A 144179-nucleotide genomic window follows, 5' to 3' on the forward strand; every position below is an offset into this window, starting at 1 on the left:
AAAAAACTTCATAGCCAAGAACAGCTGATAAAGAATCTAGAGAGTACAAAATAGAACAGAAAAATGGCAGAAAAATACATGAAGTGGTATGTCAGGAATGAAAATCAAATATTCTCATTATTAAATCAATGATATAGTGGTAAAATAATTCAGAGGAATGTCTCTCAATTGGCAAGTTGAGGAGGTTGAAAGTGGGAATGAATTAATGATTTCTAAGGACTCTAGAAGATCAGTTGACTAAGGCCATTTGAATTCTTCCTCTGACTTTAGGATGATGGAAGATTAAGGACATGTTGTAGAGAATAAGAAAGATGCTATATAGAATTAGAACAAGACAAATATTGTGGTAATTTTCCTTAAAAAGAGAGAGGGAGAAGAATAGAGTCTTTGAATTATAGGTCTGCAATCTTGACTTTTATGTTAAAAATTCTTAAAGGACTAGAGATTGAATACCTTATGAAGAAGTGTTGATAATATTAGCTTCACCACGAATAGCTCATTCCCAGATAGGTTACAGACTCTGGGTGTAGATTGAGAATATACTTTTTGAACATCCCCACAAAGGATATAAACTCCTTGAGGAGAAGGACTTTCAATTTCAATTTGTATGTATGCTGCTTAACATGTAATAAGTAAAATGATTTTTCATTCATTTTAAAATAAATAATTCATAGCAGACTAAGTCATTTACTTTTTAAAATATTGTTAGAGAGATACATCAAAAATACTTTAAATGTAGTTTGCTTGAGTTTAGCAAAACATTTGAGCCTCTAATATATTCTTTTTAAACAGATAGAAAACTCAGCTTATCCAAAACATATTGATGTTTTGGTTCTGCTTTTCCAAATTTTCCCTTTCAAGGTAAAGTAGATAAATTTTTTTTGATCCCAGTCACTTAGGCTTGCAAACTTTGGGTCATCTTCAACTCCTCCATCTTTTTTATCCCACATATTCAATCTATTGCTAAAATATATTGTTTCTATTTCCCTGACATTTCTCTAATATATCCCCTTCTGATCATTCATAAGGTCACAACTTTACTTCAGACTCTCATAACTTCCATTCACTGTTGTTGTTATTTGTCCTTAATTATCAAAGAGGACCATCACATAAAGGAGGTGATACCATGACAAGTGAATTGAATTTAAGTGATGGAAGGTTGTGCAAGGTCACCTGCCTCACTTTCCCCTCCAGAGTCTTCTAGGTCCAATGATAAGATATAGATCAAAAACTGACTGGAGATGCAATAGTCTCTCTACCCCATGCCTCTCCCCATTCCACTATGTCTTCCATTCAGCTTTTCTAAAGTGTGGGTGAATGAGCTCAATGAGCTATTACAATGACTACCAATGACTTCCAGGATCAAATACAAAATATTCTGTTTGACATTTCGAGTTCTTCATAATTTGGCTCTTTCCAATATTTCTAGGCTTCTTTAACTTTACAAAATTGAAAATCTAGCTTAAGTGGCTCATCTGCAGTTCCTCCAATGTCAGTCCATCTCTTGTTTATTTTATTTTATTTTTTTTTGCAGTGGCTATCCCCCAAGCTTTGAATCTTTTGTTCCTTCACCTCTGGGTTATTATTTTTCCTCATTTCTTTCAAAACTCAGCTGAAATCCCCTTCTCTGCAGAAAGCCTTTACTGTTCCTTCCTCCTTCCTGACAGCTTGTAATCCCTTTCCTTTGCTTTTTCTATACATATGTCATATATGATTAGTTATTTGCATGTTGTCTCAACTGATTAGAATGTGAGCTCATGGGGGCAATAACTATTTTGCCATTTTTTTTTCAAATCCCCCACACTTAATACATGTACATTAACACATGTATTTAACACATGGTAAGCACTTAATAAATTTTTGTTGACTAACTGACTAATTGGCTAACCAATAACAGAGCTGGGTGTATTCAACATTGGTTGAATGAATCAATAACTCAATTGAGTCAGCAGTGGAATTTGGCAGCCAAAAAAGAAATGGAAATCTAATATCCACCAATAGAAAGATGAGAGTTCTACTATACTCTGACCATATCAATTTTAATCCACAGTGTTGTATTCAATTCTGGATGTCACCATTTAAGGGGACATTAATAGGGTGCCAAGAGTCAAGTAGAGATAGGATGCAAAAAAGCCAGATCATACATTAAGATTGATTGAATTGACTTGCATTTGTTAAAAAGCAAACAAACAAACTATCCTGGGGTATTTAGATCAGAAAGGGGAAGGCTCAGGAGGCACATAACAGTATCTGAAGCTTTGTCATTTGTAAGAGCCCTAAAGAATATTCTGCTTTATCCCAGGAGGGTGATGGGATAATTGAGGAGACTTGGAGTAAGAGGGAGAATGGGCAAAGCTAGAGATTTAGATTGGATACCTTCCTAACAATTGGAGCTATTCAAAAGTGAAATGTGCTCTCTAAAGAACTGGTAGACTCATCCTGACTATAGCTCTTTGTGAAGACAGAATTAGCACCCTGGATACTTTAGAATCAGCCAGAATCAGGATAAGCAAAGGTCCTTGGTCGAAATGAGAGGAATCTCCACACCTCTCTTCTTCATCTCCTGCCCAGAAGTAACTCTGGCTTGTCTTACTGCACCCTCTAAACCCTCCTCCAGATCTCTGTATACACCAACAGATCAACCCAGCACAGAATAGTGGGGCAGGCCATTTTCCAAACATATGCTAATAGAGCATTGTCCAATCGGTAGTTAGCCTTAAGTGCTCAGATGTCCTCAGGGCATGAACTCAAGAGTTTCAGCCCTTTACACTTCTTTAAGTAAAAGTTGTAATGTATATATGTTAGATTTGGAGCAGTGTGTTATTTAAGCAATGGTCAGATTGGATGTTCTCACAAGTTCCTTCCAACTCTGATGTCCTGTAGGGCTGATTCATATGGACTTGAGGTACCATTACCTAATTTAGGTAGAGATAGTCTATAGTCAGTTTAATCTTGAAGCTCCCAAGTAATGTTAGGGCTAGAGATTCTAACTTGGGTGTCATCTGAATACAGCTGGCTGAAACTATCAGTAAGGACATTACCAATGGAAAGATTCAAGAGATAGAATAAACAAAAATTGAGGACACAATGCATACATTAAAGGATCAAAACAAGAGCGAGAAGATAATTTAAGCTGCAGAGAGGTGAGAGGTGAGTAAGGAATCAGTAGATAGCAATCTCAAAAGCCATAAGAAGAAACAGAATCCAAAAGAAGGAGGTAAATAACGTTACAAAGCTATAGAAAGATCAAGGACATGGATGAATTAAAAAAGAATTTAAAAATCTACCTATAGATTTTGTGTTTAGAAGATTATTGGTGACCGTTGAGAAAGGATTCTCAGTAGTGTTATGCAAATAAATCCAACTGCAAATGGCCAAGAAGAAAGTAGATAATGAAGAGTACAATGCTAAATGTAGACAACTTTCTCAAACAGTTTAACTGTGTGAAAAATGGGATGCTTACCTGGATGAAATTAAATGGACCATAGGAAACTTTTCAAAACTACTAATAATCTCTTAAAAGGTACCAAAGCTAATGGTGTTTTCCTAATTCTCATCTATCTTGACCTCTGTTCAGACTTTGATACTATCAATCACCTTCTTCCATATTCTGTTCTCTCTAGGCTTTCATGATACCCCCTTCCCTCCCTTTCTCTTGATTTACTTCCTATTAGTTTGACAAATCCTTTACTATATCCTCATCTGTGACATGCCTAATAACAGTGTTTCCTGAATATTTTGACCTAGGTCAATTTCTCTTTTCCTTCTATCTTATATTTTGCTTGGGGATCTCATCAGTTCCCATGGAATGAATTAAAATTTCTATGCTGATATTCTCAAATCTCCTTCTCTGGTCTTATTCTCTGCTAATATCAACACCTCCAGTTGCCTATTTTATAACTCAGATGTCTTGTACACATCTTAAATTCATTGTGTTCAAAATTAAAATCATTACCCCTCAACACAAACCCTTCCCTCTTCCTATCATTTTTATTATCACCATCCTTCCATTTATTCCAGGCTTGCAATCTAGATATCATTCTCATTTCTTCAATCTCTGTAACCCTCCCTATTCAATCAATTAATGTTTTCTTCATTCTATCTTCATGCATCTAAATCCTCTTTTTCTATCTTCACTAATAATAATAATATTTATATAAAACCTTAAGCTTATTAAAGCACTTTAGAAACATTAACCCATTGTATTCTCACAATAAATCAGGGCAGTGGATTTATTATCATTCCCATTTTATAGATGAGGAAACTAAGGTAAACAGAAGTTAAGTGACTTGCCATAAGTCACACAGTCAATAAGTTTCTGAGTCTCAGGACTTCCTGACTCAAGGTCCAGGATTCTTTCCTCTGCATTACTTAGCTACTTCTATCTGAGGTATTTTTTGTTGATGTTCAATCATGTCTGAATCTTTGCAAGCTCATTTGGGTTTTCTTATCAAAGATAATGGAGTTGTTTATCTTTTCCTTCTCTGTCTCATTTTACAGATGAGGAAACTGAATTAAACAAAGTTAAGTGATTTGCCCATAGTCACATATCTAGTATTTGAAGCCAGATTTGAATTCATGAAGATGAGTCTTTCTCCTTTTAAATCAAATGCTCTACCCACTATACCACCTGTCATTGTCCTAATGGTGGTGTACAGCCCTCTTCTCTCTTCTAACATTGAAGCTATCATTTTGCAAGTTCTCCTCAGTTTACTTTTGGGATATCATAAGAGCCTGCTGATTTGTGTCCCTACTTCAAATCTTTCCCCATTTTTATCTTTCACTCATCTGTCCAACTGATCTTTATCAAAACATAAATCTAGTGACACCATATTTGTTGCTAGGACAAAAATTTAAAATCTTGTGGTCCATTTTTAATGTCCTTCATAGTCTGGGTCCTGGAAGTGCCCTCTCTCAAAGTGCCGACTTTAAATACTTAAAACATAGTTTATTTATTTACTTTCTTCTTATGCTGTTTTTTGTAAATGAATTTGTTGATTCCCAATTAAAATGAAAACATACTGCAGGTAGGGATTATTCAGTGCCAAGTACAATGTCCAGCAAAGAGAATAAATAAATGCTTGTTGACTTGCTGATTGTTCAGTTGTAGGGAGGATTCTTATTCATGCTAGGGGGCCATTGAGGTCACTTCCAAATCTAGAATTCTGTGATTGTGATTAAGCAGAAAGAAATTTTGAGTATACTTGAGATCAATTTTGAGAAGTCCAGAGTTAACAGAAAATACCCTTTATTTGCTTAAATGAAAAATTCTATATTGATATCAATATTTTTTTCATTTAAACACACCAACTTGTTTCAAGGAGCAAAAGTACTTGCATCTCCAACAAGGTGACAAGGAATTAGAAATGAAGCTGGAAAAATAGCATTGTCACTATAGGAAACTGCTTTCCAAATGCACTAGAAGATGTCTGAAAATTCTGAAAAAGGATAAGGAAGAGAAGAGAAAGGAAATGATAGGCAAGACACCTCAAGGCAAGGCAAGAGAAGGGACCATCAAACATGTATAGACAAGTTTTATGCTACATTATAATTTTTATAATTTAAAATGTAGGTCTGTGTATTGTTTTTAGAGGATGGAGTTAATTCAAAGGGAAAGTGTCAATGAGTGGCAGACCTAAGTTCCGATTTCCTATCTGTGATACTCTAGTTCTGTGACCATGGGCAAGTGACATCCCTACTCTCACTTGTAATTTTATCATGACAAATTGTAATGTTCGGGCTAGCTTTCTGGAGGTCCTACAGAAGGGCCTTGTTCTCAATAGGATAGACACCACGAGAATGGACAAGAATAGAGTCCAAAGTCCTTATTATATCTTATACAGTCTAGGTCTGTCATAGTCTAAACCAGTCTGTCTGACAGTCTCAACCAATCTCCCTCTCCATCAGAGTCTGACTTTGTCCCCAGTTTAAATACCCGATTACAATTACATCATTATAGAATACTGAGTATAAGCCAATCAGAAAAATGAAACAAAAAAAGTATAACTGTGGGCAGGCTTTAAAAGTCCTATAATTCTATAGCAACTTGGGACAATAGATTTAGAAAAAGAGTAAGCCCTGAAAGGTTATTTAGTACAGTTTTTCCTCCTTCTCCTCTTCTTCCTCCTCCTTCTTCTTCATCCTCCTTCTCCTTCTCCTTTTCCTTTGTTTTTCCTTCTCTTTCTCCTTCTCCTTCCCCTCCTCCTCCTTCTTTTTCATCCTCCTTCTCCTTTTTTTTCTTTATCTTTTTCCTTCTCTTTCTCCTTCTCCTTCCCCTCCTCCTCTTCTTCTTCATCCTCCTTCTCCTACTTTTCCTTCTCTTCCTCCTTTTCTTTCTCCTCCTCCTTCTTGTTCCCTCCTCCTCTTTTTGTTCTTCCTCCTTCTCCTTTTTCCTCCTCCTCCTTCTCCTTCTTCTTCTCCTCTTCTTTCTCTTCCTCCTCCTTCTTTTTTCCTCTTCTTCCTCTTCCTTCTCTTCCTCTTCTTCCTCTTCCTCCTCTTCTTCCTCCTCTCTTCCTCCTCCTCCTTTTCCCCCTCCTCTTCCTCCTCTTTCTTTTACAAAGAAGGTAATTAAAGTCCAAAGATGAAATAACTTACCCAAGATCACAGAGTTAATACCTGGCAAAACCTGGATTCCCATCTTTCTTCTCTCACTTCAAATGTAGGGTTCTTTCCCCGATAGGGTGTAAACTGATGAAGCTATTGAAGGAAAAATTGTTTACCTAGGTATCAATGAGCACAGGCAAACAAGTAGAAAATCACTAGATTATGAGTGCTACAGCTTAATTACAACATAGTTGAAATAAGAAAAGATTAGACTAGAAAGGTAGTCAGAAATTACTCTTTGAAAATCAAAACCTCGTCATTCGAGTCAATTTAATGAAACAACATTTTAAATTGTTCACGATGTGCCTGGCATCATGCTAGGTGATAGAACTGATACAGACTTTATATAAAATATCAGTCCTTCTCTCTTGGGCTTTGTAGTCTATTGGGATAAAAAGACATAAGTATGCCTGCTACATGCTTGCAATAGCTACAATATAAAATGATACATGAGAGATGTGAAAAAAGAATTATTTTAGGAGGCACCCTTACCCTACTCTAGGACCGCAAGAAAGTTTCTGAGGATGGCCAGTATTAGAAGATTACATATCAGAGGCATGTACTTATGATGACCGTGTGTCACCCTGTTATATGCCTTGATTGATAGTGACCAACAAAGAGTCAGTTAATAAAAGCTTTACTATTGCAGCATTTTTAGAGGAATTCTGTACTCTCTACAAATATGAAAGAGAGATATCTTGCCAGGGAACTTTTGAAATTCCATTTTGTCCTACTGAATATAGTCAGCAAAAAATTAGGTGGGAACTTGTATTTTCTCAATCTTTAAATCAACTCTGTAATGTCTTTTATTTTTGTGAAAAATCAATCAAATATTTTCAATTCTATTTGTAGAATACAAAGCTTTAAAATGAAATTACTCTGACTTTTTAAAGCTCTTCACAACCTAATTCTCATTTACTTTTTTCTGCTTTAAGAGTTATTCCTCTTAGTACCTTTGTGGATTTAGTCAACCAGGCCTTTTTCTTGATGCTCAGACACGATGTTCAGTTTCTGTTCTCTGTGTCTTTGAATTGTCCATATTCATCCATAGACTGTATTCCTTATTCACCTATATCTCTTTTACTTTTTTGAATTCTAATTATCCTTCAAATTCCATTTCAAATGTTGTATCTTACGTGAATATGATTTACCTCTTCCCTTTCAGTACTATCTCCCACCAAATTAATATGCTATGTATTTACTTTAAATATGTTTTGTATAAATTATGCTTGGACCTATTATTTTCTCTAATAGAATATAAGCTTTTTGAGGGAAGAGATTGTTTCATTTTTTTTTTTTTTTTTGTCATTGCATTTCCCTCCAGTGCCTGGAGTACTTTATGACTCATATAAACAACTTAATAAATGGTCATTGATATATTATTGATTGACTCATCTGCCAAATACCATAACTCTGTTTTATGCTAACAGGTAATCATGAATTCATTCTTTGTTATTAAACTTTACAAAGAAATTACCTAGCCAATCACTTTTTCTTGTGTTGCTTATGGTCCTGAAAAGATTTGCCTTTTATGACCAGTATTCCACAACTTTCCCAAAATGCATAAAAAACAAATTTGTTCATGTCATATTCAACCAGTTTGTTCTATTCTTCTTAAAAATAACTTCATATGCAAATCAAATAAATAAACAAGCAGGAAATAGAAATGTCAAAAGATATCTTACATTAGTTTTGATCAATAGGTAAATTTGTCTGCATATTTTATTCTTTAAAAAAAAATAAAAGGAAGGAATGTGGTACAGTATACTTGAAAGGGTCCCCTTCTTCTTGAACTCAAAGCTATCTCTGATGCTTATAAACTTGTAGACTTTGGCTAAATTGTCATCTTCTTCAATCTCATCTTCTTGTGGAAAGAGAGGGACTAGCTGGCCTATGAAGTCCTTTTTAAATCTTTGCCTATGAGCCTATAAATCTTATCCTGATATTTGTGGAATAAGAAAAACAGTAATGATAATATCCATATTCCTTGTTGGTGACCCAACTACCCCAGGTCAGTTTTCATGATTAATATTTACTTTTAAAAATTTGTTTAATCTAATCTTATCAGAATAAATGTAAAGTTCCATTTTCATTTGATTAACAAAATCAATTCCCCATCAACAAAATCCCCTTTTTCTACCCTCACAGAAACAAGTAATGTTTCTCAGTATTGCTGCATTTCTAGCCCACTCAGTTCTATTTTGAAATGAACAATTGTACTTTTCCTGTCATGTTTTTTCTTCTTTGTCGTCTCTCTCTTTCTTTTTTTCCTGAGATGTTCATTTTGAATCTCCATGTCAAGAGATGTAGACGTGTTATCTATAAATGAGGAATGTATGCAAGAAACTCAGGCGATGCTGAATTTCAATGAACTTGGTGGTTCCAGTGTCAGGAAACTCTGTCAAACGTTAACAGAAATTAAAGATAGAATTCCTAGGAAGCCTTCACAAATCATAGCCTTATCTGTCAGCATTTTATAATAACCTAACATCTATGATCTATCAAGGTACTACTAAAGTGTAATTCTGAGCCCCAGAGGAAAAATCATGACATCTTCAGGTCAGGATAATAACAATATGTATTTCAATTGCCGAGCATTTTCATTCTTCCCAAAGTCTCTCACTAATTGTTTTTTGAATCAGCTGCATGACACATACTGAAAATAACGGACAGTGAGAGCATCCATCTTTTTAAACTTTGAAATATTGAAGATGAATGCTACTATATGTTTATTTAACAGTTCTTTTAGTATTTTAACAAAAAAAGCTAATTTGAAAACTTTTGATAATCTAGTTTCTCTGCAAATATACTAAATGAAAGGACTATAAATCTTTTTTGTACAACACAACCAAAACAGTAAAAACACAAAAAGCTTTCCATCTTATCTTTCAGCCCTATTGTTTTGTTTAAGGCATTTATCTATTACAGGTGACAGATGGCAATGGTTTCCTTTCAATTAGTCCTGTTGTTATAGAAGACTATGCAAAATCTTTGGAAATATTGGATTTTAATATATTCTTCTGAATCAAATTCAAAATATCATAATGTGGTATTGAAATGGATAGTTACTACATTAGAGAATGTTGGAAATGGATGGGCATTTGATTTCCAAAGTTATGAAAATTAAATTGGAGAAATGAAACAAGTTAGAAAACTGAAACTCACAAAGGCATCAAAAAATAATCAGGGTTAGAGGTTTTAGATTTCGACAGAAGCCCCCTAGACTTTGCCATTCCCTTCCTCAGGTTATCTTCCCCCAAAAGAATGTAAGAATGTAAGCTCCTTGAGAGCAGAGATTGATTATGTGATAAGAAGGAGGAGTTTGCCTCAGAATAGGAAGGATTGGGAGTGTGAGGTGTGGACAACAGCTCAAAGAAGCAAAGAAAAAACTGCTCTGATCATGTTTTGCTGAAAAGTGAGTTTACTACAGACAATGAGGGAGAATGGTAACTAGGAAAAGATCCTGATCAATCAGGATCCTGAAGAAAGAAGTAAGGCTTAACTAAATCCCATAAAAAGGCATGACCTGGCTATTGTAGGTGTGTTCCCATTTTACAGAATTGGGCTACGCCCATTTTTGCTAAATGTAAAATAAATCTGTCTTTCATTCATCAGTGAGTCAGTGAAGTTCTTGTAATTTATTTTGTTTCTTACAGAGAATAAATCCCAAACTCATGCTAACTTCAGAATAAGCTAATATATACATTTGCCATTGATCCATTATGGAAATATATTACCCTTGTAAATTTTACTATAATTGAAGTACAAAGTGATTGATTGAGGATAAGAGAAAACAGTTGACTAGTCCATTGTTATGCAATAAGAAGGTGAACAGACTAAATCTCAATTTAATTTCCAGATTATATCTAGGTTAACCCTGGCCATCTTTTACTCTAATCACTGACTATCTTCTTATGACCCACTCTGGCCTTAATGTAGTCTCCAAAACTGTGGTCATAGCCCTCTAAACTCTATGACTACTTTCCTGAAGTTTGAACCCCATTCTAATTAGCAAAGTTCCAGATATATTTTTCACAGACGATTTTCTTCACCCTCTGCAAGCTACTTCTACTGTAATACCACTCTACCTAGCAGGTCTGAAACCATTATCAGATTATTTTGCCATTGAAAGGAATTTGAAATTATTCTAATAGGGGTTCATTTAACATCGCTGTAATTTTCCCAACCAAAACCTCACTCTACAGATAGCAATCCCCTATATGTGAAATCTTCCTCTATTAGATTATAATCTACTTAAGGACAGGGACCATGCCTTTTTTGCATTTTTATCTCTAGCATAATATTTTGCATAGAAGTGTTTCATAAGTGTTTTTTCCTTTATTTATTCAGTTTTTCATTTGTCTATCCATCCATCCATCTCTTCATTATTTCATTCAGTACAATTCCCATTCTACTTTGCTGCTTCCTGATTAGCTATTAAATTCATTGTAGTGGAGAATACTGATTTAGGTGGTATATTGGATCAACTTTCAACTCTAGGATCATCTACAATGCTACAAATTGATGAGAAAAGGGCTTGGAAGCAATCTGTGTAGCCTGCTACACTTCTCCATTCTCAGTTTGTTATCACTCATAGGGCAATCAGTACCTAATGCTTTAGATTGTGGATATTTGTGTATCTTATCTCCATAACGAAGAAATATGGTACAGTGGGAAAGACAATAGAATTGGAATCAGAAAACAATGGTTCAAGTCTTGAAGTTTACTTACTATCTTGAAATAAGTTGCTTAGTAATGCCATTGGTACTCTTTGAGAAGGAGTCCTTTTTGTCCTTTTTGAAGGACAAACAACAACCTATAAAGAGGAATAGCTAGCCCATTGGTGACCCAACTGGAAGTGTATTTGGACAATGCTCCTCACTCCCTCCTTGCTCCTTCTTTCTTTCCTTCCTTCCTTCTTTTCTTTTGTTTTTTCCTTTCTTCCTTCCCTTCCTCTCTTTTCCTTTTTCCTTTCTTCTTTCCTTCCCTTCTTTATTCCTTCCTTCCTTCATTTCTTCCTTGCTTCCTTCCTTCTTTCCTTCCTCCCTCCATCCACTTGGAGAATCATGCATTTATATGTGGAGGTTCTGCCTAAAGGAAAGTGGATTTCTTAAAATAGAGTCTGAAAAAAAATAGTATACAATGGGGATCCCTTGGGATTCAAATGGAGCTACTTGAATATGACTTAAATCCAAATTACATTGGCTCTCACAGATCAGACTTTAATAAATCCCAGCCAAGCCTCTATTACTCATTGTTTGACTTTTGATGACTCAGAGTAAGGATAAAGAGCAATAATTTTGGTTATGTCCAGAACCCTGAAGATCTCATGCTAATAACTATCCACCTCTTAATACTTTCTAATTTTTCAGTGCCTTTTTTTTAATCCTGCCATATCACATTATTGAATCATATTGAACAAGGAGCATTTGAAAAAACCCTATCCTCTTTCTAATTCCAATTTCCCCATTCATTCATTCATTTGTCCATTTTTTTCTTTTTCAGTCTCCTTTATTAGATATTATTCCTCTTTTTGATCTTTTTTTTCTTCTCATCTCTTTCCTCAATCTACTTTGGCAACTTCATCCCAGTATCTCCTCTTGAAATGACTCAAAAATCTATGACTCACTCATCTAAGCTTAAAATCCAAATAATCATTGCATTTTTTTCAATTCTCTCTTTGCAAAATGTTTTTGGCCCCAGGCCTAAGATTTTTTATCATATTTTCCCGAATGGATGAATTTGAGTGAAAAGGCATTTATTAAGTGCTTACTATATGGAAAGCACTGAGGGATACAAAGAAGAAAAGGCAACTCATGATCTCAAGAGTTCACATTCAATCTGTAAATTAAATGGAAAAGTCCCACACTTCTTTGGATGCAGAACCAAGAGAGTCTATAAAGATTAATTATACTCTCAACAAAATTCCATCTTATTTTTAAAAAATTTATAGTTGTTTTGATGGCAAGAATTTTCTTTTTGAGTGCTCTGTAGCAGTTAGTTAGTGGTGAAACAGTGGGATTTAGCCCTTGCAGAACTATCCCATTTCATCTCCAAAATGGTTACCTCCTGTAGTGTTGACTGCAGAAGCTGGCCTAGAAATCAGATATATGGTGAACAGAGGTGAGAGGCGAGAGAATCATTGTTTCTCCTGGGACTATTTGATTTACCTGTCCTTTAGAAGTATTTAGAATTAGAGGTAATACTTTGCTTTATTTGCATCCTTTAACTTTGGTACTGGTTACATTTTGGGTCTGTTGATTTCCTAATTCTTTCTGGTTATTAATATATACTACTAGCCTGATTTTATTTTGCTAACTCCATATAGCTTGTTCATTTCTTAAACTGCTTATTTGATAAGACTGAATTCAAATTCATGACTGATAATATCCAATAATTGTTTGGGTCATGTGGCCCTCACTGGCCAAGGATAAAGGAAAGCAAAATATCCTTACATAAAATACTAATTCAGAAGACACCTTTTGAAGGAAGATTTCTATGATTTCTCTAGCTTTAAATTATCTCATATTCTTTAAATCTCTTATAATTTTCGGTCAGGACTTTCCCCTTGCACTTACCACACCTGTCTTTATATCATAAATATTTGTACATATTCTTTTAACTTCTCCATCAAGTTGTAAGATCCTGGAAAATAGGAATTCTATGTCTTGTTTGTACATGCCCAATTATATTTTGTTCAGGGCAGCATACATATTAAACATTTTGGATCTGAACACTTATCATAATGCCTGGCACGTAGTAGGTACAAAATAAATTCTTGGTAATTAATTAGAAGTACCTGGCAATGGTGAGACTCCATTGCAAGAATGTTGATTGACTCTAATTAAGTTCATTGAATAACTTTCAAGAGCATGAAAGTGGATTGAATATAAACATTTATGAAAATCAATACTTATTTCAGTAGACAGAGGGAATTTCCTGTCTTGATTTCTTTTTTCTTGCATATGCAACTTGATTTATATAAAAATATCTAGGATAAATCACCAAAAATATGTTTATATATATTAGATATGGATACGAATACATTCATAAATATAATGTGTTCATATTCATGTACATATACATAGATATATACACAATAGACAAAAATAGAAAATCTTCAGCTACAAAATGATATACATATAACCAACAATAAATGTGAGGGCCTGAAGTATTCTCAATTCATAATCTAGAGAATACCTGAATAGTAAGTGCATTATAAATGCTTATTGACTGATTGACTGACTGCCTAGAAATGGTAAGTTTCCATTGCATGACTATGGATTTCAATTATTTCATAGATTAAGGTTCCATAGTATGAAAGTGGATTGAATGTAGACATTTAAGCATATCTAGATTTCTGGGTTTTCCTTTAGACATTAAATTGAATGCTTACAGGGGCGGAGCCAAGATGGTGGAGAAGACACACGCGACTTTCTAAGCTCTTCTCTTACCCTCTTTATCAATATTATATCGAGCCTCAAAAATAGTCTTGACTGCTACAATTCGTAAAGATAAGAAGTAGAACAACCTACCGGGCAGAAGAAAATCTGCAGTCTCGCCAAAAAGGTTGGTTCCGGGGCTAGGGGAGATCGCAGACGGGAGAGAAATTAGGTTCCGAGGAGAGTCTCAAACCGAGGGTGAAGGCACAGATCTCAGCACAAGCACACAGCCCCAACCCGCAGTACGGGCTTTTCCTTGGGGCAGTTGTGATCCTGCACGGCAGGAGGATGCAGCCTGGGTTAGCCTCCAATCTGCGCAGTGGGGAGCTCGGCTTGGGGCCATAGAGCTTTTCCAGGGCCGATTTGCATTGGGCAGAGACACTGGGGCAGAGTTCGGGGCTGTCTGCGGTCTGCGGTCTGTGGTCTGCGGTCTGCAGTCTGCGGTCTGCAGTCAGCTGCTAATACTCACAGTCCCACAAGAGGCTCCGGCCTGGGGCAGTGACACTTCACCCTTAGTCTCTAGCCGAGGGCAATCGCTAACCCACTCAGCCCTACTAAGCAGTTTGATAGCTCGGCCAGTGCTGAATCCACTTCCTGTTGGGGGAAGGGAAGACTCTCACTCAGAGCACTCCCATACCTCAGAGCCGGAAATCGGTTTAAATCTTTCCCTGCTCTGCAGAGGAAGCTGGTAACCCCTTGCCTAGGAGACCTACCCTAAAGGCTTTAAAACATGAATAAAAAGATGAAAAGAACGATCGACAGCTTTTATGCAGAAAAAGAGCAGGTCAGCAAACCTGAAGAGACCTCAAACAGCAAAAATGCATCAGACTGTCCTCCTTTACATGATGCTCTCATAGAAGAGAACATTAAAAGTCTCAAAAGAGAGTTAGAAGATAAATGGGGAAAGGAAAGAGAAGCCTTACAAGAGAGCAACAACTTCCTGAAATACGAATTGGAAAAGTAAAAATCTCAGGAAAGTAAGAATTGTGAATTGAAAAATAAAGAATTCACTAGAAAGTAGGATTTTGAATTGAAAAGACAAAGAACTCTGCAAGAAAGTAGGATCCGTGAATTGAAAAGACAAAGAACACGCAAGAAAGTAGGATCTGAATTGAAAAGAAAATAATTCACTAAAAAAAAAATTAGTGAAATGGAAAAAAATTCACAGACCAAAACAATACATTCAAAAACTCAATTGGACATATACAGAAAGAAGGAAAAAAAGCTAATGAAGAAAATAAGTCTTTAAAAATTAGAACTGAACAAATAGAAACTAATGATTCATTGAGACAGCAAGAATCAGTCAGCAAAACAAAAATGACAAACTGAAAAACCATGAATTATCTACTTGCAAAAACGACAGACTTGGAAAATAGATCTAGGAGAGATAATTTGAGGATTATTGGACTTTCTGAAAACTATGATGAAAAAAAGAGCCTAGATACTATTTTACAAGAAATCATCAAAGAGAACTGCCCAGATGTAATAGAATCAGAAGGTAAAATAGGCATTGAAAGAATTCATCAAACACCTTCTGAAACAAAACCCTAAAATAAAAACCCCAAGGAATATTGTGGCAAAATTTCAGAACTATCAGATTAAGGAAAAAATTTTACAAGCAGCCAAAAAAAAACCATTTAAATACCGAGGTGCCACAATAAGGATCACCCAGGATCTGGCTGCCTCTACATTAAAGGAAAGAAGGGCCTGGAATATGATATTCCGAAAGGCACAAGAACTTGAGATGCAGCCAAGAATAAACTACCCAGCTAAGCTGAGCATTTTCTTCCAGGGAAGAAGATGGACATTTAATGAAACAAATGAATTCCATTTGTTTCTGAAGAAAAAACCAGAACTAAACAAAAAGTTTGATCTCCAAGCATAGAACTCAAGGGATGCAGAAAAGGTAAAAATAACTCTTGAGAATTGTATTTCTGTTGTGGATATACAAAAAGAATACATGTATAATCTGATTGTACTGATATAACATAAAAAAGGGAAGTAGATATGGAAAAGGGATGATGGCAGAATAAGGTGGGAAGGAGGGATAAAAAAAGGGAAACCACATCCCACAAAGAGGCTAAGGAAACTTATCATATCTGAGGGAATTTAGAGAGGGGGAGGAACATTGTGTAAATCTTACTCTCATCAGAGTTGGCTCAAAGAAAAAATAATTGACATTTGTTTTAGAGAAAATTCTCGCCTCATTAAAAATGGGGGAGAAGAAAAGGGAAAAGAAAAAGAGTAATAAGGGAAGGAAGGGGAAAGACCAAAGGGGGAGGGAGGGATTATAAAGAGGATAAGTATCGTGATACAAGAGGGGTACATAAGTTTAAAAAGGGGGAAAGAGGGTTGGGGACAAGAATAAGTAAAGCACAATCTGGGGTTATTAGGATGGCAGGAAATACAGATTTAGTAATTCTAACCGTAAATGTAAATGGGATGAACTCCCCTAAAGAGGAGGCAGATAGCAGACTGGATCAAAAGTCAGAACCCTACAATATGTTGTTTACAAGAAACACATTTAAAGCAGGGGGATCATATAGAGTAAAGGTAAAAGGCTGGAGCAAAATCTATTATGCTTCAGGTGAAGTCAAAAGTAGGTAGCATCCTTATCTCAGATCAAGCAAAAGTAAAATTGATCTAATTAAAAGAGATAAGGAAGGAAACTACATCCTGCTAAAGGGCAGCATAAACAACGAAGCAATATCAATATTAAACATATATGCACCAAGTGGTATGGCACTCAACTTCCTAAAGGAGAAGTTAGAGAGTTGCAAGAAGAAATAGACAACAAAACCATAATAGTAGGAGATCTCAACCTTGCATCCTCAGAATTAGACAAACCAAACCACAAACAAATAAGAAAGAAATTAAAGAAGTAAATAGAATATTAGAAAAATTAGATATGTTGGATCTTGGAGAAAATTGAATGGAGATAGAAGGGAATATACTTTCTTCCTCAGCAGTTCATGGAACCTATTCAAAATTGACCATATATTAGGACATAAAGACCTCAAAATTAAATGCAAGAAAGCAGAAATAGTAAATGCTTTCTTTTCAGATCATGATGCAATAAAACTACATTCAACAAAAAGTTAGGGGAAATAGACCAAAAGTAATTGAAACTAAACAATCTCATCTTAAAGAATGATTGGGTGAAGCAGCAAATTATAGATACAATTAATAATTTCACTCAAGATAATGACAATGATGAGACATCATACCAAAATTTGTGGGATGCAGCCAAAGCGGTAATAAGAGGGAATTTTATATCCTTAGAGGCTTACTTGAATAAAACAGAGAAAGAAAAGATTAATGAATTGGGCTTCAACTAACAAAAGACCAAATTAAAAACCCCAATCAAATACTAAATTGGAAATTCTAAAATTAAAAGGAGAAATTAAAATATTGAAAGTAAAAACTATTGAACTAATTAATAAAACTAAGAGTTGGTTCTATGAAAAAGCCAATAAAATAGATAAGCCTTGTAAATCTGATTAGAAAAAGGAGGGAGGAAAATGAAATTAGTAGTCTTAAAATGAAAAGGGAGAACTTTCCACCAATGAAGAGGAAATTAGAGAAATAATAAGGAGTTATTTTGCTCAACTTTATGCCAATAAATTTGATAACCTAAGTGAAATGGATGACTACCTCCAAAAATACAGACTCCCAGACTAACAGAGGAGGAAGTAAATTGCTTGAGTAGTCCCATTTCAGAAAAAGAAATAGAACAGGCAATTAAACAATTCCCTAAGAAAAAATCCCCAGGACCAGATGGTTTTACATGTGAATCTAGGCATTGATCCATACTTAACGCCGTACACCAAGATAAGGTCAAAATGGGTTCATGACCTAGGCATAAAGAATAAAATTATTAATAAATTAGAGGAACATAGGATAGTTTACCTCTCAGACCTGTGGAAGGGGAAGGTCTTTATGACCAAAGCAGAACTAGAGATCATTACTGATCACAAAATAGAAAATTTGATTATACTCAAACTGAAAAGTTTTTGTACAAACAAAACTAATGCAGACAAGATTAGAAGGGAAGCAATAAACTGGGAAAATATTTTACAGTCAAAGTTGTCTTGATAAAGGCCTCATTTCCAAAATATATAGAGAATTAACTCTAATTTATAAAAAATCAAGCCATTCTCCAATTGAAAAATGGTCAAAGGATATGAACAGACAATTTCAGATGAAGAAATTGAAACTATTTCTAGTCATATGAAAAGATGCTCCAAGTCATTATTAATCAGAGAAATGCAAATTAAGACAACTCTAAGATACTCACTTCACACACCTGTCAGATTGGCTAAGATGACAGGAAAAATAATGATGATTGTTGGAGGGATGCGGGAAAACTGGGACATTGATGCATTGTTGGTGGAGTTGTGAACGAATCCAACCATTTTGGAGAGTAGTTTGGAACTATGCTCAAAAGTTATCAAACTGTGCATACCCTTTGATCCAGCAGTGTTACTAATGGGATTATATCCCAAAGAGATTATAAAGAAGGGAAAGGGACCTGTATGTGCATCGAATGTTTGTGGCAGCCCTTTTGTAGTGGCTAACAACTGAAACTGAAATGGATGTCCATCAGTTGGAGAATGGTTGAATAAATTGTGGTATATGAAAATTATGGAATATTACTGTTCTGTAAGAAATGACCAACAGGATAATTTCAGAAAGGCCTGGAGAGACTTACATGAACTGATGCTGAGTGAAATGAGCAGGACCAGGAGATCATTATATACTTCAACAACAATACTATATGATGACCAGTTCTGATGGATCAGGCCATCCTCAGCAACGAGATCAACCAAATCATTTCTAATGGAGCAGTAATGAACTGAACTAGCTATGCCCAGAAAAAGAACTCTGGGAGATGACTAAAACCATTACAATGAATTCTAATCCCTATATTTATGCACACCTGCATTTTTGATTTCCTTCACAAGCTAATTGTACAATATTTCAGAGTCTGATTCTTTTTCTACAGCAAAATAACGTTTTGGTCAGGTATACTTATTGTGTATCTAATTTAGATTTTAATATATTTAACATCTACTGGTCATCCTGCCATCTAGGGGAGGGGGGGGGGGAGGTAAGAGGTGAAAAATTGGAACAAGAGGTTTGGCAATTGTTAATGCTGTAAAGTTACCCTTGTATATATCCTGTAAATAAAAGGCTATTAAATAAAAAAATAAATAAATAAAATAAATAAATAAATAAATAAATTGAATGCTTACTTCAAGAGGCAGGTGACATTTTCTGTTTTATTTTTCCCTTCATTTCATTCACTTTGATTTATGTAATAATATTTAGAATAAGTTACAACAGTGTATTCATATGTATGTTTAGATACACACATTGATATAACAATACATTTTACATGTGTGCATAAATATGCACATACAAAAGACATAAATATAAAATCCACAATTCCAACTATAAAATGTAGATGTACATTTTACTGTTCTGGCAAAGGCTTGAAGTATTTTAAATCATAATCTGGAGGATGTCTGGATAATAAGTGCAAAATAAATGCTTTCTAATTGATAGACTGCCTGGAAATGGTGAGGTTCCATTGCATCAATGTGCATTGTATTTGGTTCATGGCATAAGGATCCATAGCATGAAAATGGTTTGAATGTAACCATTTATGTTTATCTATACTTCTGATTTTTCCCTTGGCCATAGAATCAATCTCTTATTTCAGTACTCTTGTAGCATTCCATTAAAAATAGCCAGGAGGAATGAATAAAAAGGCAACATCAAAAGATATAGCAGTATTTGGTTGAACTCAATGTGTACCTTAATTTCCCAGCCTCAGAGCAGTTGCCTATCTGCTGAACTCTTCAAAGATGCACCAAGTTTTTTAAAAAAATGGTTTCTTGAGTCCCTTACACTGCAGTTTGGGGCCCATAGTTTATAACTCTGGGTACAGAGACAATGACAAGAAGTGAAAAGATGCATGGAACTGATGGTCTATTTATAGCAGAAATAGACATAAATAATTGTTTTACATTAGTTGGCCTGGTTTGTTTTGTGTACAAGAGTAAGAAAAAAACAATCTCATCTCCTTGGTTTCTTTTTCCTCCACATACACCTTTACAAAAATGGTTATAAAATAAACCTTTTAAGATTTCATGAGAAATTTCATGTTTGGTCTCTCTAATGGTTCTATTAAGTCTCTTCAAAGGGGCATTTTTCTACCAGAGGAAACCTGAAAGAACAGAACGTTTATTCCAAAAGCAATTTCCTTCCCCGGTTATTTTCTGTATTCCCTTGGCAGTGTTTTTTAGACAGTTTTCCTTGAATAAGAGCTTATTGGTGCCAGCCTTGTCTCTCCTACTGCTCGAACCTATAGTCAAATCCCAGACCTCTGTTTATGACCTTCCAATCTGCTGCCATGGAAATGATTATAATCATCCAAATTCATCATTTTGATTTTATTGTAGGATAAAGTGAGAATGTGCTGTCTTTTTTCAAGCAAACTCTTCCCAAATACTACAGGAAAACTTTTTTTATTAAAAAAAAAAAAGTTCCAAAAGGAAAACAAATGTGTTCCCCAAGCAATACATTAAATATCTATCATATAAAGTGTAAGACAAAGAAATATTGATATTTAGTAGCAAAAGTAGTGATAAGGATAATGACATCAATGGTAAGAGATACCATAACCCAACAATAGAGTGTTGGTCTTGAAGTAAGTAAAATCTCCATTCAAATCCTGCTTTTAATACATATAAGCTGTGTGACTTTGGACAAGTCATTTAAGCTTTCAATATATTCCAAACTACATTCTAAGCTTGTAGTTACAGAGAAGACTATAAATACAGTTATAGAGGAGTTGCTGATATCCATTGGTAGAGAAAATAAATGCCTCATTGGAAAGTCATTACATTGATAAAAATCCTAGGTTTGGTTATTTAAAAAAAATGTTTGTAAGCTAGGTTTTTCTGATACTCACTTTCCCTAGGGTGGAACATGAGACCTAATGGAAAGTGTATTGAAAATCTTCATCTCTTAGGTATAGCTATAGAAACTACCAAAGGTAGTCCTCTATTTATTAAGGAAGGAAATGTATACAGAGCCAAGGGATCTTCATTTTGAGTTGAATAGGACGTTTCCTCTTGTCAGTGAAATCACAAGCTAAGTCCTTATCATGTATGCCCCTATAGATGGACATAGATAGTTATTTAGTTCTCTTCCAACTTTCAGACTTGGTTATTTTATACCATCTTTGGTTTCTTACTAGGATCTCCTTACTAGGATACTAGGTTGCTATAGTTTCTTCCATGGAATAGTTTAATATTTCCAGATGGGAAGATAGTCTATCATCAAAATTGCAACTTAAGAAATTCACCATCATGTCCTTCTTGTTTCCACTGGGGAAGTCCCAGAAGACAGAAATGAAAAACTATGCATGACCCCTAAAATAATAGGACATTCTGAATTTATTTGGTGGAAGTTCAAAAATCTAAATTCTTAATTTTGTTGTTACAGTATTTTTTTATATACTCTACCTGCCTCCTAACTCTTAGACTTGACATACTGTGAGAGCTCTTTTAAGACTAATAAACCCCTTCTAGGTAACTTCTCCATAACCTTGGTTTGATTCAAAATGTCATGGGACAAAACCCTAGCCATAAATAAGTAGTTTTTATTTCTCTATATAGTTATTTCCCCTTAGTAGTATAAAAACCCCTGAAAAATAGGAACTGTATAGTTTTTGTCTTTCTATCATAAACACCCAGCATAATGCCTTGAACTTAGTGAGTGCTTAATAAAATGCTAGTTAAATTTAATTGAACTAAACTGAATTGAATTAGTCAAGTCCTTTGCTAAAGTCATTGAAGGTTACATCTTTTGATGGAATCATGACTCTTACTCTGCAGCCTTCACTGCCTTATTCAGCTCTTAGCTGGGCTTTATAAATATTTTAATAAAAAGTGCTTTATAAATATTTTTGTACATTTAGTTTTTTTCATTCTTTTTGATTTCTTTAGGGTCAAAAACTATTTCTAGTGAAGTGATTTTTGCAACAGAGCTCCAAATTGTTTTCTAGAATGACTGAACCAATTCATATCCCCATCAACAATGTTGTTATATCTGTTTTCCTATAACCTCTCTCCCCAAATTTTGAAATTTTCCTTATTTTTCATCTTTTTCAGTCTAAGGAGTATTAACCTAATTTTTTTTTATTTTACTTTTACTTTCAAATACATATTTTCCCTCCTTCCCTCCTTCCTCTGCCACATCTTCCCAACTGAAAAAGAAAAAATATATAAATTAAAACTGATAGGACATGTATAGTTAAGCAAATAGAGGGATTCTTAACGTAGGAGTTCATAAACTTTTTTTTTAAGTTTTGGTTACTGCAACTCAGTATAATAGGCTTCCTTTCAAATCCTATGAATTTTATTTTATGTGCTAAAAAAAAAATAAAAAACATTCTGAGTAGAGTCCTATAAGTTCCATCCAAATGCCAAAGAGATCCATGACGCAAAAAAAGGGTTAGGATTTCTGATGAGATTATAAAGATTTTAGTATGTGCAATGAAGATCACAGAAAACAGACATCATTTAGACCAGTGGTTTTCAAAGTATCATACAAAAAAATCTTGGAGGTCTCTGAAACCCTTGCAAAAATTGAAAATAGTTTTTATTTCTAATCTGGTAAATAATAAGCCACATAAACAAAAATTCTTTGGACAGGTTTTCAATAATATTTAACTATATAAAGATATTGAGAGCAAAAATTTCAGCACCACTGATTTAGCCACATCCCTTCACTTTACAGATGAAAGAAATGGCTTAATCTATGGAGGTCAGGAGGGTAGAGGTGAAGAAGAAAAAACTTCAATTCATGGGAGATAGCCAGTGGAAATGACTCAAGTTGGGAGGCTCAGTAAAGACTAGAAAGTGATACAGATGGAAAGAGAAGAAAAGAACAGGTTATGGAGAGGTTTGAATACCAAATAAAAAATTTTATATTTAATCTTATAGGTAATAGGGAACCACTGGAGTTTTTTGAATAGACATTTCACATAAATGAACTTGTACTTTCAGAAGATCACTTTGGCCTCTGAATTGGGGATGGACTGGAGTAGAGAAAGACTTGACAACGGGTGACCAAACACATCATGACCACACAAGTAGCATGTATAATTTGTAAACCAGCCACTTATTCACATCGGTAGAAAGAGTATGTTACTAAGAATTCTCTACACTAGCATGGAAAAAAAATTAAGTTAGTACCTAGTCACTTCTGACAAGAAGATTTTTAATTCTCCATGACTGCTACTCAAAGTCAGTCTGTACTTTTTAATCTCCTTCTATTCCCCTTCACACATAATGCCCTCAACCCAGTCTCTTGGCTTTCCTCTTCCTTTCTCTAGCTCCTTTTAGTCGGGGGCTGTGAATGTTGCCTCTCTGAATGGTGTTTTAAGGTTGGGAGTCCCCAGGTATCTCTGCTCCAGTTCCTGGGGCAGGGAGCATTTATACTTCAGAACATGCTTTCATAGTCAAGAGGAAAGAGAAGAAGAAAAAGGAAAAGGAAAAAAAAAAAAAACCCTTCTCTACTCCTAATGGACTTTCTCCAGTAATATGCTTCATGACACCACTGTATGTTTGGGGAGACTGACATTGCCTGAATATTTCTCTTTTACTGCATGTGTTGCTTTGACAGCTTTGATTTTATGGCAACTTTAATCATGTGTGTCCTATTCCGTCACCTCTGGTATTTTGCAAATATTCTATTTCTCTATCGCTGCTACAGTAAGTGCCTTCATCAAATTGTGATCCATCAAACTTCCGTCTCCCATTCCCCTTCACCATATCCACAGGGGAAACCCCAAAAGGGGACTGCTTCAGCCAAACAAGGCAATGCTAAATGTTTGTGAGGAAGAAAATCTATTAATTAAAAAAGGTGGGGGGAGGGAGGAAGGAGTCAGGAAGAAAAATTAGGTGTCGAAGTTAATACAGCCCCAAGACACCACTGGCAGTAACTTATGTACTGACACTCTAAGCAGGCTTTATGAGTCTGTTTACTCTATTCATGGAAAAATACGCTATCAAGTATAACAACACAATATACATGTATTATCTTAAAGATACAGAGCATCAGTAAATCATACCTGAGCTCCAGTAATGGGATATTTTCCTTTTTGCAGTCTGATGGAATAATAGAACCAGAACTGGAAAAGAAAAAGAAAGTCTAGAGACAGAGAGAATGGACGAGGTTATCTGATCAGTCTTGTTCTAATATGGATTCATTCTACACGATACTTTTTGTCTTTTTTGTCAGCTAGAAATGAATGTAGCCCTAGTGTCCTGATTCCTGGGCATTTCCCCAGATAATTCATTTATTCTTCATCATATTTGTCTTACTCTACCCCTTGTACAAAAACTAAAGTCTGACTTATCTTAATGAAGGTACTGTGATATAGGGACTGGAGTGCTGGACATGAATACCTCAGTTCACATCCTGCTTCAGACCTTCACTGACTTTTTGATCTTAATAAGTCATTTAACTGCTTTGGGCCTTGATTTTTTTTCATATGTTAAAAGGCAGATAATAATAATTCCCTACCTCACAGAGTTGCGTGAAGATAAAAGGGGATACTGTAGGCAAAGTAAGACAAGAAGCATTGTCAAGCATCACCATATGCCAGAGACTGGACTAGGTGCTGGAGATATAAGCATAAAGAAGAAAATAAGCATAAAAGCAAAAGAAGAAAATAGTCCCTCTTCAGAAGAACATAATCTAATGAGGAATGAGGGCTCACAATCCAAATAGCTATGTACAAACAAGGTACATAAAGGCTAATTAATTAATGGAAAAAAAATGCTAATGTCAAAGGAGATCAGGAAAGGTTTCTTGTGCAATGCCTGATTTTAGCTTGGGCCTGAGTGTGGACACTAGGAGGCAGAGGTGAGGAAGAAGTTCCATTCATAAAGGATAGCCAGTGAAAATGATTCAAGTTTGGAGGCTCAGGTAAAAGAAAAGCAAAGGTTCACTCTGTCACAGATGTCAAGAGAAGCAGAGGAAATAGATCATGGAGTTCTTTGAGTAGCAAATAAAGAATTTTATATTTAATCCTATAGGTAATAGGGAGCCACTGTTTATTGAATAGGAATTTGATATAAATAGACCTGTACTTTCAGAAGATCACTTTGGCATCTGAATTGAGGATGGAATAGAGAGAGACTTGACAATGGGTGGCCAAGCAGAAAGCTATTATAGTATCCCAGTAATGAAGTGATGGCAGCTCATATGGCAATAAAGGTAGTGACAGAGAAGAGAGAGGATGGACTGTATATAAGAGGTATTTCAAAAATAGCCTTGAAAATACTTGTCAACTGTAATGGGCTGAGGTTTGAGTTGATGCACTGAGGTCCCAAGTACGTGAGGCTAAATAGTAATTGGGCTATACTCTATTAATATACATGATTGGATAAAGAATGGTCCCTGCCCACTCTCTGTGCAAGTCTTGATGTGTTGTATAGGAAATGATGATTTTGGGGGGTGGAGGCAGAGAGAGAGACAGGAAGAGAAGCTGGGAGAAATGGGGCCTGGGTTCGAGACTCAGAGCTGCTGGTTGTGTGGCTGCTGGTCAAGCTAGCTTCTTGACTCAGCTGCACACATTGCTATCGCCAATTCTCTTCCACCTCCTATCCTTCTTCACTGAGAATAAAGACTGACGATTTTCCCCTAACCTGAATTCCTGACTCCTGTCGATTTAAAAATACACGATCTTCACAGTCAACAAATTAGAAATAAATAAGAGAATGAGGAGTAGAGGATAACTTAGGTGACAAGGAAGATTTTGGTGGAATTGAGAGTGATAGAGAAATGAGGAAGAGAGAAGGAAAGCCAGAGGTGAGTGAATTTAATTTTGGACTTATTGAGTTTAAAAAGTCTATGGGATATTTACTGGAGATGTTCAATAGTCTGTAAGAAATGTGAGCCTAAAGGTCAGTAGAGAGTTTAAAGATGCAGCTAGAAAATCATCTCCATAGTGATTATAATAGAAACCATGAGAACTGATAAGATCACCAAGCATAATAATATGTAAGGGGGAATAAAAGGATTCTACATCTTTGGGGATACCCACAGTTAGTAGACATGACTACACTTAATATCCAACAAAGGAGACTGTGAAGGAGCAGCAAGTCAGATAAATCAGAAGAGAATCAGATTAGACTTAAGGTCATGAACCTTTACCAAACCTCTTAATGCAAATCCTGGTTGGACATTTTCAGTGTGGGATTATAGAAACTATTAAGACAGAATTCAAGAGAGGTTGGGCTGAGGACCAGGAAAACCTGGGTTCAAAAATCCATCTTTAACTAGCTAGATAATCAAGATTATATTGATTAACTTTTCTGTGCCCCAAATGACACCTTGGACTTATCTTCTAAATGTTAAATCTTTAAAAAAAAAAGATGGAGGTAGGTGAGAATGGAAGGAGAGGAAGAAAAGTTCCTACTTTCTATGATTCCTCTTTGCTGACATAATCAGAGATTATAGATTTAAGAACTGCAGAAGATCAATTTAATAAAAATGACAATACTATCTAAATTAATTTGCTTTTCAGTGTCATAGCAATCAAACTACAAAAAATGCATTTTATACAATCAAGGGAAAAAATTCATCTGAAAGAACCAAAAGTGAATAAAATCAAGGGAATTAATGGGGGGGAAAGGTGAAGGAAGGTGACCTAGCTAAACCTGATCTCAAACTTAAAACAATCTGATTATGACTAAGAAATGGAATGGTGAATCAGTGAAATACAGTAGTAAATGACCATAATAATCTAGTGTTTGATAAATCCAAAGGCCCAAATTCTTGGGATAAAAACTTGTTATTTGACAAAAACTGGAAAAACTGAAAAAAAGTATGATACAAACTAGGTATAGTCCAACAATTTACGCTGTATATCAAGATAAGGTCAAAATAAGTACATGATTTACACATAAAAAGAGAATAGTTTACCAGTCAGATCTATGCATAGAAAATTGTAATTTATGATTGTAATAGAATAATATTGTGCTATAAGAAATGATGAGCAGGATGATTTCAGAAAAAAATCTGGAAAAAATTCTATGAATTGATACAAACTAAAATGATCAGAACCAGGAGAACACTGTACACAGTCATAGCAATATTGTCACAATGATCAATTGTGAATGACTTGGCTGTTTTCAGCAACAAAATGGTCCAAAACAATTCAAAAGAACTCATGATGAAAAATGTTATCTAATTCCTGAGAAAGAACTGATAGACTCTGAATGCAAATCAAAGCATATTCTTTTTCACTTTATTTTTTCTTGGTCTGTTGTTTTCTTTTACAATGTGACTAACATGGAAGTATTTTTGCATGATTACACATGCACAACCTACATACAATTACTTGCTTTCTTTGGCAAGGATGGGGGAATTTGAAGTGGCAAAGAGAATTTGGACTCAAATTTTTTATAAATGAATGTTTAAATTGTTTTTAGATGCCATTAGGAAAGAATAAAACATGTTTTTAAAAACTGTAAAAACCCTTCAGGTTCATCTGCTCCAACTCCTGATTCACTTAAACATTCTCAGATCCAAAGGGATTAAGGGTCCCTCAGGTAATATGTGACAGACTTAGGGTTTGAATTCAATTTCTGTGACTCCAAGTTCAGCAGATCAATTCTAGCATTTCGTTTACTTTATAATGCTATACAATCTAGGCAAACTCATTAGTCCCCTTTTCATGTGAGAGCACAAGATGTTCCTTTGCTATGCACCAGGAAGTAAAATCTCCAAAGACCACTGTTTCAAATTTGCTGCATCATCAGATGTGACATCCTTAGAAACATGGCATTGAAATTTATTTTGGTGACAATCCATGTATCTAAGTGCCTTACAAAACATCTTTCCTAAGTCTAGGAAAGTCTCTTTACAAGCTGATGCATTCTTCTCTTCTCAATCCTACGAAGCCACTTCAGTTAAGGCAATGTCTGTATTTCTGGTTAATTTACCTCATTTTGCATTTAAATTTCATTTGGCCATAGACTCCACTCTCCTTCAAAGTCTTTTTTGTTTTTATAAAATATTAACATTGTTAATATTAACATTGTATTCAAATTGCATTAAATGACTATTTACTTCTCATCATAGATTATTAACAAGGCTTTTTCTCCTTCATTTTTACTGTCAGAATTAAGACCAGCATCTGCTCCACTCCATTGAACACCTCTCCAATGAGATCGATACAATGCCATTTTCAATGTTGTGATACTTTGTTTACAATAATGGAGCCAGCTCACAATCCACTGGCTTTAACTTCACAAAGAAAAATTACAGGAAACTACAAGATGCTTTATGGGAAGCCAAGATCACCATCAAAAGTGTTCATGACTAATAATCTTAGAGATGGTTTCTGACTGCCTACAAGCTCACAACAATGTCCAAGATAAATATGCATAGTAACGTGTCATTGGCTCATCAGAACATAGATTTAGAACTAAAGATTATCAATATGATTGAATCCAGTTACCCTCATTTCCTATTGGGAAAACTAAGGTAGTAGCTTTAATTATTTATTGTCATGTCTAAATGAGAAACATTCTGTCATGGTAGACAGAGAACTTGTCTTACAATCAGAAAGATCTCAACTCAAGTCCAAATTTAATATATATTGACTTTATGGCTCTGGAGAAGACTTTTGACATTATAGGGTCCCATATTCTCCAAGAATTTATTTCAAGAATGTAGAGGTCGTTTCCTCACCAGGAATTGGATATACCAACAAAAACACAGGTCCTAACCCTTCTCTCACAATAAAGGTTAATGACAAAAATTATCTATTGTGAGATTGCAACAGAAGTGGTTGAACAAAAGTAAAAGGAAGAAATTCTACTCCATCTTCCTTCCTCCAGGGTTTTTATACTATGATATTTCTATGGCTTCCTTCAAGTATTCTGCCTCTCTTATTTCATAGATGTTTTCATTCCTATTTAATAATGTAAACCCAATGGACTAAGAAGCAAAATAAAATCTGTGTCACAGTGCAAATTATTCTACTAACTGGGCTTTTATAGCCTTGAGTGCTTAGCACAGTACCTAGCACATAGCAGGCACTTGATAAATTTGTGATGACTTTTTATTTTCTGTGGGTATGAGTGCATTCTAATCTGGAGCAGGTATTGTTTTAGATGAAGGTCAGATTAATTTAAAAAAGACATTCTTATTTTGTTTGCTCAAATAAAAATGCAAGTTAAATTATTTGAAAGTTTTAAAAAGCTAGCATGAAAATGCTAACTATTATTCTTTTTCAAGGTAGCAAGGGCATGAAGTAAGGAAGGCCTCAGTTCAAATTCTGCCTCCAACATTCAACAATTGTCTAATAGTTGCAACTATTAGCTAAAAGCCAAATAATAGCTAATTGGCTAACTAGCTAATTGCTGTGTGGCCCTGGAGACACCAATTAATCTTTGTCTTTTTCAGCTGCATAAACTATAAATTAAATACTTACAAGAACATAGTGAGGATTCAATGAGATAATATTTTAAAAAAACACTTTGTAAGCCTCAAAGTAAAATATAAATACTAGCTGTTTTTCACTTTTTAAATTTCATTTTCAATTTTGAATGTGTTTTTCCCACTTCCCTCATCCCTATCCATTGAGACTTCTTATAACTTCACTATCTTTGCCACTATTTTTACCATCCCCTCAGTACTAACCTTTATGTAATCTTTGATTCTTTCTTCTCCCTCACCTTATATTTAGATAATTGATAAATACTTTGGATTTCAAGTTCAATCTCCTTGTTTTCATATCACTTTAATTGCGCTTAGTGGAGCTCTCATTTCTCCTCCCCTGAATTATCTCCTCTCCTGAAGTGCTCTTCAACTTCATTTTTTTGTCCTTCAATCTATCCTTTAAACAATTCCCTGAATTACATTGTAATATATTGGACTATGATTCTCCACTACTCAACAACCTTTAATATTTCCCAACTTCCAACCAAAATAAATATAAACTCTAAGCGTTCATAGGATTTTGCAATCATCTTGTGGAACTCTCCTTAGCCTGTTTTCTTGTTCTCTATGCCTTTGTTCATGCTACCCTTTCCACACTGCCCCCATTCCTGGTATGGCCTCTCCGCCAATTTTACTTTTTTGCAATTACCTCATTCTATCAAGTCCCAGCTTGACCTGACACATGAAGCCTTTCCTGAGTTCCTTAGATATATATATTCTATCTCTCCTCAAACTTCTCAGAGCATTTTTCCTAGATTTCTCCATTGCATATTTAATCAGTATTATTTTGCATGTGTTTTCCCCTACCCCTATTAGATTGTCCAAAAAATCATAGGATTAAGGTCTCCTCATACATGCCTGACATATTCAGTAATCAATAAATAATTGATTAAAATAAATTAATAAATTCTTGTTCAATTAACAGACTAAGATCATTGTATCAGAAGTTACATGTGTTGTGCTAAAATAGATCTTATCAGTCATATAGTACAACCCCCTCATGTTATAAATGAGAAATCTGAGGTCTAGATCATAAGTGATTTATGTAAATATCCACAGAAAGTTTCAGAGACTGAGTACCAGACAAAGCAGTGAAAAGACTTGATTTCAGCCTGAAGCATTTTGCTGGCTCTTGATACCTCCCTAATTAAGTGCAGTGGCTCATAACCTCACTATACATCAAATTATGCCTTTCATCTACTAAGTCATGCTAAATTTTACAGTTTGCTAAAACCCCAATGACTTTTTTCCACATGATCTACTTTTTATCTATGTCCTCCTTCCTAATATCTTATACTTTTTCAGTTGTTTTTTTGAACCTGATGTGGAATTTTACATTTATTCCTAATAAATTTCTCTTTTGCTTCAGCCTATAAATCCAGTTATTTTAGATCCAAAATCCATCATCCAAGAATTTGTTTTCTTTCCAGATCTATGGGATCTGAAAATATGATTCACATAACATTTGTCTTTATCCAAACCATTAATGAAAATGAGACTTCCATCAAAGACAATCCTGACCACCACTGCCAATTTACATCATAACAACCAGTAATCTTTAGATTCTGCAAACCCAGATAGTTTTTAGCTCTCTTAAAAGAATATTTTTAGTTTATTTTAAAATAGCGCATATAATTTTTTTTCTGATTTTCTCCCAAGTTTGTCTCAGACTTTGTTTTTTTTAAGGATTCTGGACTAATATGCTGGTAAACAAAGATCCAAATCATGTGTTATGTTCTTGATGGAACTGATCCTCAATCAAGTTCTGGCCAGGCTTGAGGACCTAAAGACTGGTGGCAATAGAAGATAACTTTGAGGTATTAAGGGAGGGGGGATTTCCTCAAAGATTCTGCTGTATAGCAAATAATAGTGAATGTATCATAAACAGATATCATTGTTGTTGGTGTTTGTTCAGTTATATTTGACTCTTCATGACCCCATTTGCAGTTTTCTTGGCAAAGAGACCGTGGTCATTTCTTTCTTCAGCTCATTTTGCAGATGGGGAAACTGAGGCAAATAGGGTGAAGTGACTTTATGAAGATCACACAACTAGTAAGTGTCTGAATTTAGATTTGAACTCACAAAGATGAGTCTTTTTGATTCCAGACCCAGCAGTGTATCCATTGTGCCACCTAGCTTCCCCTTGCTTTCTATAAAACACTGTATGTATATGTAATATTTAAATCATCTAACAATTTTTTTGCACATCATGTGTTTCTCCTGAGCTATTTCAATTCTGCTTTCCTCATAGAGTATAGCACCTTCTCTTATGAGGGCATTCTGTTCTAGGTGGTCCTGTGCTAGTGTCCCCTTTGTCATATAACCAATTCTAAAGTGCTTAAGGGAGATCTTGTAAGTGTCCTTATATCGCTTTCTCTCAGCACTTTGTAAGTGCTTGCCCTTTGTGAATTCTCCATAAAATATTCTTTGTGGCAAGCATACATTTGGCATTTGAACAATGTGGCCAGCCCACATTGCTCTCTGCAGCAGAGTTTAAATGCTTGGAAGTTTAGTTTGAGAAAGGATCTCTGTATGTGTCTGGTATTTTGTCCTGCCAGGTAATCTTCAGAATCTTCCTAAGACAATTCAGATGAAAGGACTTCAGTTCCCTGGTGTGACATTGGTATACTATCCAGGTTTTACAGGTATACAACAATGACGTGAGCACAATGGCTGTATAGACCTTCAGTTTGGTAATCAATCTAATATCTTCCTTTCCCACACTTTCCTTTGGAGTCTCCAAAACACTGAGCTAACTCTGGCAATGCATTTGTCAACCTCATCATCAATGTGTACATCCCTGGAAAGTATACTGCCAAAGTAAATGAACTTATTCATAACATTCAAAACTTCTCCCTTTATTGTCACCAATGGGACTGACTAATGGAGTACCTATGTCTTCTTGGTCTTAATAATTAGACCAGAATTAGCACAATCAGCAAAGAATCAACTTATATTTTGTTACACTCCAACTTTGGAGATTTCATTGAGTGCACAATCATCTGCAAATAAAAAGTAGATATTTTGATAGATAAATAGATAAGAGAGAAGCACTGGAGAGAAAATAATCTTCTAGGGGGTGAATGATAGAAAGGAAGTATAAAATATTACTGCCTAAAATTCAACCTACCATTATTTTTTAGTACCAACTGAACTGTTCTAGCCATTAAGGATCCAAAGAATGAAAACATCCCCACTCATGAGGAACATATATTCTAATGATGTTGATAACAAGGACATTGAACTAACAATCACATATTCAAACTCACAGAGGCCAAAGTAGAGGCTCCTACATTTCAATCATGAGTTTCATCTTGTCAAACTTCATTGTATCTTTTTATGTAAAATATACCTCATGGCCTCAGGATTTCTTTTCTATTTTACTTACTATTCACAGTCTAAATATTTCACCATAGGCAACTGACATAATGGGTTTTATTACTGGCACCTTTCTTGAATTTTGTCTCTTGTGAACTTCTCAATACTTCAGCTTCTTTACTTTTTCCCACATTAATGGGAATCTCTTTGGGATTTAGTTTTATGCAGGTAGGTAGGTGTTTTCCTCACTTTGCCTTTCATTTCCATTTAAAGCCCTTTTGATTTCATTTGTAAAACTCTAGACAAATATATCTCTTTAGTCCTTGTTAGGTGTATTCCAAACCTGGTCAAGAGACTGTCATTTCTACATTTTAAGCTGTTGACCAAATATCAGAGACTGTAAAGTATTATGGAAAGAGCTTTAAGTTTGAAGTCGAAGATTCTCTGCTAAAACCCTGACTCAGGCTCATATATGGACTCAAGCCAATCACTGCTCTCTGGGACTCAGTTTTATGATGTGTAAAATGAGTTGGTCAAGCCATGTGACCTTTAATGTCCTTTGAAGCTCTCAATGTATGATTCAAATGTCTGTTACTTGAGGTTAGAACATTCTGGCTATTCATAGAAGCACAAGCAGTGAAAATTGGGTGAGAGAATAAATCAGGTATACAAATGAGCAGAAAGTCAGTTTCTCTCACCTAATTTTAAAAAGAAATTCCAAAGTTATTGGATGTGGCTTTTATTATATAGCAACTAGCTTATTCCATATGTACACATATTTTTAAACTAAAGCTAGATACATAAACACGCACAGATATTTCCATCATTTAAAGTATTTCACAGAATCACAGAATTTTAAAGCAAGAAAGGATCTCAGTGGCCATCTAGAAAAACTAATACCAGATAAAGGATTTCTATCGGAACATATCTGATAAGTGGTCATCTGCCTTCTGTTGGCAGATTTCCCATGATGGTAAGGCCACTATTTCCTGGAGACAATCCATACATTTATGAATAGCTCTTATTATTTTGAAGATTTTTCTTGCATTGAATTCATTGCTTTGGGATTAGGTGAATGCTTATAATGTCTCTTCAATTGAAGACTCCTTCAAATATATGAATTCAGCTGTCATGTCCTTCTTCCAAGTCTTCTCTAGGCTAAATATCTTTAGTTCCTTTAACTGAACCTCAAGTAATATGGGCCAAGACCCTTCACATTTCTGGTAACCCCCCCTCCTCCCCTGTTTCCTAGCTTATCAAAACATTTCTTGAACTGTGGTGCCCAGAAAAGAGTACAGTACCCTAGTTGAAGGGACCAGGACATAGTATAGTACAGTATAACAGTAGAGTATAACAGTATGACAGTGTTATACTTAACACAGAGTAGACTTCCTTAATCTTTGATTCCATCTCTCAAGACCACTCAAGATTTATTTCAGGAATGAATGAATGAATTGTTAAAACTAGCTAATCAAATATTGTATAAGTTTAAAAAAAGAAAACAATTGATCACTAGGAATCACTTAGGGGAAAATGAAAGAATAAAACTTTAATTTCAATGTAATCGACTATGTCATCTGAATGGAAAACTGAGCTAAATCATACAAGAGATAAGTGTTCTCCTCTTCATCATTGATTCATTGTAAGATCCTATCCAAGACAGGATCATTGGATGACTTCATTTTTTCAACTACATAGTAAATATAATATTACGTGTAAACTACCTTACAGAGACCCTCTGGACTTTAATATGCCATTTAATGTCATGAATTGTGAAACAGGAGAAAAATTTTTAACTTTCAAAACATACCAACACATGCATATTTAAATTGTTGGGGGAAAATGTGTTATTGTTCTCTGCAGTGAGTTTTCTACTATCTCCTAAGATTCTCTCTTTATTCATAATCCAAAAGAATCATGTTTACACAAAGAAAGAAAGGAATTATGGAATTATGGATGGAGGACTGGCCTTAGATACAGGAAGACCTCTGATACATCCTGGTTATAGGTATTTGGACAAGTCATATAGATTCACTCTGAAGCAGGAAGATATACTGAGATTTGCTGATCACCATTAGTGGAAGAGTTTTCTTCATGGATATTCCTTTACCATAATAATCACAGGTATAAATTTTACCAAAAAAAGATGGGATAGAACCTTAAAAAGCTTTAGGCATGCAATTGTCCTCCCTTTCCCACAATAAGGTAAAGGCATTCTGGCTTCCATTTTACAAATAAATAAATCAAAGTGTATAGAAGCTAAATGATCTACTCAAGGTCATAGGTAGGTCTGAAAAAGAGCCAAGTCTATTGAAAATTCTTCCATTGTGCCTCTCAACAACCTGTACTGCCCCTGAGCATTTCCAGGGGACATTGATTCAAATTTCCACTACAATCTTACTCTTAGACATCTTTCTTAAATCCAATCACTTTCATTACTTCTTGTGTTTTATTATTTTGTAGTATTTTAGAATCATCTTGGTTCCATCCTTTTTCCAATCAGTCAATAATTCTGCAAGTATTTTTGAGACTACTCCATGCTCCATATTGTTCAGGCGATTTTCAGCTTGTGGATTAGGGCAAGGCCTTGTTTTCAACCAGTTGCAGATGGCACACACATACACACTCAAGTGTCCTCTGTTGACTACGATCTTTTTGCGTAAATAATATTCCAAGAATTCATATGTTGAAGCTCTCCTAGGGAGTCTATGCCACAAAATTTACATAAATATGTTCATATGAAAACAGCTCCCAAACAAAACATTTTTCCAGGTTTGAAAAGATTTGCTTAACCACATTTCACCCCCTGTTGTATCTAGAAATTCCAAAAGAGGCCCAAGTTGTTAGGACAAAACCTCTTTTATTAGTATTTTGAAATGAAATAGACTTTGAAAGCTTGTTCCATAGTGAAAAGAGTCTGAGACTTACAGATAGGAGAACATAAGAGTCAAATCTTATCCCTAATGTATTTGTAGTTTTGAAAGCATAGTTAAATCATCTAAACACCTTAATTCTCAGTTTTCTCAACTTTGAAATAAAAAGGAAGGAGGAGGAAGGAGGATAGTAACTGAACATGAATTCCAAGGTGGGAAAATCCCCTCTACCATTGCAGACTGGCATCTTCTCTGTAGAGAATTAGTTAGCCTGACAAGGCTTTAGTCCAGTTTTTATGTAAAGTTCTCCAGTGAGGAGGAGCCTACCACCTCCCATTCTACCTTTTCCAGTTTTCTACGATTTTAATTGTTCAGAACTTTGTTTTCTGAAATGGAGCCTAAATATTACTTTTGCAACCACATAAATTACTTCTGCTTCTGCTTGCTAGCAACAAGCAGAACAGATCTAATCCCTTCTTGACATGAAATGCTTTTAAATACTTGAAAAGAATTATCATGTCTGTCTTCCCCTAACTTCTACCCAGACTTCTCTTGTTTAAGCTAAACACACACTTCCATTACCTTTGTATTAAACTTTATGTAACACAGACCCAAGACCCTCTTCTCTGTCCTCTTCTGTGTGTTCTCTGCCTTCTCAATGTCATTCTTACTGTGACACCACGAAATGAACACGATATTCCAGCAGGGGTCTGACCAAGGAAAACTACAGAAAAATATTATTTCCCTCTAAATGGAGGGTATTCGTCTATCAATGCAACCCAAGTGCATGTTATGTTTTGTTTGATAGCCGCACTCCCACTACTGTCTCATATTAATCTCATAGGACAATAAAATCTCTGAGTCTTTTTTTTTTCTAACAAACTGTTGTCTAATCATTATTCCCTAGTGCTATTCCTATGAAGGTGATTTTCTAAACTCAAGTATAAGATTTTTCATTAATTCCAATTGAAATAAGTTTTCATATGAGATTGGGACATGAAGAAGAAAGCTTAAAACAGTACCTGAGAGCCAATTGTTAAAAGTTCAGTGTGAGCATTTGAAACTCAGAATTAGGCAGACTATATTGATTTAAGAAGGGGTGGAGAAAAGATTAATAATGCAAATTAAATGTAAATGATTCATGCATACATTTTTTCTATAAAGCCAGTTGTTGAATGAAGCCTGCATATCCCTGGATTCAATCCAATGTTTTATCTATTCAATATTCTATCCAATCCTGACTTTCTCATCTAATAGCTAACTACCCTTCTTAGCTTTGTGTATTCTGCAAAATTTATCAGCAGACTAATTTTTTTTCCTACTTTATTTGTATCATTAATAAAAAGGCTAAACAGCACAGGGCCAAGCACAGATCTTTGGGTCATCCCACTGGAGACCTCTTATAACTGGACCATTATCATCTACTCCACATCTCTACATCTTTGCCACAGTAAAAATATAATTTGCTGGTTTTGTTCAGTCGTTTCAATCATGTCCAACTCTGCTTGATCCCATTTATGGTTTTCTTGGCACAGCTCCTAGAATGTTTTGCCATTTTATCAAATACTTTACAAAAGTTGACTCTAGATAAACTATATTTAAACTAGTCTAGTGCTGATTAATTTCATACAAAAAGGTCACAATATTTAGACTTATAACCAATTAATAAACATATATTAAGTGCCTACTATGTGTCAGTCTTTGTGCTGATCTTTTCTTCATCAACTCATATTGATTCTTTCTTTGTGGTTACCACTTCCTTTTTATACATTCACTTGACAATATCTTTGATGATTTGCCCCAGAATTTCTTCAGGAATTTAAGTCAATTCCCTTGACCATAGTTTCAGGCTCTGTTCTGTTTTCTTTCTAAAAATTGGCACCACATCCTCCCTTCTCCATTGGAGAAGAATGGCTTCTGCCCTTCTTTAAAACCATTCAAACACCACTATCAGAGGCTGGGTAGTCAGTACTTTCATTACTTCAGCATGTGGTTCATTGCCTTCAAGTAACTTTATGACTCAGAAACAGAAGCAATTTTGCCATCAAATAGCCTACACACCAAATGGACATAAAAAGCCATAATAGAGTAGTGATGAGAGACTTCAATTATCCAATCATCTGTTGAAGGTCTCTCCCTCTTGCTATGAAAAAGAAAGAAAATAATGACTTCTTGAGTTTCTTAATAACTTCATCTTTCAAAAATCAGGGAAGCCAACAAGGAGAAATTCTATACAGATCTGACTCTCACTAACAGGTAGGTATTTTTGACAGGGGAGAATTGATGGCAATATGTCAAGGAAGCAATCCTTTCGTCCTAAGGTCTGTAACAGAATAGAAGAGGAAAGCCTGGACCAGAGATTTTGAAAAAGAAAATTTAAAAGGGCAGACAGGGAAAATATGTTAAGATCTTACAGGCTAAAATTCTACTGGAGAAGTCAGCCCATAGATAAGGTAAAGTCAAGAATTAAATTCTGAAGACAGAAAGGGAAACAATTCTAATAAGGAAGGAAATCGGAGTTGTCCAAAGAGATTGGTGAGGATGCATGAGAAACTCACCAATGGACTTAGGTGTTCAAAAAATAAAGAGATCTTTCGAGAGGATGGAAGCAAGGACAATAAGAGAAGATGACCATATAATCATGTATCATTACTGCACAAATAGTGCAAGGATTATTAATGTTCCTAATGAGTTGATAGACATTGATTAGCAGTGTCATCAGCAGGAATTTCTACACGTAAATGAAATCATAAGTCTATAACCCTATTCTTCCCCTCAAAAAAAATGATGAATGAGGAGCATCAAAGGAGGGAAATGACTAGTTATTGAGCTGAGTGAGATAATTATAACTAATGAAAGAGAAGGGTCATGTCTGTTAAATTTTTAATCTTTCTGGCAAAAAAAAAAAAAACACCTTTGAACTATTGGACATGATAGGTCAAAAATGATTTCCAATGAGGTGGACACCTGGAATAAATTTAGAGTATCTTGTTTTCCTTGATGAATTGAAGTTGATTTTTGTTCTTGGGAAGATTTTATTTAATCTCTCTGAACCTCAGTTTTCTCATCAATGATATCAGGATAATAATATGTGCAGTCCCTGACTCATAGGTTTCTTGCATGGACATAATGAAAAATAAATGGAAAGTACTATATCAGTTTTAAAATGCTACATGAATGTCTTTGATGAGGATAAAGATGATCTAAAATGGTTTAAAATGATCTCTTATTTCCTTTAATTTCATCAAGAACTCACCTCATATAGTTTGTCAATCAATTCATCAAAGACCTTTGATTTTATCGACTTAGGGACTTTCATCATCTTCCTCTAATTAGGCTCAGAGAGATCAAGAAACTTCCCTATGCTCACATAGCTCAGAAGTGACAGAAGGCAGATTTCAACCCATGTCTTCCTGCTGAAAAGTCATGACTGCTATCCATGATGGCATATTACTTCTCCTAGTGTCAACATCCATGTTTTAAGTGCTGCTTCGGTTCTTTCCCACAGAAAAAAATGATTTTGATTCAAAATATCCACACATTTAGGAGACACTAAATGTTACAACGCTGTGAGAACAGATGGATGGCTAAGTGACCCAGAGTATAAAATACTGGGCCTAGACTCAGGAATATCTGAATTCAAAACCAACCTGAGTTGCTTTCTAGCTGTGTGATGGCAGAAAAGTCACTTAATTTTGTCTTTCTCCATTTCTTTAACTGTAAAATAGAAATACCTACCTCCCAGGATTGTTGTGAGGATCAAATAAGATATTTTAAAGTGTTTTCCAAATCTTAAACCCTTATATTGATGATAGTTATTATAATTATTATTTTGATAACTAAAAGATTGTATGACTAGCAGTAAGACTGCCTTTCCTCAGTCTGTCTGAAAGGTGACTTGATTGTCTCAGTCCTGTTTGACTATTGTAGGAGTTTACACTGTAGAGTCACTTTTTAACATCACAGCAGGTAAACTCTTGTTTTCTTCTCCTGACTGATTGAAGCCTGAGGGGATTGGTGCTAGAACACAGAATGTAAGAAAGCTTTTTTGTCCCACTTCAATTGTGGAAAAGGCATGCTGGGCTTCTTGGAAAGTGAGATTACAAAATGTGAATCATCAGCATCATTCCTAGTGACTCTAGTCTGGAACATAGTCTGACCCCCAGCATCACCTAACTTATGTATAATACAGTTTTTATTTTCTGGTTTGTGTTCTGGCTTTTAAAGCATTTGGAAATTATGGTGCTTGACATTTTTCCTAGTGTGGAAGACTGATGGACAGTGTCATTTCTGACCAAAATAGCTGCAGTGGGTAATACCTCTTTTTCTTGATTAAGTCTAGAATTTAGTCCTGTCAGATAATAAAGGTAGGATAAGCTGGAGACTAGACCTGTGATTTCAATAGGATCTTATCTCTAGCTGATCAAACTCTCCTTACCAATGTTGGTCAGCACTTTCTCTAAACCCTTAGTCTTAGGGAGTTTCCTAAAGTAGTGACGTCAAACTGGTCTACATGCAGCCCACAAGCCAGATTAAAATGTAATTGGGAAGTTTTAATAAAATAAATAAAAATACAATGTTGATAATGTTAATTTGTGTTTTTTAATCTATTTCTATCTGATTTTAATATTCCTGTTAAAGGTACTGATAAATTACTTCCTCAGGATCATATAATTAGTATATCTGAGAGGAAAGACTTGAACCAAGGTTTTCATAGCTACCAAAATAGACCTTTACTCAACAAATCATGCTGCCATTCAAATTCCAGTCACATAAATCACATATTTTAAAATGGACCAGTTGTCTCATTCAAAAAAAAAACTCTCTCTGATGCACTCTAAGTGCAGATTAATGCATACCTTTGTTTTTACTTTATTTTTCTTGCTTTGGGGATTTTTTTCTTTTGAAATATTCATAATATATAAATATGCTTTGCATGAATTCACATGTTTCTTCTCAAGGGGTAAGCTAGGGGTAGAAAAGAGTGAGAGAAGTTGGAACTCAATTTAAAAAAAATAAATGTTTTTGTTTAAAAAAAAAAAAAACAACTTCCTCCCAGGATGGTGCTAAAGACAAAGAAGGAAGCAGTTGTCCTTCCAAGACAGAAGTCAAGTCCAAGACCTTGAAAACCAAGAAGGTAGTATTTGAAGTTTGTCAATAATCATGAAAAGAAGATCTGAACATCTCCCACTTTCCAGTGATTCAAGGCATTAGGACTTCAAAGACAACCCAAATATACTAGGAAAAGCATCACTCAGAGAAGCAAGCTTGATCACTATACCAACATAAAGTTTCTTTTGATCAATGAAGCTCCTATGAATACTGAGAATGGCAACTTCTTCTTCATAGTAGACATCAGAGCAAGCCCATGGGAAAGAATCTATATGATAGCAATGTGGTAGTCAAGGTCAATACCCTGATCTTACCTATTGCAGAAAAGGTTTATCTCTGCTTTGTTCCAGACTATGATGCTTTGGAAGTGGCCAAAACAACTAGAATTTTATACTATATACAGGTATCTCACTCAAATTACAATAAAGTTTTCCAATATTAAAAATGTACATGTATAATGTAATAATGAATACTTAATGAAATAAATAAAATGCATAAAAAAAACTAAACAAAAAAGAGGAAAAGACTGTCTCCAATGTTTCCCAAGGCAGATGCCAATCTCTAATTTAGGAAACAATATGGCAAAATATCTGTAGCTTTCAGTGGCTTTGAACCAAGATGGTGAATACAGAAAGCACTTAGCTGAGCTTTCCCAATATTCCTATCCAAGCAAATCTGAGTTCCAAACTTCCTGTCCTTCAGATGCTGAATGTGACTAGAGGAAGGAGACCTCAGAATTTAGAAGACAGAATGTACTGATAACTGTCTTTGGAGTCAAGAAGACCTGAATTCAAAGTTTACTCTAAGCACTTACTTCCTATGAGTTTAGGGGACAAGTTAAATCTCTTCATCTGTTTTATCATCTATAAAATGGAGTTAATAACAATACCTCTCTCACAGCATTGTGGGGATAACATGAGATAACATGGCTAAAGTACTTTACAAACCTAAAAGTGCTTTGTGAATGAAATCTATTAATATTATTACCTACTTATAATGATAATAGCTTTTATTATTATTGTTACCTTTTATGATTATTACCTACAACCTCAGAAATCTCTTGGCATTCTATGACTTATCCCAGGATAAAATGGAACCCTGAGATCGACCTCACTCTTTGGACCTCCATTCATGCTGCTTCCAACTTTCATAGACATTGTAAACACATTCCTTTCAGTTGCTAGTTTGCTAGTAGTTACTTCCAAGGTTTAGGACTATTGTGCTCAGCAATCACTTTTTGACAGCTAATCAACTTCGAATAAGTCAATCCCTGGTTCACCACAGGAAGAGGAAGGGGATGTGTGTGGCTGTCACTAGGTGATAAGCCAACAGATTCTGTGATATGTCCTGTTATCCACAAGGATTACTCTTTGCCCAGTGGGAAACTTAGCTGGCACATAGTGATAGAAATATTTAAGTAAGTTCTGAAGGAAGAAAGAAAAATGAAAACTTGTCAGTGTAGTTATCATTATCACTTACCAATGTTTGCATTTATTATGTAATAATATGATATCACAAAATATGAATGCATGGAATTAGTCACATGCAAGTATAACTCCAGTCTACATATAACAATTGTGTCTATGACAATTATGTATATGTATATATATATACACATACACACATACATGTATATAACATCTATATATATATAATATTAGATATGTGTGCTATATATATAGCTATCAGAGGACAAATGGATTTTTTTTGTTTACTATTGAATGAAGTCAGATTTCCCCAAATCTGTAAATGAGCACTTATCAAATGTTTAATTCAATTTCATAGTTTTCAACTAGCAAAAATTCATTGTTTTACCTTCTCCTCATTGGAAAAAAAAGAGAAGGAAAAAACCCATCTTTACAAATATCCATTCTCAAGCAAAATGATTCCTGAATTGGCTATATCCGAAACATATATATCTCATTCTTCATGAGTACATCATTTGTTGGTCAGGAAGTGGATTCCCTGTTTCATTTTCAGTCCTCTAGAATTGTGGTTGGTCATTACATTCAAGGAACAGAATCCTTAATCTTTCAAAGTTGTTTGTCTTTTGAATGTTTCTGTTATAACAAATTATTCTATTGGCTCTTCTTAAATAATTCTGCATCGTTTCCTATAAGTCTTTCCAGGCTTCTCCAAATCTGTTCCCTCCAGAATTTTTATCGCATAATCATATTCATTACCTTCATATAGCAAAATTTGTTCAGTCATTCTCCAAATAAGTATCCCCTTAGTTTTCAGTTCTTTTCAAATGCAAAAAAAAAAAGAGTTATGATAAATATTTTTGTACAGAGTGGTCCTTTTTCTTCTTTTTTTGATCTCTTTGTGATACAGGCCTAGAAGTGGTATAGCTATGTCAAAGGCCAGGAACAGTTTAATAACTTTAGGGGCATAGTTTCAAATTGTTTTCCAGAAAATAGCTGGACCAATTCACAGTTCCAACAATGGTGTGTTAATGTGTTTATTTTCCCACACTCCTTTCAACATTTGTCATTTTATTTTTTTGTCAACTTTGACAATCTGATGGGTATAAAGTTGAACCTCAGACTTCTTGAATTTGCATTCCCTGAGTTAGTGATTTGGAGTTGTCTTTTTTTATATATATAATGCTATTAATAGCATGAATTTCTTTGTTAGAAAAACTACCATTTGGGGAATGACTCCTTATAATTTTGAATCAATTTCTATTAATTTTAGAAATAAAACAAATGAACATTTGTTAAGCACATACTAAATTCAAGGCACCAGGCTAACCTAAGTACTGTGCTAAAAACTAAATACTGGCCAAAGAAGAAATTATTTAACTCTGCTTATGTATTTTCTCTCAGAATGGCTGTGTTTTTCAAGCCAGATTCATATCTACCAGAGTAAAACGGGTCTTTCTCTTAAAAAATATTCAGGGGACATAATTCCTTGGGGCAGAAGAAGTGAAAGCTTCCCCCTAGCAACCACTATTTTTGAAACCTATTTCTTCAACCTATGTTGGACTGTGAGGAACAATTCATTCCCAATGGCATGTCACCATGACACCTCTGTTTTCAGACTTGTTTTCCATCCCATTGACCTCTAAGGAACAAGGACAGGCCATATCTTACATACACACAATCACCCTGTCCTCTGGGCTGCTGGCTCAACCTACCTTCCTCTTTCCCAATTTGTTTTGTTCATGGTGAAAGACTTCATAAATCAGGTTTTTCCACACCCAGTACAATATCACTAAAAATCAGATTTGAAAAGGACCACAGAAAACATTTAGTTCAACCCATATCTAGTTGAGAATGCTTTTTTTTTTATTATTTCTATAAGTTATCATATAACCTTCACTTGAAAGGAAGTGGACAAAGATGAGGACAGAGTGTCCCAGATTTGTCCCAAGATAGGTTTGAAAAGCTCTAATTATTTGGAAATGTGCCAAAAACTCTGCCTTGCTTCAACTTTGCCCATTATTTTGTGTTTTATTTTGTGAGAACAAGTTCTCTGTGTCACTGTAGCTAGGTAAATGAACATTTGCTCTATGCTAATCTTCCTCACCTCTAAAGAAGGGCCAGATCCTGCTCAGACTCAATATTGCATATCAATCCCCATAGATGCAAGTCCAAACCAGACAATATTCTGTAAAGAGGAATTCTACCCTAATCCAGATGGGCACTGGCAGGTACATGCTATTACTGAGTCAACCCATAAGACAGGACTCCAAGTTAAGGGATGTTATTCCTTAACTGAGCCTGCTGATTCCCCTCGACCCCCACCAGTTCTTGGTATCCTTCCTCCCAAAACTATCTTTTATGTAGTGTGTGTGTGTGTGTGTATGTGTGTGTGTGCACATGTGTGTGTGTACACACTCACATCTATACAAAATTTTTTTTCTTCTGTCAGAGTCTACATTCCTTGTGGGTAGTTTGTCTTTGTATTCCCCACACTTAACATAGTGCCTTTTCTATAGAAGGCATAAATGCTTATTTATTGTTTGGTGGATTAATTGTTATAGCTGCCAATATCTTTCAGTCATCATTCTAGGGATAGACACACTAATCCTCTGCCCATGTAAAGAAGGCTGCTTGAAATAAAGGCAGAAGGCATGCATCTCCAATTTTAGAATCCACCGTCATATCCTTATAAAATCAGGTAGGCACTTCATCACTACTTGCCAACCAATTGATTATTTTAAAATCTATCTTAACAAAGGATTGATTGCCTTTTCCCCAAAGAAAGTTAATCTTATCTTGGAACAAGACTTCAGTGTCAGCCAGAAGTTGGTCTAAATAAATCTCATTCCAAAGACCGTCTCCTAAGACTGAGAGGTCATGTAGTTGAATGGACAGATCACTGGATTTGGCATTAGGAAGACCAAGGTACAAATTTCTGAGATACTTACTAGCTGTGTGGTCCTAGCCAATTTATTTAACCTCTCTAGTCCTCAGTTCTCTCATTAGAAAAAAAAAAAAAAGAGAGAGGGTAGGGTTATACTTAATTGCCTCTAAGGTCCCTTCTAATTCTAAAACTATAATCCTAATTACAAAATTTTAATCCTCTGATCCCTTCCAGGGTCATCCTGATGAAGTAATTCTGAGAATAGTATGGGTCTTTAGATTACTTCAGTTGGGATCCTTACCCCTACAGATAAGTCAAAAGCTCAACTAAAAAGTCAGACATGAAGCAAGCAACCATTTATCTTTGTAGATTCTTCATGGCAGACAGCAAACATAATCAACAGAGAAATAAAGATTCAGCCAATCCTTAGTAACAGATGAGAGAGTCAATTGACCCTATGCAGTCACTTAAAATGCACAAAGAAACTATAAAAGTTAAAAAAAGGCAACCATCTCATTTCTTGTCTCTTACCCCACGCAGTCCCCTCAGCAAGGCATGTCATCCTAACATGAGTTCCCTGCAAAAAAAATCGCAATTAATAAGGGACCTTAGGCATCTCAACATGTAATATAACATTCAAAAGGCTTGTGATTCTGTAAGATGCCATAACGTTTTCTTTTCCAAAAAGAATTCCTCTTTATAGCTCTCACTTAATTGCTCTTATGGACTAATCAGTCCAGACCATAATACTGTTCTTCACCCGCAACCTTTTGATCTACTTCCTACTAGGCTTTATTTCATTTTCTGAAAACCACAAAAGGAATAAAACAGGGGGATGAAGGCTGAAGTCTCCCCCTCTCTACAGGCTCGCCTGCCACGACACACTTTCTGTGCGAATGCTAAATCTCATGAGGACTCTATTGAATAAATCTCAAGACTATTACTGTTAATTGTTACATATTTTCTCAACAAAATACCCCCCTTTCTTTATGTTAAACAATGTTTTTCCCCCTTAAATGCATCGCAACAATTATTGTAACTGATTTCAATTAGGATTCCAGTTTACACTAAGTATTAGCTATTATTAGCCCTATATCAACACACAGAAGGAGGCTTGCAGTTGACACAGCTACTCTGCCCTCGGTATAAATGCAACAAGCATTGCACTGGGAGGAAAAACCAGAAAATGGAACATTTCTCATGCCATGAAGTGATATACAGGAAATCTTGTCTGAGTGCAAGTGAGACACTGTGCTGTATTTCTAGTCCAATTAATGTTATTTATGAATTCTCATGTTTGCATTTTAATTGTATAATGACTCAAGCCCCCACAGGGGATCCTTTATAAATAAATATGTCAGTACTTAGTGTAGTTGGCCCTTATCTATAGTTCAGGTTCCCATGACTTTCCACTAAAATATATGCTCTTAAAGCTATTTGGTGCTTGGCATTTTGTTCACGGCTAGCCCAAGGAATCATGACATAACTATCCTCAGAATCCAGAGTTTATGTCTCGATTTCTGTTATGCATTTGGAAAGCATTTGCTGAAGTATTTCTTAGTCCCAGGTTTGTCCCTTCTGTAGCTGTCCCTTCATCATTTCCTAGAGTACAATATTATTCTATCCCATTTGCATCCCACAATTTGTTTATTATTTTCTAGATTTATACATTATTACCTTCTCTTTGTCACCTCTTTGTTACTACAAACATTAGCACTCCATGGATAATAACACAGTTGGAAGATCTTTCAACCCTTACTGAAGTGAATGGTTACCCAAGAAAATGACACTACTGAAAGGTGGAGCTGTGGGTAGGGCAGCTTCATTTATGAACAGAGTCCAGGATAAGGGTTTTTAGCCATAATATTCCAGAGGTAAACTGAGATTTCAAGAGTTAATGAACTGGTCTGGGGGCAAAAAAATATATATCTTCATTTCAATGTAATCGGTTTCCTTTGTGATACTGTGTGTTTTTAATTATGCATTTAAATGCATTATTCTTGGAAAAAAAATTCATAACTTTTACCAAATAGCCAAAAAAGTCAATGACCCAAAGAAGTCTAAAAACTTTGGATAAGGATATCAGTGTTTTATGGGCCAGAACTCTGTACTTGAAACAAGGATTCTTACAAGGTGTTAACTCAGTGGAATTGATAAGACAATGGTTATCTAGTTTAGCATAGTGATTAATAGTTCTCTAGTTCAGTATGATTGATTTAATCTTACAACAAATAATGGTTTCCTAGTGATATAATGATTGGTTTATATTCAGTATTCTGCGTATAAGCTAGGATAAATTCAGCCAGAGACATACTCAGAGGGGTTCAGAGGCAGACTTGGAGAAGAGATGGAACTGGAGGTGGGAGCTCAAGTTCTCAAGTTAAGAGAGCCAAAGAGACATTCATTCTATCTCCCACTTTTGTGTTGGCTGGAGGCTAGAGCACAAACTCTCGGACTGAGATAGACTTCAACACAGAGACAGTGGTCCTCCTGCCTCCCCACAGAAACCAAGACACATTCTGGAGGATCTCAAGAAAGCTAGCCAGGGCCCCAGGCCAGGAAATTAGACTTTGAAGTAGATAATAAAGAATTTGGACTTTAACACCTGGCTATTCTTGTGGTGATTACTCTGCTGAAACAAAGGTTAGTCCAGAGACCTCCAGAAAACCAATCAGAACACTACATCATTGTTTAATGGCTGTTTCCATAAGAATCAGAGGATTGGTCCCAGTCATCCATAACTTGGAAAAAAATCTACACCATAGGGGCAGCTAGGGAGCACAGTGGATAGATCACCAGCCCTGAAGTCAGGAGAACCTGAGTTCAAATCTGCTCTCAGAGGCTTAACACTTCCTACCTGTGTGATTTTCAGCAAATTACTTAACCCCAATTGCTTCAGAAAAAAAAAAAAAAAAATCTACACCATACTATCAAAGGGAATGGACTGTGAATTCTAAGAGGCCCTAGGAAACCTAACCTCATGCAGTAATGGTCATGCTAACCTGCTAAACTCATCTGATTTCCTTTACTTTTCTTTCTTTTTTTCTTCCCCCCTTCCCCTATGTGTCCCTCCCTGCTTCCTTCTTTCCTTTTTTTCTCTCTTCTTCCTTCTTTTCTTTTTCTTTGTGAGGCAGTAATCAATTGCTTGGTCAGACAAATGCAGTAGATTTGGTTTTCCTTTATTTCAGTAAAGTATTTGTCAATATCTCATTTTTTCTGAGTGGATGAGATGAGGGATGTGGACCAAGTGTCAAACTCAAATAAAAACAGGGTCACTAATCTATCCATAAGGATCCCAGTAGGCATATATTGACTCACTTTTAAAATGAAATATTATATATACTCTACTGTATTTTTATTTATTTTGTTTAATATTTCCCAATTTAGTTTTAATTTTGTTTGAGCTGCACTCAAGAGTCTCGTGGGCTGCATGTTTGACAACTTTGAATAGTTAAGTTGATTCAGAGCTAGTTGAATTACTAGATCCAAAGAGATATCATTAATCATTTTATATTCACTTTCAAGGAGGTCTCTAGTGGTTGTCCCAGGGATCTGCCATTGGCCCTATGTCATTTAGCATTTTTAACATCAATTGAGATAAAAGACATTTATCAAATACACAGGTGAAACAAAACTTAGGGATATAGCCAATGTACTATATGATAATCCATAAAAATTGGACAAATTTAGAAAGAGGAATCTGATTAGATGAAATTCTGTGGGATTAATTATTAAATCTTACATATGAGTTCATAAAGTTAACTTTAATATACAAGATGGGAAAATCATTGCTGAATAACAGATCATATAGAAAAGAATTCAAAGTCCTAGTGTCCTACTTGGTCAATATAAATCAGATAAGTAATGGGGAACTTAAAATGATTCAAGAGAATGTGAATTTTATTAAAAGTGCTAGGATCAACACAAAAGGAATATTAGTATTATTGGAATAATATGGAATATTATCCATCATACTTGGAATTAGCAAACAACTGAAATATTGCAGCTGGTTCTGGGTTCCATATTTTAAATAGAATATTGACAACAGTAACTCACACGGTACTTCACCTGCATTACTCATGATAAAGGAAGTGATTTTTTTTAATTGAGTACACCTATGGATTGATTAAGACAGTAAAATTTCAATACAGAAACCTTACAAAGTAAATCAGCATTTACTCTTGCAGCTTTTATTTCTGAGGATACTTGGAAGTTAAATAGCTTATAGATTAGTGACTTAGAAGGATAATATAATCCTCATATTACAGATGAGGAAGCTGAGGGTAAAAGTTTTAACTAACCATGTGGTCATTCAACTAGTGAGTGCTAAGATATAGCTTAAATGCTGTCTTTCCTGATTTCTACTCCAGTGCTTCCTTTACTACATCAACATTCAGAAAAGTATGATCAGAATGGGGAGAACTTTTGAATCATGCTATAAAAGTACAAGATGAAGAAAATGAAAGTGTTTAACATGAAGATTACAAGACTGGCAGAGGAAAGACAGAAAGGATCATGATTATCATTGTCAAGTATTTAAAGTCTGTAAAGACTTTGAGAACTTATTCTATTAACAAATAAAGTGGGAGGAGGAAATGCAGTCTCAGTTCTCAAGGACTTTATAGTCTAATGAGGCAAGACAATATGCAAGCAATTATATATAAATGATATATAAAAGATCAGTTTTTAAAGAGAACCTTAGAAGGCAATATCATTAAGGAAAACCAAAAAAGACTTTTGTAGAAGAGAGCATTTTTAGCTGAAACTTGCATTTCACAAATACCAGATCACAGAGATAAGGAAGGAGAGAATTCTAAGCATGAGGGACTTTTTGATTTTCTTGTTGTTCAGTTGTCCTAGTTGTATCTGACTCTTTGCAAACGCATTTGATTTCTTGTATCTTGGCAAAGATAAAGGAGTGGTTTGTCATTTGCTACTTCAGCTTATTTACAGATGAGGAAACTGAAGCAAACAGGGTTAAGTGTCTTATCTAGGGTCACACAGCTAGTAAGTCTTTCAGACCAGAGTTAAGTGCAGGAAGAAAGATGTGTCTTCCTGACTCTAGCTCCAGCATTCTATCCATTGTATAAGGGATGGTCAATGAAAAAGTCTGGACTCTGGAAAATGTAGTGATTGTATATAGATTAGGAAGGGAAATAGTTTCACTGAATCATAGAATGGATAGAAGGAAGTAAGGTATAAAAAAAATGAAAGGGTAGACTAGAGGGGCCAAGTTATTAATGGTTTTAAAAGCCAAACATGATTATTTTATTTGATCTTTGGAGCCATAGTGAAACACTAGAGTTTATTAAATAGAGGGATGACAGAGATCTATGCTTAAGGCAAATTAATTTGGCAGCTGAGTGGAAGATAAACTAGAGTAGAGAGAAAATTGAGGCAGGGAGACAAACCAGAAAATTATGGCAATATTCAATAAATGAAGTGATGAGAGTCTAGACATAGTGGCAGCTTGTAAGAGAAGGAAGAAGCATATCAAGATAGAAATGATGAGACAATAAATGATATGGAGGAGATGAGATGGACTGAGAGGGCAAGATCACCTTGACTGTGATCTCAGGTAACTTGGAATATAGTGGTACTCTAGACAATAACAGTTAAGTTAGCAAGAGGGAATGATTTAGGATGGAAAATAATAAATACAATTTTGAACATGTTGAGTTTAAGTTGTGTATAATATCTACTGTTCAAGATGGGGCCATTGGAATTTGGTCATGTTAGATGTGGTCAAAGCTAAACTTATAGATCTCAGAATATATAAATCATTTTTAATAGGAGCTGATGAAACCACCAAACAAAATACTAGAGAAAAAGAGGACATTGATAAGGGCTCAGAGCAGAGCCTTGGGGGGACAGGTATTAACTAGATGAAGATTCAGCAAATTTGCTTGAGAATGAGTGGTCAGAAAAGAGATTAACAGAGACCGGTGTGACAAAAACTGAAAAACCAAAAAGTGTAAAGAAAAGAGGGTCAATAGTGTTAAAGGCTATAGAAGGACAAAAAAGCAGATCAAGAAAGATGACCATAAAAAAGCTACTAGATTTGGCAGTGAAAAGATCATTGGTAAACTGGGAGAGAGCATTTCCAGTTGGATAATTCAGTCAGAATTAAAAATGCAGCAAATTTAGAGAAAAGGAGCACAAGCATCACTTATAGATTGCCTTCTCAAAAATTTTAGCCATTAAAGGAAGGAGAGAAGTGGGATAATTATTAGCAAGGATAAATGAGTAGATCAAAATGAGATGTTTTTAATAATAGGGGAGACATATAAACAGACAATTCTCAGATGAAGAAATTGAAACTATTTCTAGCCATATGAAAAGATGCTCCAAGTCATTATTAATCAGAGAAATGCAAATTAAGATAACTCTGAGATACCACTACACACCTGTCAGATTGGCTATAATGACAGGGAAAGATAATGTGGAACGTTGGAGGGGATGTGGGGAAACTGGGACACTGATACATTGTTGGTGGAATTGTGAATATATCCAACCATTCTGGAGAGCAATTTGGAACTGTGCTCAAAAAGTTATCAAACTGTGCATACCCTTTGATTCAGCAGTGTTACTACTGGGCTTATATCCCAAAGAGATCTTAAAGAAGGGAAAGGGACTGGTATGGACAAGAATGTTTGTGGCAGCCCTCTTTGTAGTGGCCAGAAACTGAAAACTGAGTCGATGCCCATCATTTGGAGAATGGCTGAATAAATTGTGGTATATGAATATTATGGAATATTATTGTTCTGTAAGAAATGACCAGCAGGATGATTTCAGAAAAGCCTGGGGAGACTTATATGAACTGATGCTTAATGAAATGAGCAGGACCAGGAGATCATTATATACTTCAACAATAATACTATATGATGATCAATTCTGATGGACCTGGCCATCTTCAGCAATGAGATGAACAAAATCAGTTCCAATGGAGCAGTAATGGATTGAAACGGCTATACCCAGCTAAAGAATTCTGGGAGATGACTATGAACCACTACATAGAATTCCCAATCCCTCTATTTTTGTCCGCCTGCACTTTTGATTTCCTTCACAGGCTAATTGTACACTATTTCAAAGTCTGATTCTTTTTGTACAGCAAAATAACTGTTTTGGACATGTATACATATATTTAACTTATATTTCAACATATTTAACATGTATTGGTCAACCTGCCATCTGGGGGAAGGAGTGGGGGGAAGGAAAGGAAAAGTTGGAACAAAAGGTCTTGCAATTGTCAATACTGAAAAATTACCCATGCATATATCTTATAAATAAAAAGCTATAATTTAAAAAAATCTTAAAAAAAGAAAAGAATTAACTATAAAAATATTGTTACATGTATCTTAATAAATCAAACTTTCTTTTGAAAAAAAGAATAGGGGAGACAACAGAATGTTTTTTAGGCAGCAGGAAAGCACAATTGTTGAGGATCAATTATAAATATGAGTGAATAGTGATGATAGAAGGGGCAATCTGCTGGAGAAGACAGCTTGAAATGGAATTACTCATGCATGCAGAGGAGTTTGCCATGACAGGTAGAAGAGCCACCTCTTCCTGTGAAATAGAGGTGAAGGAAGAAATAGAATCAGGGGGCATTTAGCTGAAGTGAAATGAGGAAACACAAGAATCTCTCCACAGACAGCTTAATTTTTTGAATGAAATAGGAATCAAAGTTTTCAACTGAGAGAATGAAGGGGATGAGAGAGGTATGGTAGAGATAGATGAAAAGCTTTTTAAAAGTTGCTGTAGTGTGGGGGATAGTGAATTGACTAGGGAGATATAAAAGAATTCCTTTGCTGTAATGAGGAAGGACCCTGTTGAGATTATATAATATAAATTTGGAGAAGACTTAATCAGCACAGTTTCATGATTTTCCCCAGCTTTGTTCAGTAATTCATTCATAGGAGCAAAACTATGAATGGTGGGACTGACATAAGGTTGAGGTTTTGCAAGGTAAGACAAAAAGACAAAGGACTTGAAAGAACACAGTAAGGACAAATTGGGAGAGAGGGGGAGCGATGAGAGTGAGAGAGAGAGAGAGAGAGAGAGAGAGAGAGAGAGAGAGAGAGGAGAGAGAAGAACAAAAAATTGTGATGCTATCAGATCAAGCAATTTCAGACTTCCTGAACATGGATGACAAAACCATGTGAAGATCAAAGGTATGAGCATCTCTGTATGTAGTTCTGACGGAGTGAAGCAGCAGGTCATGGGAAATGAGTAAGTTGAGGAATTGTCTCTGTTTCAGTCCTCTTTTTCACATCTGGTTTATTACTTTCCTACTAGCCTCTTGATACCTGGTGTGAATTCCCCATGGAGTGTAGTTGGTGCTATGGCATAATCTGTCCTCTGACCTTCCTTGACCCTGATCATGAATTATCTTCCATAAATGGATGAATCAAATAGGGAACTAGCATTGGTTTTTTAGTTTGGAAGGAGGAAATGGAAGTATGAGACTGGAACCAACTGTGGCAATGTCATAAGATGGTAAATCATTGGGTCTCATGCTCTTTGATGACAGAGAAACAAAAGGCCTATGTGAATTTCCATATGGCATTGTGGAAAGATCCCTAAAATCCTAGAATCTTAGAAACTGAAAGAGATGCTGGGAAAAATCCTAATAGTTCACTCAGAAGACATGAGTACAAATTCTAACTCTGGCACTTAGATAACTTATGTTACTTTAGGTTAATCATTCTACCTCTCTAGGACTCAATTTCCTTTTACATGAAATGAGGAGTTTCGACACCTTCCCCCTCAATATCTATGATCATGTATATTTTGTCCCCTTTGTTTTATAAAAGAGAAGACAGTGAGGAGGAAAGTGGTTAAGTAACTAACTCTACTTTTTCTTATCAAACTGGTCCTTTTCCTCATCTGACTAGCAGTCTATAAAAGACATCTTCCAGAAAGAAAAGGAGAACAATGACTCATGAACTTGATCAATTATTGTTCTCTAATTTACTCCTTTGGCATGAATAAGAGGTGCGTTAACATAGAGAATTGCTTTTCTTATCACTGTCATTGATTGGACATTTCACAAAGCAAAAGAGAAAAATATCTTTTGTTCTTTTTGTCCACTATTCTACTTGCCCATGAAGTTACCCAAATCAAATTAGTTCCCTAATTAGAATTGGGAGAAATGAATGCATTTAAAATGGCATTGGAAAAAATGTATTACAGCACTTATGAAATTTTCCTTACTTTCTTTCTTTTGAATTTCTGTTTTGTAATTGGAAACTTTCAGGGCTTATGTCAAGGTATGTCTATTTCTTTCATCCATCACCCTGATTCCTCCATAGATCTGTCATATCTCAGTTCAAATCCATAATGAATGATGGAATATTTTCATCTATTCCCAAGTTCAGTCAGATCTCATGTCATTTCAAACATTGCCAGTACCTTGTCCTGAAGCATGTCATGAAATTTAGTTTTGTAAGGATTAATTTATATTATTGAAGCTTCTGGCTTCAGGGTAAGAGATCTCTTTCCTTCTCTCTGAAATTAATATTTCTTCTTTTCCTATGGAATCCAATTGCTCTTCACTTCCTCTGGAATCCCAGTCCAATCCCATTAATATCCTACCTCCTCCCATTTACCGTTATTTTTCTCATCTCTCCCTCTCTAATGGTTCATATTTTTTTTTTGCATAAAACCAAATTTCAGGCTACTCCATTATAAAGAAATTTTAGACATTGTGATACTAAACATTGTGACACCTTTGATTACTTTAAAACTTTCCTCTCCCTTTTGCTCTTGCTTTTTAGGATTTTTTCACTCTTTAAGGTGTAATGCTAATGTTACTTCCTTGCAAATTTTTTCTTGACTCTGTCTCCTCAATCTTTAGTGCGCTTTTCCTAAGGGAATTGTTTTATATAAACTTTAAATATAGCAGCATATTTGCTTATTCATGTATATGGCCATCACCAACAAGAGTTATTTGCTTGTAGGAACTATTTTATTTCTGTCATCTATCTCCCCAGAATCAGACATAGAATTCTGTACACAGTAGGTACAATCTAATGTTTCCTGAATTGAATTGGTATCAAATTCTATGACTCTAAATTCAATACTGGATACGGCAGCTTCTAATCTAAACATCCTATCAATCAGTCAACAAGAATTTATTAGGTGCCTCCTGTGTACAAAAATAAATATTGAGTAATCTTTGAGCTCAAGAATTTTCCATTTGATCAGAAGAGCCAGCATGTGTATAAATGAGTCTTCAAAATACACACAAGGTAAGTTTGGGGAAGGGCAAAGGAAATGGCCATGGCAGGTATTACTCAAGCAATGTTTTAATCAACTTCAGCTATTTTATTCCATCTTTCTTTGCCAACATACTTTTGAAGCCACTTTACTATATTTATCTTAATTCATTTATTTCTTAAATATTTCTTTTTACACATGAAGCAAGAAATGTTTACATAAAGGGGAAGTGATCTGCCCCAGCCAAAGGTGTTTAGATGACTATTATTCCCCTTGCTCAAGCTCCATAGTAGACATTTTAATGCCTGAGACAGAACTATGACAGACTCTAGAGCACCCAATTATTCTGAACAAATAAATAACTGTTCTTTAAGAGAGGCTAGTAGCATTGAATCTAAAATCATATTCTTGGGTAATTCAGCAGAGTGATAGGCTAAAATATCTTCTTGGAGCATACACACACACACACACACACACACACACACACACCCATCTTTAGTGAGCATTATTTTATTTTCTTATACCTATGATCATTTAGCTTCTTCAAGAGATATTTGAGCCTACATAAATTTCTGACATCAGCCAAATCTTCCAACTGGTCTGTATTCCAGATGAAAATGGAATGTAAGTGATAAGTTTAGTTGGGATTTGGGGGCTCAATGAAATCAATCACAAGTTTAATTTATGAAAATATTCATGTGGCTCTGAACCTTTCCATAAGGCTTTTGGAAGGGAACAGAAGAAGGTGATTTTTAACAAAATATTCAATTGCTTTCTATACTCATTTGCCTCTAGCATCAATATGTATAAACTTATTAATTTTTCATCAAGTCCAGGTTGTAATGAAATTATTCTAATGTTCAATATTGCCCAGCTTGACTTGCTCATGATTTTCTCAACCAAGGAGAAAATGACTAGGATTGGTAAAATAGGCAATCCAAGTCAATCCAAAAGCCTTTATTAAGCTTTTATTATTATAGCATAGTATTGTGTTAGATGGTCAGGATAAAAAAAACTACTATAACAAAATGAAAACATTCCCCAAAGTCAATAATCTTATGTTCTCCTGAGGATTATAGAATGCAAACAGAGAAACATGAACATGGACCATACCCAACAGGATTTTGGAGCTAATGAGTTAGAATCACTGTAACTAGAGTTACCTCTGCCATTCCCCAGAAGATCAATGCCCAATATATGAACAGACAGTTCTCAAGGGATGAATCCTAAACTAAAAACAATTATACCAAAAAAATGTTCCCAATCACAAATAATAAGAAAATTTTAATTTAAAATGACTTTTTTCCTTCCTATTACTCATCAGATTGGCAAATACAAATATAGAAAATGACAACTGTTGCAGAGACTGTGAAATGACAGACACACCAATGGACTATTGATGGAGCTATGAATTGGTTAAGGCACTAAGGATGGCAATTTGGAATTGGAAATCTGTGTTTATGTTATACATGAGATCAAGATGTTGGAAGGAATGCCTGCTGTTTTAAACAGAAATCATGCCAGTATCTCTCACATAAATACTCTGGGGTGTTTGTCCTGGCCCCCTAACTAACAAGGTCAGAGTTTGCAAAGGCTCTCTCATTTCATTAGGGCCAATAAAAGTCAAACAAGAGAAAATGTTTTATGGTAGCTTACCTTAAGAAGTTGGACAAGTATGGTACATGAGCAATGGAACAAGACATGGGACTTGAGAACATGGGAAGAATTAGAGCAGTTCATGAGACATGTCAGACTCTAATTGGGTCATGCAAGAGAAATGTCAGGATAGATGTTCTATACCTGAAGTATCCACATTTCCCTACTCCCACACTACAGCCTCAAGGCAATAATTTCTCTATCTGTTCTTTCCTTTTTGAGTAACTATTTCCCAACAAAATATCTCTATCATTTTTCTATATTTTTCTTTTTTTAAGAAAAATTCAATTAATAAGCATTTATTTTCTTTCCCTTCTACTGCCCTCATTGAAAATATCCATAAAAAGGAAGAGGATCCACATGCAGGAAAAATATTTATAATAGCTTTTTCTGTGGTGACAAAAAATATAAATTGAGAGAAAGACCATCAATTGGGGATTGGCTGAAACAAGTCATGGGGTGTGTGTGTGTGTGTGTGTGTGTGTATCACAACTTTACCTACACTTATATGTATATGTAATAGAATACTATTATTCTATAAAAAAGGATGAGCAGATGCATTTCAGGAAAAAAAACATAGAAAGACTTACATGATCTGATGCTGAGTGAAGTGAGCAGAACTAGGACAACAATGTATACAATATCAGTAACATCATGCAATAATAAATTTGATAGACTTAGCTCTTGTCAACAATGCAAGTCCAAGACCCTCATGAAGGAAAATTCTATCCACTTCCAGAGAGAGAACTATGGAATCTGAATGTAGATCAAAGAATACTAGTTTCACTTTTGTTTTGTTTTTTTTTTTTTCTTGTGGTATTTCCCTTTTGTTCTGCTTATTTTTCACATGACTAATGTAAAAATATGTTTAACATAATTGTGCGTGTATAATCTATATCAGATTGCTTGCTGCCTTGGAGATAGAGAAGAAGAGGAAGAGAGGGGAAAAATTGGAAATCAAAATCTTATGAAGATAAAGTATATGTAACTGGAAAAAAATAAAATATGGCTGGGGGGACGAGAAGAAAAGAAAAAGAAAATGTCTAATTATTTGTGTCTCATTCTATTTGAATCTGTTTACTTTTTCTTTTATATATGATATAGCCTAAGATCTGAGCTCATTCTCACAAGCCCCACTCTCACCCAAGTTGAATGCTTGGGTTAACTATTTTTTTTTTAATTTTATATTTTAATTTATGAAACAAACATTTCTATAACAGTACAACAAAAAGATGATTGCACATTAAATTGCAGATCTACCATGCACAATTTGCTATTCTTGTCAAATATACAACAAAATTATCACACACATTTCTTGTCCCCCCCTTTCCTCCCCTCCTTGAAAGTATAGCAAGGACTAAAAGATAACAATACCCCACTAAAATCTGTGGCACACCCTTCTGGGAACTGATAAGACAATGGTTATCTAGTTAAGAATGGTGATTAATAGTTCTCTTGTTTAGTACATGTACTTAGTACTTAATAGAGGTTTACAAGATTGACACTGTGTGGTTCAGAAATGGTGAGGGATCACCATTTTAATAAAAAAGCTGGAGAGATCTCTAGAAGCAAAGCAAAGTTTATTATACATTCTCGGGAGAAGGGCGTCCCACCCATAGAGCAGACAATTGAAGAGAGGAAGCTCCCTCAGGGGCAGGCACTTTTAATCCCTAAAGCAAATACCCCCTTCCACCACTGACTCTCATCCTTATTGGCTGAGGATCTTACATTCTAAATGCGGGAACTACCCAAGAAATTGAACTTGACCAATAAGTACATAGTTGCCCATATTTGACTGAAATAGGGAGACTCTGATGTCATGGGAGTATAGCAGGAAGGGGACTTAAGTATACCCTTGACTCAATGCTTAAAGCCCTTCAGGCCTACTCAAACTCTGAAGTCAATGAAACCTTGAAAGATCACACTTCATCTTGTTCAACACCTATTCTATAAGATTCATACCTAGGATGATGTAATTATAATAGAGTACATAACAGTCAACAAAGACTGGACAGGAGACATTCATTCCATCTCACACCACCATGGTGGCTGACCTTTTATCCACTGAGACCAAAGCCTGTCTGAAGGGCCTCCAGAAAGCTAGCCCCAGGCAAGAAGACAATAAAGAATATGGACTTTATCCCTGGCTATTCTTGTGGTGATTACTCAGCTGAAACAAAGGCTGGTCCAAAGACCCCCAGAAAACCAACCAGAACCTTACACCCTCCTATAGGCACATAAAAAATTTAGGGGTAAACTAAGTAACATTTAGAGAAGGCATGGGGCAAATTGGGAATATAGCTCTTGGAAGGATGAACATCTTGTTATTCTTTTGTAGAATCCTTGGAAAGTTCTCCTAAGGTATGTCTTGAGTTTTTATCTCACTTTGAGGCTCTCATTCATCCTCTTTAGGTCAAAGTGGGAAGCATTGTTTGCTATTAGTGCAGACTCTCTAATGATATTATGAGTGGTAGACAGTGATTCAAGTGTTCTAGTCTTACTCTTTTCCATAGTTTCTGTCTGTAATGCAGGCTCAAGGGGTCTACCTCTTTAAGCCTCCAATGCTTTTACTATTAAAGTAACTGCTTGAATTCTTCTGTTGGAATATCCTTCCCTTGCATACCTAAACCCAGGTTCCTATCTAATCTCTCAACCAATTCCAATAAATTTTGTCAACTGACTTCATTCACTCCTTGGAAATGTTTCACTTCTTCTCAATTTGATTGACTAGGTTACTCCTACCTACTTTATATATTTGATGGATTGATTCAATAGCAGTACCTCAAATTGTTCATATCAAAGTTTGTACATTTGATTGACGGATGATTCTGTAGTTGACTCAAAGAAGTGTTCGCACCTAATAAGTGCATCAAAATATATAGTTTCTTGTTAGTTACGTTAATTTAACGGGATAACTAACTGATGTTTTTTGCTTCATTTTAAAAGTCAGTCACTCATGGATGCCCATTATTGGAGAATGGCTGAATAAGTTATGATATATGAATGCTATGGAACATTATTGTTCTGTAAGAAATGACCAATAGGATGATTTCAGAGAGGCTTGGAGAGACTTACATGAAGTGAGGCTGAGTGAAATAAACAGAACCAGGAGATCATTATACACAACAAACTTGGCTCTCTTAAACAATGATGGTGAGGTGAACTCAGTTCCAATTGTTCAGTGATGAAGAAAACCATCTATACCCAGAGAAAGGACCGTGGGAACTGAATGTGAACCACAACATAGCATTCTCATTCTTTCTGTTATTATTTGCCTGCATTTTGTTTTCTTTCTCGGTTTTGTTTCTTCCTTCTTGATCCGATTTTTCATGTGAGGCAAGATAACTATGAATATGTATACATATATTGGATTTAACATATATTTTAACATATTTAACATGTATTGGACTACTTGCCATCTAGGGGAGGGTATAGGGAGAAAGAGGGAATAATTTAGAACAGAATGCTTTGCAAAGGTCAGTGTTGAAAAATTACCCATGCATATGTTTTGTAAATAAAAAGCTTTACTAAAAAAGGGGAAAAAATAAAATAAAATGTAATCTGAAAAAAATAAATAAAATGAAGTTTTTTTCATATGCTAAAAAAGTCAGTCAGTCAATTAGATGATATTAAACATCTACTATGTATCAGACACTGTAATAAGTGCTAAGCATATAAAGAAAAGTAAAGGGGGGAGGCAGAATGTAGCACTAGATTCTATTCTGTCTAATGCATCCTCTATACAACAGCAGAATTGTTATTACTGAAATACACACCTGATCATGTTACTGTTCTACCCAAGAAACTCTAATATTTTCCTTTCCATCAAGGACAAGCTCTTTACTTAGATTCTATGAACCATTTAAATATTTTAATGATTTTTCTTCAATATATTTAGTTTATAATCTCAGAAGGGGTTTGTTGATTTCAAGGGATCACCCTAAAGGATACATCATATAAGGGGAAAAAAATATTTTTTCTAGGAAAAAATACACAGCCTTCAGTTAACTATTCCTTCTGCTTATCTCTCTTACCTTTCTAGGTTGTATTTTATATTAGTTTCCAGGCATTCTATATTCTAGCCCAATCAAAATATTTGCCTTTCCACACATATGTCTTTGACCAGGCTCATCCCCAATGCCTAGAAGTTTCATCTACATGATTTTCCCATCCAAGAATCCCTTGCAGACTCAGTAGAAGTGACATCTATTACCAAAGAAATATTCTGATCTCTCCATACATTATTTACAAATACTCTATCCTTAGCAGCAATTTGTTTATTTTACAATTTACATTTATTTATCTTTGTTCATTTTATTTTTCCCAAAAGAATGCAAACTCCTTAAGACTAGAAACTTTTTTTTAAAATGTGTATCCCCACCTTCTAGGACAATGCCTAGAACAGAGTAGTGCTTTATAAATATATTTTAGATAGAAGAGTGAATGAATGAATGAATGAACTTGCCATCCAGTTTCTTAGTCCCGTTTAAAAAATCATGTTGGTAAGGCTTATGTCTTAAAGTGTGAAAACATGAAAAATTTTGATTTCCCAACTACTCCTGGTCTATAGTAATTTTAAAAAGTATCAGACTTTTCAATAAGCAACAGATGATTTGGAAACTACCGCTTTATGGTGATTGCTGTCATAAATGTCCAAGAGGGAACAGATTAGACTATCCCCTTTCCTGATCATGGTTTTAGCTCATGGTACCATAGTTTGATTTCAAGATGCCATATTTTGACTTCATTATAAGCCATTCTCCTTCCTCTTTCCCTCCCCCCATATCCACCACTCCTTTCTCCTATAAATACAGGTGTTTCCTCCAGAATTAACTTTGGTGCTTGGGAGATAACAGAGGGCAGCCAACAATGGGCTTTTCTGCTGACCACCACATTCTGTCTCAATCCAGTTTCACAGGCTCTCCCTTGTGCTCCCAGTATGTCATGTGGGTTTCTTATGGATTATCTGGATAAGTGCACTTATGTTACAAGCTACATAATCACGAAAATGGCTTTTTTCTCAGCAGTGACTCCAAATGTTACAACCTCGAATAAAATGCACACAAGTAATTTCCAGACACAGAGGAGCTAGATTTTAGCTGTAAATCCACATATGTTGAAAGAGAGTAGCTAAAGAACTACCCACAGTGGCCTTCAATGGGGCTATTTTCTGACTTCTTTCTTGGCTATAATCAGGTAAGAAATTATCCTTATTAATGGATTAAAAAGTTAATTGATCTATATTATAGCTGAAAGTGTCCAGATAAAATGAAAAGGAAGATTTCTCATCCTCTGCCTCACTCATATATTTAAGTTTTCCCTAAGTAATTTCCCTAAGTAACTAACACCATCAGCACTTAAGGTACATATAACTCATTTGGAAATGGAAAAGATTATAGATTTAATATTTTTATAATGTCTCATTACTAATGCTTTAAGATTTTATGTTTAAAAGATTTGCTAAAATTGAGCTAAACAGCATAATATTCTCTACAACTTCATAAGATTTTTTTGGATAATGATATAAATATGAGCTTTTCTGAAATGAAAGTTAAATGTTTAATGATGTAAACACTTTTTTAAAAAGTTTATGCAAGCCAACTCCAAAAATAAAACTTATTTTATTTTTAAGATTTAGGAGTATTTCTAAATTCCTTTAAATTTGCCACCGATTTCTGAATTCCTTATAATATTAAAAGCTCAAATTTGGAAAAGAATCAAGAATCACAGGATCACAGATTTGTAGCTAGAAGGAATGTCATAGACACACTTCTTTTGCAAATGAGGAAACCAAACTCATGAGGGAGAGAGAAATTAGTACAAGATCAAATGGGTATTGGGTCACATTAAACCATAATATTTTTGAAAGAATATTGTATCTCAAAGAGGATTGCAGTAACAGTGAACAGTGAACAGTAAACAAGAGGTGTAAAGGTGAAAAGAGATGGAACATAATAACTGCTTCTAAATATTTGAAGGATTATCAGTGAAAAAATTAGTCTGATTTTTGCCTATATCTGTGTAGAAAATAGGGATCAATTAGAAGGATTTATAGCTGTCAATTCATCATGCTGTAAATAATTTTCTAATAATTAGAACTATCTGAAGACAGAGTAGGCCACCATGGGAAGTGGGTGCTCCATCACTGATGTTGAGGAAGAATGTTTATGGCTTGCTGTTAAGGATACAGTTGGAAGACTTTTTACATTGGACAAAGAGTTGAATTATGATGAATGTGATGGAGTAGAAAAGAAGACTGAATTTAAAGTTACAAAATACAAATTTAAGTCTTGGCTCTGCTACTTATTACTTTGATGATTTTGAGTAAATCAGCACTCATTTTGCATTCTCCATAATGAAAATGGTCTGTATAGATTTGTTACTTTCACATGCACTAATATTTTAATCTGTTATTGTACTTTCACTCTTAGCTCTGACAGTATCCAATGGCCCTTCTCAAATATCTGCGAAAGGTGCAATAAATTAGATATTTTCTTTGTTCTTTTTTTTTTCTTTTTAGTAATTAACATTTTTCAAAACCAATCAACAGGCTTATGAGATGCATATACTTCCACCTTATGAAAATCATTTCTGATATATCTTGGCTAAGTTATATTTTTCTGAGTATATCTTAATTCAGGCACTGTTCCCCATCAATGTGATGGAGCAAATATATTAAAGTGTAAAGAGTAAAAACATCATTATATGGTGTCCCAATATAACATGAAGCCTTATAAGACTACAGATGCATCTTTACTTCTGAAAGAAGTTGTTCAGGGTGAGTGGATTTCATATTATATGATCTGAAATTCCTTCCCATCTCCAGAACTCTTTTCCTTCAGAGAGATTCAGTTTCTCCACCCACACAGAATGGCAACCTTCCCATACCCCACCAGCAGCTGTACTTCTTTCAATAGCCAGTTATGTATGTCACTATCCTCGGCCATTTGCCTCCTACTCTTCCTGCAGTTGCCTGGTGGATAGGGATGCAAATGGGTTTCTTTTACACAGTCCTAAGAGCTCAAATGACAAATGAATTTCTTTACCCCTGCTGCTCTCCAAACTTTAGGAAGTATCAAGTGAACCATTAGCCTCTTCATGAAATTCTCCTTGTGTAACCATGCTGAGAGCAGGAGAACTTTAATGCCATTTTGTCTTATATATGTTTATGGGCTCCACTGTATTTAGTTCTATTATGGTTTTCTCCAGTATTTTCATTTTATTGTGGCATGAATTATTTATTATTTTTATTTTTATTATCACATTATATTAATTGTTATATTTCCATTATTGTTTTCTTATTTGCTTTTTATAATGGTCGTAAAGTTAATAAATATTTTTCAATACCATCTCAGGAGGCCAGTGTTGCCACTGAGTTTGACTTTAGCCAACTTGTCATTATTAATGCTGCTGTACAGTTCCCATTCAGGCATTTTCTATATTCACACATAGCATTTTATCTTTTAGTGAGAGACAGAGAAAAAGAGAGGGGAAAAAAGATAAAGACACACAGAGAGAAATAGACAGAGACAGAGACAGAGACAGAAAGAGAGAATGAAATCTAAATAATTTATAAACCTAAATACTATATAAAAACAATAAAATAAATGAAAAAATAAAAGTTCAGTTCTTGGTCACATGAATTCACCATTTTGAAATGGAATATACCTAGACCCAAAGATAGGTGTGAGAACAAATTACTTTTTAAAAGTTTATATCTTTACATTGTTATTTTAAACAGTTCCAAATAATATAGCAATTTAGATATTATATATGAAAAATATGTACATATATAGAAAACATGCAATATGTCTCAAAAACCTTAGTTCAGCCTTCAACTTTAGTATCTGAACCTTCACTAGAACTTTTGGATATACTAAATAAGAATCAATAGGCAATGGAAAAATGAAGGTTTATTTCTGGACACAGGAAGTTGTTATTTTGAAATTAAAGGCTACTAATCACAAAGATAGTGTAAACTAAATATTCTATAAAGATAATAGTATCTATCTATTTATCCATACCTTCCAACATACCTACCTAAGAGATAGTATTGCATAGTGATTAGAATGCCAACTTTAAAAAAGTCTTAGGTTTAAGTTCCACATTGGATACATGCTAGCTATGTGATCCTGACCAAGTCACATAAACTTTTAATTCTTTGGAAAACACTCAAGACCATAAGTTGTTTATAAAGTCCAACTTTCATTAGTAAAGAGAATTTCCTCAAATATGGGTTCCCTACACCAAAAATAAACAAAAAATCATATGAAGCAGTCAAACAATAACATGGCGGGGGAAGGGGAAACAATAAACTTGCTATTGAATCTCACTGTGTAAATTAATCATTAGTGATAAGAAGATATCAATTCAGAAAAAAGGATCATCCTCATACAAGTAAGATTTGAAAGAATCCAGATCCATGGTTTCATTAGCACTGTGAACTCTTAATATACTGAATCCTCAATATGAAAACTCCAATCACTGATGCAGACTGACAGTTAGTCTGTATGTTTTCTTAGAGATTTTCTTACATTACTAGGAGGTCAAGTGACTTGCTTATGACCTTGAAGTTAATGTAAAAGAAATAGGACTTAAATCCAGGCCTTTTTGATTCCAAGGTCAGCCTTCCATCCATTGTACCCATCATATCTCTCAGCTACATATATCAATCTGAACATATGCAGAACATTTTTATTCAATAAATGCCACCAGTATTTTGATATTGACTTCCTAATAAAAAGTGAAAAATGGAGGATGGCAGAGGAGGGAGGAAGCATGAAGAGGAGGAATAAAAAGAGGAGAAACATGAGGAGAAAAAAGAGGGGGAAGAGGAGGAGAAGGAGAAAGAGGAGATGGGAAGAAGGGAAGAAAGAAGAGGAGGAGGAAAGAGAGGAGAAAGGCAAGGTTGAGGAGAAGTAGAACAAGGAGGAGAGGAGGAGGAAAAGGAAGAAAAGAAGAAGGAGGAGAAAAAGGAGAAGGATGAAGGGGTGGAAGATGAAGAGGAGGACAAGGCAGAGAATGAAGAAAAGGACAAGAAGATAAAGAAGAAGATGAAGAAAAAGAAGATCATGAAGAAATGATTTATATATTCCTTTAAGTTTTGCAAAGTGCTTTATAGTTATCTCACTTCACAACAACCTCAGAAGGGAAGTACTATTACTCTCCCCATTTTACTGATGAAGAAACTAAAGCGCAGAGAAATTAAGACACTTTCCCAAGATCACAGAATTAATTTATACCTGAAGTGTAATTTAAACTCTAGTCTTCCTGATCCTAGGTCCAGCAGTCTATCCTTTGCACCCCCTAACTGCTATAGCACTACTGTCACTGGCTGTCACTAATTAAGAAATTAATTTTTTTAAAGATCCACAGACTTCTTCAATATGTCCCTTCTGGAGAAAGTTCCTTGGATTTACAGAGGTATTTTCTTTAGGAGCCTCAAGGCACTAGGTGGGCAATTATGACATGCAATGAAGAAAGTGTCTGACCTGAAATCAGGAAGTCATCTTCTGCATTCAAATCCAGCCTCAGACATTTACTAGCTGTATGAGCTTGGAAAAGTCATTTAATCACGTTTCCCTCCATTTTCCCATCTACAAAATGAGTTGAAGAAGGAAATGGTGAACTCCAATATCTTTGCCAAGAAAACCAAATAGAGTAATGAAGAATTAAAGATGAGTGAGAAAATTGAACAAAAACAGATAGTGTAATACAGTGAGTTGACAGGTTTGCTATCTTACTCAGAGTTTATAATCAGGTAAGTATCCTGAGCAATATTTGAACACAGATCTTTCTAATTTCAAATTCAATCTTTTATCCATCGTTCCAGGCATTCCTTTATTTTTTTTAAACATGTTATGTTTGGGTAGAACATTAATGCAAATGTGACTGCCAATATGCAATTTCATAAAATTACAAAATTTGCAGATGTTATTTTAATATTGAATGATCAGCAATATGTTCTGAAATGACATCGATATGTAATACCCATCTCCATAGAATAAATAGGAATTAAAATAATCATAGTTCAAACTGTCTATAAAAATAGAAGCATCATAAATTTCTCATCATGAGCTAGTTCATGACGGCTATTTTATGACCCACTGCCTGGTGCCCTATCTGCTACAAATTGAGCACTATCACTAATTAGCAAATAAAATAAACACCTAATGAGCCTACTAAATTGACATACTGTGAGTGAGCACATAACATGCAAATGTTAACCCAGAAAGGAAGAGGAAAGAAAATAGCACGTCGCCACCATAATTGATCATTATGTTATCTAAACTTACTTGTACATATAAAACTCTTTAAAAATACTTGCCAAAGGTCATTTGATTTTCCTCAGAAATGAAATCGAACTTGCCATACCTAATTTAAAAGGGCATTTCATTTCAAATAAAAGTTTTAATTAATTCAGATATGTGTTTTTTTCTCAATTGTTCATTTTAAACTTACTATATTTAAATATAGTAATAGAGATATGGATAACCTTATAATCTCATTGGTATAGAAATCTCCTACCTGAAAAAACTCATTTTTTTCTTCTTCTCTTCAAGTTCTAACTTAGACCACTGAGAGATTAAATTATTTGTCCAAAATGACATAGACATTATGCAGCATGACTTAAACCAGTTCTTTCGGATTCTAAGACAATTTCTACCCATTTTACAACAGAAAATGAATTAGATATTTATAAGCAATTTTAATATTAATTTTGGTCAACAGGACTTTTCATAAAACATGTGTCTCTGAAATATTCACAGCCTTCAGTCACTTGACATCAATGCCACCATGATATTAAGGACCTTAAGGCTTAGGTCAAACCTGATTATAATATCATGGATTATGGTGTAAAATTTTGTGAGTGGAATATCTCAGATTTAGAATATTATTTTAAAAACATAGATTAAGAAAGTGACTTGAAAGTCAAGTTGCAGAATGTAGGTAGCAACCTAGCTGAATTGCCCCAGCATTCTCTCCCAAACAACTTTAAAATAATTTCTCAAATCAAATTTTGGAGTATAGAACTAACAAAAGTTCAATTCAACCTATGACAATTTAGGAGGTTTACAAGAGAGATCTATGATACCAGGGTGGGGACAAGGCCACAGTGAATGCAGTAGCAGCACTTGCTGTGAGCCTTGAAGATAGCTGTAATAGTGACAGCAGTGGGAACATCATCAGGAGCTCTCAGTTTAGAAACAGTAAAGAAGCTAGATAACTGGTCAGTGTCTTTGCTGGCACTGGGTGAGGCTGGCATTGAATGGCCATTTTATTAACCCCAAGCAGTTCTGAATGGCAATTCCATGACAAAGAGGAGAACTTGTGATCTGTCACAAGGGAGTAGACTGTAAGTTCTTCAAGGTCAGGAACCATACCTTATTCAAACATATCCCCTTTAATACTTAACACATTAGGAATATAACAAAAGTTTGAGGAATTCAACTGAATGTATCAAGACTCAGAGTTATAATTTTTGTAATAAAAGATAGGATAGTCACATATACTAGAACTGTACCAAAAATCACTATTAATGAAGAAATCAAAAAGAACTTTCAAAGGGAACATTAAAAAGCAAGAAAAGTTTTAAACAATATTTCATTGTAAAACATAATAACCTATAAGAAAAATAACATTGTCTTATTTTATAAGAACAATATAATCAAATACATCAAATTAGTAATTTTAGTTAGTGACATTTAATTATTGCAATATTGCTCTTTTCTATTGTTATTCCAATATTATGCCAGAAGACCTAGAAGGAAGATATAGAGAAAAGAAATTTTAAAAGAAACAATGAAACTGAAATATTCAACATGATTTCAGGGGGAAACAAGCTTCATAGAGGAGAAACTAGGGACCTAAATCAGAAACAATATGAAAAAACATAGCCTCGTGGAAAGAACACAGAGTGAATGGTTTCTGCTGCCATCCATACATGGTAACAGGCAATCTACTTTCACAATATGAGACTCAACTGTTTTGTGATAGCAGTGGACAAGGGGATTTCTAATGTTTTATGCTTGCCATGCTTGTACAAAGAGCCAAAATATTGAGATTAGAAATAAAAGTCTGATTTAGAAACAGTGGCTGGAAATAGAAAAGACTAGCCTTAAGGATCATGACTCTAGAGAATGCAATTTAGTCTAAAGAACAATGAAAATGGAGAAGGATTGCAAAGGGTGAGTTGTGCAAAGCTAACAGAGCAACATGAATTAGCATTGTAGTACTGCTCATCTGTGTATAGTTGGTGATTCAAAATCCCATTGTGTTACTTAGCTATGTCATCAAATTGATTATGTTCTCTAGCAGACAGAGTGAGAAAAAAATGATTCAGTCAGAAAAGTTGTAAAGAATTTGAAGAAATTTACTGTCATGGGAGTAGACAGATCCATGGAGGGTATGGGGCTGTCCTTGGAGAATGCATTAAAGGACCATGGAACAAGAACTACCCTCACTTAGGAAAAATCAAAATGCCTTTGAGGTTGGGAGAAATCAAGGAATATATCAGGTCTGTTTGGGGGAGAAAGGTGAGGGTTTCCAGATTAAAAAAAAAACATGGATAATTTGTGATCTGCTTCCTTGAGTAGAATTATTCAATCAGGAAAAATCATAGTGTCATTTAAGGATTTGGGCAATTTATTTTTAAAAAAAAAAGAAAAGAAATAAGACAAAGTCCTATCATGTGCTAGGCTCTAGGATAAGTACTTCCCAAATTTTATTTCATTTGATCCTTATAACTATCCTGAAAAGTAGGTAGTACTTTACAGCCTATTCTATCATTTTACACTTGAGAAAACTGAGTCAAACAGCAGTTAAGTAACTCACTGATAGTCACACAGCTAGTAAGTAATCAAGATCAAAATCTGAAATTGGGTTTTCCATCTGATGCCAGAACTAGCATTCTATCTACAATGATGATGATGATGATGATGATGATGATGATGATGATGAAGATGATGGTGGTGATGATGGTGGTGATGATGATAATGATGATAAACTACTCTGAATATAATGATGAAAATTAAATGATTATAATAATCCCTTGAGTTAATTTCCTCAATCCCTTCATTCTATACATAGGCATAGAATGAAGCCTTAAGAGGTTACTGAAGGTCCAAAGTTATCTCTCTTTCCACCACGTGATACTTTTTTTCAGGTTGTGTCTCAGAATAACAGAAATGCTATAATTTCATCAAAAGAAAATAATCATGCTAAAATATTCATCTAATGTTATTTTAGAATGCTTCTGCATCCTATTGTGAGTTTTACATTTATTTATTTTCATTAGCAAGGTTATAACTTGTCTATTTGAATTTAATTGCTGCAGTGACTTTCTTTCCCAGTGTTGCTATGGTGAAAAAAGTTTGGTTTCTCATAGTTCAAGTTGGAGTCATGCTTTTAACCAACTTCCCCTCCTTTGTTTTTGTATTAAAATATCTTTCTTCATCCCATCAGAGATCTGTTTGCTGCAAAGCTTCAGAAAGACTTGGCAATTTCAGAAGAAGAAATTGGGGCAATAGAAAAAAAATGCCCTGCAACCAAGCAAACAAGATTAGTATAAGATTTACCCAGAAGCCCTAGTAATACTTGCCATTGAATGGTGCTTTATCACGTTATTAGGTTATAACCAATTTTGTTCATGATCTTGTTCATGATCTGCTATAGCATTTCTGGCCAGGTCACTTAGGAAAATAACAAAGAACAAATTCAACTAGTATTTACTGAGGCTTACTGCTGCCAAGCACAGTGCTAGACCCAGGTGATACAAAGAAATAAAAAATGAAATAGTTTCTGCCTTCAGAGAGTTTACATTCTATATGGAGTATATAATAGGTATATATAGGTATGTGTATATATATATATATATAGATAGATAGATAGATAGATATACACATATATGTGTGTGTGTGTGTGTGTGTGTATACAGAAAAGATTTCGTGCAGCTGATAGCCAATAAGCCATGTTTTAGAAACTAAAGGTTCAAAGAGAGAGAGGAAAGGAGGGAGAATATTCGAGGAGTGGGTAATGTTCTAGGTGAAGGCACAGGGATAATGCTCAAAGCATAAAGCACATAACACAAAGAAGAAGTATCTGGCCAGCTCAAAAGAGATATAGGGTACTAGAGGGAAATAAAATTAAAATAAAATGAGAACAATAGGTGAGGGCCAAATTGTGAAAAGCTATAAAGAAGATTTTATGACTGTTCAGTCTCTTATGACTATATTTAGTAAGCTGAAATTCCAACCAAAAACAGCTGAGTAGCAGACCTCATAATACCTCATGAAAGCTTCAGGGTGGGGAAAAAGTCAGAAAACTTTCACCTATAATTAAAAAGCCCCTTGTGGAATCGAAGTTTAAATTCAAAACTTCCATTTTATTTGCATTTAGTAAATTTGCAGAGAAGACAACTGGGTGTAATTAGTGAGTAGACCACTGGATCTTATGTCAAAATTGACCTTCAATATTCATTATCCTATCCTCTCAATTTCTAACACCTACCTTTTTTCAAAATCTAAATATTACAGCTTTTCCAAATCAAAATTGTACCCATTATATTACAAGAGAATTTATGAAACATGATGGACAGAAAATTCATCTCAAAGCCAGGGGAAAAAAATATGATTTGAGTTCCTGACAAGTTCCTGAATTCATAGCTTTAAGATAATCCAGTTTTCACCTTCTGCAAAAGATTATTTCTCACTGTTTTTTCCCCTTCTTTGCCATACACATATTTATAGTACCTACTTTATAAGATTACCTGCCATTTACTCTACATATACACATATATATATATATATATATACATATGTATGTGTATATATGTGTTTGTGTGTAGGTATGCATGTGCAAATACATCTAGATACATGGTGGTACATAGTTGTTTGCACAGTCTTCCCATTAGCATATGAATTTCTTTAGGACAAGGACAATGTTTTTGCCTTTATTTGCAACTTTAGCACAGCATCTGACATACAATAAAAACTTAATAAATGATTACTGATTTCCTAAAAGTCTGGCACATACTAATGTGACCACGGACAAGTCACTTAACTACTTAGCTCCCTAATTATTGACAATTGACTAATTTAATTTCATAAAGGAGTCTGTCAAGACTTAGTTCCAGGTACCAATAAAATCAAAAGTCCAGGCTACAATTAGTAATAACATAAACAATAAACATCTACCTTAAAGACCTGAGTGAGATCTTTGCATGTTGGGAGGGCTTCCCTTTCATCCAATCTCTTAAACGTAATGACATTAAAATAATTTTCTTCATTCATTTATAAAAATAAATTCATTCATTCCCTTAAGTTGAAGGGGACACTGGTCTATGGTAAATCTTGAGTTATGAAAAAGCTCACTTGTCGATGGAGCAGCAAGCCTTACATGGATTCTAAATGCATTTCAGAGTGATGAAAGGAGACGGATTCACAGGCCCAGAGACTGAAGTTCTCTGGTTAGCCACTGAACAAAGAGGCCCTAGGGCACCGCGGTGCCCCATAAATGTGCCTCAACTGTGAGGTGAAATTCACCATAAAGAAGGCATGTTGGGTAGGTCCAACTGAAAGAACTGTATGACTCGAAGCCCATACATCACACAAGTCAGAAAAAGCAGTCTAGTCCATCCCAATGCCGTGTTAGTCAAGTCAAGATATTTGCATTTTATTTTATCCCAAAAGATTTGCAGGATTTCTTTGCAGTAATTTTTTTTTCATAAATCCTGGATTTCTCTGACATTTATTTGAAAGCATATGTGTGTGAATATTTATGGAAGGTTTAGCTTTTCAAAAGGAAAAACAAAAGCTTTCCTAGAAGTCACTCTGAAAGACCCACAGAAAGGGTTTTCATTAATGTTACATATTTTGCAATTTCTAGACAGTTACAGATATACAGAGTAGGTTTGTGATAACAGTAGTTTGCATTTGTATGGTGCCTTAAGTTTTGTATATTGTTTTATGTCTATCAGTTCACCTAACCAGCCTCTGATGGAAATGCTTTTATTAATTTTATTTTCTAAGACAGGCAGTTCACAAATCATCAAGAATAAGATCTCTTAGGTTACTTGGAATCACAGAATCACAGGATCTCAGATTCAGAAAAAAAACTTAGGAGGTCAAAAAAAAATCAACCCTTTCATTTAAAGGTGAGGAAAAAATTCCCAAGAGTTTGAGTATTTTGTTCAAGGTCCCCAAAGTGGTAATTGGCAGATCTTGAATCCCATGACACCACACTGATTGTCTAGGTTCAATTCTCTAGGCAATACATGAATCTTTATAATTACATCACTACCTGATCACATAAGTTCTGCCTCAGCAACAACAATAATGGGGAACTCACTACTGCCAATGAGATTGCTTTCTATCTTCTGACACTTATAATTCTTAGGAAGCATAGGAATCACATTCCATTAATTGGCCTGAGTTTTCCCACTGAATGTAGGCAGAATAGGACTCGGCATATCTTTCACTTAATGACAATTCAGTTATTTGATAATAGCTACAATATAACACACACACACACACAAACATACACACTCCTTTTTTCTTCTCTCTAAAATCAATAGGATGATTCCTTTATTTGTTATTTCTGTGTCACTTTCTAAATCTTTTATCATCTCATCACCATAGTTATCTTGCTATGGACATAGCAAGTTCATCAATAGCCCTTCTAAAATATAGCTTTATATAGAATTGGAAAGATGTAAAATATGGGCAGACTAAGATAGATCACAGCAATGCTATTCCCTGCCCCCTAGTTCTCAATTTTATACTTATGTTAATTCATGAAGGCTTTGGGAAATTATATCACACTGCTAAATATTACTGAGCTTGCCACTCCACTCAAACCCCAAGGTGTTTCTCACATGAATGACTAACTAGTGATAACTTCTTTTCATAGAGATTGTATAGTCTAATTTTTCTGTATCTGTCTCTCTGTGTGTACACACGTGTGAGAAAGACATCCATGCAGCAGTCAGGGTTAAGTGACTTGTCCAGGGTCACACAACTGGTCAGTGTCAAGTGTCTGAAGTCAGATTTGATATCAGGTCCTCCTGACCTCAGATCCAGATCTGTAAGCACTGCCCCTAGCTGCCCCTAATTGTTTCCTTTTGTAATTGAAGATACGGAGTTCAAGAGAAGCTGTCCAAAGACACAGAGACAATTAGAGGAAAAGTCAGTACTTGAACCCTAGTCTCCTGACTTACAATTCATTGTTTTGTCTTTATCATGATGTTTTTCTACTTGAATAGTTGACATTTTCAATTTGTCAAAGTTTATATTAATCACTATTAAATTTCATCTAGTTAAAATCAGCCCATCATTTCAGCTTGTCAAGATCTTTTAGGATCTTAATTCTGTCATCCAATGTAACAACGATCATTTTCATATTTCTCATTTGTCAGAGTTCTCTTATCTTTAAGATATACCTTCAGGGACAGAGGAGGGCTTCAGAAATATCAGTTCATACGCATAACAACAAGAGGCCTTACTTCATCTTCTGCCTCTTTGGTGTTATTTTTGCTCTTGCAGGATGGTCAAAAATCTACAAATGCAGCTGGGGAAACAACAGACATCTTAGGTGCACAGATGGGACACACCCTGGGGGCTTCCCATCCAGGAGAACAGGATTCCCAGCAAAGCACAAGAATATACACAAGTACAAAAACCCCAAGAGACTTCTTGTTAACCACTGCACCATTTGCCTGTTACAAAGATCCATTTGGCTTTTTTCCTCACTCCTCTTGCTCCCTACAGTTCAGCATCTGTAGTAGCAGAAGAGCTTGTAAAACAGGAAAATCATCCATGTTGGCTGATTCCCTACAATGCACCATAGCCTTGACATGGAGAGGAAATGTCATTAATTCACTTTAAAAACTAGATTGACTGAATGGGGCAATAGAAGTTGAAGTCAGGAAGAAATGAGTTCTAGTCCTGCTACAATACTCCCCAACTATGACCTGGCCAGGCATTTAGCTTCCTTCAGTCTCAGTTTCCTAATCAATGAAAAGGGGGATAATAATAACACTTAACTTACAGGTCTTCCATGTGATTAAATAGGACACCAAATGCAAAGTGCTGTGCAAACCACAAAATGTTTTTAACTTCTAACTACAAGCATTATAAGCATCAACAAGAAATATTAAATGTATACTATGTTGTATACTGGTGCAATTCATGTACTTCTTCTCCTTGCTGCCATAAACGAGCTGTATTAGCTTCTTTGCGGTGTTATTAGTATCACCTACAAATTAAATGAGAATGTCATCTACACTCAAAGACGTAAAACAACTCTGTAAGCTCTTTGATATAAATGTTCCTTTCAGTTAGCCACTTACAACTCATCCTTGCTATCTCATCCCTAACTTTCTTTCAAAGTGACTTCCCTCCTTCCCTATAGACACATATATAGATATATACATGTACACTTGTATATGTAAATGTACATGTGTGTATTTATGTAATGCACAATTTGTGAGTGTGGGTGTGTTATATGCATATGCACATATATTAAATGATATATAAATGCATATATTTGCATTATATATTCTGTGTAGTATATATTCATACAGTTAAATGCAAACACATATACTATATCATATATTCATATATACATGTGTGTATATGCACATGTATTAAATGGTATATAAATGCATATAGTTGTATTATATATTCTGTGTCATTTACATTCATACAACTATATGCAAACACATATAATATATCATATATTCATATATATTCATATGTATAATTCTTGGCTTAGAATAAATTGGTGTTGAATTGAACTGAACAGAATTGAATTGAAAATAATTCAATTCTATTCAATTCTGGACTTTGTCCTTCATGGTATCATTTTTACATGTCTGTTCCCTTCTTTTTTACCTTTTCTTGGCTGTTTGATGTTAAGTAATTTTTACGTGTTCTAAAATTAGAATTTATCAGAGAGATCCCTGTGTAGCCACATTGGTCTCTCTAGAAGCCTCCTCCTGCTCACTAGAACTCCGTCATGTGAATTTCATTCCCCAGAGCATCCTATCTTTCTACAGCCTTCTTTCCTTTTAGAGGAAGGATTACTTTCCAGAATTTGGAAGAAATATTCAAAAGAAATACATTCTTATCCCAAGGCAAAGGTGAGATCTTATTATTTTTAGAGTAATGCATGCATATAAACATACAAAATAGGTCCCAGCCATTCTGAACCACTTCAACATAATCAAATGTATACTTTCAGACCAAGAACACAGAGAAAAGTTTCAAAAAGCAAGATTGACTAAATTTTTCACTATAAATTTGGGTTTCTATCAACAACCAGAAACAGCTTCAGGCTCTATGTCATGCTATTTTCCTCACAACATATTTTCCCAGCTGCACATTGAAATGGAATGGGGTGAACAAAGGCATTTACATGAGCATAGTTGTCTCTCTGCCCGACTGATTCAAACCAGGCCCCTAAGTAGGAATGCATAAACCTAGAGCTCAATGTCAAGAGCTTTGGAAATCTGTTTTTTCAACAAACAAAAAAAAAAAAGATTTAGGAATGGAAGGGGGATAGTGAACAGAGGAAAGAGAGGTCAGTGCAGAGATACATGTAAAATGTAGAACTGACATTTAAAAAAGCACAGGAATCCTGGCAATCTTGATTCATAATAAATGATATTTTCCTCACTCTTCAATCAAGCAATCATCACATATATACTAAGCACCTATATTTTAGGTACATTCTCATTCTCCATAAATAGAATTAGAATGCAAATTCATTGCAAAAAAAGATTTTTTTCCATTACTTGCTTTTATCCCCTTGTCTAATACAATGCTCCCCATGTGAAATGTGCTTAATAAATACTTAATAACTGGTCCAGTGATTTTGCTGGCACTCTACCTTCCTATATTTTGACCTTCTACTACAAAAGATTAAAACAGTTATAAGTTACACTCTGGTTTTAAGATTCTTCATGAATACCCTACATTCAGTCGCTCATTCTGGTGATCTCCTTAAATCTAAAGACCTAGTACTGGCCAGTTTATTGGGAAGGACAGAAAAAATAGCAGATTAATTAATCCTTCTATATATAAACCTGGTTATAATGATAAAATATTAACAAAGACACTTTAAAATCTGCAAAGCACTTTAATCATAATAACTGAATTCCATAATGCCTTTATTATTATTGTCCCTATATTGCAGATGATGAAATTGAAGCAAAGAGAAATTAAGTGACTTATCTTTGGTCCCATACCTTGGATATATCAATGCAAAGATTCTACATTAAGAATAAGCACCCTGCTGCCTGGCTCACAGTTTTGACTGTTACCTCTAAACAAATTTTTACCCAGTCCCAAATATTCTACTAGGCTACAGCCCTATTTTCTCAACTGTCTGTTGGATATCTGCAGCTGGATATCTTTACCTTAGATCTGCAGAACTGAAATAATTGTCCTTTCCCAGATCTGTTCTTTCTCATAATTTCCCTATTTTTGATATTGTGTAAATTCAGTGAGTATTTATAAATAATCGAGTATATGCCAAGAATTAAAGTAATAAAATAAATAAATCTAGCAATACTTAAGTATAGCTTACACTGAATTAAGGAATAATATGAGCACTAATAAGCAAAGTGCAAAAAAAAAAAAAACTTTAAATGACAAATAGAAGAACCTTCATTTTACCCTATACATATTTGGAAACTACTATCCTTTTGTGAATAAGAGAGTGATATAGCTTGACTTACACTTCCAAAATATCCTTTTGGCAGCTGAGTAGAATGGACTGAAGTAGTGTGAACTTGAAGCAGGAAAACTAAAGAGAAGCCTGTTGCTCTAGACTAAGGGAGAGGTGATGGAACCTGAACTAGGAAAGTGCCTACATGAGAAGAGAAAATGGGATGGAAAGATGTCTTGGAGATGAAATCAGCAAGATTTGACAACTGAATAGTTGAAGGTAGAAGGTGGGGAATGAAGAGTGAAAGATTGTGAACAAGTTGAAAAGGTACAGTGATGCCCTCAACAGCTGTAGGGAAGTTAAGAAGAGAAAAGTTTGGTAGGAAATATGTTATGCTTGGGGAATATTGAATTTATATCAAGAGTAAAAAAGGTGAGTTAAGAGTGATTTTTGAGGTTGATTATTCAGACATTCAGACTCAGAATCATATGGTTTCCATATTGTGTTCAATAAATGTTGCATGTGAATCTATGACTTTCAAGCTTCTCATAGCTAACATTTCCTAACTTATTGCTTCTCATCCTACAGTGACACTGACACATATATCTTACTCACCTTCAACAGAAATTAATAAAATTTATGGTTGGAAGGCATGTTAGTATTCATCCAGTCTTATTCTTTTATTTTGAAACTAAGTCCTCAAAAAGTTTACAACTTTCCCAAGATCATACAAGGATCAGGATCTCAACCTGGAACTCTGACTCCATGCTTTGCACCCTTTCATTACACACCAATTATATGACCTTAATTCAAGCTTTCATTATACATAACCATAGTCAAATGATTCAGTCAGTTTCTCTGTGGCTAGTCTTGTCTCCTTTTGGTCCATCCTACACATTGGCACCAGATGATTTTTTTTTCTTAAGCTGAATTCTAAGTTGTTTTTTTTTTTCTTTGTAGATTTTTCCCTCCAAGTTCAAAAATCATCCTCTGACACTTCAATCTGCATGACCTTGGACATACCATCTGGCCTCATCAAGTGTGTTTTCTCATGGATAAAATGAAAGTATCAGGATAGGGACATCCCTTCCAGAACCAGAAACATAATTCTACAATAATGCATTTACTGTTGAATTTAGCCCAAACACCTCAGTCTTGTTTTCAATATTCTACACTATCAAGCCTCAATCTATCTTTTCAGCATTAGCTTTTCCTACTCACTACAAATGCCCCATGCAGAAAATTGGTCTGTGTTTTACTATCTCAAAATGCCCATGCTTTTAAACTCTCTGCATATGTTCATATGCTTTCTTCCCCACTGAGATGTCTTTCCTTCTCAATACCACATGTCAGAATCCTAAACAGCCTTCTGTGTCCATCTGAAATGGCACCTCTTCTATGAAGTTTTCCAAGACCTCCACCTCACACCTAAAATATTCATTTCTGTTCTCTAAAATCTCAATCATTTATTATTTAAATCTCACATTCTACCTCGAACTATTGTTGTTCTCCCCCCTCTTATTTTCATGACTAAATTATACAGTCTTTAATGGCAAGGACATGTTATACTTATTTTCTCCCTTAATTCTTAAAAATATCTTTCATTATTTAGAATGGTGCCATGAGCAAAAACTCAAAAACCAGTTTTGACTGAAAAGCATTGAATCTATAGCTCTAGAATTAAAAAGGACATTAGAAGTTACTGAGCCGGGTACCTTCATTATATACAATAGAAACTGATCTCCAGAAAAGCTAAGCGACTTTCTTTTTCTACTAGGACTAAGATTCAGAGCCAGGATTTGAGCCCAGTTAGTGTGGCTCTGAGAGGCAGCTAAATGGGATCAGTGGCTAGATAACTGGGCCTAGAATCAGGAAGACCTTATTTCAAATCTGGCCTGAGATATTTACTAGCTGTATAAATTGTTTGTCTTAATACTCTGGAGAAGGAAATGGCAAACCATTTCAATATCTTTGCCAAAAACAAAAAATCATGGACAGTATGGTCTCCAGGATTTTGAAGAGTCAGATACAACTGTACAAGCACAATAATGCTGGGTTTGAACATAGTATGACCCAAAACCCAATAGAAACCAATTTATTGATTTGCAATCAAATTCTTTAATCATTTTGATTTCCAAAAAAAAATTGGTGTACTATGATTTTTATGCCAAAAAAATACATTTCCCACAATCAAATTTTAAGTTAAGAAAAAAAGGCTCTGAAGCAAAATATTTCCTATTCCAGGCATTTAATAATATCCTTATGAAAAACATCCATAAGTTAAGCCTGATAACTTCTGATAACTTCAGCTTCTTAAAAAATAAACATCCTGGGCAGCTAGGCTATGCAGTGGATAGAGCACTGGCCCTGAAATCAGGAGGACCTGAATTCAAATCTGGCCTCAGACACTTAACACTTTTTAGCTCTGTGACACTGGACAAGTCACTTAACCCCAATTGCCTCAGCAAAAACTAAAAATAAAAAAGAATAAAATCCTTATATTGCTCCTCTTTTGCCATCAATTGTGCCTTAATGATTAGCCCCTCTGCCTTAATGTATATGGTCCCTGGAAGCTTCAATCAAGTTGCCTCACATCCCCATCCATGACCCTTAGTAATCTAGTAATAACCATTAAGTCCATTCCATTCAGGGAAAAAGGTACAATTTCTAAAACTCAACATATTGACCAAGTTTTCCAGAATTAGATAGATCAAAGGACAAAAGAGGCATTCCTTTAGTACTCATTTAACATGGTTCAAGATAGCTATTTTCTCTAAAGAGGCAGTGGGATCAAATAGATACTTCTAAATATTCTGGTTAGACTCTACATCTTAGCAATGAGTGGAATAAGATAAATACAGGGATAGATTCTTTTTTACAAATATTTCTTTTTTCCAATCTGGTGTTACATATGGATGCTCAAGATAAGTAATGTAAATTGTTCTCTAATTTCCATTTAAACAAGGGCTTAAAAGGGATCAGGGAGCACTCATCTGCCTGGAAAAACTGTAACCTAAAAAGAGACTTTGGTATTAGAATCATCACCAAGTCCTTTTCCACCCCCACCCCATCCCCCAAAAAACAAAATCCTTATTTGAAATAGATCCATCTTCAGTAAGGGACATTCACAAGCTTGTCCTCCAGATTAAGATATAAAGTGGAAATAGTTGCAGGATGCCCAAAATTACATTGTCAAAAGAAGATTTCATATTAAAACAGTGATAAGCTGATTTAAAATTGGGCAATTATTAAGAATTTATGTACCTTTTAGCATAATTAATGGTACATAATACTGTCGTTGGAAAATTACAATCCATCATTTTAAATTATGCTTATAAATTTACATATATCATTAGAATGAAAATAAATGTAGAACAGTTAGATTAATAGGTATAAACCAAACCTGGATTATCTATTTATCCATGGTGAATATTAAATGGAAATGTGAGAAATCCTTCTCATATTAAGTAGATCCTAGTTAACTGTAGGGCGTTTACTAAAACTAATATTAATATTATCTTAGTTAACTTTTCATATATAAAAGTGCTGGGTAAATAAGCCCTGTATGAAATCTGGAGTGTAATTTATAATGAATTTGTGCTAATGATATCTAATGTGCCTAGTTAAGATGGGAATCTTTATTGAGAATAAATGTTGCTCATTTACTTCAAAGAGAGTTACCAAACATATGTAATTTGATGGTAATTTAAGAAATAAGACAATGTTGGCTAATAAATGTATGATTCACAAATTTCCTTTTGAAACTATATAATGCAAACAGTATATTTGTGGGGTTTCCCCCTTCAATTGCTGATATAAAAACTTCTATGAATCTCTAGGCTCAAAAATATTCTATAGATAAGCTATTATGAAAAGTGTGCTTTTGCTATATATATGTGTGTGTGTCTCTCTCTCTCCATGTATGTATGTATGTATATATATATATATATATATATATATGACATATATACATATATATGGAGAAAGAAAGAGATTTGATTATCTCTTGATTATTTGTCCACAATCATTTATTGTTTCTTTAGACATTATTGGTGAATTATATGTATGTGCAGAAAATGTTATCAAATAGATGTAAGCATAGATTCTGGTCATCATATAGCCAGCTGATAGCTATATTGGTGTCTATACAACATCATTATACCAAAAGGAAAGTCATTGGTATGTAGGATAGGCATGGAGAGGAGTATTTGGATAATAGTCATTCAGATAGATAAGATCTAGATCAGACATGAATTTGCATCATTGTTAGAAAACTCCCCCCAAAATTACGATTGCAGATCCAATCTTAATATAAACAGGTGTACAGCTGCTGTGCTGTGTGTTTTAGTATTAGCAAATGGTGATTGCTTTCTTATATTTTATCCCTTAATTCTGCAAAATCCCTTATGGCACAATCTAATAGAGTTAGCTCTCATGGACCACTGAAAAACAACACTGGACCCAGAATCAAGAGAGACTCCTGTGGAAGTCCTGCTATTTTTTTCTTAGTTGTGTGGCTAAGTAACTTAGTCTTTCTCATCTGTAAAATGAGGATAATAATGCCTATCATGTTTTCTTACAACCACTGTAAGGATCCACTGTGATAATGTATACAAAGTGCCTTGTAAGACTTACATTGGTACATAAATAGTCTGTCTCTATGTGAAGTTTTGCAAATTGAATATTCCCAAAGATTATTTTTTAATGGTGAGAATTAAAAATATATAATTCTGAGACCTCTGGTTTGGAAAGAATTAAAACCATCAGTCAGAAAGCATTAATATGGCCCAATTTCACATCATGACTCTTCCACTTACTAGTTGTGTCACTGTGAGAAAGTCATTTCACTTTCCTAGACTTTAGTTTCTTCATCTGCAAATTGACAGGGCTAGACTACGAAAGCCTAAGATCCTTTCTGGCTATGAAGCTATCATTGTATTATCCTAGAATCACAGAATTTGGAGAACTGGAAGGGACCTCACTTGTCCCTTCTAATCCAACTTATACACAAATAGAATTTTACTAACCCATATAGTTATTTGATGGGCAGCCAGTTCAATGGATAACGTGCCAGGCCTGGAGTCAGGAAGACATACATCTACCTGAGTTAAAATCCAGCCTCCTGCAGAAATTTACTACCTCTGTTACTCTGGGAAAGTCATTTAACCCCTTTTTGTCTGTTTCTTCATCTATAAAATGATATGGGGAAATGGCAAACCATTCAAGTATCTTTTCCAAGAAAATCCCAAATGGGGTCACAAAGAGTTGTACACAAGTAAAGCGAGGGAACAACAACAAAATGTTTAATGAATCAGAGTGAGGCCATCTAATCAAGTTCAAATTCACAGTGTAGTTTGTAAATTTAATATCTCTATCACTACAAAAATAGCACAAAATCCTTTGTCAAAAGTTTTGCTAAAATCTGGGCAAATTAGAGCCCCAATATTTACCTCTTTTACAAGTTTAATGCTTTTAAAAAAGGAAATGAAGTCAATCTTGCATTTCCTGCTATTGATGAAGCCATGATAATTTTTGTAAACATCTCTGACCTATCTTGATCTTCACCAAACAATCTATTAATGATCTATTCTAGTTCTTTCTCATGAACCACAGTCAAGTTTACTGGCCTATATTTTGTAGATTCTATTTCCTTCTCTTTTTTTGAAAATTATGATGGCACTTTACCTTCTCTAATCCTAAATTACTTATCTTTTAAAAATTCCTTATTGAGGAAGAAAGAGAAACAAAACCCCAATTACAACATAAGTGTTGTTGAGCAAAACATATTTCCACACTGGTCATGTCCAAAAAAGAAAATGCCTCTATCTGTCCTGAATCTGTCTTATTTTGTGTGATTTTTCAGATATCACTCTCAAAAGTTCAAAAATCGTATTGACCAGTTCTTTTAGTATCCAATGATATAGTACATCTAATGAAGGGAGCTTGAATTCATCAAGGGCTCCTGTGCAACTATAAGTATATTTATTTTTCTTGGATATCAACTCCATGTTTTCCTTTTTTATTTGGTCATTTCCAATGCAGAAAGCATCTTCCTCAGAGAAAACAAAAGCAAAATATGATGAGCACAGTTTTTTCTTTATTGTTATCAGTGATTATCCCATTCACCCCCAAATAAAAGCTCTATCTTTTCAGTGATCTTCCTTTTTCTTCCAATTTAGCTAAAAGAGGCCTTTCTAATCCCCTTTGGTTGTTCTTATCAGGTTCAGTTCATTCTGAGCTTTTAGCCCTCCAGATTCTATTTTTGCAGGACAATGCTGTGCTCTCACATTGGCTCTCCATTACTTGGCTCAACATTCATCTTCTCTACATTGCTTTTGTCATTCTGTGTTGGTTGGTGAGTTTCCTGTGCATCCCCATCAGTCTTTTCAGACACATACCATTTCCCTTCACATTCCCTGAACTATTTGTCTTTTTTTTTAAAAAAAAAAAAAGAAACAAAATGAAAAGAGGGGAAGGGAAGGGAAGGGAAGGGAAGGGAAGGGAAGGGAAGGGAAGGGAAGGGAAGGGAAGGGAAGGGAAGGGAAGGGAAGGGAAGGGAAGGGAAGGGAAGGGAAGGGAAGGGAAGGGAAGCAATTAAGTATCTTATGGGCACTAAGATTTTAAAAAGAAATTAGACAGAGACTTTGTCCTCATGGTATTCATAACACAATAGAAAGAAGAGGTAACGCATACATACATAACTAGGATACAAGGTAGAGTGAAATAAATACACAGGAAACTTAAATAGCAATTATCAAGTAGGGGAAGCCATCAAGGCTGTAATTAGCCAAGTGACATAAACAATTATTTTAGTTGCAAATGTTGAGGATATTCTTCAGGCTTAGTGGTTTGAAATCTACTAGGAAGGATGGTAAGCAGTTTTAAAGATATTAATAATATCAACATTGGCTAAAATTTATATAGAGACAGTGTTGTATAGTGGATACAAAGTTGGCTTGGAAGCCAGAAAGGCATGGTTTCAAATACTGCTTTTGACATAGTAACTTTGTGAACCAGGACAAATTACCCTCTGACAGTGCTCTGTCAAGCCATCTCTCTAAAGCTTAACTGCTGATTTAAACTGGTAACAGTTTCCTCAGCAGACATGGAAATCTCAGATCCAATTGTTATCCCTATCCCCTAACATTCACATAGTGCTTAATGGTTTGCAAAGCTCTCACGACCATCTTCCATAGATGCTATTTTTATTCCCATTTTACAGGTTATGAAACTCAGTCTGAGCGAAGTTAAATAACTTTCTCGGTTATGTAGCGAGCATGTATCAGAGGCAAAATTCAAACTCAACACTTTCTGACTCCAAATACAAGACTTTATCTCAATGGTTCTTAACACTGGGGTCTCTGACCCTTTTACTGATATTTCTTCATTTCAATAAAATCAATCTTTGTAATCCCATGTATTTAAAAATACTATTCTGAGGGGATTTCATAGGTTTGCCATATGTCTCATACAAAAAAAGAAGAAGATGAACCCCAGCTCTCTCCACTATGCCAAGCTGCCTGTCCCATGATATAAAACAGTGTTTGGATAAAGCATTAGGCAGCAATGATGAACAAGAACCATTTGATTTGTAAACTCTCAGAGATAAAGAAGCAGCTGTCAAAAGCCCATAAAGACGCTTCCCTGGTTCTCTATTGCCTCTAGCATAAATATAAAGTCCTTTGTTTGGCATTTCAAACCTTCCCAGCCTGGCTCCAATCTCTCTTTCCAGGTTGATTATACATTACTCTCTGTCACACACCCTCCACTCCAGCCAAACTGGGCTACTTGCTTTTCCCTATACACAATTTTCCATCTCTCATTTTCATGTCTTTGCACAGACTATCTCCCATGATTCCTCACCTCTTGAAGCCCCCCCACTTTTTCAAAGTTCAGCTGAAGGGCTAAGGCAGTGAGGTGGGTTGGTGGAGAACGTGCTGGGTCTGAAGTCATCTTTCTAAGTTCAGATCTCATCTGAGACACTTACTAGCTGTATGAACCCGAACAAGTCACTAAGCTGCATTTGCCTTAGTCTCCTCATCTATAAAATGAAGATGGCAAACTAGCCCAGTGTCTCTGCCAAGAAAACTCCAAATGGGGGTCATGAAGATTTGGACACAACTGAATAACATAAATGTTGCCTTTTAAAAGAGACATTTTCTTATAATTATCCTGTGTTTATTTTGTATCTATTTTCTATTAATTTACTGGTGTACATGTTGTCATCTTCTAGTAAAATGTAAGCTCCTTGGGAGCAGGTATTATATTTTTTGTGTGTATAGTGCAGTGTAATAAAGTAGGAATTCATTAAATTAGATAGATAGATATAAATACATGTATATGTATATATACATACACCTTCTACATACACATATATATTAAATTTATTTTATATCATTATATATACACATACATATATATAAACATATATTAAATGTATTTATAGACACATGTGCATATATACATATATAATTAAAATTTATTTCATACACATGCAGACATACATATGTGTGTATATATATATATATATATGTGTGTGTGTGTGTGTGTGTGTGTGTGTATGCCAGAGCATGATGATTAAAGAGAATCATGAAATTTTAGCATTTGAGAACTTAGAAGCCATTGTGTCAATTTTATTTTCTCATTGAATAGTGATTTAAAAGATTTTGGCAAAAGCCAAGAAACCAAATGGCTAGTGATCATGTGGAATATGCCTGAATGATAAATACAACTAGAGAAAGAAAATTATATTCAGAGGCCCAGGAGAGATAAAATGCATCGCATATAAAAGTTTTTTGAAGAAGCTGATTGAGCAAGGCTCGGAAAGTCATCTCACAATTAACCCTGTAAAACCCTCAGAGAGCCCAGAAACACCCACAAATAATTTCAGTGACAACATGCCCTATAGTGTGCAGGCATACAGAGAAGAAACTACTTAATTATTAGGCACAGAAGACAGGGGAAAAAAACTGAAAATAAGGCAAAGTAAGGGGATGGAAAAAAAAAAAAAGCTGAAAAAGTATCCAGGTTGGATTTATGTGCCCAGGGATACAGAGAAAGGAAATTTTAATGAGGAGGAAGTTAATAGCCAATCTAAAATTATATCTGGAGAGAGAAAGAGGCAAACGAAAATGGCATAGTTGTTGAGAACTAACCAGAACCTGGGTTCCAAATCTTGTCTCTAGCACATTTTGGCAGTATGATCCTGGGCACAACTAACTCATTGGTCCTACGGTCTATGAGTCATAGAGTAGGAAATTTTCTTGGTGCTTTCTATACTGAAGAAATCACACCATGGATTGCATTCCCATTCATTATGCACATATACAAACATGCATGTGCTATTTTTTTTTTCTTTTACTCTGGACCCTTAATTTCTTCAGTGTCAAGAGCTTTTTGGTAAGAACTTTCCCTATCAGCAATGGTCAGTATACTTTCTACAATAGTACATTTTCTTAGAGAGGTGCCGTGCTTTGAGAGGTTAAGTAATTTGATGTAGGTCACATATTTAAGAGTCTGAACCCATTTTCTTGCCCCCAACATGCTCTCTCTTCATTATATTGTGCTTTCTATCCATATCCAGATAGATAGATAGAAAGAATATAATATATATTATGTATTATATATATAATTTAATATGTATATATATACATAATACATATATTAATGTGTATATATATATATATATAATGTGTATATATATATATATATATATACATATATACTCATCTATCCATATATCCTATGTGTGTGTGTGTGTATACCTATTTTCTTGCCTCCAAGATGCTCTCTCTTTACAGACAGAGCAGATACAGAGACAGAGAGTGGAAGAGAGTTCTTGAGTGAAATCCAGAAAAAGCAACCAACGTTTGGCCTCATGGTTAACACCAGTGTGTAATTCTTTCATATTAACTGGCCTGAAGGGAAATGGGAACAGATGGAGATATAAGTACCAACATAGATTGGCAGCGCATGATTCCATTTATCAATTTAAATTTTCAGTTGCTTCTTAATAACATAAAAATAATAATGGTTAACGTTTGCCGCATATACTATGTGCCAGGCACTTTGCTGTGCTTTACAAATGTTATCTCATTTGATCTTCGCAACAACCCTGAAAGCTAAATTATTGTCTCCATGCTACAAATGAAGAAAGAGAAGCAGATGGGGGTAAGTAATGTGCCCAGTATCACAGAGCTAGTAAGTTTTTAAGTCTGAATTTGAACTCAGATATTCCTGATCCAGGTCCACCACTCTTAGATATTTAGATGCTCAAGGATAGAGTGTGGATTTGACATCACAAAGCGATGAGTTTGTATCCTGTTTCAAATTATTAACAGCTATGTGAACTTGAGTTATCATTTAACTTCCCTGTACCTCAATTTCCCTACCTTTAAAAAGAGAACTGGGCTTGATGGCCCCTAAAGTTACTTTTAACTCTATATCCATGATGATTAACATTTTCATTTGATCAAACCTTAAATACTATTATATCCCAAGCCCAATGAAGACAAATCTTTACATGAGAAAATAAAAATTGAGTGCCATAGTAGACTGTATTATCTTTGTGATTCAGGGATAAAAGAGAAAGGAATTTAATGTTATATAAATCCTGATACATTTTCAAAATACTACATTAATTTTTGTATTAAATTATTTAACTATTTAACAGATTGTAAAATTAAAAATGACAGTTCCATTCCAAATGCTTACAAAGCACTGAATTTGAATGTAATTTAATAAAAATATGTAAAATACATTATCTAACAAACTCAATCTGATCAGTTTCATAATGCCACATATGTATAATGTTGAGTACTATTAAGAATGTATTAATATAGTTCCCATTTGAGATATTTGCTCCCTCTCTGTCATTGATGCCCAAAGATTCTCATTTATTCTCCAAACATTATCTTGACATCACTGATTTCTCTATTATTTAACTCTGGTCCATTGTGAGAGAAAATTTCTATGAAAGTGTGATGCACATCTAAGTGGTATTAATAGTAGGACTTTGTCACATCTCTTGGAATAATCCTGAAATTTAAACTAAAGAGGTGTCTAAGAATTGGATTCTATTTTAATTACCATTTGGGTAAAGTTCTGTTTTGATGATAAAATAGTTGAAAATTAACCAGTTTGTATCAGCATCAAAGAAACAGTGATAGGGTTTTTTTTTTAATATAGCTAGAAACATATAAATCAGGAAGCATAAAGTCAAATAACTTTTTAAAATAAAAAATATAGATTTATTTTATTTTCATTACCTATCACAATGCAATCAGTTCATTAAGTATGTTGTTGAAAGCATAATTCTAAGGAAGATACAAAGAATTGCAATTCTTTGGATACAAGAAACATGCTATGAAATTCATCATAAACATAGGAAAAGTCAAACAACTATAAAGAATTTAAATAATAATTCAAAATATGACAGAAGCAATAAAATATTATATGGTTATATGTATGGTTAATTGGTAATTGTTGGTTAATTGTTGGTTATATATATGGTTAATGTATGGTTAATTGTTATGCAGACAAAAATTACTGGAAGAGTAAGATGACTTAAATAGCTGCCAAGGTTTTAGAGAGAAGGTAAGATAGGAGAAGAATTCTGAAGTCTGAATAGAATACTGATGGCATAAGGGGAAAGGAGGGTTTGGTAGTTTCCCAAAAACCTTTGCTTCAGGAAAGTTCTGAAAGGTGTTTAGCTATAAATAGAATTAGAAAACTGGTATAAGAACAACCAGAATGTATAATCTCAAGAGGTAAGCAAAATGGGGGAAAATGAAAAGCATCAAATTAGAAATACAAACAATAAAAGGGCTTCAGAGGAAGATTGCCTCCTACATATACACTGGTTATATCCTGATAAGAGAATAATTCAGTCATTTGATTGGAGACTGTGTCCAATATGTGATAAAGACAGATCAAATCCATCAAGTTCTACTTGATGATACAGTGAGGTGGTGTAATAGATAGAGCATAAGTCTTGAAATGAGGAGGGTGTGTGTTCAAATCCAAACTCTGACACTTGTAAGCTAAGTAAACCTGGGCAAGTCACTTAACTGTTTGCTTCAGTTTCCTCATCTTTAAAATTAGTTGGAGAAGGAAATGGCAAACCACTCCACTTTCTTTGCCAACAAAACCCCAAATAATGTCATGAAGAGTCAGATATGTTGAAAAACAACTGAAAGACAACACTGAATCACAAGAGGATTATTGATAACATCAAAGAAATCTGAAAAGTCCCTTAAGCGGCTTTGAAATCCTCACCCAAGAAATTAAGGATACATAAGGATGGTTATTATTTCTTCTTTCAGTATAAGATTGACAAAGAAATATCTATATGGTGAGCCAAATGACAAGATGTTTTGAATCCTCATTTCAGATATTGCTGTGATGGGCTCTTGTTTAATGAGCAAGTATATTCAACGTAGATGGGGAAGAACTTACCAATCCAATAAATAGAACTTCAAATGGAAAATAGAAGAGAATTATTTCCATCTTCCTTCCTTTTTATTTCTTTCCCTCTATTTCTTTCTTTGTACTTCCCCTCTCTCATCTCTGTATGTGTCTTTCTCTTTCTCTCTCTCTGCATCTTTTTCTGTTTCTCTCTTTGTCTCTCTGTGTGTGTTTCTGTCTCTCTGTTTTTTACTGTCTCTCTGTGTCTGTCTCTATCTCTCTATCTCTATGTGTTTCTGTCTCTCACTGTGTGTCTCTCTGTATGTTTCTCTGTGTGTGTGTGTCTGTCTTTGTATGTTTCTCCCTCTGTCTCTCTGTGTGTGCATCTCTCTCCCCCTCCCTCTTCCTCTCTCTCTCTCTCTCTCTCTCTCTCTCTCTCTCTCTCTCTCCCACCTAACCAGAAATTTCAACCTAGATAAATCAAGAAAAGTGACTCAGGAAATATATCTTTACTACTCTATGCATATGCATTCCATCTATGTACCTTGGACTTGCTAGTCTCCTGCTTCTATAATGCTCACTTCCTCAACTCCATCTTAGTGTCTTTGTCTTCCTTCAAAGATTAGGCGAATATGACCTCCTGTAGGAGTCCTTTCCCTAGCTCCCAACAGCTAATGCCTTCCCTTTTCAAATTACCTTTTATCTCCTTGGAATATATCTTTTATGTTCTTTACTATTCAAATGTCATATCCTCATTAGAATGTATACTCTGAGGGCAGAGACTATATTTTTGTCTTGTTATGTACCCTCAGTATTTAGTACAGTGACTACATATAGTAAGAGTTTAAAAAATACTGACTTTTCTCTTCCTAAGAGAATTTTATCCACAAGTTCATACCACCATCCTCCCACTTCTGTGCTTACTTTTCCATCTTTCTCCTTCACAAAATGTTACCCTAGCTACATGGACTGCTAGATGGTACAGTGGATTGAATGCTAGGCTAGAGTGCGGGAGAGTAGTTTAAGTTCAGCCTCTGATAGTTAGGTCTTCCTCAGACTCAGTTTCCTCATCTATAAAATGGTGATAATAACAACACCTGCTTCCAAGAGTTGTGAAGATCAAATGAGACAATATTTGTAATTCATTTAGCACAGGACCTGGCATATAATAAATGATTAATAAATGCTTATTCTCTTCTGCTCCTTTACCTTGTTTTTCTTCCTGTGGCTATACACATACACACCTATATACATATATATGTGTATGATATGCATAAGTATATGTGTGTCCCCATGTATGGATGTGTGTATACACATGTATATTATATATAATGTGTATATGTATATGTGTGTGTATGAAAGTCTTTTTCCTTTGACTACACTATGCGAATTATACTGAGAAATTATTTAAATAATTTCCTCATACAAATAGTCATCAGTTTGAGTTAATTCACTGTTGTTGAATAATGATTTACGTATTTGTCAATTGATCTAGAAGATCAATACTTAATAAATTTATACTTCTGTTTTCAAAGAAAAGCAAAATAAGGCGAAAGATAAGAATATGCAAATAAAACTTTATAATTTGAAAATGACAAGTATGACAGAATCAAGAAAAATAGTAAGAGGGGAAATACCCACCAAATTTGCAAGCAAACACAAGCTGCTTGGTGTCTATTAATCTGAGTACAGATTATGGGTTAAAAATAGGTTAAAATAAAGGTTTTTTTAAAAGTGAATTTGGAGCAGTAGGCAGTGCAGTAGATAGAGCACCAGCCTTGAAGACAGGAGGACCTGAGTCCAAATCTGATCTCAGACACTTAACACTTCCTAACTGTGTGACCCTGGGCAAGTCACTTAACCCCAATTGCCTCAGCACAAAACAAAACAAAAAACACTGAATTTGAAGTTTTGTCCAAGGAACCATTAAATGGCCCTGGTAGAATGGAGGTCATATATTGAATACGGTAATAGTAATATTTATTGTATTTCAAAAGCTACAAATCTGAGGGCCAGCTACATGACACAGCAGATAGAGCACCAGCCCTAGAACCAGGAGGACTTGAGTTCAAATCCTACTACCTCAGAAACTTTACACTTGTTTGTGAAGATCAAGTTAGCACCCTGGATACCTTAGAATCAGCCAGAGTTAGGATAAGCAAAAGTCCTTGGTCTTTATTCTTGGTCTTTAGGGGTGAAGTGAAGGGAATGGACACAGGAATCTCCACAACCTCTCCTCTTCATCTCCCCCCCAAAAGTGACCCTAGCTAGTCTTACCTCACCCCCTAGTCCCTCCTACAATTCTCTGTATACACCAATTATCAAGCCAGCACAGAATAGTGGGAAGGACCATTTTCCAAGCTTATGCTAATAGAGTCCAATCAGTAATTAGCCTTAAGTGCTTGGTTGTCCGACCTCAGTGCATCAACTCAAGAGTTTCAGCCCTTTACACTTGTTAGCAACTCACTTTACTCCAATTGCCTCATCAGGAAAAAAAAAAAGACAAATCTGAGAGGCCTCAAGTATGGCTCTAACCACAAGCCAAGTCTGGACTAATTTAGAAAGACTCTCACGTACAGAATTTGGCAAATAATTTGGACCTTGTAGGAAACTATAGATTCTGAAGTGAGGACTCACTAATTCCTTGCCTTCATCTTAAAACTCTATGCACACTTCTTGTAAGTCTAAGCTCATATGCAGCTTCTATATGTGAAGCTTTGCTGGATCTCCCCATTACTAGTCATCCCGAGACCAACCTGGGCATATTTAGTTTATACTTAAAACACTTAGCATTCATTTGGAACTTTAAAGTCTAAAAAGTTATATGGATATATAGATATATATGTCTGAAAAGTCATATATATATATATATATATATATATATATATACACACATACACACACACACACACACACACACACACACACACACTCACAACTGCTCCACTTAACAGTGTTAAGATTATCCCCATTTTATAGTATATCCCCAATGTCTAAAACATTGTTTGACAATTAGTAGTAATTTGATAAATGCATGGTAATTGATTGAATTATTTCTTCATTTGTAAAATAGGAGAAAAGAGAAACTACATAACACTTAATTTATAAATATATATACTTTAGAACAATGGCATGTTTTATGCTGCCTTTCCATTATAGCCCTTCACTGGAAATGTATTATAGCCGATTTATACTTACCAGGAATTTTTCTGTTACATTTAGGGCTGGCTCATAAGATACACATGCATGTATGCATGTGTGTGGTGTGCATATGTGTGCATATGCATATTACATGTATGTACAATGTATATACATATATCTATGGATACTTTCTGTATACATATATTATCTATATACATGCCATATATAGATTTGTAGCGCCTAAATCTAGGTATATATGTTATGCATGTGTGTACATACACATGTATGTGCAAAGTGTGTGTGTCAGAATGCACTAAATACTCACATGGGCCCAAGATTCAACAACAGAATGAGCTGAATGACCTTTTGGAGATTTCTTGGGGCTTTTAATGACTCCCAAGCTCCTCCCTGAAAAGGGGAAATATTTTTACCAAGAAAATTCTTTCAGTGATGTCTCTTGGCTGCAAGTCATGAAATATCACAATCTCCAAAGACTGGAAATTTCAGGTCACCTAAAGGGCAATGGGGATGTACATGGTGAGTTATTATTATTGTTATTACCATCTTCATGGGGTTATATGTGTGTGCATGTGTGTGTGTGTGAGTACATTTAAGGAAAATACTTTGTAGGTTGTAAAATGAGTCATTATATTTATATTCAAGAAGGAACAAACAAAAGTGGCCCAATCTATTGCAGAAAAAGTATCAGAAAAACTGAACCTCAGAAAGAATTAAATAAGGTTTCTAAAAACTACTAAGGTGACAAAAAAGGCTTTTTGAAATATGTGTTTTTAAGGCAATAACAAAGAAGGAGAATTATGGAGCGTGGATAAAAACTGACCTCATAGTCATAAGGCCCTGGATTCAAGTTTCATCTCTGATGTCATGGGTTCCTAAATAAATCACTGAACCTTTCAGTACCTCCAAACAAAATCTCTTAAACATTCAGTTGAAAATATGTGCCAAAGTGCATTGATGGAGGAAATTTCCTCATTGGTAGTTTCCTTTGCAAATGAAATCTCAGGTCTGGTCCACAGTCAAGTACTTCTTCTTCTTGTTTGCTCCCTATATCTTACTCATACTCAGGGATTGAATCCCCAGAGATGACTCCTCTCTGTGTTCTAGTAGCAACCTTGAGGAACTGTGCTTTTAACCTTGTCATTCACATGCTCCCATTCATGTTTTTCCCATATATAAATAGCCATGAGCCTCATTTAATTTTTAACAAAGGTATTTCATAAATTGGCATAATCAATACAATAGTCAGCATAAACATACCCAAAATGTTTCATGATTCTGCCCAACTCATTTAAAATCTGTGTCTCAATTTCCTCATTTGTAATGAGTTGTGACATTTAAGAAGTTCAAGTGAAATAGTTTCTGAGTAATTAATTATTGCTAGAATTTTATTAATAAAACAGTCAGTGACACTTTTTAAAGCTTTTTATTTTCAAAACATATGCACACATAATTTTTCAACATTGACCCTTGCATAGCCTTGTATTTCAGATTTTCCCCTCCTTTCCCCCACCCCCTCCTCTAGAAGGCAAAAAATCAAAGTTATCTTGTTGAAATATATGTTAAATCCAATATGTGTAAAGATAGTTATACAGTTCTCTTGCTGCACAAGAAAAAAATCAGATCAAAAAGAAAGTAAATGAGTAAGAAAACAAAGCGCAAGTGAACAACAACAAAAAGAGTGAGAATATCATGTTGTGATCCACATTCAGGTCCCACAATCCTCTCTCTGGATGTAGATGGCTCTCATTGTCACAAGATCATTGGAACAGGTGTCAATCATCTCATTTTGCTGTATACAACAATCTCCTGGTTCTGCTCATTTCACTTAGCATCAGCTCATGTAAGTCTCTCTAGGCCTTTCTAAAATCATCCTACTGATAAGTTTCTTACAGAACAATAATATTCCATAACATTCACGTACCATAGTTTATTCAGCCATTTTCCAACTGATTGACATCCACTAAGTTTCCAGTTTCTTGCCACTATAAAAAGGGCTGCCACAAACATTTTGCATAGGTCCCTTTCCCTCCTTTAAGATCTCTTTGGGATACAATCCCAGTAGAAACACTGCTGGATCAAAGGGTTTTTTGGTTTTGAGAGCCCTTTGGGTATAGTTCCAAATTGCTCTCCAGAAATGCTGGATCTATTCTTAGTTACACTGACACTGTATTAATGCTGTGATTTTCCCACATCCCCTCCAACACTCATCATTACCTTTTCCTAAAGTAACACTTTTGAATGCCAAAAACCCCTCACGGAACCCACTCAGTGCTTATATGCCCTTGGAAGGTTGGTGTTCCTTAGGGAAGCAATTGACTCTAACAGGTTGACAAGTAATGAGAGAGAATAAATATTAAAGTGAGAGAAGGACTTATAACAATGATGATCTCAGTGTACAAGACACTAAGTATCTAAATCTTAGTCAAAAAGGTTTATTAATTTGTATATCACAACCATTTGACAAAAGGGGAAATTCATATTTCTGAGACTTGTCTGTGTAAACACAGTGAATGACCAGGAGCCCTTTCATTCACCTAACGTTGGAATTTCTTTAGTGTCTTTGATCAGATCTTAGTTTGAGCATGGTATATTTCTGGACAAGAAAACAGAAAAGCAGAAAAACCTTGGTCCTAATTCAATAATTAGTTATATGAAACAAATAATCATTTCTCTCAGGGTCAATAATATTATTATCTATTAAGAATTGTTGTGAAACTGAAATGAGAATGTACACAGCATGCTTCACTATCTTTAAGATATTATTTAAATGCAAAATATCCTTGGATATGGATGAAGAAGAGCCAAGTGTCAAAGATGGCTCTGAGATTTCCTATCCAGAAGACTGAAAGAAGGGTGATAATATTAACCTGGATGAGTGAAAGATTGGAAGGGGGCAGGGGTGGTAGAAAGGGGAGTAAATAGTCAATTGTGATTTTAGTTTGATATGATAATAAGAATCTACACTTATGTAAAATGTTATCATTTTTCAAGACCTTTCACAACTTGATCCTCACAGTAGCCCTGTAAGTTAAATAATCCAGATATTATTATTACCATATATCATCATTTGTCCTGTCACCCAGACTAGTTACCAATGAACTAGAGGACTTAAACCTTTCAGCTCCAGAATTACTAATGTGAATCCAAATACCATTCTGAGTGGCAAGTGGATCATATAACCCCCTATATTTAAGTGACCTTAGTCATATTTCTTTCACTTTAGCCTTTGTCATGAATTTGTCTGTCACTCTGCAGCTAAAGGGTTTTCTCTTACACAAGCCTTCTTGCCTCCATTTTATATACTCATGGAACCACAATCAAATCATTACTCCCGTTGCTATCTCAAATGCTATCTCAGGGGCAGTGGGTGGCGTGGTGGATAGAGCACCAGCCCTGAAGTAAGGAGGACCTGAGTTTAAATTTGACCTCAGACACTTAATACTTCCTGGCTGTGTGACTCTGGGCAAGTCACTTAACCTCAATTACCTCAGCAAAAAATAAAAAAAAATAAAAAAAAAAAAAGTTGCGTCAATCTACTTATTTCCACTCATTATCCTTGTGACTTTCCAATTCAAGATACACATTCCTGACCCCTTCTAAATGGATTGCCACCTCCATTAAAAGCTCCTAAAAAAGCAGGGACTATATTTCCTTATATATTAAATATATAAGGAATGTGCCAGTTCTTGACACATAAAAAAATCATTTTATACATTGCTTATTCATTTTCACTGATTTTGAAGATAAAGAAACTAATACTGAATTTGAAGTTAAAGATCTGAGAGTCCATATGATTTTCCTAAAATCATGCAGCTAATATATGGCAGAATTAGTATTAGAATACAGGGCTTCTGAGTCCTCTAGTCAGACTTTAGTCAGTCAGACAATAAGCATTTATTGTCTTACTATGCCAAAGAGACCATAGGGATCCAAAGGTAAAAGAGAATCTCTGATCTCAGTGTTGAGTTATTTTAAGTTATGTCTGACTCTTCATGAACCTATTTGAGATTTTATTTATAAAGATGTGGAGTAGGTTGTCCTTTTTCTTCTCCAGGTCATTTTACTGATGAAGAAATTGAGGCAAACTGGATTAAGTGACTTGCCCAGGATCACACAGCTGATAAGTGTCTAGGGCCATATATGAACTCACGTTTTCCTGTTTCCAGACTCCGGGTTCTATCTATTGCACCACCTACCACCTCTCAATGTACAGGATAGTAGAACAGGGTACGCTCCTTCAGCTCCTCAAGAACACAATCTTTAGAATTAGAACTGACCTCATTTTGAGTCCAGTCCTTACATTTTACTTGTTCTTGACCAATACACAAAGAGTCATGGAGATTTGTCTAAAATTTTACAGTTTACACATTTTCTGACTTCACATCCAAAACTTTCTTATACTCTGTGCTGAAGATTTTTTCTCATTATTTGAATGGTTTGTGATTGAACCTTTCCTTAATCACAAACTTGTACATCCATAAGGACACTGAGCTGGAAGAGAGGGTGCAAAGCAATCTTCTCATCCAACTTCCCTATTTTACAGATGAAAAGACAGAGACCTAAAGACATAAGGCATATTATCAAGTCATATGTTTCAGAGATTTAAACATAGGTTATCTAATCTCTATCTTCAAAAACTTGAAAGACTGCCTTGATGAAAAAGTCTTGGTCCTGGTCAGTTTGGACCTGAGAAAGTAAAATTGAAAGCAAAATGTGGATATTACAAAAAGGCAGATTCTGGCTTGAGGCAAAGAAAGAACATGATAACAATTAGAATAATAGACAGATGGATGGATAGGTAGTGAAATTCCCTTTACTAGTGGACAATAAGCAAAGACTTGTGAAGTATGTTGTAAAAATTATTCTTTTTTCAGCAATGATTTGGATCAGATAGCCGCAAATGCCTCTCATGATTCTAAGATCCCATGATTTTTTTTCCTCAATAGTATTTTATTTATGTAAAGATAGTTTTAATTATTCGTTTTTATAAGACTTCATTCCAAATTTTTCTCCCTCCCTTCTTTACCTTCTGTCTCCCCAAGACAGCAAACAATTTGATAAAGGTTAAATATATGCAATCCTTTTAAACATATTTCTGTGTTTGTCATGTTGTACGAGAAAAAAATCAAATCAAAAGGGGAAAAAAATTTTAAAAAGCAAGAAAACAAACAACAACAACATAAAAAGATGAAAATATTATACTTCAATCCACATTCAGTCTCCATAGTTTTATCTTTGGATATGGATGGTACTTTTCTTTTCAAGTTTATCAGAATTGTATTGAATCATCACATTGCTGAGAAGATTCAAGTTCATCACAGTTGATCAACAACATAATCTTGCTGTTACTATATACAGTGTTCTCCTGGTTCTGTTCACTTTGTTCAACGTCAATTCATGTAAATCTTTCCAGGATTTTCTGAAATCATCCTGCTCATCATTTCTTTTAAAACAATAAAACCCCATTACATTCATATACCATAATTTATTCAGCCAGCGCCCGTGATTCTGGGATTCAAATTTCACTCAGTCTCAACATCTTAAATCTGCCTCCTGGTTGCTGAGAGCCCCTCCCTTTGGATTGCCTCTATTTGGAGTCAAAATGTACTTATTATTTTAAGACTGTTTTCACTATTATACTAAGTGAGAATGTAATTAGATCAAATCATTCCCTCCTCCTCATAAGGTGTTATTTTTTTCTTTAATCTGTTACACATTTGAGATAATGTGATGCCTTGACCCTTAAGGTATGCTGCAAATATTGAGAATTTCTTTGACCTTATCTGTGGAAACTTTCAGAGAAACTGCACAAGGTCTGGACCAAACAGCAGGAGACAGCCAGAACCAAATCACCTTCCCGGAGTGGAGGCTCTAGGCAAATAGTCACTTATCTCTGCAAATTTTATTCTGCTTCTATATCTTTTAACCCACTCTCTACCTCTTAAAGAAGCCAATTCTATTGCAAGAGAAATCTAATGGTGACCAACTTTTCTACGGAGCTAAAATCTATAAAACAGAAGGTGGATAAGAGCTTGTCAAGGGTATTATAATAGGAGATTTCTGGTTGGTAACTGAGGTTGAACCAACTATGTTATCTATATATTTTCTCTAAAACTCATATTATTCTAAATATAGAAAAGGCCTTAGATAATCGACTTTGGGCAAATCACATGACTCATTCATGCCTTAGTTTCCCCATATGTCAAATAAACATAATAGTGCTTATACTAACAACCATACAAGGCTATGCAAAGAAAGCACTTTGTAAAGGTTAATGCACTACAGAAATGTGAATTATTTTATCATTTTCCTTATTATTCTTATTACTAGAGTTATCAAATAAAGAGCAAGGTGAATTAATTTGAATTTTGCTTTTCATTTTACAGTCTACTAAAGGAACTTTAAAATAATGTAACCAAGCAGATTAAAGAAAAGGCAAGTTTTTATAATCTGCCATAATTTTCTCATAGTCCTTGTCCTATTTTGTTTTTTCCCTAAGAGAGAGATATTGAGAGAACAGATCAGACTTGGAATTTCTTTGGTCCAAGGAACTCCCAATAAGAAAACCGTTTCTATCAAAACAAATCAGCAGACTCTATGAATTATAGGGAACTGTTTAAAGGCAATGAGATACTAAGTGTTTACTGGGAATTGTAGTCAGCCTTTGATGATGGTTAGAATAGAATGCAGGTGCTTTCAACTTCAGCTTTCCATCCGTTGTATCATACTCCCTCTGTTGAATATTCATTTTCATAGTTGTATGTATGCAGGAAAAAGAACAATCTGTCTTAACTAAATACTGTACCTAAAATGCACATAGTAATAAACATTTTACCAATGAAAGAAAGAGAAAAAGAAACAAAGCAAGTCCATGGGTGAGAGTTTTATTTTCTCTTCTAATGCTAATGGGATTTTAAGCAGCAATAATAGTAGCTCATCATTGAGGAATGAGCAGGGGAATGGACAAGCCGAGTCAGGAGGATTGGTGTGCCTTTTGAAAATCATTCAAGGACATGGGAATGAATAACCTTGGAGAAGAGAAAGCTAATTAGTTGGTTTGGGGTGGGGAGAGGGATCACAATAGCTTCCTTTATCCTTTATTGTGACATAAAAGAGGAGTTAGAAAGGTTCTACTGGATTGGAGAAATCAGAAGCAAAACTAATAGCAAGAAGTAACTAAGACAAAACTATGGAATTTATTTCAGAAAGTACTTCATAATAATTAAAGCAATCCAAATATAGAATGGGTCACCTCTGCAGGTAGTGGTCACCCTCATGGAAAATCTTGGAGCAAAGACTGAATGAATGACCATTGATTGGTTATAATAACGTAGATTTTAGTACCACTTCCAACCCAGACCAGCTACGTGGCCATGGACCAACCACTTCTCATGTTCTAGGCAACTCTCTAGAATTATGTCAAATACAGAAAATCCCTGCATTGATAGAGAAAGCTTTCTCCTCTGGGAATTTCTTATACCAATAATATCAGAACCCAGGTTCCTATGCTTAACTAACTGTCTCTAACAAAACAGATGAGCAGCCATTCAGTTTTGACTTTAAAAGCTGGAGAAAGAATCTAACCTATGGCAGCCATAACATTCCCTGTCTTTTAATTGGAATCAAATACAACTTGCAAAATCAAGGTTCCTCTGACAAAGTTTAAGGCAAAGTATTTATTTCCAGATTGGGTGAGAATGAATGTTCTTTGATATTGATAGTGTGAAATGGGATAAAAATATTATTGAGGTCAAAATCCTTAAGGTGATTCAATCCTCAAAAAGTTGTGGATAAGACTATATTTGTGTTGCTCATCAAACCAATCCAGATAGCCAGATGAATATTTCTTGGATAAGTAGATGGTATCAATTTCTTTAGAGAAAACCCAGGACAACTGGTTCTGTAATAACATGCATATCCCAGGATAATGCATGATTTCCAGGATTGGTCTGAGCTACATAATGCAGAATACTGCCATGACCCTCAAATATATGAGAAAGGTCACTGTCCTATAACTTACAACAAGAAAAAGATTATAGATAATGTAACCATAAATGCATAAGTTTCCTATGGGACAATAAATCCCAGTATGACTAGTTAGAAAAAGGAAATATATAAAAAAAAATATGCACCAAAGATCCATGTAAGTTGAAAACTAAAATTAGCAAATAGCCCCATATTTATATCTCAGTAGTCAGAATACAAATAAACATCCTTGGTGAAAACACATCAGTGCTTCCAATTAAGGCAATATAATTGCATGCTTTGAAGTGGAACAATGGAAAAATCTGACAATCCATTGTATTAATATGAGACACAGACTTTAGAGACATATAAAAAATAGCATTTAATCTGTGTAAGGCATCTGCTACTATATACTTTTTGTATAACATTTGTGTATTGTGTGTAAACACACATTAAATAGATAATCAGATAGCTAGATAGATAAACATGTAAAAGAACATGATGAAATGTAGCTGTGGCTATTTATTTCATGTTAGCAAACAAATCTACCAAAAGCCTTTCCAATTTGTTCTCTTTTTGTCTCCACAGTTTTCTAAAGGTTCTTGAAAACAGTCTAAATTTCGATTTTTAAGTATACATTTACTTACATCCAAGACAAACACCATGGACTTAAGACTGAGGAAATCCAGAGCCCAAACCACCATAAAATGTCAATATCATCAACTTCAAAGATGCCTGACCTTAACTGTTTATTCCATTCACAAATTAGTATATGTATATGTATGTATACATACCACACACACATATATACACTTATACATTTGTGTTTGTGTGCATGTGTATATATTACACAGTAGATAGAATATTCTACCTAAAATCAGGAAAATCAGTCTAGATTCAGCCTCGAACACTTACTAGGTGTAGGCAAGTCACTTCACCTCTGTTTGCCTCAGTTTCCTCATCTACAAAAGGATACAATAGGTGATAATAGTCTCTACCCCGCAGGATTGTTGTGAAGATTAAATGAGATAATATTTGAAAAGCTATTTTACAAACCTTAAAGTACTATATAAATGCTAGCTATTTTTATATATGAGAAAGTAATAAGCTAACTAATATCTTTGGAAAGGGCCCCGTTGGGAGCATACATTTATTTTCTCGGCTATGTGTTCAATGTACAGATTTATACACCTTGACTCTCCTGATCTGTTTTCAAGTATAAAACACTACTCTTATTTTGCTCTCAAAGACAAAATGTTAAAAAAAAAAAAGCTTTATCTTTTCATTTCTCCTTAAATAATCTAGTTCTTGAGGACACTGGCATTGCCTAAGAGACTGATTGCCGAAGAATTGAAATAACGGTGTCATTTTGGGTTTGCTAAAGCAAGTTGGTCTAGACAGCAGGTTAGAGGGAAATGGAAAAGAGAAGTTGCTTTAGGTAACCAGTGAAGGGAATGAACTATAGCCTAGAATAATGGTGCTTTTATGTGGCTGCTCTGATTCATGGGCCTTGGGGAGCTAGATAGGAACAAAAGGTTCATATTGGCATGAAGTTTAAAAAGAATGAGGAGAATCTTTTGGTCCAGATTTAAGTATGGAGAAGAGAGAGTTATTTGACAGAGGAGTGGAGAGGAGCATTAGTTATTCTTATACCTGACTCCTCTTACAAATGTTTCTGTTATTATTAGGACATTTCTATTATAATTCCACTGCAGCTAGCAACTTATCCTCTGATTACAGCAAATTCCATTCCTATTTTTCCCCCCTCTTCGTTTGCACTTATGAAACACCAGCCACTTTCCAGTGCATAAAATTAATTATCTCCAATACCTGAACCATCTTGCATTAGAATTACAAACTCACAAAGGCTCATAATGCAAACAAGCTACTCTGCTTGGGGTGGTAGGGACTGGCCGTGATGTAAAGATGTTGTGACATGAAATTGATTTATTCATGATCTAAGCTGTCTTTGTTCATGAAATCCTCAATATTGCTGGATTCCCTTCCTTTAGTCAAATGCAGAGTATTGAATCCAGAGCTATACTTCAACTAAGAGTTCCTGCTGATTTCAGAAATGTGCCCTTTTAAACTATTTTTAGTGCTCATGATCAAAGTTCCAGATTGACAGGCCTGGGAAAGAAACTAAAATCTTTTGTTAATTCACACAATATGTATTCCTTTCATTCCATACCATGTGCTTAACTCACAATCCATAAGGAATGTTAAGGTAAACGAGTAGCTTAGTCTTCATTGTCCATTTACCCATAACATCTGGGTCGAGTTTATCAATGAAATTTTGATACAGATTTTAAGAATGGAATTCAATTGGGGATTTATCATTGAGCACCAAACATCTATTAGAAGATAAGAACTTTTCATCCTAGAAAATGTATTCCTTTATATAAAGTGATGAAGACGTTTGTTAGTTTTATGAAGTAACAGGAATGGAGAAAAAAGGAGATGAAGGCACTAGGTTTGGACTATGAAGTTATTCACATAATAAAATAACCCAAATAATAATATGATGTCATGTCATTATTTCTCAGAGATACCAAAATGTTTAGACTTCAGCTGCAGTAGATATGGGATCCTATTAATAATTATTTTCTCTAATACTTAGTTAATCAATAAATATTTATTAAATACCCACCATACCCCAGTCTCTATACTAGATCCTAGAGATATAATAAAAGAATAAGACAGCCCTCATCCTCAAGAAGCTTATATTCTAGTAGAGGGGTACAACATTTATTGGGGAGATAGGAAATGAAGTTTTTAATTTGGAAATTATGTGATTAGAGGTATTCACTTCTCAGTAGATTGCCATACCCTTTCTTGCAAAAATAATGTTAATTTGATGATTTCATGAGAAAGAATAAAGTAAAGAACAGAGGGATAAAATATAGAGGACAAGTGATGGTCAGTGGCATAATTTGGCAGTAGGTCTGATGGTAAAATGTCTGATAGCAAAAATAGTTTGGCTAGGTCTTGGTGTGCTGGTGATAAATAAATGGAATAATATTCTTCCATTGTTACCAGGCAAAATACACACATTCCTATCTTATTCATATCCTCCCATAAATTCCCTACCTAGGGGAATATATTAATCAAATATGAAGTGGAAGAGGAGACTTCTTTACATTCTTTGGTGATTATAAATACTAGTATATATAGTATAAATACTAGTGTAGGGAGCACATCCAGAAAGCTCTCTGATTACTTTAAGGAGATATAGGGTGGTATATTAGGGAATTTGCAAGCATTTTCCTATAAAAGGTTTTACTTATACATTGATATCTTGTTGAGAAGAATAAAGAAAACTCTTGGTTGGAGGCAAAGGGATGGGAATTGATCAGGAGAATTCCTTGAGTAACTTGATGATTTTCTTTGTTGTTGGCAATTGATACATGCTTCTTGACTTGACTTGCTGAGTCTTTATTTCATTTGATATTTGTCTCGGAAATCACGGTTATGGCACCTTTTGAAGACTAGGTCTCAATGATTATGTTTATTTCAAATGAGAGGCACTTCTCTGCACTGTCCTATGAAAGAGTCTTCATTAAAAAATAAAAACTTCTTCCCTTTCAGGGATTTTCTCCCTCTTTTTTTCCTTTTCACTGGACATTAGCAGTACATAGAAAAGCCAAACTGGTTTTGATGGCAGTAGAGTGGAGAAGGAAGTAAGCCAGCAATGACTGACTTAAAGTACAGAAACATGGATGATGCATACATTCTTGCCCAAAATGAAATTTAAGAGGAGAGTTGCATGTCTCAACTTCCTAATCCCAACTTTGTAGAATCAATGATATAATCCCCTCAGATTGAGGGGAACTTTGCAGTACAAAAGGAAAGAATGCTTGAACCCCAGACTGATAGATAAAAGAGAAAGTATTTCCTGAGTTGTATGATCCCAGAATTCTTTGAAAGTATCAAAATTGTCTTTCTAGCAATCCCAAATTTAAGAACTCGGGCATCCAAATTTTAGGATACAGAATGGAATTCCTGAGGAGCATCAGCCTCTTGCATAGGAAAAGAATCACATGTGTAGCACAAGCGAAGTGTAGGTACCCATACAAAATATCTTATACCACTTATTTTATTTTATGAACTCCTAGTCACTCTTGGGTTGACTCAATAATTCTAATCTCCCCTCAGCCACTTAGGTCTAAATTACTAGAGACAGACTACTATCACATGGTTATACTTAAATTATGTCTTGGTGCTAGGGGTAACATTATGTAAGAGAAATACTTCTTTTATTCACCACCCTATTTTTAAAAATATCCTCCTCACCAGTACCACTACTCCCCTTCCCGCAAAGGCAGTTAGATGGTGCAGAGGAAGCAACCCTGATTCTGGAAACACTTGTATTTGAATTTTGCCTAGTTATATGACCATAAGCAAGTCATTTAATGTCTGTGTGCTTCAGTTTCTCATCAGCAAAAGTGGGATAATAATATCACCTATCTCTAGGATGCTTCTGAAGATAAAATGAAATTATAAAGTACTCTTTTTAAGTGCTATATCAAAGCTAGTTATTATTCTTTTTTTCATTTATATAACCAGATATTTATAATAAGATTTTTATATCTCAAGCACAAATTTTTGCTTAACAATAAGGCAAAAGAATAATATCATCCTAGATAATTATACATTAAAGCAAGTCAATGAATAATAAAATATATCACAATCCAAAAATAAATCTGGATTGCACTGTCCTGACAATGCCCTTGATATTTGTGGGGCAAAATGGCACCCTTTATAGGAACATAGCAGGGAAACATGAGAGAGAAAAAAAATGTTATCAGACAATTCAGAACTCTTAACTGCATGTGTGGACATCATTTATCTATTGAGGAATATATGTACCGCATAAAACTCTTTCTCAGATAATTGCTTGTATTTTGGTCCTCATTACTTACAATTGGACAAATCTTCTCTTCTATTCTCCAATATAGCCTTTATCAATTCTTTCATTTTACAATCATCTTTAAAAGAGTGCTTAAAAAGTAATATAAGGAACAAAACTACAAAGCTCATCAGGTAAAGTATCTCTGGTCTATACAGACTAGACCAACCAGATTTTATCAAACAGCAGAGCACCAGTGCTACCTGCCTATTATTCTTTCTGACTTTGCCTCTCTACCCAGAGAGAGCTGAAAATGGAAACATGCACTTTTGAGAAGCTCCACTTCTCTTCAGTTTTAGTCGACATTAAAAAAGGAATGGATAAAGATGCAGTTTTCCTTCAGCCAATCATGAACTAGTAGCCAAAACCTTTTGGTCAGCTGACTATTTTTGCTGTTGATATTTCTAAGCATCTCCCCATTAAAAGCACTGCTTTTGCACCCTATAATTTTTTCCTCTTTTCTCAGATTTTTCAACCTTCAGCCTCATCCTCTTTACCTATCTCTTATTCTTCCTCTACCTTTCCATAGTTTAAATTAAAGCTTCCTGGCTCTCATGAGTTAGCTTTCACTAAAAAAAATAAATAAATAAAAAGTAACAACTGCCCAAATTCTCCCTATGAAATTGATAGTCCTTTAAAAATCATATCTTAGTATCCAAATGTTTGTATTGCTTCTATCTTTCTAGAGTTTTATCTTTTTAATTATAAAATATGTATATAAATGAGCTAGGGGACCATAATGCTGCCCTGGAGCTTATAAGTCCTCCACATGGTCCAAACTTTTATTTTGTGTTTTTGAGCTGTGTTTCTTTGTACTCAGATTTTTCAGGTTTTCAGTACAATTTCTTTCTCTGTTCCTTGAAATTATCAAATTGTTTATATAAATATGAAGTATTATTCTATATGATTCACAAGATGATATGGATTTTCATATTTAGCTCATAGTTAATTTTCTGCCCCAAACAGGTCAAATAAGATTATTTCAGTATTTCTTCATATATACATATATATATTAGTATTTTTTGTGAAAACAAAGTTTGTCTCCTCCTTTCAAGCTTCATCAATAAAAATGGTGGTATCTTACATCATTTAAGAGATGATTTAAATTCTTTCTTTAGCAGAAAAGGATTTTCTTGCCTCTTTTGGCCACAAAATTGCTTTATATGAAAAGGTCTTTAAATGGAGTGCAATAAACTTGAATAAAGGTGTTGGGGTAAGGAAAGAGCTATAGACTGACTAAACCATAATGTGGGAAAGCTAAACATTGTCTGTTACGTGATCTTTTTTAGACAATGGCATTCTCATTGGAAAAGAGATTGCCTCTCTTTCTACCCAATTTGTTTTTCCTTAAAGGAAGAGCCCAAATCTCAGAGCAATACTCTAAGACTAGATGCTTATAAGGATTCCTAGGAGTGAAAATATGATTAACAAGAATGTCAATGGGTCACTTATCTAGCAATCCCAAAAGAGTTTCCCTCCAGCTGTGTCCAAACTACATGATAGAGTCATAACATTCAATATGTTTCTAGGTCTCTTGTGAGAAAAAGAGACTCACCAAAATGTTGGTAAGTTTTACTACTGAGAGGAATCAGAATTTCAAGGCAGTACAATGATGTCAAGGCCCTAAAGGGCAAGAATAGTAACATCATAATAATAATATAATGATGATACCTATTATTCATATAGTCTTAACTATATGCCAGGAACAATTAAACATTTTATAGTCATCTCATTTGATTCTCAACAGCAGGTAAATATTATTATAGCCATTTTACATATAAGGAAACTAAGGCTGACAGAGATTAAGTGAGTTGACTAGGGTGACACTAGTAAGTATTTCAGACTAGATGAGAACTCAGGTCTTCTTTACTTCAGGCTCAGCAGAATTCATTAGAAATGGAAGAGAAATCCATCTGTTGTTCATGAGCTACTATGAGAACTTTATATATCTTCTGTATTTTTCTATGCTGTGCAAAAAAAGAATGTCCTGTACTCAAATTCCTAATATGTAGGAGCATTTCTATTCACATCTGAGAAGACATATATACACAACCTATATTTAAGATATATTCTGAGATTTCCTAAGAAGAGCCCTGTGTTGGGCAATATGGACCAAAGAAAACTGATTTGTGGTATCACTCTAAGACTGAACCTGGCCCGTGATTCATTTGCAATAATATATTGCTTGATTATTCTGTGATTTCAACGTGGATGTGGGTATGGAGAAAGATGAAAAAAAAAATCCGGAAAAAATGGTTCAAGAGAAAGGAATGAGGGAGGGTACAAGTACTAGACAAAATGAGTACTAATTAACATCACAGAAAGTACTGATTACACTTTAACATGCAGAAAATGTTTCTGATGAGTCACTTCAGAACCAGTTAGCTACCTGTATAGGATCATAATAATGAGTAGAACAAAGGAAAAAGTTAATGCAAAACTAGATGAAAGAATAAAAACAATACACAATTTCCTCCTCCAGTCAGATGAGCACTGCCCTAATAACTCATAGTATTATCCCTGCCAAGATCAATGTCTTAGATGTCTATTCTCTCATATAGTTTGTAATTGAAACAACTCCAACTTGACTCATGTATGAGTCCTTGATATTAAAAAAAAAAAAAAGGAAAACAGATAGAGGAAAGGACATAGACACCAATTATATGTTTCATATAGAAATTTAATCAATGAAAACAATTCTCAAAATTGTTTGTTTTTCAGTTTTTAAAGTTACATTTCTTTATATGACTTGAAAATAGAACAATAGTAGTCATAAAGGAGAAGGTATTAAGATCTGTTAAGAAAAAAAAATTGTTAAAATAATTTAATAGAACTACCATAATCATCCTTTGAACAACATGACTACATTGTAGAAGTTGGACATTATCTATTCCTCTCACAATTCTTACATTAAACTTTTTAACAATTAAAAGATTTGTATTTCAGCAGCTGAAATGTCAGAGAAATAGTTTTGCTGGTCCAGTTGTACTTTTGAAAAGACTGGGAAGTATTTGAAGAAGAGGAACAGGTTTGGATTGGTAGAGGATTTAAAAGCTTTGGCACATCTGTGGAGAGCAAACCAGATTTAGAAAGAATAGCCCCGTCAAAATAATAACACATTCACTTTTTATTCATTGTCCTCAGTGCCTGAAGGTCTCTGAGAGGCTTCGAAAAAGAATGCTAGGAACAACATGGCCTAAATAAACTCCAAAGAAGGGGAAAGGTAAACAAAGAATCTCAAAGAGTTCAAGGCAACACTAGCTAACTGTGTGTGACCAACAACAAAAAAAAAAATCTAAAAGGAAGCAAAAAAGCTTTGAGACTGGCCTTTTGGTTGGAGCATATAAGAAGGGCCTGAGTTTCATAGTAACAAGCTTTAAAGATCCAACAGTTTCTATTTTTTGATGGTCAACAGCTCTGTCCTGCTGACCTTGACTGCCGCTATAGGAAAAAGATGGAAGGACATTTAAATGGAGCCATGTTCCAGCTCCAAATAAACCTGAAAATGTGGATCATCAAGATTGAAGGATAGAGGTCACTTTGCTGTTTTCTTTGTACCCTGTCGGAGCTAAAAATCTGTGAATGGTTTTCCATTGTATCCCTATATAGCAGTCTTTACAGAAGCTCAGCCCAGATGAGGAAAAGCATAGGATTATGGAGATGGAAAAAGAGATTATAATAATGCTATACTTTTGAATTTGGAGAAATTTGTTTATATATATATATATATATATATATATATATATATATATCCAAGTTTATGTATTGTTTATGCTTATCTATTTATTTTGTAAGCATATATACAAGTGTCTATATCTGCCTGTGTGTGTGTGTGTGTGTGTGTGTGTATATATATATATATATATTTAATCATAGGCTAGAAATGTATACATGTTTATTATTTTCTATATATTTTCATTATATCTACATAGGTTCTCATAATCTATGTCTAACACACACACACACACACACACACACACACACACACACCTAGCCCATGACTACATTCTTAGACTCATGGGACCATCCCTAGTAAGTCCTATCACTCCAACAATTCACCTTAGGCAAATATTATCTAGGACAACTAGAGTTCTGACATGCCCTATAGGGAAATAATTGACCCCTAGGTATTTATTAAGATTCCATCACAAAGAAGCAATCACTAACTAGACCGCATCTAGTCCATCATCTAATTAGGCTCAAATGTACCCAAGAGATGAAATAATTTCAATCAGATGGCCGAAATCTTAACTCTATCCACTAGAGCTGAGAATGCTTTCATACACATTGAACAATAATTGTGATAAAATAACTTTCCTGTGATTTATTGTGATGCATAAGAGTTCTGGCAACTAAGGTTTTCGATTTAAAATATCTACTAAAGAAATCAGAACACTTTAACTGACACTATGAATGTCAATCAATATAACAGCCCAAGAAAAAAAGGCTATAGCTATGGAGGGCCATGTAAAGTGTCAGCTCAGTAATTGTCTGGTTAATATGATAGCTGCAGAGGATCCAAGCCTCAAACCTCATAGCTATCCCTTTTTCTGAAGTTATGAAAATAAAATCTTTGTTATCTTCATTGTTATCAGTGTTTACATTATACTTCCTGTTAATCCCCCACAATACCTTCCCTTGTAACAAGAAAACAAAACAGTTTAGCCAGATTTAACAACATAATTACAGCTATTGTCACCATTGTCAGAGTTTATAATAATATACAATTTGCCACCTTTTATAATAAGATGGTACTGTATTCCACCTTAGCCATCTGAAAGCAAAATTGTCTTGCTAAAATCTATTTTTTGAATAACTAAACTGACAGATATACAAATACTGATATAGGTATAATGATAGATCTTTTCCTATAATCTATCAATTAAGTAATACAGTCAAAAGAGGAAATGCTCTCAGTCTGATATAACCTATTGTTAATGAAAGGACATCGGTTCTTTGTCATGTCCATTTTCCTTTCTCAATATTCCCTAAATACCCCTTTGGCAGTTTTCTGTTTTTCATGAATAGGAACCAAAATTCCTGTCTTTGGTTTTTAGACTCCATTCAATTCCTTTTTCATTAAATTAGGATATTTGTTCTTCTCTAATCCCACTTGTACCCATCCTGGTCTTCCTGATCTTTTTTCCCAAAGATCACAGATAGTGATTTGGCTATCCCATCAGTCACTTCTTTCTGTTCCTAAAGACACAGTTTATCTGAACAAGGTGACATTAACTTTCCAAGGCCAGCTAGGTTCTCACTTACTACCTTCTTACTTATCTTGGGAATTCACTTTCTATTAGTCATATTTGTTCTGTACTTTCCAGCTCAATGATCATTCACCTAGGCAGAAAAATCAAGCAAAGTGGGAATGGGGAAGCTCTGCCATATCTCTGCCAATCATGCCTCTTAGCAGCCTTGCCATCCCTTCTCTGGACTTCCTGTTTTCCACAGCATAACAACAACAAGAGCAATATATTCCTGATTTTCCTTACTTCCTCCCCACCCCTATCTGCCATTCTCTGCTCTCCTCAGCTCAGTGAGATTTACCACTTCTGATATTATTATGAAACCACTCTACATTTCTTTTGTATCCATTGTGTGTTACTTAGCCGTGTTTCCATCTTTTGTCATGCCTTTTGAAAATCCAAATTAGTCAGTGAGTTCCCTGGTTATTTATCTATTTATCTAAGTGTCTTCAGGCTCTTCCCTCTCCCCTACTCCATGAAACCAATAAATGCCAAATTCCATTGTTTTCACTCCTGCAATATCTCTACCATCTCTTCTCTATTCTCTACTCCCACAGAAATCATTTTATCTCTTTTCACCTCGAAATTGTCATGGAGTCCTAACTGATGTTCCTGCCTGAAGGCTATCACCTAGGCAAACTATTCTACATATCAAATCATGTTCATAACATGCCCCTCTGATCTCATTATCCTTCTACCCAACAACTTTCAGTAACTCCACACTGCCTGGAGAATGAAATGTAAACTCTCAATCATGATATTCATGACCCTTCACCATCTGGTTCTGACCTATCTTTCCAGCCTTATAGCCTACAATCATTCTTTACATACAATATTCAACATTCAAAAGCAGCCGGGATTAGTTTTCCTTTGCTCTTCTAGGTCTGTGTTCTCTCATGTCCAGGTTTTATTTCTGTTATCTACTATGAATTTAACATGCTGACTCTATATCTATCTGCAAAAGCTTTCCCCAATTTTAAAATTGAAGCTATCACCATATCTCTATATGTGAAAGTGATCTGTCCTTTCTCACATTACTCAGAGTGCTTTGTCTGGCCCTTCTCTCCTTTACCTGGACCTCAATTTTTCTCCTATCATAGACATTTGTATATATAACTTCCCCCATTAGATTGTAACCTTCCTGAAATGTAGGACAGTCCGAGGCAGCACCAAGATGGCAGGATAAAGGCAGGGGCTTGTCTGAGCTTTGCCAAATTCCCCTCCAAAATAACTCTAAAATAATGCATCTAAATGAATTCTGGAACAGCAGAAACAAAAGGATTGGATGAAAATTGTTCAGCCCAAGACAACATAGAAGGTCAACAGAAAAGGTCTTTCTCACTGGGATGATAGTTGAATACAGACCAGCTCAGGCTGTACCCAGGAATGCCAGCAACAAGTCTTGCAGGGTGACAGAATTATTAGTGGAAGGCTTCTGGAACACTCAAGCTACAGACAATAAGGGAAGTAGACAAGTGATCAAAAGGAGAATACAGGGGACTTCTTTAGTGACAGAGGCTGTATGACTCTGCTGCATTGCCCCTATGTGGTACTGGATTACAGTCCTAGGATGAGGAGAAGCAATAGCACACTAGAGCACACGTCACTGTTCCAGGGAAGAAAAGAATGTTAGTGGTCCCTCACAGACCAGAGAAAAGGATAGGAGAGCAGTAAGAGATCTCTCCTCAGATCACACCACCTTGGAAAAAGTGAAAACTTGAAGACCAGAAGAACTATCTCTGAAAACATCAACACCCAAAACTTTAAAGCCTGGGATAGATGAACCTATCTTTCATCCTGGAAATAGATCCCAGTTTTCATTTAAAAAATCATAAAATTAAAAGTCAAGAAATAAATTGGGGTAATAACCAAAAAGAAGAAGAAGAAAAAGGAGGAGGAGGAGGAGAAACTAACCATAAAAAGTTACTATATTGTTTACCTTTGTTTTCAAAGACAACCATTGGCATTACAATTGTGATGTCCTGACTTGCACAAGAAATAGATTTAAATGAAGCATAGTTGTACAAGGTGGTCAGCCTCTCTCTTTTCTAAAGTCATCAAAATCTAGTTTCAAGACAAAAATCTAGATTACTGGCAACAAACCAGGATGCAATGGATAACCTTGGCAACTCAACTGCCTGATCAAGCTCTAAGCTTTAGCCACCTACATGGCCACTGAAACAAATTATTTTCTTCCATCCATTCTGCAGGGTAAAGTTTTTACATGTTTGGGATGGAGCCTAACTCCCAAATGAGTTTATCTGGTTACCCTCATCATAGTTTAGCCTGTCAAAGAGACATTTTACAGAGTGTGGACAATTTATATGCTATAGCTTCTTAGGGCCACAGATGAGAGTTGGCTACTAGGAGGACAAGTAAATCCTTATACCAAAAGTGCTAGTTCTTTATCCCAGAAATTTGTTATGATGGTATGATGACAGGGAAGATTAAAACACAAAGTCAGAAGAAGTCTACAAAATCAAAATAACTACATGCAAAATCTTAACCCCCCCCAAAAAAATGTGAATTGGTATGAGACCCAAAACAGAACTCCTGAAAGAGCTTTAAAATAATTTTAAAATCAAATAAGAGAGGTAGAGGAAAATTTGGGGAAAGAAATGACAGTGATGCAAGAAAAGCATGAAAAAACAGTTTTGGTAAAAGAGACACAAAAAATTCTGAAGGAAAAAATACCTGAAAACCAAAATTTATGAAATTTAAAAGAGGTACAAAGACCCATTTGAAGAGAAAAGATCCTTCAAAATTAGAATTGGCCAAATGAAAAAAGAGGGACAAAAGCTCACTGAAGAAAATAATTCCTTAAAAATTAGAATTGTGCAAATGAAAGCTAATGCCTCTGTGGCAAGAGAAAATCAAAATTAGGAGAATGAAAAAAAAATGTGAAGTATCTCATTGGAAAAAATTTATTCTAGAAAATAGATAGAAGAGAGATGATTTAAGAACTATTGGGCTACCTCAAAGTCATGAGCAAAAAAAAAAAATCCTAGACATCATATTTCAAGAAATTATTGAAGCAAATTGCTCCCAATATTCTAAAACAAGAGGGCAAGATATAAATTGAAAGAATCCACCAATCCCCTCCTGAAAGAAATTTAAAACTGAGAAATTCCAAGAATATCATAACCAAATTCCAGAGCTCCAGGTGTGTGTGTGTGTGTGTGTGTGTGTGTGTGTGTGTGGTGTTGTAAGCAGCCAAAAGGAAACAACTGAAATATCATGTAACCAAAGACAGGATAACACAATATTTAGTAGCTTTGACCTTAAAGGATTAGAAGACTTGGAATATCATATCCTGGCAAGTAAAGGAGCTGGTATTACTACCAAAAATCATCTACTCTGAAAAAACTGAGTGTGATTCTTCGGGGGTGGGGGGAATAAACATTTAATGAAATAGAGAACTTTAAAATATTCCTAATGAAAAGACCAGAGTGAAATAGAATATTTTGACTTTCATATATAAGACTCAAGAGAAGTATAAAAAGGCAAACAGGAAATAGAAATAATAAGGGATTCAATAAGCCAAAACTGTTTATATTCATATGTAGGAAGGTGATATTTGTAACTGCTAAGAATTTTACCATTATTAGGTTACTTAGAAGACATATATATAGACAGAGGGCACAAGTGTGATTAGACAATTGGAATGATATCTAAAAGATAAAATAAAGGGGTAGAAAAGAGGAATGCATTGGGAGAAGGGGGAAGGGAGAAGTAGGATGGATTAAATTATGTCACATAAAAGAAGTGTCAAAAAAGCTTTTCTAGAATAGGGGGAAATGGGGCACACATTTGAGGAGAGATATAAACAACACTTGGATCTTATTCTTATCAGAACTGGTTCATCCTCAGTTGGTTATAGGAATCTATCTTAATCAATCTTATAGGAAAACAGGAAGTGAAAGGAATAAAAGGATGTGAGAAGGCTCATGGAAGGGAAGGCAGCTCAGAGGAGGCAGTTATCAGAAGCAAAATACTTTTGAGGAGATAAAAGATAAAAGGAAAAAAGGATAATAAAAAGGGGAGAAACACTGTTAGTAACTATAACTGTGTAAAAAAAAAAAACTTTAAAGGAAACTTCTCTAATAAAGGCTTCATTTTTCAAATATGTAGAGAACTGAGTCAAATTTGAAAAAATACAATTGATAATTGGTCAAATGATATGAACAGACAAGTTTTCAGATGAAGAAATCAAAACCACGTGCCTATAATCCTATGGGAAAAAATGCTTTTAATCACTATTGGTTACAGAAATGCAAATCAAAATAACTCTGAAGTATCACCTCATACTTATCTGATTGGCTAATATGACAGAAGAGGAAAATGACAAACGTTGGAGGAATTGGGGGATAATTGGGACCCTAAAAGAACTATCAGTAAATCCAACCATTCTGGATATCAATTTAAAACTGTTCCCAAAAGCTATAAAACTGTGCATACCCTTTGACCCAGAATACTATTACCCTGCCTGTACTCAAAGAGGTTTAAAAATAGAAAAGAACCTATATGTACAGAAACATATGCAGTACTTCTCATTGTGGTGGCAAAGAATTGAAATTTGAGGGGATACCCATCAAATGGGGAATGGCTAAACAAGTTAAGGTATATAGATGTAAAGGCAGACTACTGTGCTGTAAGAAATGAGAATCATCATCAGAATGCTTTGAGAAAAACCTTGAAGGAATTATATAAACTGATGGAAAATGAAGAGAGCTGAACCAGACTATCATCATACACAGTAACAACAATATTGTAGATAAGTCAACTGTGAATGAGGTAGCTATTCTCAGCAATACAATAATTCAAGGCAGAAATATGCCAAAAATGATATTCACCATGAGAGAAAGAACTGATAGAGTCTAAATGCAGAACAAAACACATTATTTTTCTTAAGTTTGTTTGTTTGTTTGTTTTGGTCTGTGTTTTCTTTTAAAACATTGCTAATATGGAAATATGTTTTCCATGACAACATATGTACAAGTTTGTCAAATTTCTTGCCTTCTCAATGAAGAGGACAGGGAAGAAAGAAGAGAATTTTGAACTCAAATTAAAAAAAAAAAGATTTTAAAATATTTTACATGTCATTGAAGAGATGAGATATTTAAAAGAAAAAGGTAGGTCATCATTCCATAAATATTCATATTGTCACTTGCACAGTATCTTATATACAATGGGCACTTAATGACAGCATATTTAAAAAGGTAAAAGAAATGAAGAAAGGTAGGAGAGAGGGGAGGAAAAAAGGGAGAGGGGAGGGAAGAAAGGAAGGAATGAGGAGGAGAAGGAACATAGGAAGACAAAATGGAAGGACAGAATAAGAGAGCAAGGTAGGGAAAGAAAGAAAGAAAGAAAGAAAGAAAGAAAGAAAGAAAGAAAGAAAGAAAGAAAGAAAGAAAGAAAGAAAGAAAGAAAGAAAGAAAGAAAGAAAGAAGAAAGGAGGAAAGGAAGGAAGGAAGGAAGGAAGGAAGGAAGGAAGGAAGGAAGGAAGGAAGGAAGGAAGAAAGAAAGAAAGAAAGAAAGAAAAGAGGAAAGGAAGGAAGGAAGGAAGGAAGGAAAGAAGGAAGGAAAGAAGGAAGGAAGGAAGGAAGGAAGGAAGGAAGGAAGGAAGAGAAGAAAGAAAGAAAGAAAGAAAGAAAGAAAGAAAGAAAGAAAGAAAGGAGGAAAGGAAGGAAGGAAGGAAGGAAGGAAGGAAGGAAGGAAGGAAGGAAGGAAGGAAGAAAGAAAGAAAGAAAGAAAGAAAAGAGGAAAGGAAGGAAGGAAGGAAAGGAAGGAAAGAAGGAAGAAGGAAGGAAGGAAGGAAGGAAGGAAGGAAGGAAGGAAGGAAGGAAGAGAAAGAAAGAAAGAAAGAAAGAAAGAAAGAAAGAAAGAAAGAAAGGAGGAAGGAAAGGAAGGAAAGAAGGAAGAAGAAGGAAGAAGGAAGGAAGGAAGAGGAAGGAAGGAAGAAGGAAGGAAAGAAAGAAAGAAAGAAAGAAAGAAAGAAAGAAAGAAAGAAAGAAGAAAGAGAAAGAAAGAAAGAAGAAAGGAAGGTAGGAGGGATGGAAAGAAAGAAAGAAAATTGGGGAAAGAGAAAAAGGAAAGCAAGAAGAGAGAAAGGAAAACAACTATAAAAAGAGGTTTTTCTAATAAGTAATCTGATGGCATATGTCCCTAGAATCACAGAATCTTAACTGGCTCTCTTTTTTATTAGTTTTCCATATCTGGGCTGGCTCATTGGCCGGCCTTCTATACTATAATCAGGCCAGCATTCCACTCTAAATCAGAAGGCTTAGACAATATTCAAAATCAAGAAGAAATGTTTTTAACTCTCAGACTTGGAAAATCCAAGCAGACATACTTTTCCCCTCAGATAATGTCCTCAACACCTCTGTTTCCCTTTAATTATGGCAGCATGGGCCTAGATTTGAAGTAGTGAAAAGGGATGAAAGAAATTCTTCCATTTCAGTGCTAATTACCAACTTAAAAAGAATACTCCCATGTACTAGAAGGGGTAGGGGGAGTGCAATGGTTGTGGAAGCCACAAGTTCCCTTCCTAGCAAGTAAGTTCTTTAAGGCCTTAAACCCAGGAAAATACTGCAAGCTATATAACATATGTGTTCTTATCAAATGAGATCATATTTGTAAAGCACTTAGCACAGTGCCTGCATATAACAAAAAATGCTTAATAAATGTTCATTTCCTTCTCCTTATTTCCTTCCCCATGTAGGTTCACATATACAAATGACCAGTCCCAGACACAGGTAGACTAGGAAGCCCATTCATATTGCTAGGACATCAAAAATCCTCTCTATCCAAAAACATCTTCTGAACCTGTTTCTTTACAAGATCTCCTTTTTAAATCACGATTCAGTTTTTAAAATCTCCTGTTAGGGGAGCTCCGTGAGAGGGGAAATCATTTGTGCTTCCCTTTCTACCCCTCAGCGTGGAACACATAGTGGGGGCCTAATAAAGGTTTGATAACTGATAAATCAAGACAAACTTGAATGTTAAAAAGTATTCCCAGGATAAACAGCACTTTCAATAGCTACCACCCCCTCAGTGCTCTGGCCTCAGCCTGCACATGACCAGCTCTCCATTCCAACAGCACTATTCCAGCCCCTCAAGGACATCCTGCCTTTCTTTCCCTCCTCCTGACTTTTAGTGGAGGGGAAGTAAAGCAGTGGGTGGCCATACAGGAGGTCCATACAATACGGTGGGGGAAATACAAGGCTGTATAAAGCAAAAATGATAACCATTCCAAGAGATTTGGTATGGCTTTTTCAATAAAGTTTCCCATAAACACCCCTCCCAAATGTTCTACCAGACTGGTCCCTTCCAAATATCCCCAAACTAAAGATTTACAAACCATCTTTGGAAAGTTTCACAAAAGAAACTATGAGGAAGCTTGGAAATTCATCAGTGTGGTTACCGGGCCCTGCCAAAAGGCCTTGTGATTGAAAGACCCCTTAGATTTCCAATTCTCAAATACTGGCTTTCCATTGTCCAAAACTGTCATCTTCAGTAGGAATGTGACACAGAGGACGAGATCGCAACCTTGTACTTGTATATAGTCACTATTGTTTGAGGTAACCCACAAGGAAAACATCAGGGATTGTAGGAACAAATTAAGAAGATGTTGAAAAAGTGACAGGACCCCAAGAGGTCATTCCTGGGTGCTAACTGAGTAAGACAGTTTTTTAAAAAAACATTTCATTAAAAAAAAAAAAGTTGCTTCTTCTCAAACAATAATAGAAATGCTTGCTAAACCAGTCTGTCCTTGGCCCTGCTCTACTCTGGCAGGCTGATATGGAAATAGACTGGACTGGAGACAATAAATAGAAGAAGGAAAAGGAGACATAGGAACTGACATGGAGGGGGGTCTATGAGGGAAGGCTTTAGGAACTGTCATGGAGGGGGTCGATTAGGGAAGAATTACATGGCCTTTAAAATGGTGTTTAAAATAACTCAGTGGCCTTTCCTGAGATGATTTTGTAATACTTCCCTTTCTTCAGAGAGAACTGGGCTGCTTCCCCTCTAAACGCAGGGCCATTGTTTTTCAGCCTCTCTGTATACTTTGGCAGGGGACCACAACCTGAGGTACTGTTGTCTTTAGAGATTAAGAGAAATGCAGCTCTCTGCTATCTCTCTTCTGATCCTCTCCAATTATAACCAGTTGCAGGCAGTAACGTGTGGCCTCTGCAGCTCCGTGTCTACTAAATAATTGGAGTTGAGATGTCAAATATTTCACTAATGAGCTCAAGGTCCAAAGGAAACTCTGAACTGAAATCACCATCTTGGAGTCTTGTAATGTGTCTCCTTTGCAGAAAGGGTTGCCCCTCAGTGATACATGTTCACTAGGGTTGGGGAAAGGAGGGTGAAAATGGGGACAGAGAAACGACAAAAACATTCTCATACTAAATTAAGATGCCAATTCTTATCACTTGTGTCTAGCTAAATAACCTTGGAGTTATTAATCCCTTCATTTCTGATTCTTTTCAAGTCTAACAGACAGGGAAACTTTAAAAACCAAGAACTGGCCTCCCGACAGAGAGGTGATAGACTCAAGATGTAAAATGAGAAATTCATAATTTGTTTTGCTTGAATATGCATATTTGTTACAAGGGTTGTTTTTTTTTTTACTGCTGTGGGGGGAGATTGGGGAAAGTGTGAGAGAGAAAAAAGCAATGATCATTTTTAAAAGTAAAATTAAAGAGATATGTGTATATAATTTTAGCAAACTCATCTGTTCATAACTCTTGACCAGTGGTTCTTAAACTTTTGTTCTCAGTATCCCCTTATACTATTAAAAAATTATTGGCGATGTGTCCAAACAGTTTTTGTTTATGTGGATTATATTTATAGATATTTACCATATTAGAAATAAAAAACAATTTTGAATTTGTAGACTCTCTGAAATGGTTTCAGAGACCTCCAGGATTCTCTAAATCATATTTTGAGAACCACTGTTCTTGACTCAAGGATCATATGCCTAGATACATATCAAAAAAAAACAAACAAAGATTAAAGACAGAAAGAAGTATTATTTATGGATGCCTGCCCCTATGTACGTGTTCATATATACATATAAAGATATAAATATGTCTTATTGTTGTTGTTAGTCATTTTAGTCATGTTCAAAACCATTTGGTATTTTATTGGCAAAAATGCTGAAGTGAGATAACTAAGGCAGAGTTAAGTGACTTGCCCAAGGTCACAGGGCTAGTAAGGGTCAAAGGCTGCAGTTAACATTTGAACGCAGGTCTTCCTAACTTCAGGCTCGGTGCTCTATCCACTGTACCACCTATACATATACATATATATGTATATATATATAGCTTATATATGCATAGCTAACTACATATATACATGTATGTACATATACATACATGTGTGTAGTTAATGTGAATATATGATCTGTGTTCATCTGACTTTTGGTGTTATGCTCTTTATATTAATTTAATAATCATGCATACCATTCTCTTTATTTTGTCTTCTTCATTTTGTATCATTTCATATAAGTTTGAAAAATAGAAATGTCTTTGAATTTCGCATATTTGTCTTTTCTTATGATGCAATCATTCCTTCCTTCTCTGGAGAGAGGTGAAAGACTACAGCAAAGAATGCTACATTATATTATTTTCAGATATAGTGAAAAAATGTATATGTAAAGAGAAGATATATGATAGATAAGCAGATAGACAGGTAGATGATAGATAGAGAAATGGTAGAAAGAAGAGATGTTAGGGAAAAAAGGAAAGAAAGAAAGAAAGAGAGAAAGAAAGAAAGAAAGAAAGAGAGAAAGAAAGAAAGAAAGAAAGAAAGAAAGAAAGAAAGAAAGAAAGAAAGAAAGAAAGAAAGAAAGAAAGAAAGAAAGAAAGAGAACAGAGGAAAGGAAGAAGGAAAGAGAGAGAGAGAGAGATATCCAATTCAATATTGATCTGTTAAAAGCCTGATTTATTTAATAATTAGTAGGTAGGGCACTAGACATACAAAGACAAAACTCATTTAAATCATGACCACAACTAGCACCTGCTCTCATAGAGCCGAACATTCCCAGTGGGGGATACAACATATAAACCAGTAAATAGTAACAAGATCACTTAAGGTGAGAGAGGCAGCTAGCCTTGTGGGTCAGAAGCAGGCTTCCAAGACAGGAAAACATGGACAAAAATCTCATCTCTGACAGTGACTTTGGGCAATCATTTCACCCTTCACTTCTCTGGCCAACACACTTGAGGCTAACAGTCTCAGCAAAGGCACTCAATGGCAAATTCAGAGGTGAATCTCTTCACAAAGAGATTTCCTAGAGGTAGCTAGGTGGCCCAGAGGAGAGAGTACTGGGCAAGGAGTCATGAAAACATGAGTCCATTTCTGGCCCCAGAAACTTATGTGAGACTGAGCAAATCATTTAACCTCTGTCTTCCTCAGTTTTTTCAACTATGAAACAGATAAAAATAGTATTTACCTCCCACGGTTCCTGTGAAGATCAAATGAAATAATATGTGTAAAGACCTTAAAACAGTGTGTGACACATAGTAAATGCTTAATAAATACTTCTTCTCTTCACCCCCAAATACCAGTAAAACCCAGTCTATTCCTTATTTCTAATTTAGGAGGGGAAAGGATGGATTCAATTTCACAAGTGCCTTCTTCATGCAAGACATCATGCTATACAGGACAAAACAAGCACTGCCTCAATGAGCTTATGTTCTATTAAGAAAAATGTAATGTACAAAGAAAAACATAAAGAATATTCATTGAATAGGAAGTAATTTCAAAAGGTTGAGAAAGTTTCACTAATGGGGAAGAAAGGAGTAGGAGGGGAAGAGCTTAGATAAAGGCATTAGACTGAAAAAAGCCAAGAATTCCAAGAAGCAGAGATGAGGAGGGACCATTTATTTGTTCAAAGGCTGAGAGGAAAGAGATAAACTGTCATGTCCAAGGACGAACTAGCAGACCAGTTTAATTAGAATAGAGTGTGAGGGGGAAAAAAAAAAAAAACAAAATATCCATAAGAGCATTTTTTGGTGGTAGAAAAAAATAACTGGGAATAAAATATGTACCCATCAATCAGGGACTAGCTAAACATATTGGGGTATATGAATATGCTGGAACAAGATTATTCTATAAGACAAATGTAAGTTATTCAAAGACACATGGGAAAGGATAGGAAATTATCCAAGTGCGGAAAGCAGGAACAAAAGAATGACATACATGATTACTATAATAAGGTAAAGAAAACAATACTAAATGCCAGTGAATTCAGATTAATTGTGACTGACCACTTTGGGTTCTGGAATACAGATGACTAAAATATCCATTCCTTTCTCTGAAAAGAGAAGTGAAAGATTATGGAGCAGAATTCTGCATATACATTCAGATATAGTGACTTTATGAGTTTCCATTCAATAAATCAACACTTAATTCAGATGAACAATGTACTGTGCTAGGCACTGGGATACTAATAAAAAAGGGGATTAGAATCTGACTTTAAGGAGTTTAAGTTTTGTTACAAAAGAGATTCTTAGTTTTTGTGTGTATATCAGTGTCCTCTTTGAAAACCTATAGAGCCCTTCTCAGAATGTTTTTAAATGAATAAAATAAAAAACATTAAATTAAGAAGGAAACCAATCATATTGAAATACATTTCTCAAAAAAAAAATAAAACTAAGAATAAAATCATGAATTACAAATTTAAGAAACCTGTATTAGAGGAACATAATATGCTTAAAAGTAGTAATATTTGTACTGTAGTAGTAGTACTAGTAGTAGTAGCTATTGTAGCAGTAGCAACAGTAGCAGTAGCAGTAGCAGTAGCAGCAGTAGCAGTGGTAATAGTAACAGTAGCAGCACTAGCAGTGGTAATAGTAGCAGTAGCAGCAGTAGTAGTAATAGTAATAGTGGTGGTAGTAGTCATATCAGTAATAGGTAGGTGGCATAGTGGATAGAGCGCCAGCCCTAAAGTCAGGAGGACCTGAGTTCAAATCTGACCCAAACACTTAACACTTCCTGCCTGTGTGACCTTGGGCAAGTCACTTAACCCCAATTGCCTCAGGGAAAAAAAACAATAACAGCAGCATTAGTAGTAGTAGTAGTAATAGTGACTGTGTTGGTGGTGGTGTCAATAGTAGTAGAAGCAGTAGTAATAATAGTGCGGGGAACAAGGCATTAACAAAATCATTTAAAATATTTTTTTAAATGTAGGGTTCCTTAAAAAACCAAACAGTCCCATGAAATCCTTCTCAGAGGGGGCCTAATATGCTCAGTGGAAGCCTTGCTGTTTTTGATGAAGGAGCACCTGGCACCTTTAAGCTCAGATAAACACAGGTGCTGTGGATAACAAACCAGCCAAACCTCACTCCCCAGCCAATGTTCCAGGTAAACCACCTGCTCTGCCATGCTGAGGAGAAGGTGAGGCACCAAGGGAGACAGCTATTTAGGATGACTAAGTATATTCAGAGCATTCTTTTATACAGAAGATTATGGTGGCCCATACCCACCCCACCCAAGAGTGAAAAAAGAACAATAAAGAAGCCTTTGTACTTTTTATAGCCAATCATTATAGCCAAGAGGCTGATGTCTCACTTTGTCAACTTGAAATTCTAATCTGAGGTTTCAGTGCACTATATATCTGGATGGTGAGGGAAGAGGGCAAAAGCATCAACTTCTGTGGCCTTAATGAATATTCACTTCACATGATCGAGAGGAGGTAGGGGGAGGACATGTTGGACAGAAAATAATGGCCTCTTGACTCTTCCTCATGATAGAGTTTGAGTATGGAAATTTTGAAATTAGCATGTTATATTAGAAAATTATTCTATAAAGTCCCTTCAGGCTAAAACAATAGTCCAGAGTGATCCCAGAGAACGTCAGCACAGCCATTTGGACGATGCTTTATTAAGCATAAGCTTTTCGATCCTTTGAAATAGCCTGCTGGTTTGGGAGGGAATTTTGCCACATTATTGGGAGTGTGGACATGTTTGTGCTGGTTTCCTTTATTATGTTGGGTCTCTTCCCAAAGCAAATCCCTTGGAACTCAACTATCCAGAATTTTACAGATGTATTGTAACTGACTCCTTGTTTATGAGCCTGTATCCAGACTTTTTTTCCCTCTCTTTTCAGTGAGGGGTAAACAGATTAGACACACTACTGAAGGATCTATTGTGCATTGTGAGTACCTTGTGTTTAATTGAAAGAGGGAAGAAAATGCCAAAAACACAGCTACTTAATTTATGGATATCAGCAACAGGGCCAGTAATTTCAACATGGAAAGTGGAACTCCCATCATTCATAAAGCTGGCAATGGTTTCTCGTGAATTTCAGACGCTACAAGAATCTCTTTCTTTTTTCACTAGTTTCTTTTCGTTTTCCAGAAAGAAAATTTAGTGCTGATGGAAAATGGTAGGTAGCTGGAGTCCTCAATTTAGTCGGTGAACAGGTGCAGCAGAGGTAGCGATAATAAAAGCTTCCCAAATTTAGCCAATATCAATGAATGGATGAATGAAAAAGCATTTGTTAAGTACCATATGCCAACCACTGTGTTTAGTCTTCAGTCCTCCTCTGAGAGGCCCAATTTCTGAGAGTGGGTAAAATATAGGTTGCATATTACTTTCCATCTTGATTGACCTTCTGACATCATCTTCAACTCTACTATGTAATTAGGTAATATGTGCTACCAGCAATAAGCAATTCACTCAACTTACTATAGCTATTCCTTCCATATCGTGACTTTCACCAAGGTAACTTCAATATATTGTGAAAATGCCTAAGAAATTAACTGGGAGTTTTGGAAGGAGTTTTGCAAAAGCTGCAGTTGATCTTTGAAGGACAGTAGATCACACACAAACACACATATACACACACACACACACACATACACATCCAGAGTTTAGAAACTCAGAAATGCATGTAATATATGCATAGTATAACATAATATCAACATATTTTATCTTTTCATGCCATAATAATTCAGACTTCTTCTCTGATATGAAGGGGAGAGTCAAAGAGTTTTACACAGATTTTCCAGATCACAAAGGATCCTAACCCTCATGATATGGGATTCTCTTGAGTCCATTCTCTCATTGTATTTTGATTCATTGTCCCCTATTGTGATTCATGTCCCCTCATTGTCACCAATGGGACAGGTGAGTTCCTTCCATATTCCTCCAATGAAAACAGAAAATGTGAGGCAGCATTAGGGGTCCAGAGGCTAAAACCAACAACTCTCCTTAGATGTATCTATTTGTTCTCTAGCTGCTATTTACCTTTTCAGGACACAGACTATTTTTAAAATAAGGAAGCAGTAAATCCATTGTGGCTTTTCCAGATGGTGTGATCATACCAGAAATTAGTTATCTCTTTGTTGAACTTGACATTGCCAAGGAGTGAGCTTACCTCTAAGCCTATAAGAAGTTGCCCTGAAGGTCTTGCTGTGAGGCCACCAGTTTTGAGGCTGCTTTGTAATACAAAGCTGTTACCTTGGAAATTAACCCCACTTTGAGCAGGATTCAACAAGTCTAAATTCTACTCTGAAGTCTATTATATCATGGTCAGCTTCTGTAGTATTAAGAAAAGGCCTTGTTCCAGAGCAGTAAGGCAAGAAAGAGTCAATCAATCAATAAATATTTACTTAGTACTTTAAATTTGCCAGGTACTGCGATGGGAATACAAAAAAAAAAAAAAAAAATGGCAAAAGGCCGCTTCTGCCCTCAAGGAGTTTATAGTCTAATTGAAAAAGACAGCATGTAAGCAAATACATATAAACAAGCTATGTACAGGATAAATCTGAATAATGAACAACCAGAATTCACTAGAATTAAAGGGAATCATGAAAAGCTTCCTATGGAAGGTAAGATTTTAGCTAAGACTTGAAGAGCAGCAATATTAGGAACATTGTCTTCCTCCAAGATACTAGGAGATAGCTCAATCTGTAAGATTTCTTCAGAATGAAGTTTAAAGTAGTGATCCATGAAACATAGAACATCCACAAGACATAATTTCAAAAGAGCTACTTAAACAGACAATTCTCAGATGAAGAAATTGAAACTATTTCTAGTCATATGAAAAGATGCTCCAAGTCATTATTAATCAGAGAAATGCAAATTAAGACAACTCTAAGATACCACTACACACCTATCAGATTGGCTAAGATGACAGGAAAAAATAATGATTGTTGGAGGGGATGCGGGAAAACTGGGACATTGATGCATTGTTGGTGGAGTTGTGAACAAATCCAATCATTTTGGAGAGTAGTTTGGAACTATGCTCAAAAAGTTATCAAACTGTGCATACGCTTTGATCCAGCAGTGTTACTACTGGGATTATATCCCAAAGAGATTATAAAGAAGGGAAAGGGACCTGTATGTGCACGAATGTTTGTGGCAACCCTTTTTGTAGTGGCTAAAAACTGGAAACTGAATGGATGCCCATCAGTTGGAGAATGGCTGAATAAATTGTGGTATATGAATATTATGGAATATTAATGTTCTGTAAGAAATGACCAACAAGATGATTTCAGAAAGGCCTGGAGAGACTTACACGAACTGATGCTGAGTGAAATGAGCAGGACCAGGAGATCATTATATACTTCAACAACAATACTATATGATGACCAGTTCTGATGGACCTGACCATCCTCAGCAACGAGATCAACCAAATCATTTCCAATGGAGCAGTAATGAACTGAACCAGCTATGCCTAGAGAAAGAACTCTGGGAGATGACTAAAAACCATTACATTGAATTCCCAATCCCCATATTTATGCCCACCTGCATTTTTGATTTCCTTCACAAGCTAATTGTACAATATTTCAGATTCTGATTCTTTTTGTACAGCAAAATAACGTTTTGGTCAGGTATACCTTAGTGTATCTAATTTATATTTTAATATATTTAACATCTACTGGTCATCCTGCCATCTAGGGGAGGGGGTGGGGGGGTAAGAGGTAAAAAATTGGAACAAAAGGTTTGGCAATTGTTAATGCTATAAAGTTACCCATGCATATATCCTGTAAATAAAAGGCTATTAAATAAAAAATAAAAAATAAAAAAAAGAGCTACTTAAAATTACCAGTGCAAAAAACTTAGGTTTGCTAATAATCAAGTCAGGATTTGTGCCTACAATTTGTACTCCCTCTATATCCTATTACAAATCTCTTTAATAATCCTTTCACAAACTTTATTTTTCTTTTCTACTCTTGTCTCATTTACCCTTCCCTTCCATTCTCTTTCTTCACTTTCATTCCTACCTCTCCCTTCTTCACTCTTCTATCTTCTCTTCTTTTCTCTTTTCTTTTCTTTTCTTCTCCTCTCTCATTTTGCTTATTTGGAATTTTACATCCCAGAATAGCAGCATATCAAGTAGGCATCCCTGAAAGAAACACTATTCTGCAAAGAGTTCCATGCAACTAATCCCAAATGCTGCATGATAACTGTTTCTGAAAGCTTGTTTCTGAATAGTCAGTTCAAGCATTAGGCAGATGTGAAGGGGAAAAGGAAAGAGACAGCAGTGGAGGGAGAGGAAGTGAATTGAGATTTATAAAGCTTCTATTCTGAGCCAGTCACTGTGCTTAAGCACTTTATAATTGTTATTGTACTTGATCCTCACAATCACCCTGGGACTTAGATCCTTCAGTGAGGAAACTGAGGCAAACAGAAGTAAAGTGATTTGCCTAATGTCACACAGCTAGGAAATGTAAGTCTACTTTTGGATTAGGGTCTTCCTGACTCCAGGTCTAGTACTCTATTCACCATTAAAACTAGTTGCCAGATAGTACAAGACTTTTATTCTTGGAAACCTAAAGATAAATATGTGGCAACAATCAGGGTGTGGGAGACTTCTATATTTTGATTGATTGCAAGGAGTATTGTGAATACAGTTTCATCTAGTAGAGACCAAAAAAAATATATAACAGATTTTTTAATGTTTGAAATGTTTATATGTTTGTATAATTTGAAAACTATATACATATATAAGTATATACACACATACACATACATCCATATGTGGGTATGGTTAATTAAGGAATCTTCTTGAAGAAAGAGCATTATTTATCCCATGTTGAATTGACCTGATTTTTTTAAAAGGTATTTTATTGGGAACACAGCAGCCCCAGTTTCTAAGTTTACTTTAGTCCAACTAGCATATCCTTTGCCTTTCAGGGTTATAGAGATAATATATGTAAAATAATTGGCAAATATTAAAGTACTCTCTGAATGCTAGATATTTATTCAGAGCCTGCCATATGCAAAGCACTGGTGATACAAAAGGATTTGAACTCTCAAGTGAGGAACTTGCCACCACCAACTTCTGCAATTTAACAGCCTTAAATTTTAAAAGTTGCCTAAAGAAGTGCTGTCAAACTCAAATAGAAATGGAGGCCATCGTTTGCATATTGAATTTTAAATATTTTAACTTATTTTAATGTTTTCAAAAGTAAAATTAGCTATTTTATTTTTTTATTCTGTTAAATAGCTCCTAAATACATTTTAATCTGGTTCAGGCCACTCTTGGAGAGTACTGTGGACCATATGTTTGAAATCCTGGACTAAAAATTGAAAATGGAAGTGATTTTCTCAGACTCATTTGAGTAGTACATGTCAGAGCCAAGACTGGAACTTTGAAATCTTCTCTCTATCCACTATACCAACTGTTCCTTTGGAACTCAAAGACAAAATAAACACACAGTTGCTGCCTTCAAAGACCTTAGATACTCCCACAAGGATGGAACACAAAAACAGATTTGCAATTTTGTCTGATGATACTAAATGTGTACAAAATTTCCATTGGGAGAAGCTTTTCCCAAGTTTACTATTAGTCACAAACTTGTTTCATCTAGAATAAGATTGGGTAATGCAATAATTTGGGAAGAGAACTTTTATACTTCTGGAAATATAGTTAATTCTGGCTTCTTAAAATGGTAATGGAAATAGGCACTCTTTTTAGAGCACTCTTTTACCTATAGATTCAATTGATCAGGATTGTAATCTTACTCCTGCAATTAATTTCATGACCTAAGCTTAAACTTTCTGGACCTCTTTTTCTTCACCTATAAAATGAAGATAAAGATATATGCCCTGGCAATTTCACTGGGTCTTTAGAAAAATCAAATGGGATAATTCAAGTGCAGACATGTTGAAGATACAAAAATCATAAAAATATTTAGAATCATTACTAGTAATGGAAATAATTATGAATAAAAATTAAGCTTTAACTACTTAGCCATAATACTTAAACTTGGTGAGATTTATTATCATTAATCCCCCAGATCTGAACACTGTATTTTACACAGAGTAGGAGATTAATGAATTCTTGTTGAATGAATGAATGAATGCTACATTTTTTGGTTGATCATAAGGAGGAAGTATTGTGAATATAGCTTCATTTAGTAGAGATCAAAAGAAAAGTATAACAGTTTAAAAACAATATATGTATATATATATAGAAATACACATATATGTGCATATTATTGATGTACCTGTCTGTGTGTATGTATATATGTATCCTTCCAATCACTTGTAAGCTTTTGAGAGCAAGAGAAGTTCATAGAGTGTTTTTAGGCTCTTTGTAACACTGAAATGCCTCTACATGCAATACTTAATGAGTGTTGATTTCCATTAATTTTTTTATTCAGACTTTGACTTCATTTGTATAAAAATAAATCTCTGTATGGATCAGATCAAATTTCTCTGTAACTTACAGTTTTAGAGATATGCCAGGGGCACTAAGTGCTTAATCAAGTCTAGTCAAGTCAACAAATATTTATTAAACATTTACTTATATTCCAAGCACTATGCTTGAAAAGGTAAAATGTGTCTAAAGCAGAACAGCACACACATACACACACACACACACACACACACACACACACACACACACAAACCCTAGTATCCATCTTTCTGACTTTAAGATCTTCCTTATCTATGTTTCCTTTCATTAAATTGCAAATGGAACTCAGACTCAATATTGAATCCCCAAGTCATAGGTCCCCCTATGTAACAACTTAAAGCCCAACCCACTGAGTTATTTGGCTTCACATTTCTTTCCTTCTCCACTCAGCATCACAGCATCTCCATTTGGAATGGAATTCAGTGCTTATGTATTCTATCACAAAACTCACTGTAGCACACTAGACAAGTGGTCATCCAACTTAAAAAAAAAAAAAAAAAACTTCTTGAGAAGAATGTAGAACCTCCCAAAGCAGCATAGGCCATTTATGGATAGCCCTGATGTTGGGAAATTGTTTTCCTAATATTAAGCCTAAATATATTTTATTACAACATCTACCTCCTGGTCTTAGATCTTCCCTCTAAAGATAAGCAAAACAAATCTTTTCCCCCTTTCCATATAACAGTTTCTTTCAGAAATTTAAACACAGGCTTTACATCCCCTACACACACACACACACACACACACACACACACACACACACCTGAGTCATCTAAAATATGACTCATTATCCTCAACCAATTAACATCTGGAAAAATATCTAGGCTATCCATTTCCCTGATTGTCCTCCTTTAGAAAGCTTCTCATGGCCTTCCCTAGAATATGCTATCCAGAATTGAATACAATACTCCAAATGCAGCCAGATCAGCAAAACACAACAGAATGAAGAGTTTGTGTATTTGTCTTCCAAAGGGGAAGAGAAGGATCACTTCTTAGTTTTGATTTTTTTTTTTTTACTACTGCATGATTCTAAAATATCATATCCTAGCACATGGCAAATTGGGTTAGTGCTCAGCATTAGACTTGAGATAAGAAGAACCATTTTTTTATTAAAGCTTTTTTATTTACAAAACATATGCATGGGTAATTTTTCCAATATTGACCCTTGCAAAACCTTCTATTCCAAATTATACTAGATGGCAGGTAGTCCAATACATTTTAAATATGTTAAAATATATGAAGAACCAAATTTCTAATCCTATGTGATCCTGGACAAGTCATTTAACTTTTCTTAGACTATTCCTGTTATGTAAAATGGGACTACTATAGTTCATACCTCATAGAATCATTGATTTAGAGCTGAGAGGGACTCAGAAGCTTTCAAACTGAACTCCCATAGAGGTTTTTTTTAATAGCCTTTTATTTACAGGATATATGCATGGGTAACTTTACAGCATTAACAATTGCCAAACCTCTTGTTCCATTTTTTCACCTCTTACCCACCACCCCCTCTCCCATAGAGTTTTGCAAAACCTTGAGTTCCAAATTTTTCTCCCACTTCTCCCTCCTACCTCTTCCCTAACACAGCAAACAATACAAAATAGGTTAAACATGTGCAATTCTTTTAAACATATTTTCATATTTGTCATATTGCACAAAAAATATCAGATCAAAAGGGAGAAAAAAGTAATAACAAAAGGGTGAAAATACTATGCTTTGATCCATATTAAGTCTTCATAGTTCTCTCTGGATGTTGATGGCACTTTCCACCATATTTCTATTAGAATTTCCTTGAAACATCTCATTGTTGAAAAGAGCCAAGTTTATCACAGTTGATCATCACATAATCTTCTTGTTACTACGTACAATATTCTTTTGGTTCTGCTCATTTCACTCAGCATCAATTCATGTAAGTATTTCCAGCCTTTTCTGAAATCAACTTCACGTATTTCTTTTTTTAGAAGATAGGGATATTACATAGAGTAAAAAAGTCTTGGGTTTATGTGATCTGTTTTTTCATCTGTGAAATGAAATTAGCACCTACCTCACAGAGCTTTTGTAAGGTCTTCTTATCGTAGGGGTCCATGAATTTTTTTTAATAATTTCAACAAATAAAAATTTAAATGAATTTTAATAGAATTATTTACCTCTAAAATCAGGCAAATTTAATTTTATGAATTTAAAAATATTTGTGAAATTAAAAATATTTTTAAAGTCTTAAGGAGGGGTCTGTTGGATTCATCACACTAACAAAGGGTCTTTGACCCAAAAAAGGTTAAGAACTCTTGATTTCATAATGTGATGTACATGAAATATTTTGTAAATCATTGAGTACTATGAAAATATTAGTCATTATTAATATCCAAAATCATAAACTAGGGCATCAGTCAGTGCCTGCGGAATCAGGTGATGAGCCACATTAGAAGTTGGATTTGAAACCTGTGAAGTCAGCTTTAAGAAAAAGACAATATGATCCCACACACCCCTGTTTTGTTAGAGGTTTTTCAGAACTTCCATGGGCTAAATTTTTGGAAGTCTAAAAAGAAGGGTTTTTTCCTTTGTATAGTTCTTTCTCTATTGTTCTTTGTCATGTGGTGGGCAAAAACCTAACCTGAAAAGTTTATTAAAATCTAAAGCTGAGGCTTGTCTCTGAATTCTGATGCTGGGCACTGGGGAACCAATGCCAGGTGATTGTTCAATATATGAATGGCAGTTAGCAATGGAATTTTCCCCTCCCTTGATTGACTTCTCTTTCCAGCAGTTGGCTGAGTGAAAGGTATAAGCAATCTGCAATAGATGGAACTTTTATAAAATGGCAAAAGGTGATAATAAAGGAAAAAGACAAAAGACCCAGTTCCCCAACACACTGTCAGTCTTTCAATTAATTTACCAATGAATCATCAAAAGCATCAAGATACTGCCATTGCCCATAGGCCTGCAATTTTGCAGTGACATTTGACCTTCTTTGCCAAATCACACTCCCACTATGACACACTACAAAGTTTTGCTACTGATTTCTCTTTAATAGTTCCCCAAAATAACCCTTTCTTTATCTTAACTCTTTCCAAGGGGAAGCAAAAATAAAAACTCTTTTCTTTCTAGAGGAGATATATTCAAGATTAAAAATATAATTCACTTGGGGGAAATTTTTTCCCAGAGGAAATTCTATATCTTTTTCGTATCATCTCTGCTAAGCTTAAAATTTCCAAAGAGGTGACAGTGTTTGCCCCCTGATGGTACTCTACAATGTTGTAGAAGATGGCCTGCACAGTGTCCAAACAGAAAGATAGATGCAATATTTTTTTCCATGAACAATTTTTATTGAAGATTTCAATCATCTTTGAACATGAAAGACAACACTGATGTACAGTGACTATCAGTGGGGTTTTCCCTTGGCTTATCACAAAGGCACAGTCTCTTCTTCTTTTGATCCAGATTATCTTTTTTTATATTTGTGCATAATTTTAAAATCAATCTACTCTTGTAATTTATGTCATATTCTTCTGCTTTTAAGATTCCAATTTTGTTGTCATTATAAATAGTGATTATTTTTATCCATATTTATTGAGTTATTTATTTAAGTAGGAAAACTATGGAATATCAATATGAAAATAGACTTAATTATTGTTCCCTTTAGGATCATAATAATAATGTCTCTGTATCTTGCTCATATTAAAAAAAAAAAGATCACAGAAACACAGAATGGCAGAAGAATCTTCAAAAGTATTTAATCTGGTCTATACCTAAGTAAGAATCTTTTCTAGAAAATCCCTATAGAATTATTTTCCAGTCTCTACTTGAAGACCTCCAGTGATATGTGTCCTGGGTTAATATCCCTGGACATATCATATATATATATATATATATATATCAGTTTCTGAAATCTTGGGATATTTTCCTCCTTCCAAAAATTTCCTTGAGTTACTATAATATCTTCCTCTAGCAATTGCTGAGGTAATAGGAATAGACATATGATGATTCTTCTTGTATGATAAAGGAGAAAGCAATCTAAGTGAATATTAATAAGAAGTATATCTTTGAGTCAAGAGAGTCAAAAAGATACCACTAAAAAAAAGTGTTATTTTAAATATTGTTGTTGTTCAATTTTTCAATCACATATAACTCTGTGATCACATGGACCATAGCATACCAGGCCCTTCTATCCTCTACTATCTCTCAAAGTCTACAAGCTCATGTTTGTTGTTCCCATGACACTATCTATCCATCCATTCATCCTCTGCCATCCCCTTTTCCTTTTGTCTGCAATTTTTCTCAACATCAGACTCTTTTCTAATGAGTCCTAACTTCTCAATATGTCACCAAAATCCTTAAATTCCAACTCCAGTATTTGTCCTTCTAGTGAATAAACTGAATTAATCACTTTTTGACTTGTTTGATCTCTTTGCTGGCACTCAGCTTTCCTTATACTCTAACACTTACAGGCTTATATTACTAATGGAAAAACTTTGACTATACTGATCTTTGTTAGCAAGGTGATGTCTCTACTTTTTAGCATGCTACCCAAATTTGCTAGCTTTCCTCCCGATGAGGAAACATCTTCAAATTTCTTGATTTCACCAACTTCAGTGATCTTTGATCCCAAGAATAAAAAATCTAAACTGCTTCTATTTCTTCTCCCTTCATTTTCCAAGAACAGTTGCCATGACATGATCTTAGGTTGGGGGGAAGGGTTGGTTTGTTGTTGTTTTACTTTGTTTTTATATTATGTTTCAGAGCAGCTTTTAAACTTTTCTCTTTCACCCTCATCATGAAGCTCCTTAAACTTCTTCACTTTCTGGCACCAGAGTGGTATAATCTGGATGTTTGAAATTGTTGATATTTCTCCCAGCAAACTTAATTGCAGCTTTTCATTTGTCCAATCTAGTATTTCACATATTCTTCATTTAAGTATACAATATATGACATACAAATTTGTTATAGTCCTTTTCAAAATCTTAAATGAAAGTTCTAACTACTGGTTCTTGGCCTGAATACAGGTTACACAGAAGACAAGATAATGTGGCATTCCTATCTCTTTGAGATCTTGCCACATTTTGCTGTGATCCATCTTGGGTAAGACTTCATGGCATAGTTCATAGTTCCATTGAGCTGTGTAAGCAACTCTTCCATGACAAGGCAGTGATCCAGGATGTTTAAAATCCATATCCATAACTGAAATACAAAACAAAATAAAGCCTACAAAAATTTACAAGTAAGTTTCAGGCTAGTGTCTGATTTTCATAGTAATTTTAATAGGCTTTAGTATAGTTGCTAAAGCAGACATAATTTTTTTTATGTATGAAATGTATGTATTTTCAAAAAGATTCAAAAAGATCCCACCAGGTCAGAGTACTGAAGTGAAACTAAGGAGAAGATAAAATTAAAGAGGGATACATTTAACAATTTACCTGGGTACAAAAAAATCAATGTCAACAGTTAAAGATGGGAAAGACATAGATATGGGCAACTGCATGGCATAATAGATATGATATTGAACTTAGATTAAATTCAAATCTGATCTCAGGTTTAAATTTCTGGAGTTATTGAGTCATAGGCAACTTGTTCAACCTTAATCTACCTGAGTTTTTTCAATTTTAAAATGAACATAATGATCACTTATCTCATAAGGTTGATGTAAAGATAAAATAAATAATATTTGTGAAATGCTTTGCAAATCTTAAAGCATTTATGAATTCTAGTCATTATTATTATTATTATTATTACATTGCAGTTTTTCTGGGAAAGACTGAGGATTTCAGTTGACTGCAAGCTTAATGTGAGTCAGAGTGATGGGACATTCAAAAATAACTAATGAAATGTTGATCTATATTAATAAAAGTAGAGGTTTAAGTTAGTGATGGTTCTCCTGTAAACTACCTTCATTTGACCTCCTATGAATTACACTAATAATCTAAAGATCATCCAGAGAAAGGCAACCAATATGATGAAGGTCCATGAGTTCATGTCACAAAATGATAAAATAAAAGACATGGGTATATTTAACATGGAAAAGAAAAGACTTAGGGGAGATTTAATAGCTGTCTAACTTTCTGAAGGATAAAATTATAGAAGAGGGATGTAACCAGATAACCTCAAATAAGATCCTCCATCTTGAAAGTCTGCAAGTAAATACTAAACAACTACTTATGGGACATGTTATTCTGGGGATTCCTTTTGTGTGTGAATTGAACAAGAAGAGAATGGACAGAAGGAGATGAAGAAGAATTTGTTGTTGTTGCTATCATTGTTGTTCAATAATTTCCATTGTTATCTTACTCTTAATGATCACATTTGGGATTTTCTTGGTCAAGACCCTGGAATGGTTTGCCATTTCTTTCTCCAGTTTATTTTACAAATGAGGAAACTCAGGCACAGAGTTAAATGACTTGTGCAGGGTCATGCAACTAGTCTGAGACCAGATTTGAAATCAGGTCTAGTACCTCAAACACTGCACCATCACCCCCAGCCACACTAGTTATCTGTAAATTAATGTTACACTTAACAATTATATCAAATAATGATGTCTATGGGTTGGAGTGGTTTAAAGAGATAAAGGAAAATCTATCAACAAGGTATAGAAAAATTGCTAAAACTGAGGTAAATAAAAGAGAAAGAAATATCTCAGGAAGATGTAGTAATAAAAGCAAATCTCAGAGGCAGAAAAAACTAAAACATGCTAGAAAGACCAAGAGTAGATCAAATTAGTGTCCCGCTATAAAAGGGAAAATTTTTTTAAAGAAATTTACATGATAATTTTATAACATATATGTAACAGATTTTCAGTTTCATGTGCAATCATCTTTTTTACTGTTATAAAATTGCTTGTTTTAATCAATAAATTAAAAATAAAATATTTTAAAGGATGGTTCATATTGTGTAGATTAAAGTGTTTATAAAAAAAAAGTTACTGACATAATTCTGAAGATGTTCGACAAGGTCAAATTGTGAAGGTCCATGTTAAGAAATGGGGCCCACAGTCAGACAATTTAACCAAAATGGATGAATATTTACAAAAATATAAATTTCCCAAGTTAACAGAAGAGGAATAAATTACTTAGTCACATTTTAGAAAAAGAAATTGAACAAGTCATTAATGAACTCCCCAAGAAAAAATCTCCAGAGCCAGGTAAATTCACAAATAAATTACACTTTTTACATTTAAAGAACAATTAATTCCAATACCATGTAAATTATTTGGAAAAATAGATAAAGAAGGAATACTGATAAATTACTTACATGACACAATATGCACTGATACCTAAACCAGGAAGAGCCAAAACAGAGAAAGAAAATTACAGACCAATTTCCCTAATGAATAATGATGCAAAATTTTTAAATAAAATATTAGCAAAGAGATTCAGCAATTTATTAACAGGATAATTAAACTGACCAAGTGGCATTTATGCTAGGAATGCAGGGCTGTCTCAATATCAGGAAAACTATTACCATAATCGACTATATCAATAAACTAAACCACAGAAATTGTATGATAATTTCAATAGTTGCAGAAAAAGCTTTTGACAAAATGCAGCACCCATTTCTACTAAAAACACTAAAGAGATAGGGATAAAGTGAGCTTTCCTTAAAATGACAAGCAGTATCTATCTAAAACCTAGAGCATGCATTATTTGTAATGGAGAGAAGCTGGATGCATTTCCAGTAAGATCAGGGGTAGAATAAGGATGCTCATTATCACCACTATTATTCAACATTATACTAGAAATGTTGGCTTTAGCAATAAGAAAAGAAAAAGAAATTAAAGGAATTAGAATAGACAATGAGGAAATAAAACTATCACTCTTTGCAGATGACATGATGATATATTTAGAGAATCCTAGGAAATCATCCTAAAACTTACTGTAAACAATTCATAGCTTTAGCAAAGTTGCAGGGTATAAAATAAACCCACACAAATCATCAGCATTTCTATGTTACTGACAAAGCCCATCAGCAAGAGATAGAAAGAGAAATTCCATTTAAAAATTACTGAAAACAAAATAAAATACTTGGGGGTCTTCCTGCCAAGACAAATCCAAAAACTATAGAAACATAATTACAAAACGCTTCTCACACAAATAAAGTCAGATCTCAACAATTGGACAAATATCAATTGCTCATGGATAGGCTGAGCTAATATAATAAAAAGACAATACTGCCTAAATTGGTCTACTTGTTCAGTACCATACCAATAAAACTACCAAAACATTATTTTATAGAACTATAAAAAATAATAACAAAATTCATCTGGAAGAAAAAAAGAACAAAGAATATCAAAGGAATTAATGAAAAGACAATACAAAAGATGGTAGCTTAAGAGTACCAAATCTAAAACTGCATTATAAAGCAGGAATCATCAAAAACATTTGGTACTTTCTAAGAAATAGAGTGGTAAATCAGTAGAATAGATTACATACACATGACACAATAATCAAGGCCTACAGTAATGTATTATTTGATAAATACCCATACTCCAGCTTTTGGAGAACTCACTATTTGACAAAAATTTCTGGGAATACTGAAAAATAATATGTCAAAAGCTCCTCATAGAGCTACATCTCATACCCCAGAACAAAATAAGGTCAAAATCAATACATGATTTGGGCATAAAGGATAATACTATAACCAAATTAGAACAAAAAATAATTAATCTATCAGATCTTTGGAGAAGGGAGGAATTTATGATAAAAAAAAACAGTGAAGATTATGAAAGGCAAAATGAACAACTTTAATTACATTAAATTAAAAAGTTTTTGCACAAACAAAACCAACAGAAACAATATTAAAAGGGAAGTCAAAGTTGTGAAAAATCTTTACAGCCAGTGTTTCTGATAAAGGTTTCATTTCTAAAATATATAAAGAACTTTGTCAAATTTATAAGGATACAACTCATTCTCCAAGTGACAAATAGTCAAAGGATATGAAAACAATTTTCACATGATGAAATTAAAGCCAGCTATAGTTATATGAAAAAAATGTTCTAAATCACTATTGATTAGAAATGCAAATTAAACTTCAAACTTCTCAGATTGGCTAAGATAACAAGAAAAGATAATGATAAATATTGGAGGGGAAATGAGAAAACTGGAACGCTAATGTATTGTAGATGGAGTTGTGAAATGACCCAACCGTTTTAAAGAGCAATTTGGAACTATGACCAAAGGGCTAAAAAATTGTTCATACTCTTTGACCCAGAAGTGCCTTTACTGGATTTGGTGATCATAAGGAAATCATAAAGGGGGGGAGACCCTTTTGTGCAAAAATGCTTGTAGCAGCTCTTTTTTGTGGTAGCAAAAAATTGGAAAACAAGTAAATGCCCATCAATTGGGAAATGACTGAACAAGTTGTAGTATAGGAAGGTAATGCAATATTATTGTTTTATAAAAATGAAGAACAAGCTAATTTTAGAAGAAAGGCCGGGAAAGATTTACATGAACTGATGCTGAGCAAAACAAGCAGAACCAGGAATACATTGTATATAACAGCAAGAATGTGTGATAATCACTTATGAAAGACTTGGTTCTTCTCCATATTTCAATAATCCAAAGCAATCACAATAGACTTTGGACAGAAAATTATATCCAGAAAAAAGAACTAAGGAGATTGAATATAAATCAACACATGTTCACATTTTTTCCTTTTTTTAAAAATCTCTCCAATGTTTTTTTTCCTTTTTGCTCAGATTTTCTCTCCCAACATGATTCATAAAGCAATATGTATTAAAAATAAATAAATATACTAGGAAAAAAAAGAAAAAATGGAGCCCACATCTGTTCTTCCATCTCCCATCCCCTACGTGTCCTATTGCCACAGCTCTAGAAAGCCCAGAGTGCTTATACATGCAATACTCCCTCAACAATGCTTCTAGTTAGCAACCAACTTCTCAAAGGCAGAGATCGAGTCTACATGATTGCTTTTATATCTATCCTGCATAATATCTCTTTAGTGAGCTACTTTATAAAAGGTTTTCCTATGACTTTTCAGTCTAAAGTGTAGTATACATACTTGTCAATAGTCATAAAGCTTAATGGATCATACAACTTTAATGTGAGTCAACAAGATGTTATGGCTTCTAAAAAATTATCAAAATCCAAGGCTACATTTATAAAAGAACTATGTTCAGATTATTTAAATAATAGTTCCATTGTATTCTGCCATCTGGAGATGTAGGCCATCTGACAAGATCACCAATTGGAAAGTCCCATTTTATTTATATAAAAATAACCTAGAATCTTAATTTGCATGTTACCTGTATGTAAATTTTATAAACAATGACATTTCTACTAGCTAAAAACTTTATTATAACACCACAGATGAAGCAGTAATCACAAAAATGTTGCTTTATTTCATTGAGAAATCATCATGCCAGACAAACTTTATGCCTTTTTAATTTTTAACTTTTAATTGGCAAGATAATTAATTGTGTAAATGAGAGGATGCTATAGATACACATTAGCAAAATCATACTCTTAAATCAGAAAAAAATGAAAAGGTATTGACTAACCAATAGCATAATTAGGTAGATTGGAGTTAAATGATTGGATTCCCAAAGTAGTCATTAATGTTTTCATGTTAGCTCAGAAAGGAGTTTCTCAAGGAATACCTTAGGGATCTGGACTGGCCTTGTACTGTTGAACATTTTGTCAGTTATCTGGTTAAAGCTATAGATGATAAGCCTATCAGTTTTGCAGATGGCACAAAGTTGGAAGATATGGCTAATGTGTTACATGAGCATCGCCAAATGTGAAAAGATCTAAACACATTGAAATATTGACAGAATTTCATAATGTGAAGTTTACTGATGACTAATATATAATTAAGTTCCAAAAGCCAACTTCACAGGTACATGGTAGAGGAAGAGCTGTAGTTATCCAACAATGTAGAAAGAAAGAAAGAAAGAAAGAAAGAAAGAAAGAAAGAAAGGAAGAAAAAGAAAGAAAGAAAGAAAGAAAGAAAGAAAGAAAGAAAGAAAGAAAGAAAGAAAGAAAGAAAGAAAGAAAGAAAGAAAGAAAGAAAGAAAGAAAGAAAGAAAGAAAGAGAGAGAGAAAGGAAGAAAAAGAAAGAAAGAAAGAAAGAAAGAAAGAAAGAAAGAAAGAAAGAAAGAAAGAAAGAAAGAAAGAAAGAAAGAAAGAAAGGAAGAAAAAGAAAGAAAGAAAGAAAGAAAGAAAGAAAGAAAGAAAGAAAGAAAGAAAGAAAGAAAGAAAGAAAGAAAGAAAGAAAGAAAGAAAGAAAGAAAGAAAGAAAGAAAATAACATCTGGGGTTTTAGTGGGCTTTCAGATAAATAGGAATCAGCATCATGAAAGGGCAACCAAGAAAATACATACAGCCTTAAGTTGTATTAAGAAGTGGACAGCATTCAGGGCTTGCAAGATGATACATGTACAAGACACTGGTCTGAGAGAAGCACTATGCTGCAGTGCTGTGTTCAGCTCTAGATATTTTAGAAAGTATCTGGATAAGATGGACAATATTCAGAGGATCATAGCTTGGGTGGAAAAGTTTGTGTCAAAATTAGAATTTTAGAAAGGATTTGGATAAGATGGATAATATTCAGAGGAGCATAGCATGAATGGAAAAGTTTGTATCAAAATTAATTCTATAAATATTAATTAAATACCCAAAATGGTTTATGCTGTACAAATAGAAGAAAACACACACACACACACACACACACACACATGCACACACACGCACGCAAGCAGGTTTTGGTTTTGGTTTTTTGTTTGTTTGTTTGTTTTGTTTTGCATTGGCCTGAATATTTTTCCTCCTCACCTATGCCTCTTTACATCCTCATCGCTATTCAATTCATGAGCAAGTCAAGATGTCACCTATGATACAGAACTCATGAAAACAGAGGAAAAACAACAACAACAATATATCTCTCTTTAAGGGATAACTCATGTGCCATTTCTTATTCTTATTCTTATTTGTGACCTTCCTAACCCTCCTCTCCTCCTTTATTAGTTTTCTTCCCCTTCCTAAAATTACTGTGAAATTTTTTACTGGATTAGAAATTTCATTGCCATAAGTAATATCCAATGATGAAATTCTCTCTTCCAAAGCAAATCTGCAATTTGTAATCCTGGAATTGTCTCAGATACCAAGAATTTAAGGAGATTATCCAAGGTCACACGGCTAGTATATCTCTAAAGAATGACTTGAACTCAAAGCTTTCTGCTTCAAGGCCAGATCTCTATCCCTTAACATTCTCTTTCTCTTTTTCTCTACTCCCCCTCCTTTCCTTTCTCCCTCCATCACCCTCGCCCTTTCCCCGCTCTTCTTTCTGTCTTTCTGTCTCTCTGTCTCTGTCTCGCTGTGTCTCTCTCTCTCTCCCTCTCTCTCTCTCTTTCTCTACCCATTTAAATTATATGTATATATGTATGTATAAATATATAACATATATATGCAGAAATAAATATTTATACAAAGATCATATACATAATATATACAGATTTATACAGATTGTACATACAAATATATTTTCTATGCTGATATAAGATTTTTTAAAATTCAAATTTCTGCTCTTAAATTGTATGCATACATGTATATATCCTATTGATATATAAATATACCAGTGGTTATACAAAGATTATATATATATGTATATATATATATGTTTATACAAAGACTGTATATATAATTTTATTTATGTTGATACATGCTTATTTATATTACTTATATTTATGTATAAATATATACTTATGGACAAATATTTTATATAGAAATATATTTATATATGTTGCTCCATATATGTCCCCAGCACTTAGCACAGAGTCTTGCAATTGATGAGTGATTAGTAAATGTTGGTCTAATTGTACTGAGCTGAATTGAATTGAACTGACTCATAAAGATTATATATACAATTAGTGTTTTTACTGTTTCTGTCTTTGGCCCTTGGACAACTTCCAGAAACTTTCAACTTCATGAGTTTTCCTGGGTTCTGAATTTATGCAAGAGTATATATTTATGGAGTGTCTCTCCATCACAGATTATTTCATCCAAACAACAACCTTCTGAGGTTAGTGGTGCAAAGAAAAAATGCCGGAAGCTGAGAGGATAATTCAAGCTGTGTAGCAATTTGAAAAAGTAACTCTGTCTCAGCTTAATAAAATGGAAATTGTGCTTCTAGAGCCGTGTTGTTTCATGTTACTGCCAAATCTCTTTTGCATTTGTATGATCAAAAAGTCATAATCATATTGAATGCACACAAAATTGGATAATGAAGTCCTCCAAATAATATTGTTAGTGTCTGGTATCCCAACTCCCATACAAAGAGAGAGAGGCATGCATCAGGCTCACTGCAGCATGAGAAAATCCAGCATCTCTTTAGGCATATTCCTAAAAATACACCAAACAGACCAATCCAAAGTGAGAATTGACAAGTAGCGTAATTATCAGAAGGGGTAAAAAGGAGATTGTGATTTAATTAGTTATAGAATAAATGAGAAAAAGGCAGAATTCTTTCCAAAGAGCCAATTTTCTAGCCACAAGGACTAAAGAGAGAATACTGGCTACTGAACCAACAAGTGGGTTGAAATTATACTTGTCCATTATGCTCCCTGATATTTCATTTATCATTTATGCATTGTGGTAAATTGTAGTCATGTACCAGTCTCGGGTAAGGAGTAGATTTTGCAAATGAGGACTTGCTGAGGGGAGGGAGACAGAAGCCAGGGTGATTAACAGAAAATTGATGATGCAAAATTGATTTCCATTTCCTTTGTCATCTGTCAATTGCCATCAGACAGACCACCTCGAAAACCCTACAAGACTCTATAAAAGGCAAAAAAGTAAAAGATTTCATTGAATCCAAGTGTTTTATAGTAGGGGAAGTACAAGGACAAATGTTTTTATTGGGGCCACACAATGATTCAAATCTAAATAAATTTTTTCTGTGAAATCATTTTAAAAAACTACAATTAATAACAATTCTGGAGAGCAGGAGGTAGGGGCAAGAGGGATATTCCCTCCAGTACTGGAGCTTTCTGAAGCTCAAAATTATTATGGAAAAAGAAAGGGAACTTCAAAATCTGTCCCTTATCAAGAGAATGCAGTACATTCAGAAGAAAATGGCATGATTTGAGAGGAAGGATG

This window comes from Sarcophilus harrisii, chromosome 4 (assembly GCF_902635505.1).
Source record: "Sarcophilus harrisii chromosome 4, mSarHar1.11, whole genome shotgun sequence".
In the NCBI taxonomy this organism is placed as follows: Eukaryota; Metazoa; Chordata; class Mammalia; order Dasyuromorphia; family Dasyuridae; genus Sarcophilus; species Sarcophilus harrisii.